Source organism: Panthera pardus, unplaced genomic scaffold, assembly GCF_024362965.1.
Source record: "Panthera pardus isolate Hobbes unplaced genomic scaffold, ASM2436296v1 HiC_scaffold_1, whole genome shotgun sequence".
Classification (NCBI taxonomy): Eukaryota; Metazoa; Chordata; class Mammalia; order Carnivora; family Felidae; genus Panthera; species Panthera pardus.
Genome location: NW_026526654.1, coordinates 21,457,421 through 21,601,599, shown reverse-complemented (window position 1 = coordinate 21,601,599; position 144,179 = coordinate 21,457,421). Strand labels below are relative to the sequence as shown.

The 144,179-nt window shown below is 44.3% G+C and overlaps 1 protein-coding gene across 1 annotated transcript; it reads right to left on the bottom strand.

The window, feature by feature from the left end:
• Nucleotides 1–36,456: 36,456 nt before the first annotated feature.
• On the bottom strand, nucleotides 36,457–92,883 carry SLC15A1 (solute carrier family 15 member 1). The gene is made up of 23 exons (XM_019444037.2): nucleotides 92,690–92,883; nucleotides 75,941–75,957; nucleotides 75,247–75,328; nucleotides 75,004–75,145; nucleotides 73,491–73,610; nucleotides 66,499–66,598; nucleotides 66,232–66,322; nucleotides 63,445–63,528; nucleotides 60,881–60,963; nucleotides 57,783–57,869; nucleotides 56,889–56,978; nucleotides 54,736–54,780; nucleotides 54,544–54,576; nucleotides 54,371–54,459; nucleotides 53,788–53,869; nucleotides 51,847–51,966; nucleotides 50,369–50,515; nucleotides 49,464–49,513; nucleotides 40,295–40,402; nucleotides 40,067–40,178; nucleotides 39,380–39,523; nucleotides 38,302–38,409; nucleotides 36,457–37,382 (listed from the first exon to the last, which is right to left on the bottom strand). The coding sequence occupies exons 1-23, from the start codon at nucleotides 92,691–92,693 to the stop codon at nucleotides 37,197–37,199; spliced, it is 2,124 nt and encodes a 707-aa protein (XP_019299582.1). The 5' UTR covers nucleotides 92,694–92,883; the 3' UTR covers nucleotides 36,457–37,196.
• Nucleotides 92,884–144,179: the final 51,296 nt, after the last annotated feature.

Genomic DNA, 144,179 nt, shown 5'->3' with positions numbered 1-144,179 from the left:
ATATCCCATAAATGTGTCAAGGATTTGAAGCTGGATCTACTCAACTTTCCACTCCATTTAAGAAAAACGTATTTGTGTAAGGATTAGAAGAAAATGAAAATAAGAAAGCCATGGAATTTGGGGGATGGCATAAGGTTAGAATTTTCTTTTCTTTTTTTAAAGTTTATTTATTTAGAGAGAATGTGCGCATGCACACCCATGGGCAGGGGAAGCGCAGAGAGAGAGAGGGAGAGAATCCTAAGCAGGCTCCCTGCTGCCAGTGCAGAGCCGGACTTGGGGCTCATTCTCAGGACCGTGAGATCATGACCGGAGCTGAAACCAAGAGTTGAACACTTAACCAACAGCCACCCAGCCGCCCCTCTTTTCTTTCAATTACCCTCAGTGTTGTTTATGCAATGCCAACAACAATAATAATAAAACTTCCTAAGATGCTGGTGGCAAATTCTGGCTTTGAGAACTTTGCCTTGGGGACTTTAAAACAGTAAAGTCTTATTCTTTTTTTTTTTTTTTTTTTAATATTTTTGAAATTCTGATTAGTTTGAGTCTGGGTGGGTAAACATAATAGATGTGCGTAGCTTTCTCTGAAACTGCCAGCCTGTAAGATGGGAAGATTTCTGCATAGGGCACATTTAAAAAATTTGCTGCATCAACAGGTTTTGGGGATGGAGCAGCAGGGAGGCACCTAAGCCCTCTGAGGAGACGCCCACTTCTTCCAACACCGCCCTCACTCCCGTCTCATTCTCTCTCTGCACCCACCTGAAATCAGAGGCAATTCATGTCAGCGGCTCACCCCGCCCCACCTCTGCGCTGTGATTCTGAAAACACCCGTGGTTCTCATTCAGGGGTGGTTGATACCTCCACCTCCCAACCCAAGGGGTATTTATCAATGTCTGGAGACATTTTGGGGTGTCATAAACAATGCATGGGACAGGCCCCACAGCAGAGAATGATCCAGCCCAAAATGTCAGTGCTGAGGTTGAGGAACTGTGATTTCGGGCTAAGAGAAGTGAAGATAGGGTGTGGGCTCTGGCCTCGTCCCCTGTGGCTGGCTGTCATTTGCCCAGGGCACAGGAAGTAAGCAAAGGGTCACAGGCCAGTCCTTTAGTTCCACCCCAGTGACATCAGCTCCTAGAAATCTAGTGTCGGAGGCTTTGTCTGGATGAAGACTGATCTCGCTGGAATCTGCCCACCTGTGGACACAGGGAGTTGGACCTTGCCCCGAAAAAGTGCCTGTGACATACATTCCTGCTTCTTCCTGCCATTCGCCCTTTCTGTGACACCTGTTTCTTGACACAGTAAGCTTCCTGCAAAACCAGTTTCCCAAGCTGGGCGGCTGAGCCCCAACCGCTTCAAAATCTCTCTTCCTTGATTATGTGGCACAAGAGGGCGTGTGGGCAGGCCCCAGTACCAGGTGAGGGGAAACTGGCTAAGAGGAGAAGCTATCAGAAATGCTCATAAAACAATCAAGCCATAATGAGGAAGTGCAACTAACCCCAGCACCAACTCCCCCCAAAGGATGGCGATAACATAACAGCTCTGGGGATTTAGAGGTGGCTCGTCGCACCGAGAAGAGAAAGACAGAGGAAGCAGTTGGGCAGAGACCGTGGGATCAAAGAAGAAAAGGGCCCACCAACAGGATAAAATAATGGCCCTGTCTGGAGAGCCAAGAAAGGGAACTGACTACCTGACCATACACAGCTTGGTGAAAATACTTCTTACACCATCTGGCTCCCTTTATTTTATTTTTTCTGTAAACTCTGTACCCAACGTGGGGCTCAAACTCACAGCCCGAGATCAAGGGTCACATGCTCTTCTCACTGAGCCAGCCAGGTGCCTCGCCATCTGGCTCCTTTTACTTTAATTCTGTATTTACAGTACAACTCTGACCTCAATGTGTGTGTGTGTGCTTGAGGTCATGCTTCTCTGTCGACCAGGTAAAATGAAGACTTGGCTGCTTTTATTGCCGGTTAATAAATGAGTATTTTGGTTTTGTTGGGTCCCACCCATTTACCCTTCGGGGGGAGTCCGAATCACAGGACCTGTGTGGCCGAGTCTCCTGGAAACAGAGCCAGAGGCCTTTGGCAACCCCCGTGGTGACAAGATGAGGGGCCATCTTGCTTCCGGTTGAGGGACGGGGGAGTCCTTCATTCTCAAGGCATTAAAAATGGTTTTCAGCATGAGTGGCTCTCTGTGCACACATAGGCCCTTGTTAATCCCTTGTGGTTGATGACATCGTGGAGGAAAGATAGAGAATAAGGCCTCTGTACCACCAGGTCATGTGGCTCTTCCTCTTCCGTGGAAGAGATTTGGCATTCCCATGAGTCCAGCCAAATCTTATTCATTAATCAAGACAGTTAGGGGTAAGGAAAAGGGAGAGGCTTTTAAATACAGAGGAAAGGGACAGATGGATGAACCTGAGCAGGTCAGTAGGCACGAAAGGTTTTCCTAGTGTTAGAACTCGGCAAAATCTCGTGGGCGGTTGGCAAAGCCAAAGTGGTTAACCGAGCAGGGACCAGCTGAGGCATCCTTTCTCAGGCTTGTGCAGGGAAAGGCCCCCTGACATTCTGAGCCCTGTGCACATGCCTCCCCCACTGGTTTAGGCCTTCTTCTAGCTGCCCTGACCACCAGCTTCTGGATTTCTGCACTTTCGGAGCTTCTGCTCAGGACTTTGACTTCACCCAGTGGATTGGGCCTTTTCAGATTCCGGGGATGCTTCTCCAGTCTGGATCCCCCAACTGGCTTTATCCCATTCAGACCTGCCTGGAAAGCTTAGACGGATTCAATGCCCAGGCCTCACCAGAGGTAAATGACTGAATGTTTTGTTCCTTCCATCAGATCCCACATGCTTAATCTGAGATCAGTGCAACGGAGAGAAGGAGTCTGAGCTGGGTCGGTAGGAAAATACCACCTGTACGGTGACAGGCTAATCTTAAGGCCCCAGAGAGCCCGTGAAAGGCATGCATTGTGGTACGAAGCCTGCACAGCAACCGGGAAGGGGTACGTGTAGCCAAGTGTCTCCATGAAATAGCACAGGAATGTGCACGACGCCACAGACACATGTCTCAGAGCCTGCACTGTACTGGAGTCTCCAGTCCTAGTTCTGCTGACATTGGAGGCGAGAGTCCGGCAGCCTGAACTTGAACCAAGGTTTCCTAATGGTTCTCAGTGACCCTAAAGAACGAGAGCCACAGGGGAAAGCACCGTACGCTTGGGACATAACCCTGCACCAAAGAGTTGTATCAGGTTTGCGGGATTAATGATGGGTTTTTCTTACCGCACACTTTTTTGCTACTGCTATTTTACCTTTCCAGTGAAAATTATTTTACTTTTACAATGAAAAATAAAATAAGTGAAAACAAAAATAAATAAGTAAAGAGTTAAGATATGTAAACAAAAAGGAGGAAATGAGGAATTGGATGCAGAAGGACCTAGAGGGGCACCTGGGTGGCTCAGTCGGTCGAGGGTTGGAGCTCAGCTCAGGTCATGATCTCACGGTTCCTGAGTTCAAGCCCCGTGTTGGACTCACTTCTGTCAGAGCAGAGCCCACTTAGGGTCCTCTGTCCCCCACTCTCTCTGCACCTTCTCCTTTCTCTGTCTCTCTCTCAAAAATAAATAAAAACACTTAAAAGAAAATAAAGACCTAGAGAAAGGGGCATAGGTAGGCAGCCTGATGAAGACAGGAACTGCCAGGGGCAGCCAGAGAAGGGGAGGAACTTTAGATCCAGACTTACGACACCTGGGTTGGATGCCAGCTCTGTGCTACCAGCTATTATCTTGAGGTGAGACGCTGAGCCTCAGGTTTTTGTGAAATCCAAATTTAATACCTGCTGGCATCATGCCAGCCCCTGTCCTCAGTGCTTTACCCACATCCTCTCATCCGAGCATCGCAGAAACATGTTGCGATCGATGCAATTACCATCCAGTTTTCCAGATAAGGAAGCGAGAGACAGAGAGTAACTTGCCCAGAGACCCTAGGAAGTGGCAGTGCCGGGAAATAAGTAGGAATGTGCTTCGGGAAGCTCACAGGGCTGCATGTCAGGAGGCAGCCAGTGTTTTCCTAGTGGCCGAGTAATTCCCTTGATCCTTTTGGCCCCTTCTCTGCACTATCATCCGCTCTCTTCCCAAAGGGCTGCTTTCTCTGAGATCGACACCGCCTGAGACAGACTCCGAACTGGCTCCGCTGGGAAAATGCCATCCCTCCGGTGACAGGAAAGTATGGTCACAGGGAAGCCCCGTAGAAGCCAGCATCCTCACGCCACATCTGCCCTGTGACTCTGAGGTATTACCTGCTCTTCAGCCAGAGCTCGGGTTACAGTGTCGGCACAGCTGGGCTCCAGTCCCAGCCCAGCCACCTGCCGGCCGTGCGGCATCTCGTTCAACCCACGAGTTGAACCCACTTGTTCAATCCATCTGCCTGCCATGCTTGCTGTTCTTGGGGATGCCTGGGTCTTTCAAAAGCCCTGCAGGGGATTCTAATGTCCAGCTAGCATTGAAACTCGCTCCCAACTTTTCGTTCCTTACGTGTAAAATGAGAGGAACCACTAATAATCCAAACTTATTTCATGAGTACCTGTTAGGCATTATCTCACATATCTCCCAGGAAAAGCCCAGGAATCCAGCCCCACATATCCCCTATTTCACGCCGAGTCTCTGCTTAGTGGCAGAACCGAGCCCCAAACCCAACTGTTCAGCCACTAACACAATTCTTTCCACGCCTGACATCTATCAACATGTATTTCTCGCACACAGTTGTTCTGAGTATTAGCCAAGAAACTCCCAGCACAATGCGTGACACATAAGCCAACAAATGTAAAATACTTAATTAGTAACTTGAGATGGGAATTTATTTTAACCTACATCTTCCCAGATCTCTTGGAGTGCTCTATTTTTTTTTTTTTTTTTTTTTTTTTTTTAAGGCAAGGCGATGCGTTCCTCTTCAGTGATCACTAGCTGTGTAAAATTCAAAATCAGGGAACTTACCTCCAAACCAGGATTTCCCAGGCCAACTTTGCTCAGCCACAGTCTGACTTGGGTGGTCCTTTGGAGCCACTACAACATGGTCTGTTTCCTGGAGTAGAACACATTGGCCTTCCAGAAGGGTGGGGGTGCTTGGAAGTGGTGGTGACCCCACGCAGCCTGTGCCGTACCCCCTTCGTCTTCATGTGGCTCTTGTTTCAGGAAATGTTGGCCTCTTGTCTTTGGTGATCCGAGTATCTGCAATGACTTCCTGATGCAGGACAGAAATCCAAGGCTATGGTCATGGCCTGTGAGCCCAGTGGGCCAGCTGAGGGCTGTGAACCCTCCCGGTGACCATCTGGATCATAAGCAGGCATGTAAAGGGCACAATGTGTCAATAAACCTTCTTTGAAACATCACCCCCTTCTCCCCAGCACACATCACCTGCGTGCCTCAGAATCACCTGCAGAGCTTGTTAAAGCACCCATTTCTGGCCCCATGCCGAGAGTTTCTTTCTTCTCCTTCTTCTTTTTTTTTTTTAGTGTTTATTTATTTTGAGTGAGAAGCGGGGGTGGGGGTGGGGGACACAGAGAAAGAGGGAGAGAAAGAATCCCAAGCAGGCTTCCCACTGTCAGCGCAGAGCCCTACCTGGGGCTTGATCCCACAAACTGTGAGATCATAACCTGAGCAGAAATCAAGAGTTGGACATTCCACTGACTGAGCCACCCAGGCGGCCCCAGAGTTTGATTGAGTACAGCTGTGCATTTTGAACCTGTTCTCAGATGCTGCTGATCCAAGGACCACACTTTGTGACCCACTGAACTAGAGAGACAGCCGTCATGATTGCCTGGCTTTGTGAGGCTGCCTCTTGCAGATGCCAACAATGGCTCTGAGGCAACCTCATGGCTGGCCTGGCCCAGGGGCTCCTCCTCCCCTGGTCATACTGAGGCCAGAAGCCACTAGGGAGGCACAGGAGGCAGTGATGTTGTGCAGACCAGGACCAGGAGGCTAGGAACTCGAGTGCACTGCGTCGGGTGACACCCAAGGCTGGACAGGGATGGTCTGCAGCTAAGGAAGTCTTACGTGCTGGTAGTGATAGTGATATCAAAGTCCAGGGAGAAGTGCAGGGCTCAAACATCGAGAACGTCTTACAAATAATGGCAGACTGGGATTGCGACGCTGAGGAATGGGGAGGCCACCCCCAAAACTGATCCTTGAGCAGAAGGACTCGATATTCTGCATGCTTTACACTCTGGGTGTGAAGGCAGCAGAAAGGTGGGCATTGTCCTGTGCTCGCAGGGGAACATGTCATACTGAAGGGAGACGCATGAGACCATGGTGCTCTGCTCCTGACTAGGGCTGAGACAGAGGGGCTCGGAGTCCCAGGAAGCAACTCTGGCAGAGACATGTGAAAAACCCCATGTGATGGACACATGCCTGTTGCCATGGGAACCCTAAAAAGAATTCCTTGGAGGTTGCAAGACATTGATCTTGAGAAACCGTTTTGGTAGCAGAGTCTGACGTGGATGGCTTTTGCACAGTATAGACGATTAACACTAAGGTCTCTTTCGGGTCGATCTAGAACTGGCCACTGCTTTGTATCTGCTGGTCCTGTCCCAACCCCAGACGTCACCTTCATTCACTTGGAAATTGCACTGTGTTCTTTTACAGAATGATTAAGAGCAAGCGAGGTGGCAAAGCTGAGGTCAGGAATGGTTAACGGTTTCCCTGTGGTCCACGGCGAAGCGCCCGCAGAGCCTGAGTCTCTCCCAGGCTCTTCCATTAATCATTCAGGCTCCCTTTGACATTTCCAGACCAAATGAGGACACGCTGCCTTAAATGAAGAACGAATATGACCTAGCCTAGGAGTAATCATTTTTTTTTTTTCTTAACAGAAAGCTACACTGCCTCATTACAATAAAAAAGCCATTTTCCACTAACCGCCCATTAGTTGGTAACTCGTTTCTATCAGAGCATCTTAATATCATTAGACTGGCAGGTGCTCCAAAGGTGCAGGTATCCAGGTCAGAGGAGGCTCCTCCTTTGGAGCGAGAGAATCCCAGTATCCAAATGCTTACCATTCTCCAGGGGTCACACGTATTCTTTTGGTCTCTCCCCTCTGTCTTCTTCCTGATGGAGTTTCAATTCCATCGCAAACTGTATTGGTGAAAATAAGGTTCGGTGATAGATAGGAAGCATTAGGATGCATAAGCACAAGGATGGAACAGGAAGTGAAAGAATCCCAGTGTGGAGACTGACAGTTACAAATGAGCAAGACTGAGAAACTCTCCCAGGGCGGATAATAGTTCCAACATTGTGCTTGTACTAAGTGGGGCTTGGCACAGAATGAGAGAGATGGGGAGTTTGATAATAATGCTCAACACGTCTCCTAGGAGGGATTTTTGAAAGCATTTCTCTCCTAACTCACAAAAGGTCTGCACAGTGGATTTCAGTGCATTTGCCGGGCTGAGGATTCACACGGGTGTCATTTTGAGAACGTTACGTTCTCAGACCAAGCAGATGTTACTGCTGTCACCGGTCAACTGGGACAGCCCTCAATCCATTTTTTGGCTGCATTTTGAAGACAAGATGAAATCTGAACATGACCATTTTATGCAGTGGTGTCAGCCACATAGATGCTTGCTGGTGTTGCTTTGTCCTCGTCTTTGTTTTCACCCGGTGCCTCAATTCTGGAAGGCCTACGGGATTTTTGAGGACAGTAACAAAAACACACAAAAGATGAACAATACTGGAGTTAGCAAGGACGTCTGGCCCAATCCAATCTCTGATAGGTTCAGACGTTTGGGGGCCTGGTCTCATATGTTTATAATCCCCGTAGTATCCCACACGGCTGAGTTAACACTCTCTCAGAAGGTGGGAGAATCACTTTTAGTGAAACAGGAGTCTTTCCCTGAAGGCTTTAGCATAAAGGATGAAGGCAAGGGACATCTCCTCTGGATATTTTCATGGAAAGTTATTCCATTTCATGAAGGAAGAGCTGGAGAAAGTACACGAAACTCTATCCCTTGGGGTCTGAGTCACTGTTTTCTGTTGGGAAGCTGACTCAGTCTTTGTCTGAGGCGGAGGTTGGGGTGGGAGAAAAGAGGCTGCCTGAGTTTTGTATCTGATCACCCCTATCAGCTGTCATCACATAACCCCAAGGGGTTGCCACGCAGAGTCGTGCTGATTCCATCGGGGTCTTCCAGAATGGTTTCCTGTTTCCAGCCCATGCTGTCTCTTGCCACACTGCCCACGTCTCTGCCCGCATGACCTCCTGCTTGCCTCCCAAAGGAGACAGGCCAGAGGGTCACTTCCCATGAAGCTCCACAACAATACCCCCAGGTCTGATGCCTGGGTAACTGGAGTGTCTGTGTGGGGGAGGCGCTTCCAGAACACGTGGTAACCACCTCAGACTCCTGTCTGATCCTCTCCCCCTCGGGGAGGGCAGGCTGGGATGAGGCGGCAGGCCTGTCAGGTAAGGCAATGTAAGGATTCTGGAAGGACGACGGCTTTCCTACTTCATGCTGGCACAAGGCATGACATCTTTCACAAGCCTCTGCCTATCCTAAAAAGCATCTCTGGCCTCCTGGACATGTCACACAGACTCACCTTGGCAAGAGGGGAGGACATTGCCCTGTCACTCTCCCACCCATCCCCCAGCCTGGACAGCACCTTCTTTCTTCCAAGACAAAAGAAGGTGGTCTTACCTCCGGGGAGATCAATGAAGACCAACCAAATGCGACAAGCAGAGGCTGCTTATTCAGAGCTTGCTGGAGCAAGGGAACTGGACACCACCACTGGGGTTTGGCAGAGACTCAGAAGCAGGCAGAGCATGGGAGAGCTTCACAGAGTTCAAAGGGAAGTCTCTAGGCGTGCCCTGATTGGAGGCTGCTGGCCTTGGGAAGCTGCAGGCAGGCTAACTAGAACTGGGGTGTCCTATGTGACGGATTGAGGCGCACATTTGGTTTTCCCTGATCGGCGCTAATTTGGAAGTGGGTCCAAAACTAGGAGGGGTGGGCGCCTGGGTGGCTCAGTCGGTTAAGCGTCCAACTTCGGCTCAGGACATGATCTCACGGTTCATGAGTTCGAGCCCCGCATTGTGCTCTGCGCTAACGGTGTGGAGTCTCTTGGGATTCTCGCTCTCTCCCTCTCTCTGCCCCTCCCCTGCTTGTGCTCTCTTAAAAATAAATAAACTTCAAAAAAAAAAAAATTAGGGAAGCTGCCAGTTATTTATCAAGTCCTGGCCATGTTTGCCCAACTGCTGGTGTGGTTATGTAGGTCGCGGGACTGATGGGTAGAGATACCGGTCTGACCGCCTACAGGACTAACTTGTACGGCAGGCTGGCTTCTGGGCTGTATGTAAATCTCCTGAGATGCTTCTCCCTGCTGGTATGCTCTGCTTACGTGCCCAGTTCTAAAATAGCTTCTTCTTCCTTAATCAGTCTTTCTTCAGGCCTCATCTTCTCTTTCTAAAACTCCGTCTCAGGGTGCCTGGGTGGCTTAGTCGTTAACTATCTGACTTCCGCTCAGGTCATCACCTCACAGTGAGTTCAAGTCCCACATTGGGTGAGCTCGAGCCCTGCTTCCTCTCTCTCACTTGTGACCCCTTTCTCTCTCTCTCTCTCTCTCAAAAAAATAACAAAATAAATGGTGTATATTACTAAAAAAAAATAAAAAATGAAACCCCATCTCAAAGTGTGAGGTCTTGGTGGACGTTTGCAAAAAGGGGACTGATTACGGTGCGAATATGCCTGCAGCGCCTTCCCCGATGCCTCTGTATCTCTATAGAAGATGCTGGTTAAAGCTAAAGCAGCTCCAATTCGTGCAAGTTCTGGGGTGTGACTCAGGGAAAGGATCCCTGGCAATAAGGGAGGGGAGTATCCTGAAGCGGGTAATTATGTCCTGTGCAGTGGGAGGGCCTCTTTTAATTGCCCAGGGCGAGGGTGAGAGAACAGCCACACCCCCGGGCAAGCCACAAAACAAGGAATGAACAAGGGATGTGATGCCATCCTGGGGTGACGCAATTCAGAGGCCTATCACCACACTGGAATGTTCCCTGGCCTCTCAGGTTGGAGGCGGAATCGGTGAGTGTGGACCATCACCGGCCCTCTCAGGTCACTTATGACATTCTGTCCCCATAGCTTCGGGCTCAATATTCTGCTGTTCATGGAGTGTGTTCCGCCTGCAGTTCAAAGCCCGCAAGGGGAAAATCAGTGGCTAGGAATCTGGCAGAGAAACTGCAGAGGGCTGGGCCTGGGCCACCTTTGTTGGGTCAATAGACAGGATTCCATGTCTCCCTACTTGTTCTTGTTGTGAAAACCATGTCCCTGGTGCTGGACAAAGTGCGGGGAATATAATTAGAAACGAAATCCACTCCTAACCCCCCAAATCCCCTCCACAAAGGTAGAAGAGAAAGAAAACAGGTTTATTACTGAACAGCGTTAAACCAGAATGTGTGAGCATCACAGGCAACCAGCTGGAGGGGCTGCAAAGACAGAAAGCATCTCTCTTGGGCACCTAAGTGGATAACTCATTTATGTCAGGCGGGTTCCACGATGTGGAGTCAGGTGAAGTTAGGCGCATCTCCCCCAAAAGGGAAACTGGAAGCTGGGGCGTCACCTTCCTAGATGATCACACACAAAGAGATGCCCCCCAGGTCTTTGAGTTGTAAGACTGGCAAATGGCTTCTGTGGCCATTAAAAAGATTCCTGTGCATTTGGAAAGGATGGAGAAAGGAATTCTGAAAGAAAAGTGAGGCAGGGGAGTGTTTTCCCCCACTTCCTTTCAACTGGGAGAATTAAGCCTTTAATTTTTAATTTATATTTGCCCTTACAAAAGTTACCCCTGTGTCAGGAGTCAGGAGTCAGGGTCTAGAGGGACTGGGCTGGAGCCCTGCAGCCAGCGAGCCTGGGGATGGCACCAGGCTCTGGGAGCAGCTCTCATTTCAGGTGAGTTTCTGTCTTCCCTGTGCTGTCTGCGGCCACAGTGAGGGAACCGGGCTCTCCTTTGATGGCTAGAGACACCCTCCCTGGCGAAGGGGGCATTTATAAGGGCTTCTGTCCCCCCTTCCTTCTCCCCCATACAGCCCAACCCCCTCCCCGCCCCCACCCTGTTAGATTCTCACATCTTTATCTCTGATCTTGACGCACAAGATAAGGTTTCTATAATGGAAAAAAAGAGCAAGAACAGTCAGGTGGTGAGTCAGAGCCAATTCAGCCAGCAATTTAAGAAGCCTGCTCTAAAGGCTGACGCTGGGGCTGCAGCTTGCGAAGCAGAGCACAGCGACCCGCCAGAACATCACAATCCTTGCGCGCACATTCCTTCCCCCTCCTTCCAAGGAGTGATCCTCGAACCTGGCCCTCTCTGGAAACGCTGCCCATCCTGCTATTGCTTCCAGGGCTCTGGAGGAGTGGACATCCTGTGGTGTCTGAAACATTCCCTCGGAGGCCCAAGCACCTATGGTGGGTTTCTAGCAAAGCCATCCGAGGTTGAAAAAGATCTCCAGGGACACCTGGGTGGTCAGTGAGTTAAGCATCCGACTCCATTTTGGCTCAGGTCATGATCTCAAGGTCGTGAGATGAGATCCACCATGAGATGAGCGCAGAGCCTGCTTAAGATTCTCCCCAGGGCACTTGGGTGGCTCACTTAATTAAGATCTGACTCTGAGCCCTTGGTTCAGGTCATGATCTCACTGTTCGTGGGTTCGAGCCCCATGTTGGGCTCTGCACTGTGCTTGGGATTCTCTCCCTTTCTCTCTGCTCTTCCCCCACCTCTCTCAAAATAAATAAATAAACTTAAAAAAAAAAGTAAAACCCAATTAAAAAAAAAATCTCCCCTCTCTCTGTTCCTCCCCTCCCGAACTGGTGCGCACACTCTCTCAAAAAAAAAAAAAAGAAAGAAAAAGTAAAAGAAAAAGATCTTAATTATATCATAAGGTCAAACCGTCTGCCTCCAGAAAGGTCATGACCTGATGTCCTCGGGGCAAATAACTGCTGGTCTTACCTTGAATTAAATGCTGATGTTGCTACAGGTTCCTGCTCATTTGCTTGTTCACCTCATTCGCCTCTTCAACGAAAAAGGATTGATGGCGAGCTTTGTGTTGGGCATTGCTCCGACGGTGTGTGGACAAAGAACAGATTCTGCCTCTGCACGTCCCTACAGAGAGGACAAATGCATCAAGATGTGGGGTCTGAGCCATCCATCCCCCCCGAGAGAAGTGAGCTCTGGCAGTGTCACCTGACATGCGGTCTGAATCCTGTTGTACCTCACCTTGCCACCAAAAACCCAAGTTCGGCTGCCCATCCCTCGAAAGGCCAGTACTCAAGGGGCGCCCAGGTGGTTCAGTGAGTTAAGCATCTGCTTTTGATTTCAGCTCAGGTCATGATCTTATGGTTCCTGAAAGAGAGCCTCTCCATGCTGGGTGTAGAGCCTGCTTAAGATTCTCTCTCTCCCTCTGCCCTTCTCCTGTTTGTGATCATACTCTCTAGAAAGAAAAAAGAAAAGAAAAGAAGAGAAGAGAAGAGAAGAGAAGAGAAGAGAAGAGGAAAGAAAAGAAAAGAAAAGAAAAGAAAAGAAAAGAAAAGAAAAGAAAAAAGAAAAGGAGAGAGGGAGAGGGAGAGAGAGAGGGAGAGGGAGGGAGGGAGGGAGAAAAGCCAATACTCAAGAGATGAGTTTTGATTGGAAAGGAATAGGAGCTTTATTTAGGAGGCCGACTACCTGGGGAAGGCCAGCTCTTGTCCAAAAACCAACTCCTAGGTTTCTGTCTGGCCCAATAATTTTGTAAAGGAATTTTAGGGCAGTTAATCAGTAAAAGGGGAGCACAGTGGTCTGTCACACTTGATTGCCTGCAGACTCAATGGTGCCAGCTACAGACATTATCGTGGTGCTCTGAGGTTGTGTCCTGGTGCCCTGGGGGGGGGGAGTTGGGTAAGACGGCTGGGTTCTGAGTCTTTCTAGGAAACAATTCATGATCTATACAAAGAAAGGTTTAGTTAAGCAATCACGTGGGCTACAGGTGCTTGCTAAAACTTAAAGACTACTGAGTTGGCAGAGGGCCAAGGCGGTGGCTTCAGCTTTCTGGAAAAATGTTCGGCAGGAAGACCAGGAAACCTTTCTTGAAAAATACCTGGTAGCTGATAAGGCTGCAAAGACGCTTAACTGTGGTCTCGGCTTTTGGCTAAAATCTGTGATTCAGCTGTGCAGTCAGGTGTGCCCGTGGAAGGTCAAGAAGCCAACTCCTTTGTCTTTTCGGGAACCCACACCTCGAGCACCTAGGTTGCCATGAACTCTGACCAGCATAGTGATGCCAGTAATATAAACCATGCCATTCACCTTTATCGTTATACCTGAATACTTACTTTCAACATGAGTAAACATCGATGTGTAATAAAAACTCTCAGAAACTGTGTTTTAAAGCATGGCACAAGTCTTAGTTTGCAGGATTACTTCGATGAACTTGCATTGCTACCACTGATCAATCTTTATTAAGTTTAGGAGTTAAAGAATAGATAAAGCTTAACCTTTGTCACTTGCCACTGGAGGGGATGGGAAGCTTCATAACCCAGTGACTGTAGAGGACAGTTTTAGGCAACCAACCTGAACAATGGAAGCCTGAGTAAGGCAGAAGGGCCCACAGTGACCCTTACCCCCTGGCTAAATACAAACAGGTCCATTAGGCAACCCACCTCAAAATATCCATACGCCCTAGCTGACCAATGTGCTACTTACACCTAGACACAGGTACCAAAAAAGGAAAATTCTATACATTCCCATACCTGCTCACCTTCCCCCTTAACTATAGCCCCCGACCACTGCCTCTTGGCATAGTCTCTCCCTTGCTACCATGCCCAACGCTCCCTTGCCGTGTATTCAACTTCTATCTCCTTTGTTCTGCCTTGGGTGAATTCTTTCACCGCCGGCACCACCGGCCTCCACCTGATCAGGTCACACCACAGAGCCTGATGTGGAGCTCAAATTCACAAACCCTGAGATCATGACCTGAGCCGAAGTCAGACGCTTGACCAACTGAGCCACCCAGGTGCCCCTGGATATCGATTTTAACAGTTGGTCATTTCCATTCACCCAAAAGAAACATTCAGTGCATCTGTAGTCACAGGGGACACCCTTCAGCTGAATCTACATGGATCTAAATGAGTGATTTATAGGGAAGTCAGAGTGGGGGTGGGTGATGAGTGAAGGCCAATGAAGGCAGAGATGAAAGGTAACCAAAAAGCTGAAGAAGTTGTGAGCTCAAGAGCTTGTGTGGGAGGAGTCTTGCAGGAGGGGGTCATTGACGCCCACTTCCTTCTCAAGGAAGGAACATCTGCATTTCTTTTTTGAGGCCAATACCCCGTTTGGTACAAGCATTTTAGCACCTAGACCCCCATCTTGTCCCCACCCTTTGTCCAGAGGCCTTGGTTTCTCCAAAGCCCGCTCTTGAAAACCGGGGCTTGTAGCTCTGCCCCTGCTGACCATCACCAGATTCCATCTCTCAGAGCCTAACCTGTGAGCCCACTGCCTGTCCCATCCGGCACTGACCGCTAACTGTCCAGCACAGGCTGCTTCTGCTCCTGACCTGGCATGAGCTGAAGCCCCATAACAGTGGCACAGCTGCCATATTATTAAGTATAGAAATGTGCTTGATCAGAGCTTTAAGACATAATACACCAGAATTTAAGAAATCTTTAGAATAAACAGGTAAAGGAAGAAAAACATACCATAGGTACCAGCATTTTAAAAAATAGGTCCTGTACCAAGCCACATAATAGGTGGCCTTGAAATAATACTGATTATACAATAGGGAGTGAGGACCCCAGGAGGACTCACACCAGGAAAATTGGGGGGGGGGGTGCAAATGGACCGCTTACTGCTACAATATCTTAGTTCATCATGATTATATGCGTGGGGAGTAGAGGTAAAAAAAAATGTACCATATAATTAAATGAATTGGAAACTCTTCCATGTCTGTCTTTCTAAAGCATGCTTAATATTTGATTTAAATATTTCTCTTTTTTTTAAGTTTAATTTATTTATTTTGAGAGAAAGAGATCATGAGCAGGGGAGGGGCAGAGAGAGGGAGAGAGAGAGTCCCAAGCAGGCTCTCAGCCCAGATCCTGACATGGAGATCAAACTCACGAACCGTGAGATCATGACCTGAGCCAAAATCAAGAGTTGGTTACTTAACCGACTGTGCCACCCAGATGCCTCTGATTTAAACATTTCTAATGCTTATATTTTCCTTTTTTAATTTAAACTTTTTATTCTGAAGAAAAAAAAGCCCTTGGATGTCAGAAAAGTTATAAGATTACAATAGAATATGATAAACTCCATATAACCTTCACCTGAGTTCACGGATCTTAGCCATTTTTACGCACTGCTTTCTTGCTCTCATTCTCTGTTCTCCCCAGCCCCTCCTTCTCTCTCACTCACAGTATCTCATAAGAGCAAAGACATTCTCTTACCTAATTATAGTACAATTAGTCCAAGTCAGGGGATACCATAATAATGCTATTCTATTAGCTAACCACTTGTCCAGTAATGTATTTTATAGGCAATTTTTTTCTAAGCCTCTACTCCAGGATTGTACTTTGTACTTTGTATTTAGTTCTCTTGTCCTTCTTTCCTTTAATCAAGACCAGTTCCTCAGGCTTCTTCTTCCTCTTCTTCTTCTTCTTTTTTTCCCTCTTCAATGACATTGACATTTTGTATTAAAGAGTAGAGGCCATTTGCTTTGTACTATGTTCCAGGGAACAATCAAATCAAGCTTTCCTCTTGATTAGAATCAGTTGGTTCATTTTTGGAAGGGCTCCTACATCAGTGATATTGGATCTTTCTCAGTGCATTGCATTAGGGGGCACATGATGATGTTTGTTCGTCCCGTTACTGGGATCACTCAGTTAAGGTAATCCCCTTCAGATGTCTCCACAGCAAAGTTCCCTTTTTTCCCTTTGCAATTAATAAGTTAACTGCAGGATATACTTTGAGATATGTGAATAGCCTGTAATCCATTGTATTTGTCAGGGTTTTCTGGGGAAATAAAACCAATGATGTGCATGTATATGTATGGAGAGAGAAAGAGGGAGGAAAGATTGATTTTAAGAAGTTGGCTCACACAGTCATGGTAGTTGTTGAGTCCAAAATCTGCAGGATAGGCTGGCAGGCTGGAGACAGAATTCCCACTTCTTTGGGAGACTTCAGTCTTTTTCTTTTACAGCCTTCAAAGGGTTGGATGAGGCCCACCCATATCATGGAGGACAATCTGCTTTACTCAGTCTAGTGATTTCAATGTCAATCTCATCTAAAAAATACCTTTACAGTGACATTCAGACTGGCCTAGCCAAGTTGACATACAATTAACTATCACACTCCTCAAACTTCTATCCAATGGTTTGACCATACATTGATTATTTTAGCTTTAATTGATCATGACCATGATGATTCAAAATGGCAGTGTTCTAACTCTATCATTCCTTCTACATTTGTCAGCCGTTAAAAAAAAAAAACCAGGGGGGCGCCTGGGTGGCGCAGTCGGTTAAGCGTCCAACTTCAGCCAGGTCACGATCTCGCGGTCCGTGAGTTCGAGCCCCGCGTCAGGCTCTGGGCTGATGGCTCAGAGCCTGGAACCTGTTTCCGATTCTGTGTCTCCCTCTCTCTCTGCCCCTCCCCGGTTCATGCTCTGTCTCTCTCTGTCCCAAAAATAAATAAAAAACGTTGAAAAAAAAATTAAAAAAAAAAAACAGGAAAATGCAGATAAAGCTAAATTCTTCCACTGTTTCCCAGAAGTATGATATATAATTATTATTTTGGTGTAATATCTCATCAATTCCACATAATTTCATTTTGTAAGTAAGTCTTTGCTTCATTTGGAACTTATACCAAGTACATTGTGACATATGGAGCCAACCTGATTTTTTCCCAGATGACTTTATTTTCTTATCACCATTTGTCAAAAGTCCATGTTTTCTCCCAATGATTTGATATGATACCTTTATCAAATTCTAAATTCCCATATAATCTGGCTCCACTTTGATTTTTGTATTCTATTCCGTTTATTTGTCTTTTCATGGCCCATAGTCCCTGTTTAATTATAGGGCTTCCATAATATCTTGTGCTATCTCCTGGAGACAATTGTCTGTGTGTTTCTTGCATTTTTGCACATTTTTTGAGGGGTGCCTGGGAGGCTCAGTTGGTTGAGCATCTGACTTTGGCTCAGGTCATGATCTCATAGCTCATGGGTTCAAGCCCCACATCGGGCTCTGTGCTGGCAGCTCAGAGCCTGGAGCCTGGTTTGGATTCTGTATCCCTCCCTTTCTCTCTGCCCCTTCCCAGCTTGTGCTCTCTCCCTGAAAAATAAAGAAACTTGGGGGGGGGGGGCCTGGGCGGCTCAGTCAGTTGGGCGTCTGATTTCTACTCAAGTCACGATCTCACAGCTCATGAGTTTGAGCCCTATGTCTGGCTCTGTGCTGACAGCTCAGAGCCGGGAGCCTGCTTTGGATTCTGTGTCTCCCTCTCCCTCTGCCCCTCCCTCACTTGTGGTCTGTCTGTCTCTCTCTCAAGAATAAACAAACATTAAAAAAATTTAAAAAAAAAACCTTAAAAAAATTTGTACATCCTTTGAGCTGATGATGCCTTTGTTCTGGGCTTCCTTTAAAGGATATGTGTATAACTAACAGTGTTGGAAGACAGAGATCATGTCTCCCGGAAGCAAAGGACAGGCATGCTCCCGCCTGTTATAAAAGATTTGGGCTCCCTAAGTTCAGAGTTTCTCCCCTGTCAGGCAACCTACATGGCTGTATTCATGTCACCTGTGGAAACTAGGGTTTAGGGAACACATCCAGGAAAATGTTGATAATGCTGACACTTTGCTTTAGCCAGGAATCTTGTATCTTCTATCATATCATGAACCTGTAGGGGGCTAACTTGTTAGCTTGCAGGAAGGTTAAAATCTCTGACCCTCCCTGGTTGTTGACATCACTTCATAGGGGAGTCCTTCCTCAATGCCCCTCTTGATTAGACTTTTCCTGGTGTTCTTACATGCTTATTTGTCCATGTAACCTTTAGAATTAATCTAGTTCTCAAAGTCAATCAATCAGACAAAACCTTGTATGTTATATGGAACATGCTAATTTCACAAATCAATTTCAAGAGAATCTATAACTTCATTGGTGAATGTTCCCTTTTTCTAGGTTCTCATGGCCAAACTTGTAATCCAGGTCTTTAGTAATTTACAGCCGAACTACATGTCTTCTTAAAACCAAATTTTGGATTTTGTTTAAATAAATGAAAAGAAAACCCTATTAAACCTTGGGATGAAAAGCATAGTGGCCAAAACATGGCCTGTCATTAAAATAGAACACACCCCAGGGCTCCTGGGTGGCTCAGTTGGTTGAGTGGCTGACTTTGACTCAGGTCATGATCTCAAGGTTCGTGGTTTCAGCCCCGCATCGGGCTCTGTGCTGACAGCTCGAAGCCCGGACCCTGCTTTATATTCTGTGTCTTCCTCTCTCTCTGCCCCTCCCCCACTCCCGCTTGCTCTCTCTCTCTCAAAAATAAACATTAAAAAAAAAAAAGAACACACCCCAGGGCTGCCCTGAAGATTAAATGAAGTCATGCACGTGGGTCAAGAACGATAAGAAGTCATTAAATGTTAGTGATTGTTATAATTATTTCTTTTGGTAGCAGTGATCTTTCATCTCACATGAACAAAAAAAATCCCAGTTCTGACCATTTTCATATGTGTGAATCTCTGTGGTGAGGAAGCTCAAGATCATTTATTTTTTAAGATTTTTATTTTATGTATTCTTTTTTGAGAGAGAGCGAGCATGCACACAAGCGGGGAAGAAGGGCAGGGGGAGAGAGAGAGAACCTGAAGCAGGCTCCGCATTCAGAGTGGATTCTGACTTGGGGCTCGATCCCATGACCCTGGGATCATGACCTGAGCCCAAATCAAGAGTCAGACGCTCAACCAATAGGTCCACCCAGGTGTCCTGAAAGAATTCTTATAATATAGAATTATGATTTATTGGGTGCCAGACATGGATACATGAATTTGACTAACACGGTAATGATCATCTATAAATAAAATCCTCTCCCTCAAGTGTATCTTTTAATTGAAAACATTTTACATTTCTCATGGAGGCCACTACTTCATCATTTTTACAATTTAATGAGGATGAAAGCCCAGCTTATGCAGGAAGAGATAGTAATGGATGGTTTTGTTCTGTATCAGAGCCATTATGATAATTCTGAGTCCTCTGTCCTTGGAAATGTTGGGTTCATAAATTTAAACTGATAGAAGGCACAGCAATCCAGTTTTTACTGGAATTTGGTTATTTGCTTTATTCTAATGTATATTTTTTCAGTTCTCATTATTTCACTTAGATATTAAAAGTCCTGCCTTCTATGCTATAATAAAGTACCTGAATGATTTCCATGATAACATGCTAGCCTAAGTCTGAGATGTGAATGAGTCCTGAGTTGTCAAGAATAAGCTACTGGCTGGCGGCTGTAGTGACCATTTCCAGGGGCAGGACCAAAACCCAGGCAAAGCCAAGTGGGTCGCTTGGAGCAGCCAGCTGGGGTCTGAAGGAAGCACTGGCTCCCAGCTCCTAAACCACCCCCACCCCATTCTTATGGCTGCTTAAGGCCCATTCCAGCTGGGGAAACCAAGAAGCTAATTACCATCAGCTGGTTGGCAGGGATGAGAAAACCTGATGAACACATTTCTCCAGAAGACACATGGCTTATGAGGAGTTATGGAGACAAACAGAAGAAAGGCGCTAACATCAAAGCCAGCCCTGATGAAAGCTCTGGTTTGAATCCTGTCTATCCCCTCAGTATCCCTCCCCCCCACCTTTTGATAGTTTAGAGAACCAGAAACTGTGGTAATCTGAAGTCTGCATAGACACATGGAAATGTGGCTAACATCCCTTATTGTCATATTCATTGGCTCTCTTTCTTGGACACCTTACTTTTGGGAACAGCTTCAAATGTATGGACTGGTTCTCTAAGAACATTCTAGCTGAAACCACATTTCTTGTTATTTCTTCTTTTTTCCCCAGGGGTATTTTCCACAGGTCCTTCTGGGTCCAGTCCCCACCCCTCTCCATTCTGTTCTCTGACTCAGGAAGCTGGTCTATTGGAACAGCATCAGTGTCTTCCTTGCTCTGGCTTCTGGTGGATTCAGCCAAGGACAGAGAGGTGGCAAAGGAAGTCCAGAAGTCCCCTTTCCAGACTGCCTTGATTGGCTGCATCTCCTACAGCTGAGTGCTCCTTCTGGCTGTCAGTGACAGCTCCCACCTTGCCCCTGAATTCCGGCACTGGTGAGGTCTTTCCTAGGTCCAGTGCTTAATCGTGTCATGTTGGTCCCACCAACTTTACCCACACTGTAGAGACGCTTCTCATTTCCTGTTTGAGCGTGCCATCTGTTTTCTGCTGGGGGCCTGTGCTCATTTCCTAGGACTGCTGTGACAAATATCCACGGCAGAGTGACTTTACACAGCAGAGATTTGTTCCCTTACAATCTGGAGTCTTGGACTCTAAAATCGAGGTGTCGGCTGCCAACAGGGCTGTGCTCTCTTGTGCTCTCTTGGGAGGCCCTAGGGGAGACTCCTCTGGGCACTTCTCTCAGCTTCTGGTGCGGCCAGAAGCCCTTGGCCTGCAGCTGTGTGACTCCAATCTCTGCTCCCTCTTCACAGGGCAGGCTCCTCTCTGTGGGGGAGGGGCAGAGCGAGAGGGAGAGAGAATCCCAAGCAGGCTCCGTGCCATCAGCATGGAGCACAACTCGGGGCTTGAACTCACAAATTGTAGATCACGACCTGAGCCAAAATCAAGAGTCAGACGCTTCACTGACTGAGCCACTCAGGTTCCCCAGTGTGACTTCATCTTAATTTGAGGATATCTGCAAAGACCCTATTTCCAAATAAGGTCACATTCATAGGCACAAGGGGTTAGGATGTCAATATATCTTTTTGGAGGGTACAGCTCAACCCACAACAGGGCCCAATGGATATGGTGTCCCAAGTGGGCTCTTCTCTCCCTCCAGGTTCTCAGGCCCCCCTGGTCTCCTCCATTAGTCCTCCTGCTTGCTTCACTTTCTTCACGTTGTTCTCCTACTTGATTTCCCAATGACCTCAAACACTATCCCCCAGAAACTCTTCTTTCTGTCTTGGTAACATTGCCACCACTACAGTTCTGTGTTGTTGTTTTCTTTTTCAAGATTTTATATATATTTGTAAGTAATCTCAATACCCAATGTGGGACTCAAACCCACGGTTCTGAGATCAGCCTACTAACTGAGCCAGCCAGGCGCCCCAGTCACCACTCCAGTTTTAAGGTATTCATTTCCTTTGCCCTATTCTGCTCTGGTCTCCTGGTAGACTCTCCCCACCTCCTAGAACAGAGCCAACTATGCATGGCATTCCCTGTTAACACAGATGGCATGTGACATATGTCCACCCAACCATGAAGGGGTGGAATCTGGGGAAAAGTCTCCTCCTTTGTGCCCCTCTCCCTCTCCCTCCGTTCCTTTCCTTCTCCCCTCACTCCACCCCCATGCATGCACGCTCACATTGACCATGACAAAGGAAGGTCTACTACTGGCATAGCCTTCCTATAACCATGACAGGAGCTGGTTTCCAAATGAGACAAGAATAATGTGGATAGGGGCGCCTGGGTGACTCAGTAGGTTGAGTGTCTGACTCTTGATTTCTGTTCAGGTCCTGATCCCAGGGTCATGGAATCGAGCCCCACATTGGGCTCTGTGCTGAGCATGGAGACTGCTTAAGATTCTCTGACTGTCTGTCTCCCTCTCAAAAAGAGAAAGAGAGAAAGAGAGAGAGAGAGAATAATGTGGACAGGAAACTGAAATAAAATGAAAAGACTTGGCCACTGATGACATCATAGAACAACTGGGTCAATGAGCCCTGAAGGCTGGCTCACCTCAGACTTTGAATCATGTAAGCCTAACCATGCTTATGTGACCTAAGTTGGTTTGGGTTTGGGTTTCTGTTACTTGCAGCTGGGTTGTTTGTTTTTTTTTTTTCCTTTCTCTTGTTTCTAAATGACTAAGAAGATAGAACAAAAAAAAAAACAAACCCAAAACAAAATCAGAAAGCAGTTTTCTTGGATACAAGATGGCCAGGTGAGAATTGGAGGCCGTCTGGTTCTCAGTGTCAGGATGTCGATGGGGAATACTTCCTCTCTTCCTAGATCCCTGGGTTTTCAGCCCCATCAGGTCTGTCCCAAGTAGATGCCACAAGCTGGCGTGCCTAGAAGTCCCATGGAAGGAGAGTGTGTGGCAAGCTAAACTGTGAGGGTCTGGAAGATGGCTTTGGGGAAAACAGGTCAGGGAACCACACCGGGGGGACAAGGCAGCTTTTCCAAGCATTGTGAACAGACTGTTGGAAAGAGTAGAGACAGAAAGCATATTCAATAAAAAGAAGGCTGCAATTAGGACTTCTGGATAGAGACAGGGACTGAATACAAATATTTATATCTACTCCCTCCTTAAACTCACTAAATGACAGTAAAGATGGTAAAATATATATTTTTAAATGTATAAACTCACAAGAATTGGAGAGAAGACAATATTGACAATTTTGGAAGCCGAACAGCAGATAGATGAATGGTAACTTAGCCGACTTCAGAAAGCAAGATCCAAAGCCAGTAGTAGGGAAGCTACAGAACAACTCAAATTGCATGCGTACACACACACACACGTTTACACATGCACACACACGCACATGCATCTGAGGAATCAGCAGCACCAGCACCTTAGGAAGTTGAGGTGACGATAGGGCAACAGGTAGGAATTTGATCCTTAAGTCCTCCTCCCGCTACACAGCTGGATGCTTCTGTGTGGTGGCGTAGTCTCTGGAGGGGGTAAAACCAAGGGTCACAGGCTCAGGGGACACACGGACCATTGGGTAGAGTACTGGATAACAAACAATGGGGCGGCGTAAATGAAGGTTTCCATACTGAATGTAGGCACGTCCTCCTCCTCCCTCCTTCCTGTCATGCTTCCACCCTCTGGTTTGGATCAGCTGAAGGGAAAAAAAAATCTAAAAATGCCACCTTCTGGGTTTCTGCAATAAAATGGCTCATCCAGATTTCCCTATGTGGAGATCACAGTCACGTGCATGGAGCTTCCAATCAGCGCTTTAGGGCTCTTCTTAAATCCGAGCAGACAGCCAAGAATCAGAAGGTATTTGAGGAAATGTGCCATTTGAGAAACAGGCTAAGAAACAAGCAACTCAGAAAAAACCAACTTGGAGGGAAGGAAGAGACACAATACAGGGGAAGAAGACTTCAAGATACCCAGAGTGGTAGTCTAGAAGTTGGGAGAAGAGCGGCCATCGTGAAATAGAAGCTGGATCTGATCGTGATAAGTCCACTCATTGGAAAGACTCTGGGTTAAAGACATGATGGCAGAAATTGAGGAAAAAATGCATGAGAGAGTTTGGAACATAAACTGAGGATTTCTCAAAAGTAAAACAAAACAAAAAAGTAGGAGAGAAAGGATAAAAAAAAAAAACCCTAGAGTCTGGTCAAAGAGGAGGAAAATCTAAATAACAGGAGTTCTAGAGAGAGCAGAGGAAATGGAGAGAAGAGGATTTTAAACAATTTATGAAAATGACCCAGAATCAAAGGACAGGAGTTTCCAGATCAAAAGGGCCCACAGAGCATCCAGCACAACAGATAAAAATAGACCCACACCTGGGAGGGATGGGTTAATTAGGTGATGGGGATTTAGGGGTGCACCTGTCGTGCTGAATCACTATATTGTACACCTGAAAGTAATATAACACTGTGTTAACTGGAATTAAAATTTAGAAGATGGACTCGCAATCCCTATCAACATAACACCAGTGTTCTCCACAGAGCTAGAACAAACAATCCTAAAATTTGTATGGAACCAGAAAAGATCCTGAATAGCCAAAGCAAACCTGAAAAAGAAAACCAAAGCTGGATGCATCGCAATCCCAGACTTCAAGATGTATTACAAAGCTGTAATCATCAAGACAGTATGGTACTGGCACAAAAACAGACACTCAGATCAATGGAACAGAACAGAGAACCCAGAAATGGACCCACAAACGTATGGTCAACTAATCTTTGACAAAGCAGGAAAGAATATCCAATGGAATAAAGACAGTTTCTTCAGCAAGTGGTGCTGGGAAAACTGGACAGCGACTTTCAGAAGAATGAGCCTGGACCACTTTCTTACACCATACACAAAAATAAACTCAAAATGGATGAAAGACCTAAACGTAAGACAGGAAGCCATCAAAAGCCTAGAGGAGAAAGCAGGCAAAAACCTCTTTGACCTTGGCCGCAGCAACTTCCTACTCAACATATCTCTGGAGGCCAAGGAAACCACAGCAAAAATGAACTATTGGGACCTCATCAAAATAAAAAGCTTCTCACAGCAAAGGAAACAATCAGCAAAACTAAAAGGCAATTGACGGAATGGGAGAAGATATTTGCAAACGACATATCAGATAAAGGATTCGTATTCAAAATCTATAAAGAATTTATCAAACTCAACACCCAAAAAACAAATAATCCAGCGAAGAAATGGGAAAAAAGACAACAATAGACACTTCTCCAAAGATGACATCCAGATGGCTAATAGACACGTGAAAAAATGCTCAACACACTCATTATCAGGGAAATACAAATCAGAACCACAATGAGATACCACCTCACACCTGTCAGAATGACTAACATTAACAACTCAGGTAACAACAGATGTTGGTGAGGATGTGGAGGAAAGAGGATCTCTTTTGCACTACTGGTGGGAAGGCAAACTGGTGCAGCCACTCTGGAAAACAGTATGGAGTTTCCTCAAAAAATCAAAAATAGAACTACCCTACGACCCAGCAATTGCTCTACTAGGTATTTATCTAAGGGATACAAGTGTGCTGTTTCGAAGGGACACATGCACCCCTATGTTTATAGCAGCACTATCGACAATAGCCAAAGTATGGAAAGAGCCCAAATGTCCATCGATGGATGAATGGATAAAGAAGAGGTGGTATATATACATACAATGGAGTTTTACTCAGCAATCAAAGAGAATGAAATCTTGCCATTTGCAACTATGTGGATGGAACTAGAGGGTATTATGCTAAGCGAAATTAGTCAGAGAAAAATAAATATCATATGACTTCACTCGTACGAGGAATTTAAAATACAAAACAGGTGAATATAAGGGAAGGGAAGCAAAAATAATATAAAAACAGGGAGGGGGACAAAACATAAGAGACTTTTAAATATAGAGAACAGAGGGTTGCTGGTGGGGTTGTGGAAAGGGGGATGGGCTACATGGGTAAGGGGCATTAAGGAATCTACTCCTGAAATCATTGTTGCACTATATGCTAACTAACTTGGATGTAAATAAATAAATACCTAAATAGACTCATACAGCACCATGAAATTTCAAATTCCTAGAAGCCAAGAAACAATCCTACAAGCTTCTAGAGAAAATAGTTTTCATAGGAAAGGTCAATAATCAGAATAGCTTGAGCTTTTCTTTTTTTTTATTTTTGAGACAGGGAGAGACAGAGCATGAACGGGGGAGGGTCAGGGAGAGGGAGACACAGAATCTGAAACAGGCTCCAGGCTCTGAGCTGTCAGCACAGAACCCGACGCGGGGCTTGAACTCATGGACTGCGAGATCATGACCTGAGCCGAAGTCGGACGCTTAACTGACTGAGGCACCCAGGCGCCCCTAGCTTGAGCTTTTCAATAGTGACACTGAAAAGCTCAGAGACATGGAGATGGTCCCAGAATTCTCATTACCAGGGAAAATGGCTCCCAATTGGAACTCCACACCCAGCCAAATGTGAAGCAAACAGCAGAGTAGAATAAAAAGCTTTCAGACATGTGGGGTGCCCCTGAGTGGCTCAGTTGGTTAAGCATCCAGGTTTTGGTTTCAGCTCAGGTCATAATCTCATGGACATGAAATTGAGCCCCTCATCAGGCTCCGTTCTGACAGTGGGGAGCCTGCTTGGGATTCTCCCTCTCTCTCTCTCTCTCTGCCCCTCCCTGATGCACACGCACACACACACACATACACACACACCCTCTTTCTCTCTCTCTCAAAATAAATAACTTAAAAAAGGCTTTCAGACAGACATGCAAAACCCTAGAAAAAATTTACCTCACATGGCCACTTCTTAGGAATCAACCATAGAAAAGTGCCCAACCAAAAAAACAGGAATAAGAGAAAAGAGGCTATGAAATACACGACATGGGAGGTAACAAAGAGGTGACGGCAATTTTAAGACCCTCTAACAAGGATCTTTTTGGCCTACAGATTGGCATCTGTTAAAAAACAAAATTCAACCAAGTGAATTTGCAAATCTAATTGGCTTTATTAAGAGATTCAGAATCAGGCAGCATCCATCCAGCAAGGAGGGGAGGGGCTCCCCAAGGCGGTGTACAAAATGGAAGCAAAGGCAGGCAAAAAGTTATTAGCTCAAGAAATGAAAGAACTGTTTCTGGCAAAGTCAACTTCCTTCAGGGGGTCTTATCGTGCAGATGACCTCATCTTCCTTCAGGGGATGGAGAGGGCCCAGGCACAGATTACCTCACAGGTGCTGACCAGAAAATTCCAGATTAATTGGCTTAAAATTCCACTGCAGAGGTTGAAATTGCAATTAAGTCTTGGTTTGCTGTCCTGAGCGCAAGTGGCTCCATCTTGGGCCTGTGTTTCTCTGGTAACAAATCCTTCAGGAGGTTGCAGAAAAAACCTTTTTAATGTTTATTTATTTATTTTTGAGAGAGAGAGAGAGAGAGAGAGAGAGAGAGCGAGAGCACAAGTGAGAGTGCACGTAGGCGCTCAAGAGCACAGGGCTCCATCCCATGGACCATGAGATCATGACCTAAGCTGAAATCAAGAGTCAGACGCTCAACCAACTGAGCCACCCAGGTGTCCCTAGAAGAAACCTCTTTAAGATGATGAAATTGATAGAACATTTAGTGTATTTGGTGATATTGCGAAGAGATTTACTAAACTGAGGGAGTTTTGGAGGCTGAATTTGTATTTTTCTTTCAGTTTTTATTTTTGAGAGAGCACATGCGGGCACACGCGCACACACGTGCCGGAGTGGAGAGGGGGGCGCTGAGAGAGAAGAGAGGAGATCTGCACTGCCCGTGCAGAGCCCCACGTGGGGCTTGAACTCACGGACCTGAGGTCATGACCTGAGCCAAAATCAAGAGTCAGTCAGCTGCTGAACAGCCTCAGCCACCCAGGGGGCCCCTGGAGGTTTAATTTGTAAAAATATGTGGAAAAATAAACAAATTTGAGAAGGAATGATTAACACCAGCGCAAACAAACTGCGATATCATGCCTGGAAGGGACAACGAATCACGGCGTACCGTGTGGCTTCTGCGGAATCACACTGACATGAGCGCAGTAATAGAACAGCGCCTATTAGTCTAACTGAAATCACCACACGGCTCACGCAGCGTGCGTTTGTAGCTGCCACGAACGGCAGGGTGTTCGTAAGGAAGAGCTAAATTCTCACTCTCTGCTGTAGGAAGTGAACGCAGCTTAAAACCCAGAAACCCACCAGGAGCTGGCGAAGCCTGCCATTTGGAGGTAAGCAGCGAGGCGGAAGGGTTCAAGGCGGTTGCTCCTGGGGAGCGTGAAGCGGACCGGGCAGGAAAACCAGAGGACTACGATTTTTCCAAACGAATCTTTGCCTTTTTAGACTTTGCAGGTACTGGCTTGATAAAAGGTAAAAACTTACTTTTAAAAATACACTGTACGCGTACAGAGTATTCAGGATGGCGGAGCGGGTTTGGACATTTTCGTCGAGGTGGGTGTAGATGAATTTCACGCACGCAGTCCTCTAGAAGCCGACTGGGGACCCCGGGGGCATTCATCTGTCTCGTAAAAGTTATCTGTCTCGTTATGAGGTAGGAGGAGCCCCGCCCTTCTGCATCCAGTCTTGCCAGACTAGCGATCAAGGGGAACAGTGATGTGAGAGCCGGACTCTGCTTCTCCCACCTCCCTAGGTGCGGTTTTCTATTTCTGCTGCCCAAACCCCCTTGCTTTAGGGCCCACCATTCTTTGGGGTTTGTTTTTTAAGTTTTTGTCATTGCAAGGAGACAGAAATTTCAGAGACCAGTCAGAAGGCTGTACTTTAGTCTCTAATAAATGCCACACCCAACGGATATTTGCTTTTTATCCACATGGATTTCAACCTTCAGCCTGCGGGTGGGCCACGTCGATGCCATCTACACCTCAGGCTTTGTGGGCCTGGGCCGCTGTTGCCGGCGCAGTGACAGTTGACGGTCGGGAAGGAGGATGGCCAAGAAAACAGAGTTCCAGCAAATGGAGGGAATATTCTAACCTGTTGGTAATCTCTCCAGGGCAAAGATGGGGAGCCCAACTCAGGCCATGAGGGAATCACATCACACTTTATTTTATAACAAAATGAGGTCCAAGCAGGACATTTGTATAGATTATTCGTAGTTGCTCTGGGCAGATGTGGTGGTACATCGAAGAAAATGCACAGTGACCTAGGCTGGCATCCCTTGCTTGCGAAAATGATCTAAAAATATACATGTCTGTGCCAGAGGTTCTAAGCACCACTGAGAATGTTCTTTAGGAGACCCCCTGACGCATTTTCCACCACCCAGAGGAAGTTAACACGTGTTTGCTCAAATAAACTAGTCTTCTCTTTTCCGGGGATTCCTTCGGCAGGTCACATGCTAACGTGAACAGAACCAGAGAGCAAAGGGCCAAGAGGAAGGGCAAAGGATGTGAGAGGTGTTTTGTGGTTCACAGACGTGTGACCACCGCATCTCATTACACCTGTTACAACAATAGCATGGAGGGACTCCAAACCTTGGCTTGCAGATATTTCTATCCACACACACCTGCAAAGTGTACAGGAAGAGAAACACGCCCGTGTGTTAGCTCTGTCGCCATGCTGATATTATTATGCCAGCCATCACAGCTTTGAGTGACTCACGATGCTTTCGAAATTGCATTTTCCCCAGGAAAGATTCATTCCTGCTGATGGGAGGCGGGAGTTCCAACGGAAAGTTCATAGTTTTAAATAGTTGTCTTTAATGAACCACAGTACATTTCCGTGCACTTGCTAGATCTAAAAGTTGTTGTTCCAGAAAGGCACATATTATCATTAATCATAGTGTTTGCATGGTTTTACAGTCTCTATTATGTTTTCACACGGTACCAAATGCTGTGGTTTTCAACCTTGGTTCTTTATTAGAATCCCCGGGGGCATTCAGAAAAAAAAACAAAACAAAACAGATGCCCAGGCTGCAACCCCACAGTTTTTTGTTTTTTTGTTTTTAATGTTTATTTATTTTTGAAAGAGCACAAGTGGAGGAGGGGCAGGGGGAGAGAGGGGACAGAGGATCTGAAGCAGGCTCCACGCTGACAGCAGCAAGCCTGATGTGGGGCTCGAACCCATGAACCATGAGACGATGAGCTGAGCTGAAGTTGGACGCTCAACCAACTGAACCACCCAGGTGCCCCTGCAACCCCAGAGTTCTGATTTCAGTGGTCTAGAGTGAGACCCGTGCGTGATATTAAAGAATGGTTTAATCCTAAGGTGATTCTAAAAAGCAGCCAGTGTTGAGAAACCACTGTACTGACAGCTTCCTAACATGCAGAGGTCCCTGTTGTGGCCCACAAGGCCCTGCATGATCAATCCGGGTCACCCTTCCCTCATTCCTTGCTTACCACACTCTGTTCTCAAACACACCCACCGTATTCCCATCTCAGGACATATGCCCCTTGTTAGGGCCCCTTCTGGAATGTTCTTCCCCTAGACATTTGACTGTGTTGCTTCCTTACTCCATTCACATCTCTGCTCAAATGTCGCCTCCTCAGAGATACCCTCCTTGACCACTCCATTTAAGATACCAGCCATGGGGCGCCTGGGTGGCTCAGTCGGTTGAGCCTCCTACTTCGGCTCAGGTCATGATCTTGCAGTTCGTGAGTTCGAGCCCTGTGTCGGGCTCTGTGCTGACAGCTCAGAGCCTGGAGCCTGCTTCAGATTCTGTGTCTCCCTCTCTCTCTGACCCTCCCCTGTTCATCTGTTCATGCTCTGTCTCTGTCTCGAAAATAAATAAACATTAAAAAAAAAATAAGATACCAGCCTTCACCAGGCTCTGTCTCCTTACTCTGCTTATTTTTGCTTCATAGCACTTATCATCATCTGCCATTATGTTATATATTAATCTGGCTTACATCAGTGCCTGGAAAACAGTAGAAGCTTAATAAATATTTGTTGAATGAATCAATGAATGGATGAGGATATATGTAAAATAATGCAAACTCCGGCAGGTAGGAAGTGCTTGATGACTAGGTTTCTTTGCCAACTCACAAAAAGCCAGCTGCTTCCTCCGACTGCCTAGTGCCATCCTGAGGAACAGCGACCCCTGCTGGAATTTGTACCTGAGTCCCAGACAGGATGGAAGTCCACTAATGCCAGTCCCAAGAAAGAAGCTTCTAGAAATAGATATTCATTGGGGTACTTGGGTGACTCAGCTGATTAAGTGTCTGACTTCGGCTCAGGTCGTGATCTCACATTTTATGAGTTCGAGCCCCGCCTGGAGCCTGCTTCAGATTCTGTGTCTCCCTCTCTCTCTGCCCCTCCACTGCTCACGCTTTCTCTCTCTCTCTCTCTCTCTCTCAAAAATAAACATTTAAAAAAACTAAAAAAGAGAGAAATAGATATTCATTATCTGATGAGGCTTTCGTTGTGTATGCATGAAAGATTCATAATAAATATTTCTGACATTCACAAAAAAAGCCTTTTGTTGGCACCACATATTCGCGAGCATGTTCTCTTCCGCCATCTTGTGGCCAACCTGGGGAACTTCCAGACAAACAGTGTGTCATAACCTCACTTAGTCAAAGGAAATTTCCCGCAGCTGGGCTTGGCTAGAGCCATTTGGCAAAACACCTGTGGACATTTGATCAGGCCCCGGTGCTACCAATCTTCTTAGGCTCCCAATGTTTAGAAACAGAAAGCAATGGAGGTGACTGCTTGTTTGGGTAGCTTTTGCTGGGGGACAGCTGAGAGGAATGCCTAAGGGTCACCTCCCCCAGAGCCGAACCTTGCCTGGCCTTTGTCCTCCTATTCTGACACTGCCTCTACCGTGACCCTGGTCACACCCAGACCCCCATGATTTTGTCTGGCTACTCACTAAAGGCTTGTAAACTTCACAAGTTTATTTATCTATTTTGTACCCCCGGTATATTAAACCATATTTAGCACAGAACAGGTGCTCACTAAACAGTTGTTACAGGCATAAAATAAAAATTGCTAGAGCACTTTATAGAGCACTTACTACATGCCATGCACTATATGAAGCCCAAGCACTTTCCAGGCACAGTCTTATAAATCATGTGTCAATATTCCTAGGAGTGGCCCTGGAACTTGCTTAGTCCCTGACAGACAAGGACAGTCAGTGCCCGAATTAGTCGGCTTGGGCAGCCAGAACAAATGCCACAGACCCGGGGCTTAGATGACAGAAATTAATTTGCTCACAGTTCTGGAGGTTGGAAGTCCAAAATCAAGATGCCATGAGGGCTGGCTTCTGGTGAGACCACGCTTCCTAGCTTGCAGACAGCGCTTTCTTGCTGTGTCCACAGAGTGAGAGAGAAATCTCTCGCTGCCTCTTCTTAGGAGGGCACAAATTCCATGAGGGCTCCCTCACTTGCTCCTGGGATGCCCGCTTGAGGTCCTTAATGCTTATTGGATACACATGGGCGTGACTTTTGGGAGTTGAGTGGGCCATAATAAGGATTCCTTTCAGGTTTGTAAACCAATCCAAGGACCCAAGTAATTTTAATGACTTACTGAAGGTTATTCTTACTAAAGTTCAGTCTTCCCCATGGCTAAAATCCTGGCTGAACGGCAGGGGGCAGCTGTGAATACTATCTCTGCCCAAAAGTACACTTTAGGGAAGGGCTCTTGGCATCCTTTGCCCGTGACCACAAGGCTGGGGAAACCTGTCAAACTGAGTTCCTTAAGGGAGAGGGGGGGTGCCTGAAACTCCCTTCTCTCTCTTTCCTGTGCTGAGGGGGGCAGAGAATGGGTTGAGAGCCACCTTTGAAATGGAAACTGTTAAGGGAAACACGTTCTTGGCTCAACACTGAGGACAGGACAGTCCCCAGGCCCACAGGCTTGCTGCCCGGGACCAATCCCCTGACTCCCAACACTCACTGAAAGCTCTTAGGCCTCCACACTGGCCTCCAGGACAGTCAGCTCTAAGAAATGCATGAATCTTTGTTGCAGGGGTTCCAGACCAGCAGCCCGACAGATCTAGCCCCTGTTCCTTTGGAGCTTTTCAACACATATAGGAGCCTACAAGTCTCGTTAGAACAAGCCAGATGTTACATCCAATAAAAACTCCAGTGGCTCTGAATTGTCAGAGGTTAGCGGGGTGAGAGAAAGCAAGCAAGATCGGAAGCCATTCTGGTCACACTGCAGTGGATGGGGGTGGGCGTGGGAGGGGCTGCGTCCTAGCTGACACACCTCAGAGCCCAGAGGCCCACACTCTGTCTCCACTGTTTACTGACTTTGATCAGGTTGGAGTCAGAGGCCCCAGACACACGGGGCTTTCTTTAGAAAGCCTGCAGTCCCTCTGACATCACGGCCTGGAGCCAAGTGGAAGGACTTTTTATTTATTTATTTGTTTTCTGGAGGCCTCTGAGAGGTTTAGGGAATGGGGAGTTACTGTTTCGTGAGTATGAAGATCCAGTTCTGCAAGGTGGGAAAAGTCCTGGGGACGGAGGGTAGTGACGCTTGCACAGCAGTTCGAGTGCCCTTCATGCCACCTCAAGAGGGTTACGTGGCAAGTTTTGTCACGTACATTTTACCACAGTTAAAAAAAACCCGAACAGCTTGCACATTCTCTGCTGTCCTCAGCCTGCTGTCACTTCTGGTCTCCTTTTCTCTCCAGCACTGTCACGGCTACCACTCCTTCTGCGGCTCACGCCTCTCCCCTCGCCCCAAGCCGCTGCTCCTCAGGGTGAGATGCTGGCCCCTGCAGGTCCTCAGAGCTAAGCACACGGACCGACCGACCGGAGGAGCCACTGCTGGGACCCCCACTGGCAATGGGACGCAGAACTCGGATCCAAGGGAGGGGCTTCTGGTGTTTTCAGAGCACCACAAGGTCCTTAGAGGAGGTCCTGGCTCCCTCTGAGATGGTAAATGTGTTTAATCTTTTCTGTTTCATACTTTGAGAACAGGGCTTACCAGTCTCTCCTCCCTTCATATCTCCCTCCTGTCCATCTAGCCCAGCCCTGGGTTGTCCATCCTGGGTTTCAAGGGAACTGCTGCCTCTCTGAAGCTCTCTGGTGCCCCCTTTACAATGCCCTCACCAGCATGTGTTTAAAGGAGACAGAATAGCCAGGTGGTTAAGAGGCAGGTCTTTCTCTCTGCTCAGACTTGCTTGGGTTCAAATCCTGGCTCAGCCCTCTGCTAGGTATATGGCCTGGAGCAAGTAACTTAAGCCAGTTACTCCTCAGTTTTCTTATCTCTGAAATGGGGGCAAGAAGACTTTCTTTAGTATTGTTAGAGTTAATCCCACACCGCCCATTAAACATTGGCTGCAAGAGGCAGGTTGGTACAGTGGCTGGAAGCCTGGGCCCTGGAGCCAGACTGTGGATACGACCTTGGGCAGATTACTTGGTTTCTCTGTGGCTGTTTCCCCCTCTTTGGAACGGGAATAATAATAGTAATCTACATTATAGGGCAGTAGTAAGGATTGATGCTTGTAAACTTCATGCAATAACGTGCCTACAGTGTCCAATAAATGTTGTCTACTGTTTACCATTTAAAACAATGATGCTGCAAAAAAATGCCATAATGCGTGATGAAATGCATGCAAAGTGGTCAACAAAAATCAAACTTGAACATACATTTAATGAAGTAATTTTATAGGGGCGCCTGGGTGCCTCAGTCGATTAAGTGTGCTATTCTTGGTTTTGGCTCAAGGTCATGGTCTCACTATTCATGAGATTGAGCCCTGAGTTGGGCTCTGTGCTGACAGCGCGGAGCCTGCTTGGGATTGTCTCTCTCCCCTCTCTCTCTGCCCCTCCCCAGCTCAGATGCTCTCTCTCTCTCAAAATAAATAAACTTAAAAAGGAAAATAAAGTAATTCTATAAAGTCTAAAATAGACTGTAAGCTACATATTTAGTACCCCCAAGAAAAAGAACATCCACAAAAGTAAAAACAATAGCAAGAGAAATATGGAAACAAAACAAGAATAGGCTATTATGAAAAAGATTCACGTGTATATTATAAACACTTCTCAAAATAGTTTGGCTTTTAGGGGCAGGTGTTCCCCACTTTCTGAAAATTTGCATTATGCCACTTGACTTTTACGGAAACCTACATTAGTGCCTGTTGTTGCTAGTAGAAAGAAATCCAACGAGCATTTTTACTTTTACAAAAAAAGAGGGGGTGGAAACCAAAATAGCATTTAGTGCTGGTTTTGAGGCCAGTGTCGTAGAGGCTGCACATGTCCCAAGCAGCGAGAGCCGTGCAGCCAAGCTCCTTCCCCGAGAACCACACTCAGCCTCTCGGCATCAAGCCGGAAGAGCTTTGAACTGTGTCTTTGAGTATCTAGGCTTTACCTCCATTTCCTTTATGCATCTATTAGCAAGATGTGTTGTAAGGTATCAGAAGAGCCTGAGAGAGGTAATTTTGGGGGTCTGGGGGCATAATGGTAATGGCTTCTTTGCTTTCCGCCATTTGAGCTCACAGAAGGCTTCACGGGAACACCCCACTTTCAGAGAGCGGGCAAAACCTGTGTAAGTGATGAAGTCCTACTATTTTCAACAAAAGCACTTCCAGTGCGGGTGCTCTCCCCAATCCATGCTGAAGCGTATTTAGCAGTCAGCCAACAACCGAGTCAGTGTACCATTTGGTTTCACACTGATCAGCCCGGAACTTAAGAGAAAGGCATAAAGCAAGAAAACATGAGGACCAAAAGACACTGCGTTATTGACTTAGCCGGATGTGTCCCCTCCGCTGTCCCCGTGCCATGATGTTTGCTATCGTCCAATACCTTGCATCTACAACACCCATGCTGTCACCTGTCAGTCTTGATGATGTTTGGAGAAGTGGCTAATAATAGCTACAGGGAGGATGACTCTGGAAACTCAGCCCTGAGCAGCACAGTGGCCTACTTCCATCTGTGCTCTCCTCATACCATTTAAAGGTCAATAGAGACCACGTAGGCATCATCTCCATTCATATGCAAAGCATACTCCAGTGTTCATATCAGAGTAAAGGGGGTTTCATTCAAACATTGGGGAGTCTATTGTGGGCCAGATACCTTCAAACCAAGGATTTTTAAAGCTTCAGATTGTATGGTATTCTTTGCCTTGTAGGAGAAATGAAATCTAAAAGGTCCACTAAAAATCTGAAAGGACACTTAGGACTAGAATATCTTTCTTTGGAGGATTTAGAATTAGTTCTCTTTCAATGATTGGCCAGAGCAGGTAATGACAACTGAGCCCTCATCACTGTAGCTACTGGTCTGCTCTATCAAAGGCACCACATGTGAGTCAAAGGGCAGAATGATCAGGGAGGCAAAATTAGTAGTTCCTCATAGCTACTCTTTCATGCCAGACTTTGTTCATTAGGCTCATTCCCCTCACTGTTGAACATTCAGTTCCCCGCCTCTACCAGCATACCCCTCCCAGCCTGAGGGGAGCACGTTGAGGCCCACTATGTTGCAGAGAATGAATGGAGAATGAGACACACACAAGAGCTTTCAGCCTAGGCAGAGTTGGACAGGGCGAACGGTGTGAGTGCAGTGGGTGGATGGCCGGGCTGGGGATGGGAAAACTCCTGGGGGAAGTGGCCTGAATCCTGAAAATCAAGAGGATTCAGCCGGGGGTGGGGAAAGGGTGGTTAGAGAATATGTGTCTCAGGACCCGAGTTTTCTTCTGACCTGGAAATGAGAACTTGACGCTTTCCAGAAGAGGGTCATTGTTGGTTGGATTGGAGTGATCAGAGAGAAAGGAGATGTGTCATGAGAAGAAAAAGCCTCGTGGGCCTCAATTAAAGAATGAGGACTTGATCCTAAGGGTCTTCAGCAAGGTTTGAGAGTCACATTATTTCTCACTCTGGGTTTTTGAGCCTCCCCTTCCTTCAGTGTCCATCGTGCAATGATGAGCTTGTGCACCAAGCATCTTGGAAGCCTGGCCCAGGCCCTTCCTCCTGATCGATTACAGGGGCAAGTTCCAACATTCAGAGCTGTACACAAGTTTGTTTTTGTAGGGGTGACAAAGCAGAATTTTATGGGTCTGATAACCTGAGATAAATACTTACAGGATGAATCAAGCACGAAGTCTTTATAACGCTCTACAAGAATTTTTGTTCCAGCAGAAAAATGCTTATGAGTATCAAGAAAAACAAGATGGTGCATAAATATGCACGTAGAAACCTCTATATCCCTGGGGAAAATAGGACTGGGAAGAAATAAACCTCATATTTCATGTTCCTGGAATTTATTGTACGTGGGCATTGCTTTTGTTCATACTTTTATCAACCTCTGATGACACTTTATTGAGTGTACATGACTTTTAGAATCAGGACCCATGTTAAGGATTTCTTATCCTACCCCCAGAACACACAGACACTTACTCTTAAGAACAGGAAGGTATTTCATACATTCCTGAAACTCCAAAAGTCATTACTGGCCTTTACCTGAGTGGTCTTTTGAGTCACACAAAATTTAAAGAGGTAGGGAATGGAAAAAACAAAACAAAAAACAAAAGGTAAAGTTATCAGTTAATACTAGCCGGTGCTTATTATATACCATTCTAAAGCCTGTAAATTCACTTTTTCACATTGGTTCCTGCCGCATCGAACAGTGTTTTCAAAGAGTGCTGGAATGCAAACAATATGGAACTTTGCCACCCTTTCAAAAAGTTTAGTCCAAAATAACTTCATTCATGTGGTAGAAAAGGAGTTAAAGGCAGGATATAGACTCATGGTTGTAGAAGTGTATGTATGTGTGTATGTGTGCATGCTTTAAATATGACTTTTCTTTAAAAAAAAAAAAAAAGACTTCTTCCAGACTTTTAGGTTCACCGCTGGCAGCTTTTAGAAAAGAGCTTTCTTGGTTCGCAATTCTGAAGTCTTCCCCATCAGAGTGTCCTGCCACCAGGGGACAGAAGCCAGGGCATGTTCCGGACCCAGTCCATCCTCCACTTGCTTCCTGACATTTACATCTGCGTCTGTGAGACGGGAGTCACCGTGGAATAGATATTTTCCAGACTCTTTTTCTTGTCATCATCATCAAACTGAGCCTCGATCTCCGCTGGATTGATGTAAGTATAGAAACGGGCCATGATGGCAAATATCACGCAGACAACCAGAAGCAAGGCCGCAAACAGAATGTACTCAGCCCACTTTAAAGGAATTGGAGTTGGAGCAAGAAAAAAAAACAACAGAAACGATACAGGTTATGGTAAGGTACGCATCGGGAGCACATTTTCTTGCTATGTCTAGGTAAGAGGTGCTTTGTGATTAAATCGTTATGGACAATTGGCAGCTATTACCATAGATACAGAATGGCCCTCTTTGCTTGAGTGCCCAGGTATAAAGATAACATTTTTTTAGCAGCAGCTGGAGTGCAAAAATCAAGAGTTTGGGGAGATGAGAGAAAATTTCTGAAAAACCCGCGTTAAGGGACATAGCTGGCCCCTAGAAGGATGGGGGCCCAGAGAACACCACACAGTACCCTTGAGGGAAAAATAATGTGCTGAATTGTTCTAAGACCCCCACGTTATCTTTCGGCAGGATCTTGAGGTTATGAGCACACAGCATTAGCGTATGCTCCGATGGGACCAGAGAGAGAAGTAAAGAAACAGACAGGGTAAGGGACGACCCCTTTATGAGGTACACATGCTGAAGTGTGGAAGGGAACGGTTTCAGTATCAGAAAAGCCCTCGTTTTATGTTAGCTGGAAAAATTACAATCGCCTTTAGAATGGCTCCACCTTTAGATATTATGAAGCTTTCTGGAAAATATGTGTGGCTTGGGGCCATTAAGCTGCATTCACAGAAGCTAGGAAAGATCTTTCCTTTGGCAGTAAATCACACTAGGATGTAGGTATGTTAACCCAACCTAGTTATTTTGGTTGTCACTTTCCAACTGTGCAACACCAAGGGTAAATATGGAGAATCAGCACACGCTTGGCCCAAAGACTGTTTGTTCATCACCCTCTCTGGCTGGTTTTATCCAATCATTACCCAATCATTAGAGTCATCATGATGACCAGTGACACATAAGACAGAGGCTCGTACGATCTCTTTGTTCACTCTGTACCTGTTCGCTGAACTGGCCTGCTCCTGCTACAATAAGCACAATGATGTTGCCGACAGCCACTGTCAACAGCCATCCCGCCTGAAGCACCGACTTCATGTTGGAGGGGGCCTGAGGAAACAAAACAAAGTGAATCCCGATCTAAGCTGCAATCACAGAGCTGGAGAACACAACTTACTGATTCTTTAATTAGGCAGTTCACCCTAAAAATGCACACTGAGGGGGCGCCTGGGTGGCTCAGTCAGTTGAGCGTCCAGCTCTTGGTTTCAGCTCAGGTCATGATCCCACGGTTCGTGGGATCGAGCCCCATGTGGGGCCCTGCGTGGACAGCACAGAGCCTACTTGGGATTCCGTTTCCCTCTCCCTTTGCCCCTTCCCCCTCTAAAAAGTAAATAAATATTTTTAAAAATGCACATTGGGGTGCCTGGGGAGCTCACTCGGTCAGGCATCCAACTTTGGCTCAGGTCATGATCTTGTAGTCCTGTGAATTTGGGCCCTGTGTCGGGCTCTGTACTGACAGCTCAGAGCCGGGAGCCTGCTTCAGATTCTGTATCTCCCTCTCTCTCTCTGCCCCTCCCCTGCTCACACTCTGTCTCTCTCTGTCTCATAAATAAATAAACATTAAAAAAATAAATAAATAAAAGCTAGGCCTTAATCAGTGTGTTTACTGGTAGTTATGAAGAGATCTCAACTGAGCCTTAATGATCTCAAAGACACGGACCTGGAAGTGAACGCCAGTAGGAACAGCTGACATCTTAGTTGCTTCAGAGTATAGAATTCGCTGCCTATCATGACCCTGGTCACGGTCATTAATACAGTTCTTCCCACGTAGGACTCTAAATCTCTAGTATATGATATGGGAATTCAGCATCATATGATATATACCCCCAAGAAGCTAAACAGAGTCATAATATTATTCGACGACTTGGTCATCTCAAAAGCCTTGTTTGGTGGAATTTACCATGATGCTTTCTCGCATTTTCTGAACTATGAACGGAGAGCTTATTTAAATTAAGTCCCAGCAGCATTTTTTGAAGGCAGGAGCCTGGGGGAGGGGTGGTAGAAACAGTGACCAAGAGACCTGAGAATATGAGAACTCCAATCCCGTGACAGAGAAAACCACTTCACCGCAGGTGATCAGGAAATACTGTGGGATCTGTAGAGCCATGTTAACTGTGTTGGGTGCAATATCTTCAAACATGTGCAATTCAGCACAGCCGTCACTCTAAACCAGTAAGGCAAAAAGTGAGAAGAAATTAAAATGGAGATTGCTTCTAAAATAAAAATTGTTCAAACAGGCAAATGGAGTCTGGACTTCTAGGATCACGTCATATGATTTGTCAAGGAAGTACACATTTTAAACGTAAATATGCAACAGTGCATTTTATGCTCGTGATGAAACGGACTTGGTGAGATTTGAAAATCTGTTCACTGGTGTTTTTCTCTTAAATCAGAGAGCACATTGGAAGTCGGGTTTGTTTAAAATGTTGCCATCTCTTTGGACTAAAAGTTCGTAAGTCCATGTAAATAGATTATGAAGCAGCAGCAAATACTAGCCAGCATGAACTTTTAGAGTTAATTGGTCTGTTTATTTTTATTCTAAAAAGGACAGTGAACTTAAGTCAATGCTAAGTTAAAGGATCAGTGGAGAACTGAATGAATTCTAAGCCCATTTAAAATACAGACACTAATATTACCCCAGTTAAATCATTAGCATGACCTAAGTGTTTGTGTAGAAGTTCTGATAACAACAGAATGAGTTACTGACCTTCCTTCTGATTACATAGGTATAGGCACTACCGAATTCCAGGTTGGATGATTGGAAATCATTCTTACACTGTGGTGGAGTCTGTTGTGTTGGGCTTAGCGTAAAGCTTTTTCTGCAAAGAGAAAGAGTAACATAGGTAAACATTCCTGGTTTTAACAGCTTCGATGTATTGTTTAAAGAAGAAGACTCGAAACCCTTGAACTTTAGAGCACAGTGACCGGTACTTACACGCCCAAAGGAAAAAACTGATATTCGCTGGCATTGTGACTGGTGACGTTCACATACACTTTTCCATCCATTGTGATGTTGAAGCTGTCATCGAAACTATTTATAAATCTGAAACAGAAAACCATCTGTCTTGTGACTGGACTATGGGATACTTGGCTTTAGGTCATAGTTTGTGCACCTGAACTTGGGCTATGCTCTCTTTTGGAAGGAGTTTAAGATGTTTACAGATTTCTAGACTACAAAGGCAGAAAGAAGCGACCCTAGGTTGGTCCTTGTTCACCTGCTCATGAAAACACACCCCAAAGAATTTACCACAGTTCTCTCCCCACAGCAGTTCTAAGTACTTTGTAACTAGGTACCATTTCTTTTCTTAAGTTTATTTGTTTATTTTGGGGAGGGGGAATGACATGACCGGGGGAGGGGCAGAGAGAGAGGGAGAGAGAGCATCCCAAGCAGCCCCAACTTGGGGCTTGATGTTACAACTGTGAGATCATGACCTGAGCTGAAATCAAGAGTCGGACGCTTAATGGACTGAGTCCCCCGGGTGCCCCACTAGGAACTATTTTAATGGTATGTTAGGATATTAGTATGGATTGAAATAGGTGCCGAGCACCCCCTTCAAGAAGGCAGCGTATCTTTGTGTTCCTTGCTCAGAAGCTTTAGAGCTAAAGCAGTGAAGCCCATGTAAATAGTCCATGAAGAAGCATCAAATACCGGTCAGCGTGAAAAACAGAAGTTGCCTGGTACCCTAACAGACAGTCTCCATCGGGGGCTTCTTTTTTGGGGGGTGGGGATGGAAGGCCATTTCCTGTCCTTTACCTCTTAGAGCCTGAGCAGGGACAGGCTCCAAGGAGTGGAGAGGAAGAAGTGGGCCAGTTCAGCAACCAGAGACAGTTTTGGGGGAGCTCCCTTCAGGTCTGCAGGTCCTCGAGTGATGGTGACTGGCACCCCACTAGAAAACAGATAGGAGGACAACACCCACAGGACTTGCTGCTAGGTTCCAAGGCTTCCGGGTTCTGCAAAGTCCCCTATGCCTAAGCTACACATGGACCCAGTTGAGTTGTTTGCCTTCAAAGGACCATATAGATGGTGACAGTGTAGACAGATGATTAGATCCCATCCTTAAATGTTCCGGGCTGCAGAAAGACACTGATGCTCTTGTCCTACACAGGAGAGGAGGGTGCTGCCCCAAATAAGACCAGCTGATTTTTCCTACCAGATAGGTGAGTGAAAGCTTTCAGCAGGTTATCCAATTTAAAGAATGGGAAGTAATGAGATTGTATACCTAAGTACTGTAGAGAACAATTTAACCTGTACATTCCTAAAACATATGGCCGAGTTTCATCAGCTTTGTGGCAACAAGTAATGTCGATCAAATTCTAGGTACTTGGAGAACATTTCTCTGAATTAAGCTCAGGTGCTGAAGTCCCTGGGCATTGGATTTGATGTAGTTTGACAGGTGCTTAACATAGAACACAGAATGTGACACCAGTCAGCAGGACCCTAGGTCCTAGGTAGACACCTAGGAGTGAAATGGCTGGGTCATATGGTCACTCTCTGTTTAACATTTTGAGGAACAGTTTTTCAAAGTGTCTGCATCATGTTGTCATTTTACATTTCCACCAGCACTGCTGAAGGATTCCGACTTGTCCACATCCTCACCAACACTTGTGATTGCCTTTTTCGTTGCTTTTGTTTTTGTTTTTGGCTAGAGCCTAGTGAGTGTGAAATGGTATCTCTGTGGTTTTGGTTTGCATTGCCCTCATAATTAATGATGCTGAGCATCTCCTCCTCTGTTTTTAGGCTGTTTGTATATTTTCTTTGGAGAAACATCTCTCTAAAAATGTCCCATTTAGGGCAGGGGAGAGGGGAAATGGGTAATGGGCATTGAGGAGGGCGCTTGTTGGGATGAGCACTGGGTGTTCTATGTAAGTGACGAATCACCGGGATCTATGCCCCCAAACAAGAGCACACTGTATACATTGTGTGTTAGCTAACTTGACAATAAATTATATATTTAAAAAAAGAGTCCCATTTAAAAATTGGGTTTTTTGTGTTTTTACTCTTGACCTGTAAGAATTCTTTATACATTCAGAATCTCTCACCAAATATATGAATTGCAAATATTTTCTCTCATTCTATGGGTGTTTTACTTTCTTGATGATTTCGTTGGTAGTAAAAAAGCTTTCCATATGATGAAGCCCAAGTTACTATTTTTTTCTTTTGTTGCTTGTCCTTCTGACTTCATATCCAGGAAACCACTGTCTAACCCAAGGTCACAAAGATTTACTTCCAATTTTTGTACCACCAGTAAATAAAAATACTTGTAAAATATTGGGTTTTTTACTTTGCTCATTCTTTTAATATATTTTAAAATTATTTATTAATTTGGTATAATAATTTATGTATATACTTAATAACAGATACCATATTCATACATTTTGGGTATATGTTCAAAATATTTTTATTGGATGTGATAAAAGTTTTGAAGCCTACCTCCCTAGGGAAACTTTGCACATGTGGACAAAAATACATGTATGAATGTGAATTATGGCTGTTTGGAAAAATGGCAGTAACCTAAATTTCCTTGAAGAAGAGAATGGGCAAATAAATTACGCGGTGGAATTTTATATAGTGGTTTAAGTGAGTGGAGATAAGGGATACATATAGCCATATGGTTAAATATTAAAATACTATTTTATAATATTATAGAACATAAGCAGGAAAATAACATATTAAGTTTAAAAAGGCTCAAAAACATTACTTGTAAATATGTACATATATAGCAATATGTAATGCTAAAAAATTCATGAGAAAGATCCATATCAAATTCTCAACCAACTTTTGAACAAAGCATCATTACTTCATGTAAAGGACTCTTTGAAGGTAGTCCAGGTATGTATTGCAACTAACTTACCGATACCACATAATTAAAAGGATTCCATTTTAATTATGTATTCTTTCGGTGTATTCTTTCTTTAATTCATGCATTACTCAGAAATCTGACCTCCCGAAATTCTTGGAGTTGTCCTATTTATCAGTTTCTGACATTAGTTTTTCAGAACTTCCCTTTTTAATGGGTTGTCTCCTAGACAATGCTGAAATAGCAAATCCTTTGATCCACTAAGGATTTAATGTTGCCAGTGAAAAGAAAACAAGTTCCTGGCTTCTCTTTTTACCACCCTGGGTGGGTTGGTGGGGTAAAATGTTGCTGGTTTTATGTATCTCCATAAAGACAATTTAAAGAAAGAGAAAAAGAATGAAGCTTTAGCATAGCACCAGAATGAGAAAGGACACCACGATTTAAACTGTTCAAAGTTTCCAAAGTTAGGAGACATTTTTGAAGAAATGAAAATGATGATTCTGAGGCACAAAGGAAATACCAGAGGCACTTCCAGCTCAGACGAAATATGAAGATCAGGAAAGGGCCAAGTGACCATCATCAGAAGATTTCCTTCCGGGTCTGCTAGGACAGTTGTGTGTATGTGCAAGCGTGAGGGATGGAGGAACGATCTAGAAGACACAAAAGAAGATGTCATGGACTTAACTATGTCTCCCGGCCCCCTCTCTCCAATTCACATGTTGAGGTCCTAACCCTCAGTACCTCAGAATGTGATCGTATTTGGAGACTGGGTCTTTCAAGAGGTAAAATGAGGTCATTAGGGTGGGCCTTAATCCAAGATCACTGGTGTCCTTATAAGAAGAGGCGATTAGGATACAGACCCACAGAAGAAAGACCATATGAAAACACAGAGAGAAGATGGCCATCTCTAAGCCAAGGGGAGAGGCCTCAGAGAAAACCAGCCCTGCCAATGCTTTGATATTGGACTTCCAGCCTCCAGAACTATGAGGAAATAATTTTCTGTTGTTTAAGCCTTCCAGCCTGTGGTACTTTGTTATGGCAGCCTTAGCAAACTCATACAGAAGAGAACAAAGAAAGAGAGAAGAGCCAAAGATCGAAAGGGCCTAGGGCTGGCTACTACCCACATGCAGTTACACTGCAGAGAAACCTGAGCACACCAAGGAGAAAGAAGATACGGCTTGGTGAAACGAAATTAAATCAACTACAGAGAGTGGCAGACGCTGTCTGTCTGTCTGTCTGTCTATCTATCGTGAGTACAATTAAGTGCTAGATGCCAACAGAGATAAGATTCTAGAGTTCTGGGAAGACAATGGCGGCTAACCTGTGACCAAGTGTGAGAACAGAAAAGCACTCCCAGGCAAGCAGGGACTCGCAATTTACCTCACAGCTTTTCTTGGTCAGATATTTGAGCACGGTCTTAGCAAAACAAGAAAGGTGTCCAAGAAAGATGATATGGAGTTCAAGAAAGAAAGGCGCTAACCTGGGCAAACAGACAATTCTAGGAGGACAGCGGCATCTCAGGACTACAGAGCAAATGCCCCAGTTAGATTAAAGAGCGTGCTCGAGAGTTGGTTCTCAAAGAGGAAAGTGACTTCCCTTGATCCAATCCCTGGAGATAAAGGTTTATCCTTTTGTCAACAAGAGGCCAAGTGAGTTACAGGAAAAAACAAAGGTTGTGCAAGAAAACCTTAGTTTAAAATTAAAGCAGTCAGGGGCACCTGGGTGTCTCAGTCAGTTGAGTGTCTGACTTCAGCTCCGGTCACGATCTCACAGTTTGTGAGTTCGAGCCCCACATCAGGCTCTCTGCTGTCAGCACAGAGCCTGCTTCGGATCCTCTGTCCCCCTCCCTCTCTGCCCCTTCCCTGCTGGCACGCTCTCTCTCTCTCTCTCTCTCTCTCAAAAATAAACATTAAAAAAAAGAATTAAAATTAAAACAATCAAGATGTAGTACCACCGAACAATTCAAGGTATATAACAGAATATTCCAATTAATCTTGACATTCAGAACGTTTCCATTTGAGATATATTTTCTTTTTTTTTTTTTTTTTTAACGTTTATTCATTTTAGAGACAGAGAGAGACAGAGCATGAATGCGGGAAGGTCAGAGAGAGAGGAAGACACAGAGTCTGAAACAGGCTTTAGGCTCTGAGCTGTCAGCACAGAGCCCGATGCGGGGCTTAAACTCACGGACCTCGAGATCATGACCTGAGCCAAAGTCGGTCGCCCAACCGACTGAGCCACCCAGGCGCCCTGAGGATATATTTTCAAGGATATAAAGTTGTGTTTCCTTCTCTTTCAGACTTCTATTACATTGTGGCTAATATTTATATAGTCAACCTGGAAACCCTGTATATTAATCTATTTTTAGAATTGACCTAGCACATGGAATACACGCAATGATAAATATTATAAATACTAACGATGTGAAATAAACCAGAGGTAAGGAGACATGAAAAGTTAATTCCATTTCTTTACCATTTCTATTAGATAATTAATAGTCATCATCCTAATCATATTACCTTTCCCCTCCATTAGTTCATGTTTTAGTGGTAACTGGTAAAAACAAAAATCCAAAATTGTTAATGTGTGGCCACAAGGAAACAGGGATTGGTGGTAGGAGTTCAGCCAAATAGGAGACCTACTCTCATTTCTCCCCCAACTTATTCTTATTTTTCCATCTTACTTAAAAAGCGTATTTACAGAAAGTTGGCTTTTTGGTGTACAGTTCTATGAATTTTTTTTTAATGTTTATTTATTTTTGAGACAGAGACAGAGCATGAACAGGGGAGGGGCAGAGAGAGAGGGAGACACAGAATCTGAAACGGGGTCCAGGCTCTGAGCTGTCAGCACAGAGCCCGACGCAGGGCTTGAACTCATGGACCATGAGATCATGACCTAAGCCGAAGTCGGACGCTTAACCGACTGAGCCACCCAGGCGCCCCCAGTTCTATGAATTTTAACACATGTCTAGATTCATATAAATACCACTACAACCAGAATACAGACCAGTTCCCCAAATCTCCCTCGCGCTGCCCATAGCCAAACCTCTCCTCCACTCCCAACCACTGATCTGTTCCCACATCCTTATAATTGTTTTGACCATTGCCAGAATGCCATGTGAATGGAATTATATGGTACGCATCTAACTTTTTTGAGATCGGCTTCTTTCATGGCATGATGCATTTGACATTCATTTATATTATTGTATATGTCAATAGTTTGTTCCTTTTTTGAGTAATATTCTTTTATGTGGATGTACTATAGTCTATTGTCTGTTTATCCATTACCCACTGAAGGTCATTTGGGTGACTTCCAGTCTTTGGTGATTATGATTAGAGGCTCTATGAACATTTGTGTATAAGTTTTTATGTGAACATAAGTTTGCATATATTTTTAATTAAAATATTTTTTAAATTTAAATTATTTTTAATTTGAGAGAGAGAAAGAGCACAAGAGCACAAGCAGAAGAGGGGCAGAGGGAGGGGGAGAGAGAGAGAAAGAGAAAAAGAGAGAGAGAGAGAGAGAGAGAGAGAGAATCTTAAGCAGGCACCATGCTCAGCTCAGAGCCTGATGGAGGGCTCAATCCCATGAACCTGGGATCATGACCTGAACCAAAATCAAGAGTCAGATGCTCAACTGACTGAGCCACCCTCATGCCCCAAGTTTGCATTTCTTTAGGATAAATATCTGAGAATGGATGGCTGGGTTGTATGGTAAGTATACATTTGACTTTATAAGAAACTCCCTCACTGTTTTTCAAAAAAGCATGGTTACTCTGTCTCCTCACCAGCATTTGGTATTATCAGTTAAAAAAAAAATTATTAGAGCCATCTAATAGGTATGTCATGCAACTCACTGTGGTTTTAATTTTAATTTTTTTAATGGCCAATGATGTTGAACATCTTTTCACATGTTTATTTGCAATGGATATATCTTCTCTGTTGTAATGTCAAAATCTTTTGCTGTTTTTTAACTGGGTTATTTTCTTATTATTGAGTTTAGAGAGTACTTTATATATTCTGGATACAAATACTTAGATATATGATTTGTAAATATTTTACACCAGAATGTAGCTTACCTTTTCATTCTCTTCACAGTGAGATTTACAGAACAAAGGGTTTTAGTTTGGATGAACTCTAATTTACCTATGTCTATATATCTATATGTATATATTAAAATGAAATATTATTCAGCCATTAAAAAGAAGGCACTCCTGCCATTGTGACAACATGGATGAACCTAGAAACATCATGCCAAGTGAAACAAGCCAGACAGAAAAAGACAAATACTGCATTGCATCACATATATATGGAATCTAAAAAAAAAAAAAAAAAAAGTTGAACTCATAGAAGCAGAGAGTAGAATGAATGGTGGTCGCCAGGGACTGGGGGTGGGAAACAGGGACACGTTGGGTTAAAGAGCACAAACTTAGTTCCAAGAGGAATAAGTTTCGAGGTTCTAATGTACAAATGGGGACTATAATTTGTAACACCATATTGTATACTTCAAGTGCACTGATTAGATCTTAAGCATTCTTACCACACACACAAAAGGTAACTAAGGTGATTGTGTTAATTTGATTGTAGTAAATACTTCACAATGTATACATATATTGAATCATCATGTTGAATACTTTAAATATATACGATTTTATTTGTCATTTTATACCTCAATAAAAGTGGAAAAAGTCATAGAAAAATACTGCTATGATTTTGATAGGAATTGCACTAAACCGAGGGGCCAGTTTGGGGAGAATTGACATTGTCACTATATTAAGTCTTCTTTTCTTTTAACTTTTATTTCTTAAATTTATTTTTATTATTTTATTTTTTTAAAAGCCTTTTAAAGTTTACTTATTTTTGTGAGACTGCGAGCGGGGGAGGGACAGAGAGAGAGGGAGACACAGAATCCAAAGCAGGCTCCATCCAGGCTCTAAGCTGTCAGCACAGAGCCCAACACAGGGCTCAAACTAACCAACTGAACTGCAAAGATCATGATCTGAGCTGAAGTTGGACACTCAATCAACTGAGTCAACCAGGCCCCCCTTTTTTCTAACTTAAAAAAATTATTTTATTCATTCATTCATTCATTCATTCATTCATTTATATTTTAGAGAGAGGGCTTGTGTGCACACGTGCACAAGCAGGGAGGGGCAGAGGGAAAGGGAAAGAGAATCTCAAGCAGGCTCCATCCTCAGCACAACGCCCAATGCGGGGCTCAGTACCACAACCCTGAGATCATGACCTGAACCAAAATCAAGAATTGGTCACTCAATCGACAGAGCCACCTTGGTACCCCTATATTAAGTCTTCTAATCCATGAATCCAGCATATCTCTCCATTTATTTCACTCACTCTTAGTTTCTTTCATAAGCCTTTTGTAGTTTTTGTTCTCAAATCTTGTATATGGCAATAGTCAAAAAAATGATAAAGATGTGGGAACAGATCAGTGGTTGCCTTGGGCGAGGAGTGGAGGAGAGGTTTGGCTATCGGCAGCACGAGGGAGATTTGGGGAACTGGTCTGTATTCTGGTTGTAATGGTGTTTATATGAATCTAGACCTGTGTTAAAATTCATAGAACTGTACAGCATGTTTTATTAGATTTGCAACTAGTATTTTATCTTTTTTTGGAGCTATTGCATAGTTTTAGAGTTTCAGTTTCCAATCATTCATTACTGGCATATAGAAATGTGATGCTTTGTTGTGTTGCCCTTGTATTTTGTGCCATTTCTACACTTGTTCCTAAACTCACTTACTGATTCTATGAGCTTTTTTGGTAGTCTTTGGGACATTCTGTGCAGATACTTATGTCATCTGTGAGTAGGAATAGTTTATTTCTTCCTTTCCAGTCAAGATGCTTCTTTTTCTAGTCTCATTGCACTGGTGTCTAGAAGGATACTGAACAGGAGTGGAGAGCGCGGATGATCTTACGGGAAGAGCATTCAGACTTTCACCGTTAAGTGTAACGATAGCTTCGGTTTTTTAGATGTCCTTTTTCAGAGTAAGGAAGTTCTCTTCAACTACTAGTTTGTTGAAGTTTTTTTTTTTTTTTTTTTTTAAATCATGAATGGACACTGAAGTTTATTAAATGCTTTTTCTGCATCCATTGATATGATGATATGGATTTTTTTCTTTATTCAGATGACAGTTTATCTTGATTGATTTTTTTTTTTTTTTGAATATTGAACCAGCCTTACATTCTTTGGATAAATTCCCATACTCTCCTTGTTACAGCTGGATTTTATTATGGGAATCATCACTTCCATAAGAAGCTGATAAAACTTAAGTTTTAAAGAAATATACATACCTGATGCCATTTTCTCCTTTTTCTGGCTTCTGGTTAAGGCCATCCTTTACCTGAGAAAGAAAGCATTTTCAAATCTTATCCACTTGAATAAGTTCAGATTACCATTTCAGCCTTTGAGAAGGAGAATGACGTTGACATATATCCTAGGAGCCACGGGCATAATGATTATATGTGCAGGGCTCCAACCTTTGGCCTTGGTTTTCTTTAAGGTTAACATGAGCCTCCACAATTTTTGATGCTTGCTTTCTGGAGGTTCCACAGAACCCTACTGTCCAAGAATTTGGAATGAGTCACTCAAGAACTCCCTAATAAAACACATGACCAAGAAGTCTTAATTCCATATTGCAGTTTTATAGAAGGTCACCTAAATTTACCTTATAGAATACCCACAACTCCTTCACTTGGTTCAACTATACCTTCATAGTTTCTTTATATGTGGATTGGCTTATAAGCACTTGTGTTTTGTCATGAAATATTTTGTGTATATTTTTATTGCTTTTACCTGATATATTTACTACATTTTTAAGGGACTGCTTTAATTTTCGAATTGCTCAGTGTGAATTTTATAACCAATACAATTAAAGATATATTTAAAATTTTATCTCAAAAAGTTGCTAAGAATGCATATATGTATTCTGTGTGACTTGTATGCACTCGCCCCCCCCCCCACTATATCATGCCCCAAAGTTCTTTTTAAACATTTTAATTAATATTAATCCTTCCCATCTATCACTCAAACTTTTATTGGAAGTCAAATGACTTGTACCCTTGAAGAAGGAAGACTTGAAGATGATCTTATATAATTATAATTATACTACATGGGGTAAAAGAAAGTCACACCATTCACAGGCTGTTTCCAATATCACAAATAGTAAAGAATCAGCTATAGGTGTCTAACTACTTACCACGCGGTAGTTATTGGGGGCCCACACTAGCAGGGTATGGCGATGGCCCTGCTCAAACTTATGAGTTACTGGAGTGATGGGTAATCCAGTAGAAGAGATGTTTATACTTGTCAGTTTGTCTACATCAAACGTCATAAATTCATTTGTCTATAACAGGAGAAAAGGAGTCAAAGTTAATACCATAGCATCTTATTCTGTACTGTCACGCAGAATAACCGCACACTGCCATGGCATATCATTTGACATCCCCAGTTGACGTTCATACACATCAAAAAAATGCCTTGAGGGGCGGGGCGGGGGGTGCTTGGCTGGTTCTGTCAGTAGAGCATGTGACTCTTAATCTCAGGGTGGTGAGTTCAAGCTCCACATTGGGCACAGAAGCTACTTGGAAAGAAAAGGAAAGAAAAGAAAAGAAAAAAGAAAAGAAAAGAAAAGAAAAGAAAAGAAAAGAAAAGAAAAGAAAAGAAAAGAAAAGAAAAAAGAAAGGAAGGAAGGAAGGAAGGGAGAGAGAGAGGGAGGGAGGGAGGGAGGGAGGGAGGAAGGAAGAAAGAAAAGCCTTGCAGAAGCTGGCATTGGTTTGTCTCAGCCTCCCACCCACTCTTTTGGACTCTGTCATGAACTTCTTTAGTGTTACACAAGAATTATACTTTTTGTACAGCATTTTACTATTATTTCATTTTATGAAAATAAATGTTCTGGAAATCATTTCTACCATTGGTCAAAGAGTAGTTTTAGAGGAAAAGCCATAACCCTGGTGACAATCAGTACTGGGCTGCTCTGAGCACTCAGAAGTCAAATTTTCTTTTTTCTTCGAGATTGTCAGTTTCATAAGCTATAAGGGAGCGGTTCTCAACCGTGGCTGAACAGGAGTGAGACCAGTTAAATCAAAATCTATGAGGTATCAGAATTTTCAAAGCTCTCTAGGCGATTCCAGTATGGACCCAAGGATGAGAACCTCTAATTGAGACCAGCGACCATCCAGATTAGGGTTTTCCAACCTTGGCACTATTGACATTTGAGGCCAGATAATTCTTTGTTGTGGGACTGTGTGTCAGCATCTCTGGCTTCTTACATATGAAATGCCAAGAGCACACTCTCAGTTGTGCCAATGAAAAATGTTTCCAGAAATTACCAAATGTCCCCTTTGGGGGCAAAATAGCCCCTAGTAGAGAACCACTGCCAGATCCTTGCTGTTTAAAATGTGGATCCATGCACGAGAGAGCATGTTAAAAATGCAGCATTTCAGACCTACTAATTAAGACTCTGCATTTCATAAGCTCCCCAGGTGATTCACATGTACATTAAAGTTTGAGGCACACTGGTCTGGAGTGAGGCCAAAATGAGACCGAGATAACAAGACATTTCACTTCTGGACTTGTTGTAGGAATTACATAAGGGTCAAGAAGATCAGTTTCTTCAAATCCTATTATAATTCAGGTCAGAAGATAAAAAAGGAAGTTGAATTCCCTTCTACTTACCTGGGACATTTGGTCAAGTGTCACCGTGCTTCCAGGAAAATATACAGTCATGTTATCATTTCCTATATTCAGTACTTTAATCTGGACTTCGTTTTGTTTGGGGAAGACTGGAAGAGTTTTCTGAGCAAAATAAAAGAAGATTAGCAGCGATGTCTCCATGCATATTGAAGATAAGCTTGCCCTAGCACAACAGTCACCATCCCCCCACCCCCACCCCTGCTACAGCACAGAAAGCCGCACCGGCTGAGATACCAAACTCCCCTGTGAAGTCTTCAGTTGTTCACCTCATGGCACCCACAGAAAATGATGCTTGTACAAAACATGGAAGAAATCACAAAGAGGCTGCTCTGGGTCTTACCTAGCCACCTCCAAGTCAAAGGATACCAGGTTATGAAGCCTGCTATCTGAGGAGGTCAGAGTAACCACAGCCCAAGTGAATGTTTATCTTGTTGTGACACGTGAGATCTACTCTCCTGGAGGCCACGATCATCCCCTCTAACTTTGGGAGCCTGGACCACAGCCCTGACAGTGCTCTCGACATCCTTCCGTAGGTATCCTATGCCCTCCTGCCTCCACACGTTCCTTCAGGGCTTCTGCCTTTTCCCTGTAGTGCTCTCTCTCAAATCCTGGCGTCCCTGGAGCAATCCTTTCTATTCTAGTCTAGAAGCCTACACTAGTCCCACAGTTCATTTTGCACAAAGCTAGCTATGTTCCAGAGCAAGTGAGTACATGCACGTTCACAGGAACACGACGCACGGTAGCCAAAACATGAAAGCAGTGCAAATGTCCACTGACGGACGAATGGATAAACAAAACGTGGTTCATCCAACAGTGGACTATGATTCCACTTTACCAAAGAAGGAGATTCTGACACCTGCTACCGCATGGAAGAAGCTTGGGGACATTATGCTTGGTGAAACAAGCCACCCAGCAAAGAACACTTGGTGTATGAATCCACTTAGATGAGGTACCAAGAGTGCACGAACTCATAGAGACAGTAAGTGGGATGGTGGTTGCCAGGGGCTGGGGGAGGGGAGATGGGGAGCTGTTTTTAATGGGCACAGAGCTTTAGTGTTGCAAGATGAAAAGCATTCTGGAGATTGATTGCACGATGCTGTGAATGTATTTAACAGGACTGGACTGTATACTTAGAAATGGTTAAGATGGTGAATTTTTTAATGTATGTTTTATCACAATTCCAAATTTTAAAAAAATTTAAAAAGAGAGAATGAGGGAGGGAGGGAGAGATAAAGACAGAAACAGAGAGAGACAGACAGAAAGAGACACACACACAGAGACAGAGGGGAGGAGACAGACCGAGACAGAGAAAGGAGGAGGGGAGAGAGGTGGGAGGGGAGTGTTTACCTCCTGTTTTACACACTACGTAACGCCCGTTTCCGGGGCCTGGTCTCAAACTAACAGCACTAGAAACCTGGTTTAGTGCCCCTGTGGGTCCAACAGACTGAGTGTGGACTGGAGTGGGGACTTACATCACTAGAAACTTGAGATTACAGAGGCGTCTTCCCAAAGACAATTTACATATTTTCAAAGTGCTTCTTGTTTGTTGAGTGATGAACTTCTAACCAGACTTCCTAGGAGTTCAGATTGCGAAAAACAAGTTCCATGAACTCCCGCTCCCCTTACATAAACCGTGTCAGTGGAAACCCCCCATGTCACCGCCATGCATACTTCTCAAGCGAAGCACACCCATCTGACTCTACTGCAGGCTGCCCCCTTCACAGTGACGAGAACCTGTAGTGCGCACTGCCTGAAAAGGACCATTTTGCCCCTGCAACACATCCACATTGTCTCTGGCTCCAGGACAGTCTGTCGGCAGAGACCCTGGCCTCCCCTGATCCCCACAGCCCCGGAGAAAGAAGCCTTCCGAACGTTCCACCTGACCCGCAGGAAAAGCCACTGGGGGACCAGAGGGCAACTCACATCAATTTCCACTTGCACAATTGCCGCCACCACGAAAGCCATGGAAGCCAGGAACATTCCAACTGTCATCTTCTTCAAAGAGCTGAGACGTAAGTAAGAGTGACTCTCAACCAGCCTCATACACAAGCGAGCTAATGATAACATTCTTTTCCCGCCATCCACCCAAACAAAACTAACTTCCCTGTGAAATACTGTTCGAAAGTATCTCTTCCTCTCTTATTTCTGATTGAGATGAGGAAGGATATATATAACGCAGCTTATTTGCATTTTCACATTTAATTTCTAGAAACTGTGGCTTAGGCGATACGTTGGATGACAGTTAACATTTCTATCATCTACATACATGAAAGCTTTAACTAGAAGCTTTTCAGGCTGCCTTTTACAGCACTTTTATGTTAAGGGCAAATTTCCAGAAACATCAGCACAGAGACCTCTCATTCAAATATAACTCTTTAAAAACCCCATCATATAGGTGGTGTGCTGGGAGGGGAGACATTCTTTCCAGCTGATGGAGTGCGGTCTATTTGCAAAGCCCTGGGACTGACAGGGCCTCACCCCCACCCCCAACCTGCCGAGAACCTACGTGAAATTGAAGCCACATTTTGCAATCAGAGGATATATCACGGCATCCACTATGGGGACCATGATGACGATCAAGATGGCGTTCACGGTCTGTGGGTGGAGTGGAGAGGAACCGTTAGCTGTTGTCTCAAAGGTACTTTGATCTCAGAAAGCAACTTAAACATCTTCTCCTACCTGCATCTGGTCCGGCTGAATTTCAAGAAGTCCCTGAAAAGAGCGGGGGGAGATTCTCACTGATCAGTTCCCAGAGGTGATCAGTTGGGGAGGATGAAGAATGTCGTGACAGGGAAGGGAAAGAGGGTGAAGGGACTAAAACAGAGGAGCGGTGACCAGGGGAGGGAGAATAGCTGGACGTCCCGAACTTACAATTTTCCCACTCATAGCTGTGGCTTGCAGCGTCCACCTGGAGCCCTAAAAATGAATACGTTCACTGCATCATTTGGGAACATGAGTTTTAAATGTTTTACGAGTCAATGTTGCATCTCTTCCAGAGCAGGAAGGAGGTCTGAAATGTTATGGGATTTAAATGTTATGGGATTTAAACCTCAAGTTTATCTTCCAGCTCCATTGTCACGCTGGGTAAAACCAAACAACTTGCATTTCTGCTGCACAGGTTAACACAACATATAGTTCTCAACCCCAGGGAAGAATCTAGAAAGCGCTCTTCTGAGAGACAGCCATCCTTAGGAAATATAAAGACACAGGCTGGGGCCTGTTGGAAAGCATGGCATCACCTTATAAGGTGGAGGCAGCTACGTACACGTAAGATATTCTACATTCACTGGCATCACAGTTTCAAGAACATCTTTTTTTTTTTTTTTAAGTTTATTTATTTATTTTGGGAGATAGAGGGAAAGCGAGCATGAGTGGGTGAGGGGGAGAGAGAGAGAGAGAACCCCAAGCGAGCTCTGCATTGTCAGTGCAGAGCCCAATGTGGGGCTCAATTCCACGAACCACAATATCATGACCTGAGCAGAAACCAAGAGTGGGACACTTAACTGACTGAGCCACCAGGCGCTCCAAGAACATCATTATTGTTAAGAGCTGTGTTTGACAGTCTAGGCTGTCCTGAAGTAGAAATCCATCAACAGAGTGATGGTTCAGGGGCGCCTGGGTGGCTCAGTTGGTTAGGGATCCAACTCTTGATTTTGGCTCAGGTCATGATCTCATGGTTTGTGTTATCGAGCCCCACACTGGGCTCCATGCTGATGGCGCAGAGCCTGCTTGGGATTCTCTCTCTCCCCCTCTCTCTCTCTGCCCCTTCCCCTTGCCCCCCCGCCCATCAAAATAAATAAATAAACATTTTTAAAAAGAGTGATGGATTTAACCCTGCAGCCTAGTTACATTCAACTTATTTTATATAAAGAGCATTCAGGACTGTATACAGGTACATGTGATTATTTCCATGGAGGACTGAACACATAAAGTTTTCAATCTGTCAACTCCATTTAGAAGGCATTATGGAAAGTCAAGAAGTACACCACTGCTTGAGCTCTTAAGAGATGTCAGGCATGGATCACTTTATGCACGGTCTCTAATTTGATCCGCACAGCCTTGCCATGGGCGATTACCCTTCCAGGAGCATTACAGAATCCGCCCCCCCCGCCCCAGTCATACAGCTAGAAGGTGATGAGTGTACTTCTAGAGCAAATCTGATTCCTATTCAGCTGGTTCCTATTCAACATGCAAAACTGCTTCCCTGTGCTTAAGATGCTGGTCTAAATCCCATATTTACAACTTAGGAGTTGTAAATCTCCTTACAATAAAGGAGATTAATGTGTTCACTCAAATTTTTTCCAAGAGTTGTTCTGTCCTTCTAATAACCCTTCCTGTACAATAAAAGGACATGCGTTTATAATTTTTTTTAAAGCTGCAGTTTCTAGAAGAAACATTATCTCATTACTCTGGCAACCGAGTATTCACACATTGAGTTGTTTAACCCAAATCTGAAAACTTCCTAGGCACATGTCTTCCGGTTGCGGGAGCAAGAGGAGGGTGACAAGGCACTGATCTGGGTTTGAGTTCCTTGCTCTGGTCGGAATGACTTAGGTAGTCATTTCACATCCTTGGATGGTACTTCTAGCTCAAGCATTCCATTTTAGAGCAGAAGGTATCAAGGCCTTTTTCAGCTTAAATGTTCTGTGGATCCCATAAAAGGCAATACTGTACATCCTCTGAGCACACTGTATCAGCAGAAAAGCTCTTTATTCTTGGTTTAACTGGTAAGAGTCCTAGATACTTTGATCAAGTCTTTCCCAAGGCTCTGTAAGCTGACCACACCTGATTTTCTTCATTGTTTTGCAACAGAAATGTGGATAGAACCATCTCGAGTTGTGTTGTTGTTTTTTTTTTAAAGAAACTCAGTGTGATCTAACACTTAGTAAATAAACGAAGTATAAAAAAGAAACTGGAAGAAAACGTTTTTAGAAGCTAAATACTAAGTACTGCCCCGTCCGTGGTAGTGCCCAAGGAATTTTGCTAAATAAAGATGTAAAGAAACACACACAGCTTTACATTACCTGCTGGTCAAACAAGGCCCAGAACATTGGGAGCGGGATATACAGGAACATCACCCTCGTAACCATCTTAATTTGAGAGATGAGCCTCTCCTGTGGATGAAATGGGGAAGGATGAATCAGTGTCATTCACAGCTGTCAGCAGTGTTGTTTCAGTATAGACACGTGCAACCAGAGACAAGCGGGGAGGTGACTAATTGTTCCAAAGAATCCTCCCTCAAATTTTTTTAGAAAACCCAGAATTCCTCAGCTATTTAAAATGAGTGCGAATGTCAGTTTAAAAGGCATCTTACTAGGGGCACCTGGGTGGCTCAGTCGGATAAGCGTCCAACTAAACTTCAGCTCAGGTCATGATCTCACAGTTTGTGAGTTCGAGCCCCGCATCCATGCGCTGACAGCATGGAGCCTGCTTGGGATTCTGTCTTCCTCTCTCTGTGCCCCTCCCCCGCTTGCTCTCTCTCTCTCTCTCTCTCTCTCTCTCTCTCAAAATAAATAAAAATAAACTATAAAATAAATAAATAAATAAATAAATAAATAAAAGGCATAGTACTAGAATTTAAATGTAATTCCAATAAATGTAATCCCACCACCACTGTTCACTGATTCTTCTGTTTTCACACTGGTTACGTGACCACAATCACGCATAATTAATAACCGATTCTACCAAATGAAAACCTATGAAAAGATAATGTTGTTTCCAGCTATACCCACCGTTTATCAAGTTCTTCTCAACATTAACACACATTCTTGCATAGTCTTGTTCAAAACACTAGTCAGGTTTACAAGGATACAACTGATAATTTTGTCCACGTGGCCTTAATCATACGAACCGCCACTGTGGCTGTCCCCGTGCTGGAGGAAGACCCCAAGAAAACTGCAGCGATAACGGTCACTCACATCATATTTCTCTTTAGCCCAGTCCAGCCAGTGTTCCCTCTTGGGAAACTCCTTACTCCGATGCTTAAACCTATTTTTGAGGGCAAACTGAAGGAAGGAAGAAAAATCACATTTCAAAACAGAACCGATTACTTTATGAGGGAAACACATTTCAATACAACTGCCTTTAATGGAAAGCTGTGTTTGTGAGAGAAGCAACGTATATATCGTATAAACTTGTGTAATGATGATGCTAAAAGAACCTGCATTTATTCCTAATCTCTTTCTAACTATGAGCCTTTGAGTGGGGTAAACAAAGTCATATTCTTACTACTTTACTCTCTGGGCCCTCTAGAGAGGAGCATTCAAGAGAAATATAATGTATGCCATTTGTGATTTCGGTTTTCGGCTGGCCATAGTACAAAGTAACAGGGATCTAAGTCAATCAGAGAAAGACAAACACCATATGATTTCGCTCATCTGTGGAATTTAAGAACAAAACAGATGAACATATGGGGGGAGGGAGAGGGAAACAAACCAGGAGAGACTCTTTATTTTTAATTTTCTTTTTAATGTTTATTTATTTTTGAGACAGAGAGAGACAGAGCATGAGTAGGGGAGGGGCAGAGACAGAGGGAGACACAGAATCCGAGGCAAGCTCCAGGTTCTGAGCTGTCATCACAGAGCCTGATGCGGGGCTCGAACTTACAAACCCTGAGATCATGACCTGAGCTGAAGTCACACACTTAACCGACTGAGCCACCCAGGCGCCCCTGGAGAGACTCCTAAAGATAGAGAACAAACTGAGGGTTGTTGGAGGGGAGGTGGGCAGGGGGATGGGCTAAATGGTAATGGGTAGTAAGGGTATTGTGATGAGCACTGGGTGTTGTATGTAAGTTACGAGTCACCAAATCCTATTGTGGAAACCCAAATTGCACTATATGTTAACTAACTAGAATTTAAATAAAAATTTGAAAAAAAGTAACAGGGATACACCTGAAACTAATATAACACTATGTTAACTGTACTAGAATTAAAATAAAAAAGATATATATAAATGTAAAAAAAAAAAGTAACAGGGAAACAGATAAAATTCATTTTAAATATGTTATATATTATTTAATCCAATAAATCCAAATGATCTTACATATGATCTTAATATGTAATAAGAATAACATTAATATTAAATCAATAATTATTTAAACAATTATTAATAATAAATCAATAATATTAAATATTACAATCGATGAGAATTTCTATATTTCTTTTTTCATACCAAGTCTTCAAAACCCGGGGCATATTTTATACTTACAGAACATGATCAATTTTTATCAGAACTATTTGATTTGTATTTACTTTTCATAAATTTATGTTTGAAAAACTAAATTTATATACCTAAGTTGTTCCAAATATACTTAAAAGTTTTCCACTCACTGAACTGAGTATCAGTTTTAAAGTGTAAGAGTGAAAGTAATAATAATAAAATAAATTAAAAAAAAATTTTTTTTTAAGTAATACACCCAACATGGGGCTCAAACTTACAACCCTGAGTCCAAGAGTCGCATGCTGCACAGACTGAGCCAGCCAGGTGTCCCATTAAAATTTAAGAGTGAAGGAGCACCTGGGTGGCTCAGTCGGTTAAGCGTCCAACTTCGGCTCAGGTCATGATCTCACGGTCCGTGGGTTCGAGCCCCGCGTCAGGCTCTGTGCTGACAGCTCAGAGCCTGGAGTCTGCTTCGGATTCTGTGTCTCCCTCTCTCTCTGCCCCTACCCCACTTGCACTCTTCAAAAATAAACATTAAAAAAAAAGTGAGAACTCACAATATAATATAGCAATATATAGGAAATTGTGTAATTTAAATTAATTTGAATGAAATCTAATTTAAAATTCTGTTCCCAGTTGCACACGACACATTTCAAATGTTTGAGAGCCACATGAGGCTAGTGGCTATCATGCTGGACGGCATAGATCGACAATAACATTTATTTCCTGCCTTTATTTTTTTTAAATTAATTTATTATTATTAAAAAATTTTTAATGTTTATTTTTGAGAGAGAGACAGAATGCTAGTGGGGAAGGGGCAGAAAGAGAAGGAGACACAGAATCTGAAGCAGGCTCTAGGCTCTGAGCTGTCAGCATGGAGCCTGATGTGGGGCTCAAACTCATGAGCCTTGAGATTATGACCTGATCTGAATTCAGATGCTTAGCCGACTGAGACACCCAGGCACCCCTTTCCTACCTTTAAATGTGCCTGTATGCATTACATCACGTTGATGCACATGGAAGAAACCATATTCTGCATGTTCCTGTCACCGAATTGTCTTTGGAAACAAGACTTCCGATGGCTGCATAGCATGGCTACATCTACTAGAAGTTAAGCACTGTTCTCCTGCAATTTTGTGTTATAAAATTTTGCTGTTATAAATATTACATTGATAATCTTCTACTTGAATCTGTGTTCATTTTGTGTGTTCATTTTAAAAAATGATTTTCTTAGTCTTAATTCTGAAAGTAGCATTACTGACACTCCAGACCCTTGAGATGCAGCATCAAACCTCGCCTCTCCACTTCCGTTTCACTCTTCCCGACCCGCATCAGCCATGGTTAGCCAGCGTGATAGCTGAACAGTCACTCTGCTTTGCCTTTCTTTGACTACCGATCTAATTCGAAAGTTCAAGAGCCATTTCTATCTCTCCCTTTTTGAGTTCAGTTTGTGTCCTTTTCCATTTGGTCAGTTTTATAAGAAACTTTAATTACCAAAATAGTTAAGAACATTAAGAAAATGTTTAAAGAGAAGTCAATGTTGGGGTACCTGGGTGGCTCAGTCAGCTAAGTGTCTGACTCTTGGTATTGGCTCAGGTCATGACCTCACAGTTCGTGAGTTTGAGCCCCGCGTCAGGGTCTGTACTGACAGTGAGGAGCCTGCTTGGGAAGCTCACTTGCCCTCTCTCTGCCCCTCCCCACTCATGCTCTCTCTCTCTCTCTCTCTCTCTCTCAAAATAAATAAACTTAAAAAAATAAAGAAAAGTCAATGCTTCATTGCATTTTAATTTGAAGGAGGTAGAAGGTTCTGGGGTGACTATATATCACTGACAGAGAAAGCTACTGAAATACTTACACCAATGCACTTGACAACTTTAGCCATGACATTACCCTGGGGCTGAAACTTCTTGTACATTCCACTGCCAATGACGAACACAACTGGGAAGGCAAAAGAAGACGTTAACAAGGCGTTTGACAGAACTACCTGTGACCTAGAAGATGTGCTTTTATTTGAGTTACAACCTTGTTTTGGAAATACTGGGATTACTCACAGAATGGGCTTGCCTTCCCATGTCCCAGTTTGGAAAGTGCTTTTGATCCTAACAATCACAGAAGCTTTGAGCGGTGGTATATTTGTGCTGTCATATACCAACATTAGAGCCTATTACTGTCCACTTCCCACATTTTGGGGTGGCTCACAGATGCTCCATACGGCTATTTAAGTGCAAGGTTTATTCTTAAGCATAGGGAGACAAAGGAATAAGTGCTTTCACGTAACAGATCAGCACATAATTCTATAAAGACAAAAAACAGCCTTAATTTTCTGATTGCAATGGCAGAAGAGTTTCTTCTTTTTTAATAAATCTTCAGAAAAAGGAAGAAACTAATTTGTTAAAACCTTACTTAATCATGTGTGGCAGAGTTCATTCCGTGGTCACGGTACAGAAAAACAGTGGTGAATTTTTGCATCTGCGGCTACAGTTTTACAAGGTTAAAGCACTTTTACAATAAGGCAATTCTTCCATGGATCTTCCTAGAAAAGGCATATTGTAAAAATAGAAAAAGCATTCCTTCAGGAGACTCTGGAAACCCAGTACTGTATGAGGATTTCTGATTGTCCAATACCACAGTTTAATCATTTAAAAGCACCGATTGGTTGATGGAATGCCACTTAATTTCCTCAATTTAAGAGGGCCTGAGATTTTGAGAAGTGCTACCTCTCAAAGCATATGTCCAAGTATGTGCCTGTGTTATAGGTGTTCTTTATGGTTGAATAAAGAGAAATATACTTGAATCCTCACCCGATGCCAATCTTCCTTAATCCAGACAGAGATGGCAGAGATACTCATAGATGGAGTCTACTCTGTTTTGCCAACAAATATTTTAATCTTTAAGCTTCTGATTACTTAAGCCTAATTCAAGCACAAGATTGCTGCTGAAAGAAACTTCAAGAGACAGCATTGATGCATAGAATTTGGCCTATTCTCAATTCTTCCATTTGAGAAACATTGTATGATGTAAGAATGACCCATGCAAACTAAATGACAATTTACCTAATGCCAACTGACTACAGCATCTGGCCTCAAACAACAGCTTTTGAGATCCTTTTTTTATCTCCTTACGCAGAATCAGAGAGGAGTAGGTATATATGGGCTTTTTAGGGGAGTGTGGCAGTATTTAAACAATTATGGAAGGAAATGGACACAGAAAAAAAGGGAAAATGCTGAATTCTGGCTTGGATGTAAGGGTGAAGCTAATTTGCTACAAGCTGAACAAACAGGGTTAAGAGGGGGCATAACTGACACTATGAAGAACTGAAAAAAAGTCAGAGAAAGTGATAGTGCCAGCACTTTCTCATTTGAGTGGGAAGCTGCAAAGGCCTGAGATGCGTATTGGGCTCTGTTTCCTGCTTGTACTACCGTTACAGGTTGAATCGTGTCCCCGACCCCCACCACCCCCCGCCCCCAGAAGATGCTGAAGTCCTTACCCCCAGGACCTCAGAATGTGACCTCATTTGGAAATACAGCCTTTGCAGAAGATCGAGTTAAGATGAGGTCATTCAGGGGGCTCCTACTCCAATATGGCTGGTGGCCTTACAAAAAAGCGCAAATTTGGACACAGATGTGCACACAGGGGAAGGCCACAGGCACATTGGCATTGTGCTGCATCAGGCCAGGGAACTACCAGAGGCAGAAGAGAGGCCTGGAAGAGATCCCTCTCAGTAACTTCAGAGGGAGCAGGGCCCTCTCACCATGTTGATTTTGGATTCCCCACCTCCAGAGCTGTGAGATGATAAATAAATTTCTAATGAAGCCACCCAGTCTGTAGTGTTTTGTCACGGTAGTCCCAGGAAACGAAGACACCTGCCATCTTTCAATGTAGACTATCCTAGGGCGAAAACTGTCCACACTTCCTAAAAAGCCAGTGCCAAGAACTAATGTGTGAATGAATGTATCTAATAGACACATATATTCCTCCCAATGGGAAGATACTCTGGTAGAACCATTTCGAGATGATGTATTATGGAAATCTGGATGTTCACTGGAAGTATTTAAACGCTAACTGGACCAGGCTGCCGGGCCTTGAGGCAAGCTGGAGACGAGCACACGCTGATAAGAGCAAAAGCGTTCGGTCATGGGGTCATCTAGTCTAAAAGATTCTGTCACTTTTCTCCTTAAATCTGCCTAAATAGTGTCAAACTTTTCAGAGCCCAACTCAGTTGATCCCATTTCCTGTAAACTCTTTTTTGATCTTATTTCCTCTGAAGTAATATGCCAACTCTACTTTGTTTGAATGTTCAGAGCATGGGAATTATCATTACAATTTATTCCATGAAGTTTTAAAAAATTGGTCACAATAATTAATGTGAGGGTCTGACCTGATTATAGGATTGTACTAATTCAACTGATTTCTACTTACTCAGAGCTACAGCCATGAGAGCAGCAGGGACCCCAAATGCCAGTGGGTAGCAAGCTTGTTTACTGTGAATTCCACATTGTTGAACTGGGGAGAAATTATAAGATTAAAATTCATTATATCATTTTTTTATAATCTTATTTTTTAATGTTTATTTATTTTTGAGACAGAGAGAAAGAGCATGATCAGGGGAGGGGCAGAGAGAGAAGGAGACACAGAATCTGAAGCAGGCTCCGGGCTCTGAGCTGTCAGTACAGAGCCTGACGTAGGACTCGAACTCACAAACTGTGAGATCATGACCTGAGCAGAACTTGGATGCTTAACCAACTGAACTACCCAGGTGCCCCTCATTATGGCATTTTTAATGCTCATATATGGTTATCGTTTTTTTAAAAATCCCTAACTGGTTATTACATATTGTTTTTACTTGATGTTCTAGACTTATCCATTTGCTTTATCAATTTCATTGTCTGCTGAGCCCAGCAGCTTTGTAGTAGAAAGAGCAAGAGATGAACATAGGTTCTAATCTTAGCCCCTAAATAGATGTCTGACACTGGCCAAGCCAAAATCAGTGGGAATCCTTATATGGATTTTCTTGGTGGGAGAGTTAAAAGTGACCTGGATACAATAACTTGAAGATAGGGGACCCAGTAAATAAAATCAAAAGTACCCTGGAAAATCAAGATTGTGTGTTCCTGAATTCATGCTATTTAAAAAACAATTAGATGGCCCAGGGCAGGGGTCAACAAAGTTTTCTGTGAAGAGCTGGAAGTAAATATTCTAGGCTTTGTGGACCATTCAGTCTCTGTCCCAGCTACTCAACCTTGACTTTGTAAGGTGAAAGCAGTCATGGACAATAGACAAATCGATGGTCTTGTCCAGATTTCTGGATTTGGCCCATCAGCCATAGTTTTCTAACCTCTGACTGCACATCCATTCTAGCTCTGAAATCCTAGGATTGGTGAGGAAAAAAAATTAAGACTCTGGAAGGAGAAGTAGAGATTATTGGACATTCCTTCTTTTTCTTTTTTAAAAAAAATGTTTATTTATTTATTTTGAGAGAGAGCATGAGCATGAGTGGGGGAGGAGCAGAGAGAGAGGGAGGGAGAAAATCCCAAGCAGGCTTCGTGCTCAGCCTGACATGGGACTCGATCTCATGACCATGAGATCACCACCTGAGCTAATATCAAGAGTTGGACATTTAACCGACTGAGCCACCCAGGGTCTCCTAGAAATTCTTTCAATGAAATGGAGCCTCCAGGAATAATCTGACCGAAAGGGGTTTGACTTTGTCTTTGACTGACTAACCACTTCACAATTCGGTAGAGAAAGAAGTTAACTCGTAGAAAATTGACAGTCACGCAAATGTTTCCTGTTCATAGCTGTCCAAATGATTCTGTTCGTGGCAATGCAAACTCACTCTTCCCTCTGGGAAGAGCGTACATCTCTGTTATTCAAATCCTTATTGGAGCTGATTGTAGCAGTGTTCCTCCAGTTTCTTCACTAATTAATCAGTCATATAAAATCTCAGCACATGCTCATTTTATATTTGTGTGAGAGCCAGGATTTTACCTTTAAAATTATCCTTTAACACATTCTGTAATTCAAACATGCATAAGTACATATTCTACTAGAAGCTGGAAGTGGGGGAGGTGAGGGAACATAATGAAAGAATAAAGTATCTTTATTATTATTTTTTTAAGTAGGCTCCATGCCCAATGTGGGGCTTGAACTCACAACCCTGAGGTCAAAAGTCGGATGTTCTATGGACTGAGCCAGCCAGGTGCCCCAAAGCTATTAAATGTTTATACAAAACAAGTTGGAATGGGATTTAAGGGTCATCTTCAAACTACTACTCCAGGCAGAAATACATAAATCCCCACAAAATATTTTCTTTCATCATTGAATCTGATTCTCAGTGTGGACACCACAGGGTTGTTTTGGTCTAATCTGTCCCCGGATAGTCCCTTCAGGTGGGAAATTCACAGACTCTCAGTGGAGTGTCAGCAAACACAAATATCTGAGCGCTCTTGACAGCTGCTGTCTCCTTCTCCTTCCCGGGCAGTTCTTTTAGAAATAGCTAAGGGGTGCCTGGGTGGCTCAGTCGATTAAACATCCAACTTCCGCTCAGGTCATGATCTCACGGTTTGTGGGTTTGAGCCCCGCGTCGGGTCCTGTGCTGACAGCTCAGAGCCTGGAGCCTGCTTCAGATTCTGTGCCTCCCTCTCTCTCTGTCCCGCCCCTGCTTACGCTCTCGCTCTCTCTCTCTCTCAAAACTAAATAAACATTTAAAAAATTAAAAAAAAAAACCCAACAAGAAATAGTTGAGATGAGAGGAAGGCAAAGAATAAAATGTTGCCACTAAATTCTTCCTAACTCACTGCATATCGCTGGGGAGCACAAATTTGTGCCCAAAGGCACAAATGCCAAGTACGATCCATCCAGGTCTGGTTGCCAAACAGCACCTCTTTCTTGCCTTCTCTCTTACTGTGAGTAAAGACTTTGCATTAATAAAAACTTAGAAAAAATGATTGCCATGCTAGGGGTGTTTTAGATTCTTCAGTGGTCTTTGGGATAAGGGAGTCAAATAGGATTAGAGACGACACAAAGCTCATTTTCTGGATTTCGAAGTATCCGACACAAAGCTCATTTTCTGGATTTCGAAGTATCCGACAGCAGTATCCGTAATGGGAGAAAAGAGGGACAAAACGAACAAACAAAACAAGGACTTAAACTTGCCACCTGACTTTCTCCCCATAATTCAAAAAAAGAAAACCGGATATGTCTTACCTCTGAGCATGGGAGTGATGATAGTAGAAAGCAAGCTTCCAGCATTAATGGCCAAATAAAAGATGGAAAAGAATCGGTTTCTTTGTTTTTCCTGTAATTAAAAGGATAAGGTTACAATATGACTTTGGTTATATATCAACTGATCAAATGTGGCTGATGATCGGTCCTTGAAAAGAATCAAATGGAGAACAAACTTGGTGTCCGTGCAATAATTCCTGGATGTTTATATTTGTTTTATGTAGTTTCTGTGAAGGCATGTGATCTCACCTGGCCCTCTTCGAACTGGTCTCCACCAAATGCAGACACACAGGGCTTTATTCCTCCGGTTCCCAGAGCTATCAGGGCCAGGCCAATCATGGACAGTGCCCTAGGGAAAGGAGAGGGGATATTGCAGAAATGTGAGATTCTTCAAAGCAGGAGTCTCTCTGTCCTCTAATTTCCCTCAGAGGACCAGGGACAGTGGTTCTCTTTGGGTTCCTGGGCCCAATTTCCAGTGTAGGGAGGGGAATCCCCATACTAACAATAAACAATTCATGGCCACCGGCTGGGTGTCCTACAATTCAAAGCAATTCTGACACTCTCTACCCAGAGACAGTATCAGATTCCACAGCTCATACGACCCAGCAACAGCACTGCTGGGAATTTATCCAAGGGATACAGGAGTCCTGATGCATAGGGACACATGTACCCCAATGTTTATAGCAGCGCTTTCAACAACAGCCAAATCGTGGAAAGAGCCCAAATGTCCATCAAATGATGACTGGATAAAGATGTGGTACATATATACAATGGAGTACTACTGAGCAATGAAAAAGAATGAAGTCTTGCCATCTGCAACTACATGGATGGAACTGGAGGGTATCATGCTGAGTGAAATAAGTCAGTCAGAGAAAAACAGATATCATGTTTTCACTCATATGTGGAAGTTGAGAAACTTCACGGAAGACCATGGGGGAAGGGAAAGAAAAAAACCATATGGTTACGGAGAGGGAGGAAACCCATAAGAGACTTTTAAAAACAGAGAACAAACTGAGGGTGAAAGAGAGTGAAATGGGTGATGGGCATCGAAGGTGGCACTTGTTGGGATAAGCACTGGGTGTTTTATGTAAGTGATGTATCATGGGAATCTACTCCTGAGGCCAACAGCACACTGTACACACTGTATGTTAGCTAACTTGACAAAAAATAATACTAAAAAAAATAATTTAAAAAAAATTCCACAGGTTAAGGGCTCAGTCCTATAAGACTGCCTTCCCCCCGACTTCAGGCACCACAGGCAAGCCTAGGCTGTCACCTGTGCTTCTGACTGATGAGCTACAAACTGGAAGTTCCAAAGACCATCTCCTTGAACTTCAGATACCAGTCACAATCCCAGGTTGTTGCCTGTACTTCTGACCTACTGGCTATAAATCAGTATAAACGACCTCCTTGTAGGGTTCAATTAACTTGCTGGAGCTGCTCACAGAACTCAGGAAACACTTTACTTACTAGATCACCAATTTATCATAAAAGGATATAACTTGGGAGCACTCAGGTAGAAGAAATGCACAGGACAAAATAGGTGGGAAGGGGCACAGAGCTCCCACGGCCTCTCCAGGGTGCCTCTGTCCCCGTACCTCCCTGTGCCTACCAACCTGGAAGCTCTTCCAACCCTGTCCTTTTGGGTTTTTATGGAGGCTTCCTTACATAGGCATGGTTGATTAAACCATTGGCTGCTGGATATTAACTCAATCTGCAGGCCCTCTCCCCCTCCCTGGAGGTCAGGGGGTGGGAATGAAAGTTCCAACTCTCTAGTCACATAATTGGTTCTTTTGGCAACCAGGCTCCATCCTTAGCCAGGTCCCCAAAGTCACCTCATCAACATAACAAGAGACAGTTCACCACTCTCATCACTTAGGGAATTCCAAGGGTTTTAGGAGCTCTGTTCCCAAAACAGGGAAGATTGAACACATATTTCTTATTATAAATTACAATCTCACAGTAGTTAAACACAGAGAAGGGACTCAACCTGTTTGAGAAGATAATTCACAGGAATACAGTCTTGATAGCAGAATGAAATTTGAATTCATGGGCCTTAACATTACTATCATAATCTACTATCTTTTGATCCTCTCAAGAGATGCAGAGAAAGCATTTGACAAAATACAGCATCCTTTCTTGATAAAAACCCAAGATCATAAAAGCTATTCACAAAAGATCCACCGCTAATATCATCCTCAACAGGGAAAAACTGAGAGCTTTCCCCCTAAGGTCAGGAACATGACAAGGATGTCCACTCTCACCACTGTTATTCAACATAGTGTTGGAAATCCTAGCCTCAGCATTCAGACAACACAAAGAAATAAAAGGCATCCAAATTCGCAAGGAGGAAGTCAAACTCTCACTCTTTGCAGATGACATGATACTCTATGTGGAAAACCCAAAAGACTCCACAAACTGCTAGAACTGATCCATGAACTCAGCAAAGTCACAGGATATAAGATCAATGCACAGAAATTGGTTGCATTTCTATACACCAATAATGAAGCAGCAGAAGGAAAAATTAAGGAATCTATTCTATTTACAACTGCACCAAAAACCATAAAATACCTAGGAATAGAGTTAACCACAGAGGTGAAAAATCTATACACTGAAAATTATAGAAAGCTTGTGAAATAAACTGAAGAAGACACAAAAAAATGGAAAAACATTCCATGCTCATGGACTGGAAGAACAAATATTGTTAAAATGTTGATTCTGCCCAAAGCAATCTACATATTCAATGCAATCCCTATCAAAATAACACCAGCATTCTTCACAGAGCTAGAACAAACAATCCTAAATTTGTATGGAACGAGAATAAACCCTGAATAGCCAAAGCTATCCTGAAAAAGAAAACCAAAGCTGGAGGTATCACAATTCTGGATTTCAAGCTATATTACAAAGCTGTAATCATCAAGACCGTATGGTACTGGCACAAAAAAGACACACAGATCAATGGAACAGAATACAGAACCCATAATACACCCACAAACGTTTGGCCAACTAATCTTTGACAAAGAGGAAAGAATATCCAATGGAAAAAAGATGGGCTCTTCAGCAAATGGTATTGGGAAAACTGGACGGTGACATGCAGAAGAATGAACCTGAACCACTTTCTTATACCAGACACAAAAATAAAGTCAAAATGCATGAAAGACCTAAACATAAGTCTTGAAGCCATCAAAATCCTAGAGGAGAAAACAGGCAACAACCTCTTTGATCTTGGTCGCAGCAACTTCTTACTTGACATGTCTCCAGAGGCAAGGGAAACAAAAGCAAAAATGAACTATTGGGACCTCATCAAGATAAAAAGTTTCTGCACGGTGAAAGAAACAATCAGCAAACCTAAAAGGCAACCAAGGGAATGGGAGAAGATATTTACAAATGACACATCAGATAAAGGGTTAGTATCCAAAATCTATAAAGAACTTATCAAACTCAATCCAAACACCAAATAATCCAGTGAAGAAATGGGCAAAAGACATGAATAGACATTTTTCTAAAGAAGACATCCAGATGGCCAACTGACACATGAAAAAATGTTCAACAAACTCATTAGCAGGGAGATACAAATCAAATCCACAATGAGATACCAGCTCACACCTGTCAGAATGGCTAAAATTAACAACTCAGGAAATGACAGATGTTGGTGAGAATGAAGAGAAAGAGAACACTTTTGCACTGCTGGGGGGGAATGCAAACTGGTGCAGCCACTCTGGAAAACAGCATGGAGGTTCCTCAAAAAGTTGAAAATAGAACTACCTTGCAACCCAGCAATTACACTACTAAGTATTTATCCAAAGGACATAGGTGTGCTGTTTTGAAGGGGCTCATGCACCCCAATGTTCATAGCAGCACTATCGACAATAGCCAAAGTATAGAAAGAGCCCAAATGTCCATCGACGGATGACTGGATAAAGAAGTGATGGAGTACTCGATCCAAAAGAATGAAATCTTGCCATTTGCAACAATGTGGATGGAGCTAGAGGGTATTATGCTACGTGACATTAGTCAGAGAAAGACAAGTATCATATGACTTCACTCATATGTGGAATTTAAGATACAAAACAGATGAACGTAAGGGAAGAGAAGCAAAAAATAATACGAAAACAGAGAGGGAGACAAACCATAAGAGACTCTTAAATACAGAGAACAAACTGGGGGTTGCTGGAGGGGTTGTGGGGGGGATGGGCTAAATGGGTGAGGGGCATTAAGAAGGGCACTTGTTGGGATGAGCACTGGGTGTTACATGTAAGTGATGAATCACTGCATTCTATTCCTGAAATCATTATTACTCTCTCTGTTAACAAACTTGTATGTATATTTAAAAAACTTAAAGCAACCGCTTGAATACTGGACAAGGATTTATGTATGGAATTCTTTTGTACCTCTTACCGTTTTCAGTAAAAGAATGGGTAGGTAAAATGTGTCTGTGTGCACTGTGTCTAGTACAATCATAATAGAATCATAATAGTCATGAAAAGCCACGGAAAAAGACAATTTAAATGCAAAGCAGAGTATCAGGGTATGTGGTATGATCTTAACTTGTTTACAAAGTACAGAAGACTGGAAAGAAGCAGAACGAAAGATTTACTACTATAATCTTTTACAATGATAGAAGAGATTATTTGTAATAATGGAGGGAATTAAGGCTTACTTTTACTTCCCTTGTATTTTCCAAGTCTATGTATTTTACCTCCTGAATTGAAAAAAAAATCACTCATGGAACTTACCAACTCCCATTTTGTAGTTTTGTTAGATTTATAGTAGGTACTACAAATTTCAGGTTTTTAAAAAAAATATTTTTAAGTTTATTTATTTATTTTGAGAGAGAGAGAGAGCATGAGCACATGCACAAGCTGGGGAGGGGCAGAGAGAGAGAGAGACAGAGAGAGAGAGAATCCCAAGCAGGCTCCACGTTGTCAGCACAGAGCCCAGTGGGGGGTTTGAACTCACAAACCATGAGATATGACCTGAGCTGAAATCAAGAGTTGGACACTGAACTGACTGAGCTACCCAAGCACCCCAAATTTCAAGTTTTATAAGGGTTTACTCCAAATCTTCTTGTTTGCAAATATTACTTTAAAATGCTAACAAATATTTTAGGAAACTATAGATAAAGTCAAGGAAGATACTGCACATTGAAAAATTCCTTTAAAAAATCTGCTCAGGGGCGCCTGGGTGGCTTAGAGGGTTAAGCGCCCGACTTCGGCTCAGGTCATGATCTCACACTCCGTGAGTTCGAGCCCCGCATCGGGCTCTGTGCTGACAGCTCAGAGCCTGGAGCCCATTTCAGATTCTGTGTCTCCCTCTCTCTCTGCCCCTCCCCTGTTCATGCTCTGTCTCTCTCTGTCTCAAAAATAAATAAACGTTAAAAAAAATTTTTAAAAATCTGCTCATCTTAGGGCTCCTGGCTGGCTCAGTCAGAAGAGTGTGTGACTCTTGATCTCGGGGTTGTGAGTTCAAGCCCCATGTTGGGTGTAGAGTTTAGTTAAATAAATAAAACTTAAAAAAAAATCATGCTCCTCTTCTTGAATTAACTAGCTGAAGCACTTTTTTTGTTTGCCTGTTAATAAACTTGTGCTTAGTGCTATCACTCTTTTATTTTTATTTATTTATTTAAAAAATTTTTTTATGTTTAGAGGCACCTGGGGGGCTCAATCGGTTGTCTAACTTAGGCTCAGGTCATGATCTAGTGGTTCATGGGTTCGAGCTCCATGTTGGGCTCTGTGCTGACAGCTCAGAGCCTGGAGCCTGCTTCAGATTCTGTGTCTCCCTCTCTGCCCCTTCCCCACTCGTGCTCTGTCTCTCTCCGTCTCAAAAATAAACAAATATTCAAAAAAATTTTTAATTTTTTTAATGTTTATTATTTTTGAGAGAGAGAGAGAGAGAGAGACAGAGCGTGAGCAGGGGAGGGGCAGAGAGAGAGGGAGACACAGAATCTGAAGCAGGCTCCAGGCTCTGAGCTGTCGGCACAGAGCCTGACGCGGGACTCGAACTCACCAGCAGTGAGATCATGACCCGAGCTGAAGTTGGAAGCTTAACCAACTGAGCCACTCAGGCACCCCCAAACATTTGAAATGACAACAAAACATGGCCGGTTGGATATGATGTACCGGGCCCTCTAGTGAGAGCTGTAGGTATGCTTGAATATGAACTCCATGAAATACCCTAAGAGACTAAGCTTTCTTGAATACTTACCACTTGCCAGGCCATGCTGTGGGTCCCTTACCCAGATTAAGGCACAAAACTGCCACACAAGGTAGGCACTAGTTAAAGTGAGGAAACCTAGGCACAGAGGTTAAGGAATGTGCTCAAGATCCCACAACTAGTAAAGGGCATAGCCAGCATTTGAACCAGTTGGCCTGGCTCCAAAGTCCATGTTCTTAATTGATACCATAGAAGAGAAAACTGAGGCCTGGGGAAGGTGAGCTGCCCAGGTCTTACAGCTCCTTTGTGAGTAGCTGGGACTCAGACATTGGAAGTGTGAGCTCCTGACCCAGTCATACAACCACTCCCTTCCACCAGCGCAGTTCTCTGTGGGCACCGAGGGTGTTGCAGCAAGGGACCGGGTCTAAACAGCAATCCGATTGGCTAGCAAACCAGAAACGCCGGAACTGCAGATACCAATTTGAGTTTCCATGATATTTCCCCAACCCATACGACATGTTACTCATAGATCAAGGAAAGGAAGCACAAGAACCGGGAACAAAATACATTTTTATAAGGCCAGACTGTAGTGATGGGAAATTAGTCTCACAGAGGAGCGTTTGTCAACGGCACTTTCCATCAAGAACTCAGAACACAGGGCTGCAATAAATATTTCTGAAACTGAATTACTGAAAAATAAGCGGAAGTATGGTACGAGGAGACACCCAAAGGCACAGAGTCTTGAGGAAACCTGGCACGATTAGGGATCAAGGTCTGCGGGAGTTCTGTCCCTGTGAGGAAGATCAAGATTAACACAAGTATTCCGGGCGCTGACCGTGTGTCATGCGACATGTACCCGAGACAGCCAGGCGTCGAGTGAGCAGTGGCTCCAGACAGCTGCTAGGATGGTGACATACATAGACCCAACTCTTAGTCAACTAAAAAGCTTCCTCTAGGCTGATGAGGGAGGAAAGACCTCCTTGCACTTACGGTGAAGTTCAAGGAAAAAAGATGAAAAATTAGAGCGCGGAGTAAGCCACCAGTGGCGGGGGGGTGGGGGTGGGGGAGGGCAGCAGGTGTCAACTCACACATGTGTGGGGAGGTTGTCAGGGATTCCGTCATGGTCGAAGTCTGTGAGGTCATTAATGGAACTGACTGAAATCACCGCCTGTCCGATTGTGTATACGATGGACAGCGACACGATCGTCCTGTGTTGAGAGGGGTTAAGAGAACCTAAGTTAACTGCACGGTAGGAGCCCACTTCCTTCCCTCCCACAGAAAGGCCTCCTGCTTCAAAAGGCAAGACGCCAGCCATTGTGTACTTGTTTTTCAAACTTGAGTACCACTGGGAACTCTTCAAACAACAGAACAAAAAACAAAAACAAGAACTGCTAACTCCTAGAAAGGCAGCCTGCTGGAGAATTTGTTGCCCAGCCTGCACGTGTAAGTCACATCGGCTGGAGCCAGGGGAAGGGGCGGAAGATCGGTTTCATCTCCGAATTACTTGAAAAACTCAGTGTTTCCTTTTACCTAACTGCTGAGTCCGTCTATCTTCAAAAGGAAGAGATACTTATCTTGTGCCTGGTAACAATATTTGGCCAGGAGTGGGCCATTAATTATTTACCAAAAAAATTTTTAATGTTTAATTTTAAGAGAGACAGAGACAGAGTGTGAGTGGGTTGGGGCAGAGACAGAGGGAGACACAGAATCTGAAGCAGGCTCCAGGCTCTGAGCTGTCGACACACAGCCCGACGCAGGGCTCGAACTCACAAGCTGCGAGATCATGACCTGAGCCGAAGTCGGATGCTTAACCGACTGAGCCACCCAGGCGCCCCAGTCATTTTTATATTGTATTGAATGTACAGTGAGTTCATTTGTGTTTTCCAAGTTATCTAAGTATTTTACCTCCTGAATTGAAAAAAAGAAAATCACTCCTAGGATTTACCAACTCTCATTTTATGGTTTTGTTAGATTTATAGCAGGTACTACAAATTTCAAGTTAAAAACAATTTTTTTAAGTTTATTTATTTTGAGAGAAAGGGAGAGAGAGTGTGCGAGCTGGGGGGGGGGGGGGGTGCAGAGACAGAGAGAGAGAATCAGTGAATTTGGCCCAGAAGAACCTCCACTTCCTTGCTCATTAAGTTCTGGGGACTTCTCAGTAACCCTCTATTGGGGGCACTCGTGGAGCTGATCCTGTAGAATTGGATGAATGCCCCACATCCTCCCCGCCCAGAGAGCAGTGTGAGCCTTTAGGCAGCCGGCACATACATTAGGGAGCTTCTTTGTTCTCTAGACCTTAACTCTGCGACTCACACGTGATTAATGATAGACAGTATCCCTGCTACTATTTCAACAGGAGACAGAGATGTCACCACTGTTTGGAGGAAGGAAAGAACCTACCAGTGCTACCTGCATTCACACTGCCAAACGCCAGGCACGGTGCTAGACCCGGGATACGATCTGAGCAGAAACAGCGCCTGACACGCTCTCCTAAGAGTTTTATGGGCCTTGATTCCTTGATCCCACCGTCCGTCATCCCAAACCACAAAGCTGCAATTACTTCTTGGCTTGTTTCTTAACAAGGAAGCTGCAAATACTCACTTGAACTTTCCCAGCCAGGAGTCCGCGATCAGCGCGCCAAGGATGGGCGTCAGGTAGCACAGAGCCACAAACGTGTGGTAGATGGCCGTGGACAGATTATCGTCCCATCCGATGAACCGTCTGAAGTACAGAATCAGGAGCGCTTTTTGCAGAGGGCAGGGGACGGGGCGAGAGGGGAGACAAAGTCAGGAGCTGTGGTAAGTCAGGCTCTTCACTCCGGGGAGGGAGGGTGAGGATGGTTACCTCTCATTCCATAGTAGGAAAATCTTTCACAGAACTCATTGACCACGATGAAGAAGATGCTCAGGGGGTAACCGAAGCAGCCCTGATGAAAACAAACGGTGTGGGATTGAAACACGCCCCCCACTGGCCCGTGTTCACGAGTGAGCGCTAACAGCATGGAAAGTAGCTGATGCACATTTAGCAACTTGTCAGTGACTGTCCAGAGGTGGAATCAAGAATTTAAAAAAATGTTTCACCCCTTGCACTCCACACAGAGACAACAGTGAAATAAAGCATCTGGTTTTATTGTTATTTTGAGAAAAACGAGACACACCATGTCCTAAAGAAAAAACTCAGGGATTGTCCCCGCACCAATGACACAAGTATGTAATAGGAATTAAAAAAAATTTTTTTAAATGTTTATTCATTTTTGAGAGACAGAGAGAGACACAGCATGAGCAGGAGAGGGGCAGAGAGAGAGACACACAGAATCCAAAGCAGGCTCCAGGCTCTGAGCTCTCAGCACAGAGCTCGACGCAGGGCTTGAACCCACGAACCGTGGGATCACGACCTGAGCCGAAGTCAGGCGCTTAGCCGACTGAGCCAACCAGGTGCCCCTGTGACGGGCATTTTTAAGCGAAGGAAGGACAGCTGTGAACATTTAGGAGCATATCAGACAAAACAAAGCTCTGTAGAGAAGGAAAAAAGCACTCACCTGTGATCTGGACATTCCTGAAAGAAAAACAAAATGCCACTATTAAAGTCAAGTAATGAAAACACTTCCTGCAGAGTCTCAACTCAGACCCTCTGACTTTTCGGGGAGGTCAGATGTGCTGTCCAGACAGCTCCAGCCTTCTCTGGGAGCGGGACCTGGCATCAGATTTTCTTTTAATTAGCTCCTCAGGGAGTTTCATTGTGGTCAGAATTGAGAGTCAGAGGCTTCGAGAATAGCGCCAAGACCATTTCCTCCTGAAAACACTTCAAAGGCTGCCCATCGCCCACAGGGTGAAGACCAAACATTTCCGCTTGTCCTTTACTATCTCACGAGGTCAGTGGGGTTGGGTGAGGATTAAATAGTGGGAATGTGAAATGCTTCAGGGTGTCTAACACAGTGAGGACTCAGCCACCATTCCCATTACCTGTTCCCGCCTCTCTTCCAGCCCCTTCCGCATGCACGGGGCGGGGCTCGCATGACACCCAGCTACCCGTTTGCTGAGCACGTTGGGCGCCCACTCAAAGACGGTAACGCACGAGACAGTGACTCCAGGAACGGCCCCTGCCCCTTCCTACACCTGTTGTAACTCTTGCCACGACACGACCCGCACTAGCCCCCTCTGCCTCCCGATTCTCCCAGAGTGCAATACCAGTTTGTATTTCTGCCTCTCCTCCAGGGGTGTCCACCTCCCCATCCCCAGCATCTTTCCCAGGACCTACCACATTGCGGGGCCTTATTGTCAGAAGAAGGAATTAGAAGAGCAGGAAGAAAAAAAGGTGAGAATCCAAGTAAGCCAGTGCAAACCAAGGGCCGTTGACTCGACTTTCTAGATCTTAGGCGAACCCTTCATGCCCTGCCCTGGCCTCCCCTGAATTTTGAGGAGAGCTGACCCATACCCGGGTTCGAGTCTTCAGGCCATGTGGCACCGCTCCCTGCACCTACGCATGGCCCGTTCTTATCTGTGTCTGTCACATGCGGGGCCTCTCTCCATGGGGAATCATCCCTCCCCCTCCCTGGCTTCCACTGACCACATCTTAGAGTCCTTTGTTTTCAGGGGCCCGCGAGCACCCCCCCCCACACCTCTATTCTGAATCTGTGACCCCACAAATGGTCTTCAAACTTCAGTGTGCCTCAGAATCGACCTCCTCGGGAGAACAGGTCGCGGAGCCCCATGCCCACAGCTGCTGACTCTGGGGCGGCCCCCTGAGCCTGCATTTCTCACAAGTCCCAAGCTGATGTCCCCGCCGGTTCAGGGACATCCCCGTGAGAACCACTCGCAGGCTGTGATGTCCAGTTGCCGGACTGATCTGCATGAGTAGTTCTGATCACCTCGCTGGCCCCGAGCTCCGCAGAGACACTCCGTGCCTGCTGTCCCATCACAGACGCTGGCCCTGCCGCCTCGGATTTTCATTCTGTGCAAGCCCCGAGCCCCAGCCCACAATAAACAAAACCGCAGCCCTGCCTGAGGAACTCCGCTCTTGGCCCAGACCCATGCGGTGGTCGAGACCCCCCTCCTTCATGGGCGGGGGCCTCGCTTCCTGATTCTGGTCACGCTGTGCCGTGGGTGTTGGCACTTCCCCAACCACGCGCCAGACGGTCTCACTGTCGCCCACTTAGGATCAGGGGTGCTATTTCAATCCTTGTCCTAATGCGGGAAATGACCTGTGCTGGCCTCACAGGGGTCCGGTCCCAACTCCTGCCATCTGTAAAGTTCTGGAAGGACATTGTTCCACAAATAGCCTGATTTTCTCCCCAGTTAGACTTGCTGGTGGGAAGGGGCTGCTTTGAGGGGCAGAACGTGGGCATGGGGGGGGGGGCAGACGTGTGATTGAACCTTGCACCTGTTGCTTTCCAGCTGTGACCGAGGGTGAGCCAGCCTCCCTCCGACAGCCCACCTGTCGGGGCCCCCACCCAGGTCTGATGCATCATTCAGGGAAGATGCTGCTGCCTCCCACAGGGTGGGAATAAATGTTTGTTGATCGAACAAGTGCTCCCAAGCCGCGGTCATAGCCATCACCAAGTCCAGTGTTTGGATCCCAGCCCTGCCCCTCATTAGTTCCACCTGCCCGTCCAGGTTCTAACCTCCTTCTGCCAGAGACGCTGCCCTGCGCGCGCTTCATCAGTCTCTCCCGGGTTCCCGACCCCCCACGTGGCTTGGCCAATGGGAAGCCTGGGCAGGAGACCAGAGGGTCAGGGTGTTCCTCTCCCTGCCTCCTTCCCCATATGTCACCTCAGACTGCTCCATCCTCAGGGGACAGTGGAGACTCCTCCGAAGGAGGCCCTCCCCACACAACTCTCCTCCCAGGTTCTGGTCAGTTTTATACCACTTCCCATGGGGGAGACAACTGAAGTCATTACTCCGGGTACCTGCACTGTCATTTATGCCTCCCTGCCTCCCCCCGCTTTTTTTTTTTAATTTAAAAAATAAGTTTATTTAGGGGCGCCTGGGTGGCTCAGTTAGTTAAATGTCCGACTTCGGCTTAAGTCATGATCTCACGGTTTGTGGGTTCGAGCCCCGTGTCGGGCTCTGTGCTGACAGCTCAGAGCCTGGAGCCTGCTTCTGATTCTGTGTCTCCCTCTCTCTCTGCGCCTCTCTTACTCACACTCTCTCTCTGTCTCTGAAAAATGAATAAACCTTAAAAATTTTTTTAAATAAGTTTATTTATTTATTTTCAGGGAGAGAAAGAGGGAGGGTGGGGAAGGGGCAGAGGGGAGAGAGAATCCCAAGCTAGCTCCACACTGTCAGTGCAGAGCCTGATGCAGGGCTCAAACTCATGAACCAGAGATCATGACCTAAGCCAAAATCAAGAGTCCGAGGCTCAACCAACTGAGCCACCCAGGCGCCCTGACCCACCTTTTCTTTTTTTTTTTTTTAATGTTTATTTATTTTTGAGAGAGAGAGAGAGCATGTGTGGGGTAGAGGCAGACAGAGAGGGAGACACAGAATCCAAAGCAGACTTCAGGCTCTGAGCTGTCAGCACAGAGCCCGACTCGGGGCTTGAACTCACAGACCGTGAGATCATGACCTGAGCCGAGGTCGGACACTTAACCAACTGAGCCACCCAGGCGCCCCTGGCTCTGTCCTGTTCTAAACGGTGTGTTGTGTTTGAATAATCGCTTCTATTCCAAGTATGCCTTCTGTGTCCAGATGGGACCCTGCCTGATGTAGCCCACACACCAGCTTTCATCACCAGACTGGGGACAGCCACTCTCCAGTGAAATACAAAACCCACTCAGGAACACATGCTTTTGGAGAACACACAAGCAGGCCTGTTTGCAGTATTCGAAGCCCTGTTTCACTGCAGTGGTGCCCTGCCTTCTAGAAGAAACAGCAGGACCAAACGATGCTCTGCCTACTTATCCTTCAGATAAAGTGCTCTTACTACTGTCTCCCAAAGACCCAGCAAAGCGAGCTGAGTGCCAGCTGCACAGGGCTCAGGCTGGTCCTTGCACCAGGCCTTTACTGAAAAGCAGGAGGGAGGTATGAAAACCCAGACCCAATGGGATGGCCTGGAGCTTCACTGCAGTAGTTCCTGCCGCATGTTTCTCAGGACTTGGGTTTGCAAGGAAAGATTTCATCTGGCTGAGGTAGCACCTATAATTTCTGTTGCAAAATACTGTTTAGTGCTTATTGTATACCAGCTAACAATGGTAAAGATTTTGTTTACTTGGAACATAGACAGGGTTCCAGAAACGAGAGCTTAGATCTTGTTCTAACAACCATCACACTCAGAACTACATTGTGGAAAATGAAATTCCTAAGCTCACTCAGGTAAAAATCTGAGATTTAGTACCCAGTCATCACCCAGGAAGTTTGTTATTTTCCGAAAAGTGTGCATTCCAAAAAGCCACTTCTATTACTGAGGGGCAGAGGTTGCTAACCTCCTCTGTTACTGAATTCAGAGCTATTTGCTGGTTGTGTACGGCAGTTAGCATTTCTTTTTTTTTTTTTTTTTAACTAAGTTTATTCATTTTTGAGAGAGACAGAGAGAGAGTGCAAGCAGGGGAGGGGCAGAGAGAGAGAGGGAGACACAGAATCTGAAGCAGGCTGCAGGCTCTGAGCTGTCAGCACAGAGCCCAACGTGGGGCTCGAACTCACAAATCGTGAGATCATGACCTGAGCTGAGATCAAGAGTCAGATGCTTAACCGACTGAGCCACCCAGGCGCCCCAAAGTGTTCTTTTTTAAATATTTTTTTCCCCTAAGCTACATTTTCTACTTGGGGCTTAGGAGTCCTATTCCATGCCTTTTAAATGGGATCTGGCAGGATCTGCCTGGCTCTGGTGCCTTCTGCGGGTTACTCTCCGTTAGCCGTCTGTAAAGTGAGGATGCTGCCTTCCAGAGCTGCTACAAGGAATCAGGTGGTCTGAAAATGGTTTCATAAACCAGGAGGAAGACGAGTTAAGTTGAACATTGGGTTCTTTTAGGTGGAAAGGCAGGCCTTGGGGGCAGGAGATTAAGCCTCTGCTTGGGGACATCCTTCCTGATCATGTGGCTTTAAAGATTCAAAGCACTTAACCTTTGGACCTCCATTCCTTCACCTAAAGATGCTAACACCTCTTTGCAAGTTGGTTGATAAGATCAGATCTACAGGAATTGCTACAGAACTTGCTACTCACTGCAGCCCATGATGACAGCTGAGTAGTGCAGATAAATGTTTGGAACGGAATGACTTAAGATTGAAATACGGGCAAGAATTTGCGATGGGGGCCCCTGGCAGGGCTGAGAGGGGCCCTCAAAGGAAGAGGCGGTTCCATCCAGGGTTGCTCACGCTGACCAAAAGAAGAGGGTCCCTATGACATCGGCCTGGGAAATTAGGCCATAGGAATGAAAAAGTTGTGGACAGGCGGAAGTCAGTCTTCTTAGACACAGCCACAGCGGCAAGCACTGATTTTCAATTAAGCTGCTTTTCAAACGGGCAGCACTATAGTGTCCTGCATGCATGTGGCTGCAGAGCTTTAAGGATCGTGTTTCATTCTCTATTGCAGTGGTTCTCAATGTGTGGTCTCTGTCCCAGAAGCAGCGGCACCTGGGAACTCATCAAAGGGGCTCCTGGGTGGCTCAAGTCGGTTAAGCGTCCGACTTCAGCTCAGGTCATGATCTCGCTGTCCGTGAGTTTGAGCCCCACGTCAGGCTCTGTGCTGACAGCTCAGAGCTGTCTGTCTCTCGAAAATGAATAAATGTGTAAAAACATGTTTTTAAAAATGCACACTCTCAGGTCCATCCCAGACCTACCTAATCGGCAGCTCCCAGGGTAAGGCCCAGCTGTCTTCAGGCTCTCGAGCCCTCCTGGGAGCCCCTGGCCACTGCAGTGGTGCTGAGGAGCAGGCAAGAAAGGGGTCTGGCGAGAGGGTGTGCATCCCACGTGGCGGCTCCGGGCCAGGTGATCAGCTCCTCTGATGCGATTCTGGCTGCGCTCATTGTTCACCGGGATGACGGTGACAAGCGGATGCCCTGTCTCACCTTCCCCGTCTCCCATCCACCCAACCGGACCTGAGCTTCCCCACATGGAGCAAATCAGGACGGCTCCCCAACCTGGCTGGCTCCCGGCTCCCTGCTCCCTGCAAGGTCAGACCCGCTGCTCAGCACAGCGTTCCAAGATCCCCCCAGGATCTGACTTTCCCCCCTCCCCCCCACCGTCAGGCCACGACTTCTGATTCCTACACCAGGCTCCTTCAGAGCTCCCCGAGCCAGTAGGGCACTTAGCGTCTCATCTCTCCCCTTGGCCTCCAAGGTATTCTCTGCCCCTAGTACATTTCTTTAGTCTTTTTATGACTGTGCTCACAGAGCGAGTTGTTCTGACTTCCGAAAATGTTACAGAGCCTCACATGTCATATGATCCCCCTTCCCCCATTTTTGGTGAGGAAATAAAGGGTATGCCACTTCAAAAAGAGCCACACAGAATACACACCCAGCAAAACAGGGGTTGGCCTGAGGCGAGGGGGCAGGGGACATGGGAGGAGGGGAAGGGGCCTGAGCACCTTGGGGCACAATTGGTTTTTTTTTTTTCTCTTCAAAAACTGATCAACTTAAGAAGTGAGAAGCACCTCTTGTTTTCTTTTCTTAAGTTTATTTATTTTGAGAGAGAGAGAGAGAGAGAGAGAAGAGAGCAGGGAAGGGGCAGAGAGAGAGAATCCCAAGCAGGCTCTGTGCTGCCAGCACGGAGCCCAATGCAGGGCCAGAACTCATGCACCGGGGGATCTTGACCTGAGCTGAAATCAGCACCTGGTTTTCTTAAGTGGGCTACTCCACTTTCTTAAGTGGGACTGTCGATGTTAGGTGAGCTGTAGAACAAGTTTTGCACCTGTAATCCAGGCCCCAGTTTCTGGAGTGGCTCTTCTGGAGCTGTCTCTTGCCCAACTTGATGACTATTTTTCTTACTTGGGGGTTTCGCCACATTTTCCACCCTCGGGGCCCCTGCTGGTGCCTAAGGCACATCTGTGCGCATCAGAGAATTGTGATCATTCAGGCCGGATGCTGCCCGGGGAGGCACGGCTCGACGAGCGGACAGCGGCTTGGTCCCTGGGCGCATGTACAGCTTGGCCACGGAGCCTGGCTGCATTCCAGCCCCCGGGGGCTCCCTTGCTGGGGCCTTCATGCAGCGGGCAGCTTGCACATCTCCAGCCAGTGCCCTGCCCATCCTTCCACTGCTCTTAAAGAAATAGCCCCTTTCCACAAATACTTTCTTCCCCACTGGGAGGGAATCTGTTTTGCCTTTGACATGTCAGCAAATAGCTACCTAAACAGAATACAGTGGTGTGACTGGCTTTCAAAATGCCAGTTTGATCAAGTTACCCCTGCTCAAAGCAAATGAGTTATCAGTCCTTTGAGGTCCCAGAACACCAATCAGCCTAAGCACGTAAAGCTACTTTAGAAATACAGGGAAACCAGGGCTAATGGGACAGTATAGGTTTTATTAAGTGGCTCTGGCATGGGGCAGGGACCGGCTCGGTCTGGGAGCACTGGGAACACAGCCACAGGGGCCGAAGGCGTGCGCTCAGCTGGTGAGAAGACAGACACAGAGCATAAAATCTCTTAGCTGCAGTGTAGCTCCTTAGCAACGGGGTACCTCACAACCACGTCACCCCTTTGTGTGGGGCAGGGACCATGGGAATGGCACCTGTGGCTGGTCTGCCTTCGCCAAGTGAGTAACACACAGCCTCGTATCTTTAACCGTCCGGCAGCCAGGCCTTGCCCTCACCTTGTACTGTGTGTCTGACACATGGCTTCGCCACCTTCTCCCTCAGCCTGGGGATCCCCTGGTCAGGAGTGAGGGAGGCAGCTCGCGGTCTGCGCATTAGTTTGGGGCAGTTGCCATAACAACATCCTACAAACTGATCCTTAAAACAAGAGAAATTTATCATCTCTGAGTTGGGAGCTGGGAGGCTGAGATCAGGGTGTTGACCTCGGTGGCTCCTTTTTTGTTTTTTAATTTTTATAATGTTTCTTTATTTTTGAGATCAGAGCATGAGCAGGGAAGGGGCAGAGAGAAAGGGAGCCCGACGCGGGGCTCAAACTCATGGACCGTGAGATCACGACCTGAGCCGAAGTGGGACGCTCAACTGACTAAGCCACCCAGGCGCCCCCTGGTTGGCTCCTTTTGAGACTATAAGAGGGAATCTGTTCTGGCCTCTCCCCAGCTTCTGGGGGTCACTGGCCATCGTAGACGTTCTTCGGCTCATGATAGCATTACCTAGATCCTTGCTGCCATCTTCACACGGTCTTCTCTCTGTGGTGGCCGTGTCCAGACGTCCCGTTCATACAAGGTCACCGGTCGTACTGGATTGCGGGCTCCCTTACTCCAAAATGACCTCAATGGAACTAATTACATCTGTGAAGGCCCTATCTCCAAACAAGGTCACATTCTGAGGTACCTGGGGTCAGGACTACAGCATATATATGAATTTGAGTTGGGGGGCAGGGAGTGGGACACAATTCAACCCGTAACAGTCAGAGAGCATTTGTGGTGTACAACCTATTGCTGTAGGCTACAGATATCCTATCTTTTACGAAGATTTCTACACACGATTGTCTAAAATCACGTGCATTCAGGGACACCTGGGTGGCTCAGTAGGCTGAGCGTCTGGGTCTTGACTTCAGCTCAGGTCATGAGCTGAGGGTTTGTAAGTTCAAGCACCACGTCAGGCTCTCCGCTGTCAGCACAGAGCCTGCTTCAGATCCTCTGTCTCCCTCTCTCTCTCTGCCCGCCTCCCATTTGCACTCTCTTTCTCTCAAATAAACAAACATTAAAAATATAAAATCATGGCATTAAGAGGCCCACTGTGGCCACCTCTGATGGTTTTATAAATAACCTGTGACTTTTAGCATCTCATGTCTGTAACCATAGACGTGAATCACTGACTGCCATTCCTATTTTCCTTCAGAGAGAAATGATCTCTACAGGCCCAGGATCCGCCCGCCTTTGGACATGCCAGAGACTATTTACTTCTCAATTGCATGGGAAGTGCAGGCAGGCCAGAGGGTGCCACAGAGTTAATATGTAGTAAGCTATTATGCAAAACAGAAAGGGCCAGGGCTAGGCCTAAGTTCTGCCTCTGGCGGCATAGACAGGATCAGTCATCTCAGGTGAGAGAATTTCCTGGGTGTCAGGAAGGTGGCCCTTGCTCTCCTAGGTATTTCCTTCATCTACACCTGGATGTTCTATTATTCTGGAAGAACAGCCTTCATTCTGAACTTAGAGTGAGGCTTGCTTTACATGCTCTACTGCTGGGGCGCCTGGGTGGCTCAGTTGGTTGAGCGTCCGACTTCGGTTCAGGTCATGATCTCACAGTTCTTGGGTTCAAGCCCCGCGTGGGGCTCCATGTTGACAGTGTGAAGCCTGCATGAGATTCTCTTTCTGTGTCCCTCCCCTGCTCTCCTGCATGAGATCCCTCTCTCTCTCTCTCTCTCTCTCAAAAATAAACATTTAAAAAAGTTAAATGCTCTCCTGCTGAGAGTCCGTAAACGCATCTGTTCATAGGCTAGGGCTAAGACAGACCTACCCCCGGAGCAGGCTCTACGAGGAGACAAGAAGGGAGAGAGCACGGGGTCCAAGGGCAAACTGCACATGCAGAACAGGCGACAGAAACGAGTCCATAGCACCCTCTCTGAAATACTGTTATCATGTCATAGGCAAAAACAACGCCAAAGGCAGACGAGTGTCACCAAATCAAAAGGAACTAATCCCCTGGTCTGTTGAGGGTTTCTTTTGGAGCCAATTGAGTTAGAGATGTGAAATGTTATTTATCTTTAATTTTTTTTGGAAATCTTAAATTTTAGACACAAAGATCTTTTGCTCTTAGATGGTAAATCGTGACTAGAAAAAATGCTTATGATCATGGTAAGTGTGAAGTTAGGCTGTGAAACAGTCTACAGAAAGCACAATTCCCCCCGATTGATATTTAGACGGTAGGAGTCTCCATGGGAGTGTTAGGAGACAAGGGCGCCTGGGTGGCTCAGCCAGTTAAGTGTCAGAATCTTGGTTTCAGCTCAGGTCATGAGCTCATGGTTTCATGGATTCATGCCGGGCGTGGGGCTCTGCACAGGCAGTGTGGAGCCTGCTTGGGATTCTCTCTCTCTCTCCTTCTCTCTCTCTGGCCCTCCCCCACGTGCACTGTTTCTGTCTCTCTCAAAAATAAATAAGTAAATACATACATACATACATACATACATACATAAAAACATATATACATAAAAAGGAAGTGTTAGGTGACTTTTTTCCAGTCTTATAATTTTAGGGTGAACATGCATAGGAACAGCTATCGCAGAAGGAAAGTGAATCACGGTTCAGAGGTCCAACAACAGCGCTTGAAAACTTTACCCACAGATCCGTAGTACAGCACCTAGGTACAGTATCAATGGAGTATGAGCATAATTTTTAGAATTACTTTAAGATAAATGTCTATGACATCACTGTGAGCATTTCTGATTCACCTAATATTCTACATGGGAAGTGTTTTCTACATACCAATTCTGTTATCACGTAGATCGCTGTTTGGAACTGACTAGAGGTATACCCAGAAAATCCATCCATCTTGCTGGGGAAAGATACTAGGCATCACGTGTGGTACCTAAGCTGAGGATTCTGGCCGCAGTGGAGTCATCTTTACACATCAAGGAGTTTTCCTACCTAACGTCACGTATAAGTGATATACATCTTTCAGAGAGAACATTTTCTACTACCATGTGCACTGGGTTGAATAGTACCCCCCAAAACTTGTGTCCTTCCTAGAATCGCAGAATGTGACCTTATCTGCACATGGGGTCTTGGGACACCTGGGTGGCTCAGGTGGTTAAGCCCCCGCCTCTTGATTTTGGCTCACGGTTCACGGGTTCAAGCCCCGTGTCGGGCTCTGCGCTGAGTGGGGAGCCTGCTTGGGATTCTCTGTCTCCCTCTCTCTCTGTCCCTCCCCTGCCCACACACACCCTCTCTCTCTCTCTCAAAATAAATAAACTTAAAAAAATAAAACACGAAAAGAAAATGGGGTCTTTGCAGATATAATGAGTTAGGATGAGGTCATGTTGGAGAAGGGGGGGTCCTTAACCCCACAGGACTGGTGTTCTTCTAAGAAGACAGCTCTGTGCAGACAGACAGATACGCGCAGACAGGAGGTGATGTGAAGGCACAAAGAAGGAAATGACCATGTGATGCTGGGAATGGATTGGAGTGATGCATCTATAAAGCCAAGGAATGCTAATAATCGCCAGCAGCATCAAAAGCTAAGAGAAAGGTATCGGACAGATTCTCTTCTAGAAACTTCAGGGGGAGCATGGCCCTGCAGACACCTTGAGTTTGGACTTAAGAGCCTCCAGAACTGTGAGAGAACACATTTCTGCTGTTTTAAGCGACCCAGTTTGTGATACTTTTGTTACAGCCACAGGAAACTAATACACCGTGTGAGGGGATATGTTTTGATCCACTGGGAAAAAGGTCTGTTTCTCCAAGAACATCTCAACTGTACCTTCTGATACGTCCCGATGGAGCTTACAATAAAATTCTTGCCTCTTGAAGCAGATCGTACGATTTGCAAATGCTTAGTCTGTGAGCTTTTAACGGGTCTTCTTATGTGAGTACATTCTGTGAATTTTCCGGCCTCTAGTCTGATTCTTGAACCAAATTTGCCTTTGGGTGTGTGCTCAGTTTCACACATCCCCACACCACAGCTGGCTGGCTCCAAACCCTCTCTCTGACGACAGGCTCCTTTCAGAAGCCCAGTGGGGAAGCCCTGGCTGATGTCGAGTCTCAGAGGAACCAGGCCTTCCTCCTTCTGCGGAAAGTCTGTGGAAGACGCTATCCCTTCCCTTTGGCTGTACAACCTTCCGGCTGCCGAGACCGCCCCGTAACTCTGCACCGCCAGCAGATGCTAACAGCACCCGCGCTGATGCCCGGCGGCGAGCAGAGGCACAGCCTGGCCAGCTGACACGGCCCTGTTCCCATCATCCCCATGAGATGACCCCGCCGTCCTGCTTCCTCAGTGATGCATTCCCGGCCTCTGAAACCGAGAGACCAAGTTACAAAACAGAGGTTCCTGGGTTCTGTATGTTGCAACCCCAGGATTATGAGTCAGTGGTTCTCATTCATCTCCTGATAATACTACTTCTGTTCTTTCACTATCATCATGCAGGAATGTGGAATGTTCTTCAGAGTCCACCCTTGTTTTTATTTCCTTATCGTAGCTCACCTGAGACACCTACCCACTTTCTCTCCTGCCAGGGACAGGGTCAAGATGCCTTTGTGTCCGGGGCAGCTGTGCCCAGGGAGGTGGGAGCACGGTCGGCTGGGTGGTCCGTCCCTGCGGTCCCATCATGGCTTCTGTCGTGAGCAGCTCGACCCTGGAGAATGGACAGCTGTCCCTCTCACTGGTGAGCTAGCCAACTAGTGGGCCCTCCATGTGCTCCCTGTTCTTTAGTAATGCAAAGAGCAGCAGGACAGTTATTAATTTAAAAAATCCAAATAAATCAAACCTGGAATAATTCCACTCAGGACATTTTGTAGAGGCATGAAGGACGAGGCAAAAATTTAGTATTAAGATGGCAAATCCTCCAACTTTGACAAGACACCGTTAGCTATGGCTTTGTCTCTTGATACTTTATTTTCCTCAGGTATCCCTTGGTGTGGAAAAATGTTGTTTATAAGCCAATGTTCCTGGCCTCTGAGGATATGGGTTTCTTCATGACGGGTGGTAAATAAATACCTGCATAAATAAGTGATTTAGGCCCACCCCCCACGAGCCATAGCTGGACCATATGGATTCTTCACTCCTGCTTGTTTCTACCCTGTTCTTAACCTGTGCAAGCGAATTTTCAAATTCTAGCTACTAATTTACTGCAAAATGGATCATCACGGGCAAGCCAGGGACCAGATTACACTAGATCCTGCTGCCACGATCTCATCTGGGGGGCACAGTAGCAATATTTGGATGTGGGTGAGGGTCATGGAACCAAGCCTGTCATTTAGAGTCATTTAGAGCAGTGGTTTTCTAATCAGGGTCTTGGGACCAGCAGCAGCAGCACCTGGGAATTTGGTAACTGCTAATCCTTGAGCGCTGCCCCAGACCCACTAAAGCAGAGAGACTAGAGGGGTGGGGCCCAGCAACCTGTTGGGATAAGCCCTCACTCGGATGATCCTAATGTACACTACAGACTAATACCACTGCCCTACAGCAATGTCAGCCTGAAAGAATCCAGTGCCAAAATCTCTGGGGTGCCTGGGTAGCTCAGTTGGTTGAGCGTCTGACTTCGGCTCAGGTCACGACCTCACTGTTGGTAAGTTCACAGTTCGGGAGTTCGAGTCCTGCATCGGGCTTGCTGCTGTGAGTGCAGAGCCTGCTTTGGATCCTCTGTTCCTGTCTCTCTCTGCCCCTTCTCCATTCATGCTCTCTCTCTCTCTCTCTCTCTCTCTCAAAAATAAATAAATGTTAAAAAAAAAAAGTTCTCTCTTCCTGCTGTCTGAGGGGAAGACAATTCTCCCAAGAGTAAGATGCCCAAGGCCCCCTTTGGTAGCAACTCTAGCTGGACACTTCCAGCCTAGAAAAGGGTTTCCAGCTTCCCTGGGACTTCAGCGCTGTTCTTTGGTTTACCCAAGAACTTCTAGAAAGAAACAAGAATGTGTAAGAACTTTTAAGTGGCCGGGTTTGTGGCACCTTCAAAACCAGTCCGTCATTTTATGCTCAGGCAGGAAGCTGACTAGAAAAACTCATCAGAATCCCACAAGGCCAGCAGGAGACCGAGTAGGGGATTCAGGAATATAATCAACTATCCTTCATTAAGTGAGCGAATTCCTCAAAACAGTCTGGAGGTCCTGGCGGAGGGAGGCGGGAGCTTGCTTCATAGAACCTGGAGCCTCTCCATGCTTCATTTCCAAAGTCAGATACATGGCAAATGACAGCAGGACCTATGGTTCTCCAGGACCAAAGTACGGGAAGTAATTTGTAAGAGCAGCAACTTTAGCGCAGACCTGCTCAGCTCTGGGTAAGAATGGGAATGGGGTGAGGGGGGAAGGAGGGAATATTTGAAATCTTCAGCAAAACCATCCCTAGCCGCACGAAAGCCTCAGCTGAGAGGTTCCCTGCCATTTGGAACCTAACTCCACAAGACAGCTCTTGAGAGGGGGGCTTCCTCTCCACCCCTAACTCTGACAAGCACACCCAGACTTTAAAGCAAGGGTAGGTGAGGGGCGCCTGGGTGGCTCAGCTGGTTAAGTGTCCGACTTCAGCTCAGGTCATGATCTCGCGGTGAGTTCAAGCCCCGCACTGGGCTCTGTTCTGATAGCTCAGAGCCTGGACCCTGCTTCGGATTCTGTGTCTGCCTCTCTCTCTGCCCCTCCCCCACTCATGCTCTATCTCTCAAAGATAAACAAACATTTAAAAAATTACTTAAAAAAATGTTTTTAAAAAGGCAAGGGTAGGAGAACAATGGCTCATGGGCCAAATCTGGCCCCACCACCTGCTTTTCTGTAGCTTGCAAGTTAAGAATGCTTTCTATGTTTAAATGATGGAAAAACAATGTTTAAAAACTATTTTGTGGGGCGCCTGGGTGGCTCAGTCAGTTGAGTGTCTGACTCTTGATTTCTGCTCAGGTCATGATCCCAGGGTTGTGGGATTGAGCCCTGTGTCAGTCTTCTGCTTGTTATTCTGCAGTGGAGTCTGCTTGAGATTCTCTCTCTCTCTCTCTCTCTCTCCCCTGCTCACCTCCTTAAAAACACACACACACACAAACCCCACTATTTTGTGACACATGAGGATTACATAAAATTCAAATTTCTGTGCCCGTAAAGTTTTATTGGAACACAGCTCTGTGCATTTGTTTACGTATTTTGGATTACAAGGGCGGAGTTGAGTGTTGCCACAGAGACAGTGCTACTTCCCAAAGCCGAAAATATTTATTATCTGGCCCTTTACAGGAAAAGCCCTCTTTAGAGCAAAGGGTTTGCAGCTCATGATTCTAACTGGATACCACAGCCAGGTTTAGCTATGCACTGTCACGCCCAAAGCAACTTTTTATCCAGTTTATCCTTGTGGATTCCCCCTTGCTGTGTTACTGAGTCTAGTAATTGGTACATTTGATGCCGATCACAACCCTTGCTTTCCTACTCCACCCCAACATTTACTCCCATTCCACGGGCCAGTAGAAGCTGGTGTGAACATTAGTTCCAGTCACACACGGGACAGAATCAGCTCGAAGCAAACGTGTCTCGAAGACCCTCTGTCTTGCTTCCTTACCCCCCTGCTGCATTCACCAAGCATCCCACGTAGTGCCCATTCAGTCATGTGGGGCTCTAAAGCAACTTTGGCACCATCTGAGGCCAAAGATCTGTTCTCAAGAGAAGTTACTGCTCCCCTTGGTTAAAAAACCCTTCAGGGGCACCTGGGTGGCTCAGTCAGTTAAGCGTCCGACTCTTGATTCAAGCTCAGGTCATGATCTCACGGTTTGCAAGAAACCCTGTTCAGTTCTGCGCTGACGGTGCAGAGCCTGCTTGGGATTCTCGGTCTCCCTCTCTCTCTGCTCCTCCCCTGCTCGTGTTCTCCCTCTCTGTCTCAAAAATAAATACATAAACATTAAAAAAAAAAACTTCAAAAATCGTTTGTTCTACTCACTAACTAAACTCAGATATTGCAACTTTAGGGCTTGGATAAACACAAAACTGGTGTCTGGATATAATGCTACTCATGTGCTATGCTGACCTTAGCCGCAAAACAAAACAAAACCAAAACAAAAAGCAAAACGCAAAAAACAACCAAAAACCAAAACCACCACTCAAGGACCAATTTGCAAACTGGAAGGAATCAGTTCATTCGGGACTACACTTCAGAAGCGACCTGTGTTTGCTCACCAACGATCAGGCTGCTGGCAGCTAGCGGGATTGGAACTATTCCAGGAAAGTCCTCACAACACAGATGCTACCGAGGTATTTGGTATCTGAAAACCGAATCAATCCACCCTCAGAGCACCTCCCAGAGAAGTCACGCAGAGTGATAGGCGAATGATGTGTGAGGAGGGGTCCAGAACAGCAGCCCAGGAGTTTGTCTGCCTGTGAGGCATGCACTGTGGACGGCCCCCACCTGGGAGGGAGGCTGTAGCATCTTTCTGGAAAAGGCACAGGTGTTTACAGCTAGAAGCCCCAAGAATGAACCACTCAGTGCTGCTTCAGGCCCACCCCACGGTGCGGTGCAGCGAGGTAATTCGAGCCGATGAGGGCTGCACACCGGGCATGTGCTCGAACCCCCCCCCCCCCACACACACACACAACCACTGAGGGCAGTCCCAGGACTCCTAAGGGCAGAGGACGCTGAAGCCCAAAGAGTTTAATTTACTGATGCAAAATCATCCAGGCAGGAAGCGGTCAACAGGAATAGGACGGCAGGCGAGCCAAAGCCAGACCTGGTTCTCTTAACCATGTGGTCGGCTTGTGCCCTCACGGCTGGTCCATGGCACGACTTTGGGGGAGTCACTTGACTTGGTTCCCCTTCTTTCAGGGAGGAGAGGGCTGGGATGACCTCTGGTCTCTTTCAGCTCTGCTCTCTGCTTCTGCATTCATTCCAGAGTGGTCTATCGGGAAGCAGGCAGGATCGAGTTGTTCCCGAGATGCTCTGCCTACACTCCATGCCTGTGGAGGACCAGCTGTTTTCCCTGAGTGCCTTCTCCTGAAGCTTGAGGGCAGCGGCAGGACGATAAGGGCCACAAAGGGCCGTCTCCAGCCCCCACTGGAGCTCCGGGGTCACCTGGCCGGCCAGCGGCAAGGGACATGCCAAGGCGGCCACTAAGCGCCCACTGGAGAGACGGAGCTTTGGGGCCCCGCCGACACCGGCACGCCCCAGTCGTTTCAGCCCACCGGCTGGGAACACGAGCCGGCCCACAGGTGGGCAGGGCGAGCTCACTTTATTCATTCTCGCAGCCTCTGAGCCTGGGCGCCTCGGGGCTCTCCGTCCTCGCGCGGAGACCCAGATCTGGCTTCGGCCACTTCCCCGGAGCCCGCGGGACCCGCTTCCACCGACCCCGCAGCCGCTTCCCGCCCGTCCGCGGCGCCAGCCCTCTCGGCCCCGCGCGCAGGTCCGCCGGCGACAGCGGGGCCCGGCCCCGCCGCGCAGCCCCCCAGCGCCCCGGGCTCCCCTCTGCGTCCCGACGACCCCGGCCGGGAGGCGCCCCGGGCTCGCCTCTGCGCCCCGACGACCCTGGCCCGCCCCCCGCCCCCCACAGCGCCCCGGGCTCCCCTCTGCGCCCCGACGACGCCGGCCCGGCCCCGGGACCTACCCATGGTGGCGGCTCCGAGGGCTCCCTGCGACTAGCGAGCGGGGAGTCCAGGAGAGAGGACTTTTTTTTTCAAGGTGCTGCTCTTATGACTTTGTTTCCAGGCCCTGCCCAGCCACCTGTGCCGCTGGAGGTGTGCAGGCGGGGCGGCCGGGCTCCACCCTCGGAGGCGGTGGAACCGCAGGGAGCAGAGGGTAGCGCCCCTTGAGCCCCCGCGGGAGGCTACCTGTCCGGGCCGCGCCCGGGCTCCGCTGTCCCGCCCCGGGCCCTCGGCAGGACAGGAGCAGGCGGGAGACCTGGGCCAGACCTGGGCCCCAACGTGAGCTGCCACCTGAGCTCCTGGGCGGCCTCGTTAAAATGCAGGCTCCCTGGCCTCACCCCGGATTGGCTGGCTCAGTAGGTCTGGGTGGGGCCCGTGAATGTGCATTTCCAGCAACTTCTGAGGTGATGCTCCGAGGCCCCCGCTTTGGAGACCACTGAGCTGGGAGAACGCCACCTGTGTGCGGGGAAGCAAAGCCGGATGCAGCGTTGGTCAGTTGTACGTGTGCGCGTGCCTGCGTGCGTGCGTGGCTCTGCCTGCAAGGTGAACCGGCCAAAGCAGTTCTGGAAGGCCCCACGTTATTCTTCTTTACTCACAAGAGCACAAGTGATACAGCCATTATCTCCAGGTCCTTTTTCGGTTTCGCTGTCTGACTTGAGGGGGAGCGGGGTTGTGCTTTGCCAGTACTGAGAACATGAAGGTGGCAAATGAAGGGAGTTTCTACTTTTTTAAAATTATGGTGAAACACACATAACATAAAAACGTACACGTTACCTGGGAAGTGTGCGCTGACTGGCACGCTCACACCTTCACGCATCCGTCACCACCCCCCGTTTCCAGGACTCTGTCCCCGTGCCAGCCTGAAACTCTGTGCCCACTGTGCACTTCCTCTCTGTTCTCCCTCCCCGGCGGCCACCATTCTACTTTCGGACTTGTGGAATTTTTGGGCTCTAAGTACCGCATGTAGGTGGAATCATACACTGTTTGTCCTCTGTGTCTGGCTTCTTTCACTTGTTAAAAATGTCTTCAAGATCCTTCCACGTCGGCTCCTATGTCAGAATTTCCTTCCCTGTTAAGGCTGAATGATACTCTGCTGCGCGTTTGCACCCCATTTCCTTCATCCATTCATCGGTCTCTATTGTCTTTTGAGTCTCAGCAATGCCCCTCCCCCCACCCACTGGCTGGAAGACCGTGGTGTAGAGGGAGAAAACCCCCCACCCTGGGGCAGCTCTTCCCCAGAGGCAGCTGGACCCGCCCTTCTCGGGCTTTCTTCCCCAAGGCTCCAGAAGGAGAAACCTCCCCAGGTGGTGGCTCAGTTGAGACTCATGGGGCAGCAGCTGATGTTAACTGGAAGCCCCGGGCTGCAGGTAGAGGGACAGCATCAAGTGGGGAAATGCAGCAGGGACTGAGGGACAGAACTCGGGATCTGCAGGAGCATGTTCATAGCTGTGATCCTGCCATCAGATAAGCCCCGGGTGGAAAGTTGAAGATTGCGATCGATCGTGTATTTGGACCAGAGTTTTCTCTGCGGGGTGGTATTTCCCTTGAGCTCCCGAAGCTTGGAATCCTGAGCCACCGGAAAGCCACTCTTTCAGCAGGCTGGTGGTTCTCAAAGTGGGGTCCCCAGACCAGCAGCGTCAGCAGCACTTGTGACAAATGCGAATTCTCTGGCCCCATCCCAGACCTACGGAATCAGGAACCCTGTGGGTGGGGTGCGGCTGACTTCTTAGTAGTTGTGAGGCAAATGCGTTTTCTACCACTCCTTCATTCAGCCGTTGTTTATTTATCACCTCTAAGCACAAACTAAGTAGCCACAGGCACCTGCAACAGCCCTGCGCACACAGTGTGAGTTCTTTATCTTAGCCTGGCGCAAAGAGGCAAGGTATGAGATGGAGAAGCATGAATGAAGGACAAAAAACTAAGGGGTACAAGAGATGAGCTCTACTAGTCCTGAGACGGATCAGCAAATCCCTAGGATCTGCTCAAATTTCTGAGATAGAGGTGGAGGCCAGGCGTTTCTCACCTGAGACTCCTTGGCATTTGTGTATTTAAGGGAATAATAGCCCTGGGAGCTTCCCTCACTTCCTCTCTGTCTCAGGGGACAGTAACACTGCACCAGCCCCTCTGTAACTCTCCCTTCCTCTCAGCCCCCCGTGTGCCGGTTTTCCGAGGCTGCCATAACACATGACCACACAGCTGATAAATAACAGATGTGTCCTCTCACAGTTCTGGAGGCGGGAGTCAAAAATCAAGGTGTTGACAGTGCACTCCCTGGGGAGACTCTCGGGGGAGGACCCTTCCTTGCCTCTCCCAGCTTCCAGGGGCTCCAGGTGTTCCTTGGCTTATGGAGGCATCGCTCCAGTCTCTGCCAGTGGCTTTACATGGCCTGCTCCCTGTGTCTTCTCTCCTTCTCTTTTCTTATTAGGACACTTGTCACTGGATTCAGGGCCCACCCTAAAGCAAGATGATCTCAAGATTCTTTATTCCATTTGCAAAACTCTTTTTTTTCCAAATAGGGCCACAATAATAGGTTTCCAAGAAAGGAGGCACCATTGAACCCATGATAACTCCTCAAAGGGCGCCAAGTCTAGATGTTGAGTGTGTAGAATTGGCAAACTGGTCCTTGAGAAACAGAACCATGGCTTGGCCTCGGGGGACTGGCCTTATGAAAACTTCTGGGAGAAGTGGATGTTAGTGGTAACAATGAGATCAGCACAAAATGGCGGCAGGGGGAGTCATCCAGACTTAGATTCTTTCTTATTTTCTACTCATCAAAGCCCTTAAACTGCACAAAGTTTTGTAGTACTCTATTCTAGTAAAAACACTGCCTTGAAAAGGCAGCTTGTGAACTTTATGGAGGAACAGTGTCGTTTTCTCCAGCTCTGTCCCTCAGATTGCTTGGCCATAAAGACCTTTTAATTTCATCTCAGAGGAAAATTGAGTAGTTTTCCTGTAAAGCACCTAGAACCAAGGTGGAGATACTCATGGGTAAGGGGAAGACTTTAGGAATAAACAACAAAAGTGGGTCCCATGCCATCTCTCTGAGAAGAGAGATTCTGAGAAATGGCAAGGGACGGGGGAAGGAGGAATTTGAAATATAAAGATCTACAAAAGGCCATTTGTTTGACAGGTGCCTGGAAAAGAGAACCAGCAACTGGTTCAAATGCATTCAGAGATGCTTGTCTGGAGTCCCCAGCCCACGCCATTTCTGCTGGACAGGAGTGTGGTACACCTGGCTCTGAGCACTGTTGTGCTGTGACGCACCTGTTGGGCAGTGTGGGGAATATGTACAAATATAAGAAAATGATTTCCTCGGGGCACCTGGGGGGCTCAGCCGGTTAAGTGTCTGACTTCGGCTCAGGTCATGATCGCACGGTTTGCGGGTTTGAGCCCTGCATCAGGCTCTGTGCTGACAGTTCAGAGTCTGGAGCCTGTTTCAGATTCTGTGTCTCCCTCTCTCTCTGCCTCCCCCCCCCCACCCCCCACTTGACTCTGTCTCTCTCTCTCTCTTTCTCAAAGAAAATAAACATTAAAAAAAACTAAAAAAAAAAAAAAAGGTGATTTCCTCTTATTTAAAATGTCTCTCTTTAGAACTTTCCAAAACAGCTTTAGCTGTTCGTATTTATATCTGGTCAAATTCTTGCTAAAAGCAAGGGAATGACGGACTCACCATTCAGGGTGTGGGTGCCTGAGCTGTGAGGGCATAGCCTGGAGAGTGGGCGGAGAACAACATGGTAAACACAAGCTTTCAACAACATCCCAGTGCGGAGGTGGGAGGTGGACTCGTGTTGTTCATTGCGCTAATTAGAAAGGCCTAGACAACAACATAGAATGTTCTGTGAGCATCTTCTGTGGGTCAGGGAGCGGTACACTCCCATGGTTTCAAGGGCCTCACAGCTGATTCAAGAGAGTTGCTGGTTCAATGGCATCACCTGCGTGACCTTGAGCACGTTGCCTTCTCTTGCTGGGTTTTATTTTCCTCTCAGAAAGAGAGATCTCTCCTCTAAAACTAGGTTTATTTCCTCACAAAGGTTCTTCCACAGTAGAGGCTGATTGTGGCGTTAGGGTTATTGTGGGGAAGAGAGATTACTGTCACTGTTTGAAGGTAATTATTTATGATCTAAAATCATCACAAATGCTGACTTCTTTTCGTCCGTGTCTCCCGCCATAAGCACGGTGTCTGGTGCTTAGTAAATGCTCAACAGACATTTGCTGTGTGACTGACAGACTCATTTTTACAATGATGTGGATCAATCTCTTACCACACTAAAAACTATATATATTTTTAAAATGTGTGTATATATGTATATGTATATAATACATATTATATATATGTAATATAATATTTTATACACACACACACACATATATATATATGTATATATATGATTATAGATGTATTCTCTGGAGTGCTGGGGTGGCTCAGTCCATTAAGTGTCTGACTCTTGATTTCAGCTCAGATCATGATCTCACAGTTCGTGAGTTTGAGCCCCACATCGGGCTCTGCACTGACAGTGTGGAGCCTGCTTGGGATTCTCTCTCTCCCCTTCTCTCTTTCCCTCCCCTGCTCGTGCTCTCTCTCTTTCTCAAAATAAATAAATCAACTTAAAAAAAAAAGATGTATTCTCTAAATAAGAATTTTTCATTTTAATAAAAACCTTACAAGATGATCTTCAGCAACAGCTATAACACGAGCAGGTCCATGGTATTTGCAGGTAAGGGTGGAGGTGGTCCCAGGCCCCTGGGTTAGATGCTACCTGGATTGATGGGATTCTCTAGAATCTTGGGGTACTGTGAGAGCAGAAGGCAGGAGTGAGGACCCAGCATCTCTGAGTTGACTGAGTTCTAATGGGAATTAACATAGTTTGTGAATTCCTCAACAGGATGCATAGATTGTAGCCTCTGTGGTCATGTTATTATTTTTTTTTCTTTGTAATAGTTTTATTGAGATAGAGTTCACATACCATACAATCCACATAGTTAAAGTGTGTAACACAATAGTTTCTAGTATATTCACAAAGTTGGGCAGCCATCACCACAATAAATTTTAGAACATTTTCATCATCCTTGAAAAGAAACGCTGTACCCCATTCACAGTCACCCTCCTACCCCCGTCCTAGGTCATCACTACTCTGCTTTCTGTTTCTATGGACCTGCCTACTTTGCACAGTACATATAGAAGTGGAATCATACCAGCTGTGGTCCTCTGTGCCTGGCTTCTGCCATGCGACATAATGTCCTCAAGATTCATCCATGTTGTAGCACGTGCTAAAGGTATTCCATGGTATGGGTAAGCCACATTCTGTTTACCCACTCATCACTTGGTGGACATTGGGGTTCTTTCCATATTTTTGTAATTATGAGTTTTTTGCTGTGATGAAAATTAGCACACGAGATTTTGTGTGGATGTATATTCTCATTTGTTTTCTTGCACACACCTCAGAGTGGAATTGCTGGTCATATGGTAACTCTATATTCAATCATTTAAGGAATAAGCATACTGTTTTCCAAAATAGCTGCACCCTTTCACAACCCCTCCCCCCCCCAGTGCATTAGGGTTCAAATTTCCTGACGTCCTCACCAACCCTTGTTATTATCTTTTTGATTATAGCCATCCTAGTGGGTGTGAAATGATATTATTTATTTTTAATATTTTTAAACATCTTTACATATGCTTTCATATATTTACATAAAATTTTAAACATACTTAATATGCTTTAATGTTAATGAAAGCATTTGAAAGATTTCTTCAACCTGTTTTCTTTTCTTTTTTTTTTTTTAATGTTTATTTATTTTTGAGACAGAGACAGAGCATGAACGGGGGAGGGTCAGAGAGAGAGGGAGACACAGAATTCGAAGCAGGCTCCAGGCTCTGAGCTGCCAGCACAGAGCCCGATGCGGGGCTTGAACCCACGGATCATGACCTGAGCTGAAGTCGGACGCTTAACCGACAGAGCCACCCAGGCGCCCTCAACCTAGTTTCTTTAGAGCAAAGCAGGTACCTCTATTTCCCCAAACTGTATTGCAAGTGTGGACATCTGTATTGGCAGTTACTGGGTTATATCCTTACCTGAGGTGGGGTGGGGTAGCTATGGAACATGAGGATGATGGGAGACAGTGGCCATGGGGTGGAGAAAGAAGCGTCCAGATTTACACGTGATGAAGGATAAAGAATGAACAGATCATTATACTTTGAACAAAAGGTGTATTTTAGGATAATCTAGGAAATGTTGATTCTCTAGGAACAGCCTGCTCTTTTGATTTTCCTCCCACAAGTGCCTCCTGTTCCTTAGCTGTTGAGGTCTTCATATTCTCTCTCTCCAACAAAATCTACTCTCAGGAAGGAGCGCGATAACTGACTCACACAATGAAATAAATGCCTGATAAGCTTAAAGTGTTACTTTTTCTTGGAATATCTGCATTTTAACAGAATTGGGGGTGGGGGAAGCCACCTATTTAAACAAAACAAAGGAAACTCTAGTTGTGAAATTGAGAGAAGGGAAGAAGCTTTTAGAAGCAAGAGTTCCTTCCCAGCACGTAGGAGATTCAACCACGCCAGCCACCTCCTATATGCAAGACTGGCTTGTCCCACAACACTGGGTGGAGTGGCCAAGGTGTGGTCTGAGTCCTGGTTTCTCGTTGGCTTCCTCTTTCATCCTTACTACAAGCCTGGTTTACTAGGTGCTGACTGGAAAGTTATAGGAAATCGGATCACGGGCAAAGCCCGGGAAGACGAGGGTATTTAACCCAGAACTGGAGCTCTCAGGTTGCCCAGCAAAGAGAGAAAGTGGGGGGACTTACCTAGGGGTGCTGAACAGCCTTATCTGTCGTGACCCAAGGGGCACACAACTGTCTTCCTTCAAATTAAGAAACACATCACTTTTTGGCAGGGGGGGGGGGGGGGAATAAAGGCCGTCAAATGATTCTTTATCTCCATATGTTGCGAGACCAAATGACATAATTAAATAACACATTTGTTGTTCTCAAATAAAGTTTATCTTCCTTAGACACCTAGAAGGGAACTAAAAAGCATTCCATGTGCCCAGTTATAGATGCTGGAGGCTTATCATTATCTGGGATGTCACTACTTCCGAAAGTGTTCAAACAATTTATTCTGGAAACATTTCTTCCAATTATTATTATAAAATCCCGGGGACATATCAAAATAAAAAAGGAAGCAGAGATCCTTTTGCTTCCCCATGTGCTCTTTTCACTATTAAAAAAAATAAACTCATGAGTAGTTGCTTTCAGAAATTCTCCCAAAGTTAATTGAATATCTCATGCATTATTGGTTTACGTGCCAACAACATTATGACTTATTTATCATCTGATATCCGAAATACGGACACAAATGCCCCAATTATTTACTTCAGGTTTAATTACACAAACCAAGAATTTATCAAACTGCATTACTATGCATTTAAAATAATATGTAAGTGGTGAAATCTGGGAATTCATTGTGAGTAAATACATACTTTTGACATGTGATTCACTCATATATAATTATTCAATTTTCTTTTCTAGAATTAATAAAGACATATCATCTCTCCAAATGCCATGGATGGCACAGATTTTAAAAATGCAAGTATTTCTAGAACACATCACTTAATTTATCTTTCCCATTTTATATCACTCAAATCTGTATTACTGGCAAAAAAAAAAAAGAGGAGGAATCATTTTTTCGAGGTGGTGTATTGGTTTCTTATTGCTGCTGTAACAAATTACCACAGACTCACAAATGTATTACAGTTCTAGAGGTCAGAAGTCCAACAGGGGTTGTTTGGGGCTAAAGTCCAGGTGCTGGCAGGGCTGAGTTCCTTCTGAAGGCTCTAGACTAGAATCTACTTCCTTGCCTTTCCCAGCTCCCAGAAGCTGCCTGCTTTCTGTGTTGTGTGGCCCTTCCTCCATCATCAAAGCCAGCAGCACGGGGCATCTTCAACTCTTTCTCGCTCTCCTTGACCTCTGCTTCTCTCGTCACTTGTCCTTCTCTGACTCTGACCCTCCTGCCTTCCTCTTATAAAGACCCTTATGATTCCACTAGTCCAACCTGGATAATTCAGAATCATCTTCCCATCTCAAACTCCTCAACATAATCACATCTGCAAAGTCCTTTCTGCCATTCAAGGTAGCATATTCACTCAGATTTGGGGGATTTGGACGTGGGCATGAAGGACATGGGCAGGCTGGAGTACTGGGTTTTACCATGGTGACTGACAAGCTCAGATTATTTCTTAATATTAGCTGAAGGGGTAACACATTTAACTGAATCCTGCTAGCATGAACTAATGTTTCTTTAGAAGGAATCAGTATGGCAAACAAGATAAAGAAGCATGTTTGGGTTGCATCAAGTCCACCCCTCAAATTCATAATTAATGCATGGAGCAAACAAAAAGGCAATAAATATGTAAAAAATCCCAAGCATTGACTGTCCAATGTATTTAAAAGTCCTAAATGTATATAAACCTTCAAATGTGGAGGACCAATGCACTTCATTAGCCTTCCTCGTGTGGTTAGAAAGAGGACGAAATCTCACCAGGAAAGAAGTAAGAGGGAACCTGGAGACTATTTCAATATTATGGTATGGATATTTATAAATTAGACCTTTTGTTATTTACAGTCACTACCTAGGCACCCAACAAAGCATCTGGGAATGGTAAGAAATTGATAGCCAATAGGGATGAGCAACCAAAGGATATTGCATCTAGCCTCCAAGTGTCTCCCCATGATATTTATTACCAAGGGAAAAATAGTAACTTCATGAGAAACCCAACAGATACCACCTTGGTCAAGAGATCAAGGTCAACATCACCAAGAATAAGACACACCAACATCACGTACCCCTGATACGATGTACTGAGAAGGGCACAAAACATCACTTCTGTAGATTTCTTTTCCAAAATATATGACTTTATCACCAGAAAACATCAGACAGACCCAAACTGAGCAAAATGCTACACGATAACTGAATTGAATCCTTCAAAAATGTAAAGATCATGAAAAACAAGGAAGACGGGGGAACCATCACAGATTGGAAGAGATTGACAACATATGACAACTAAATGCAATGTGGGGTCCTGGAAAAGAAAAAAAAAGGGGTTAGTGGGAAAAATCAGTGAAAATAAAATAAGGTTTAAAAAAAGGTCTGTAAAAAATGATCTCCTATAGAAGGAATAATTTTATATTGGATATAAAATTATACAAATTTATATGGAATACTTTTTTGTACCATCAACATCAGCATTTGTAAATGATTTCCATAAGTAAAACATGTATCCAAATGTTTCATCTGTGTGACTGAAATTTATATTACAAATGTACATAAAATTTATTAGCAAATAATTGGTGAGGCTATGATCTCAATGCTCGCTTTGTCATGTAGGAGAGATTACCCCCCCATGTGTGAACTTGGAAACAGTGTACGTCAAGGTATGAAACCCGTTTTTATAATAGCTAAGGACTCAAGTACAATAAGAAAAATACTGCTGGGATGCCTGGGTGACTCAGTTGGTTGAGCGTCTGATTTCCCTTCAGGTTGTGATCTTGTGGTCCTGTTCGTGAGTTCCGGCCCTAGATCAGGCTCGCTGCTGTCAGTGTAGGGCCTACTTCGGATCCTCTGACCCCCTCTCTCTGCCCCTCCCCTGCTTGCGCGTGCGTGCTCTCTCTCTCAAAAATAAATAAAAACATCAACAAAAAAGAAATAAAAAAAGCAAAACCCACCAAACAGTACAGAACAGCTTACAAAGAAAAGACAAAGTCTGCTGTTCCTACCTTTGGTCCAGTCCCCAGACTTTGTGTGTGTGTGAGTGTGTGTGTGAGTGTGTGTGTGTGTGTGTGTGTGTGTGTGTGTGTGTTAAAAAACATATAACACAAAACTTACCATCTTAATCATTTTTAAGTGTACAGTCCAGTAGTGTTAACTATGTACACCCTGTTGTGTAACAGATCTTTAGAACTTTTTCATCTTGTGAAACCGAAACCCAACACTCATTGAACGAGTCTCCTTTTCCCCCTCTCCAGCTCCTGGTAACGACCATTCTATTCTGCTTCCTGTTTCTATGGGTCTGATTAGGCAAAGTTCTTCAAATAAGGGGATTCATACCTTATTCGTCTTTTTATGACTTGCTTATTTCGCTCAGCATTATATCCTCAAGTTTCATCCATGTCTTAGCCTATGATGGGACTTCATTCTTTTCAAGAATATTCTGTTACGCGGATGTACCACATTTCTTTCTCCATTCATCTGTCCGTGGGCATTTAGGTTGCTTCCACCTCTTAGCTATCGTGAATGATACTGTAATGAACAGAGGTATGCAAATATATCTTTGAGATCGTTTTTCAATTCTTCGGAACTATACCCAGAAGTGGGGATTGCTGGATCAGACGGGAATTCTATTTTTAACTTTTTTTAAAGTTTATTTTTATGTATTTTAAGGCAGAGAGAGAGAGCAAGTGGGGGAGGAGAGAGGGAGAGACAGAATCCCAACGCAGGGCTCGAACTCACAAACCTCAAGATCATGACCTGAGCCGAAGTCAAGAGTCGGATGCTTAACCTAATAAGCCACCCAGGTGCCCCTATTTTTAACTTTTTGAAGACCCTTCATACTGTTTTCCCTAGCATCCCAGACCTTTTTTAAAGTAAGTTTTACTGAGATGTAATTTACAGACCATACAATTCTAAAGGGTGCACTTCATTGGTTTTTAGCATATTCACAGAGGTTTGCAACTATTACCACAATCAGAACATTTTCATCAGCCCCAAAAGAAACCCTGTACATATTCTCTGTTATTCTCCAATTCTCCTGTCTTCCCCCCAGCCCTGGGCAACCACCAGTCCACTCTCTGTCTCTATGAATTTGCTTATTCTGGGCATTCCATCGAAACAGAGTCATACAAGGTGGGGTCCTTTGTAACTGGTTTCTTTCACAGTAGTTTTAGTCATTTGTGTTTTAGTTCTTTTGGAAATTAATCTCCATAATTCTAAATAATATAATTACATGTCTACAACATGACGAATTAACTCTAAATTATATTTATAGACTCCCCAGCGTGAAAAATGAGAATGTAGCTCACTTATAACACCGCTCTTATCATACCTCCCTCCTCCTCTTCTCAATTTCAGATAACTTTAAAAACCTTTTAGTTGGTTGATTGGTTACCCCAATAACTTTACATAATGTCTGTAATTATTTATTTGTCTTAGATAGCATTTATTTCCCAAGGTAGGATATTAGGCCTTTGTGCTCCTTTTTAAACAAACAAACAAACCTGATCTCTCCTCTTACATCACCCAAGATCTGACTGCTATAATTTTACCGTTGTGTACTCCAGCCTGATAACATATACATTCTGTTCTGGAATAGTCTTCTGAGAATGGCCTATAGGTTGATTATATAAATCAAAATCCAATAAAAAGCACTATCCTATTAGAATCATAGATGTTCACTGCAGAGACAAGTAATAGAATCTGATTACATTTTCTTGGTGGGTTTTCTGATTACATTCACTCAGTGTTAACATTCCTGTGCCATGGCAAGCAGGAATGTCGGTGTCAAATGGATTTCTTTTCTAATGCTCCACCAATGATTCCATTTGAGGAACACTTAGTTTGCTTTACATAACTGCTGTATTGCTTTTTTAAAAAAATAATTGCATTTATTTTTTTCCGACAGAATATACACCTTTACATTCTGAAATTATCCAACCCTTCAATAATGTTATCCATTACATGGAATACACTTTCTTCTAGAAGAGTCATTCTTACATCCTGTTCCCATTAGGATTGATTGCCCCATGGGCCTGGGGTACAACCATTATCTTGGGACTTCCTTTTAGTGCTCCCCCAGCTAGGACTTCCACTACTGGACCCCAGGACAGACTGACTTCTTCCCTCCTTAATTCTCTCCCTTCCTTCTCTCTTTCCCTTGGAGCACATCATCAGAAAGAGTGCTTGGCAAACAAATTTTCTGTGTGCCTGAAAATACCTTTATTTTGTTCTTATATCTGAATAAATTTCTCCGTTGGAATTAAATTGCTCTCAGAATTATGAAAATATTGTCTCTTGTGTTTTAGCATCAGTGTTGCTGGTGAGTTTGTTCTTTCATTGTAGTTTTTTTTTTCAGTTTTTTTTTTTACTTTGCTCATGAGAATGTGTAAAGTTTCGGGTCTTTTATCTTTCATTTTCTTTTGTTTTTATTTGAGAGAGAGAGAGAGAGAGAGCGCCAGTTGGGGAGAGGGGCAGAGAGAGAGAGAGAGAGAGAGAGAGAGAGAGAGAGAGAGAAATCTTAAGCAGGCTCCATGATCAGTGTGGAGCCCAGTGTGGGGCTTGATCCCACGACCCTGGGATCATGACCTGAGCTGAAATCAACAGTCAGCCGCTCAACCGACTGAGCCACCCAGGCACCCCATCTTTCATTTTCTTGACTATTTTTAATTTGGAGACATCTTGAGCTCTGAGAAACTGTCTTCTATTATGCCTTACATTATTTTCTTTCCTCCATTTGTTTGGTTCTCCTTTTCTCAAAAACCGTTAGTCAGATGTTGGCCTCCTGATCCTATCTTTTCTTTCACATTTTCTGAGTCTTCGTATAAAGGGAGATTTATTTTTCATCCTTTGAATTTTTATTTAGCAAAAAATAGTTTTTAATCTCTAAGAGCTCTTTCTTGATTTATTTAAAGATGGAAAATCTTCTTGAATCTCCTGGAGGATATGAATTGGAATTTCAAAATAGAATCCCCTTCCCATCCCTAAATCATTTCAGCTCCCTATCGAGGTCCCATTTGCTCATCCAGGGCCTTCTCTTTTTAGTTGTCGGATTCCTTCTAGATGCGGAGAACCTTCTTTATTTGCTCCTTTAAAGAACGAAGGAATACGTGAAGTTTTCTAGGCAGCTGGCAAGGGTTTCCCCAGCAGTTGGGCGGGTAAGTCAAGGTCCTCAGTGGGCCTTTCCTCTGAATGTAGAGGCTGGTGGTAGCAATTCTGGCGTGTGAGCACAGAGCAGTGGTGCACCGGGATGGAGGCTCACCCTGACTCACGAGAGTCAAGTGTGCACATCTCTTCCCATCCCCCACCTTCACACTTCAGGTGGGTGGCCTGATATCAGCCAGCGTGGGAGTCCTGATGCCAAGGAAATTGGCCAACGCTACTCATCAGGGCTGTTTTTCCTCCACAGAGAGCCCATTGTTAAATATTTGCCAACACATCACTGGTCAGGAAGGTTGATAGATAGGTTTCACTTTAGGAGTGTGTGGGTGGTGGGTTAATCAGCATTTTCCCAATGACCAATAGTATTGAACACTTTTCCATGTACCTGATAGCTATTTGTATATCTTCTTTGGGGAAATGTCTCTTAAAAGTTTTTTTTTAAATGTTTATTTTTGAGAGAGAGAGAGAGAGAGAGAGAGAGAGACTGAGCATGAGTGGGGGAGGGGCAGAGAGAGAAGGGGGCAGAATCCGAAGCAGGCTCCAGGCTCTGAACTGTCAGCACAGAGTCCAATGTGGGGCTTGAACTCATGAACGTCGAGATCATGACCTGAGCCGAAGTCAAACACTTAACTGACTGAGCCACCCAAGCACCCCAAAAGAAATGTCTCTTTAAACCTTCTGCCCATTTTTAAATTTGGGTGTTGGTCTTGTTATTGAGTTGTAAGGATTCTTTATATATTCTGAATACAAGTCCTTTTTTAAAAATATGATTTGCAAATATTTCTCCCCAGTATGCTGCTTATCTTTTAATTCTCTTTTGATAGGCAAAAGTTTTCAATTTTGTTAAAATTAATATCAATTTTTAATGGATCATGCTTTTGTTGTCATAGTTATTTATAGCTATTCTTCCCCCCCCAAGTTTTTATTTAAATTCTAGTTAGTTAATATTAATGGGTTTTCTTATCCTTTTCCAAGATCACAAAAATTTGGCATTACAGGGGCGCCTGGGTGGCTCAGTCAGTTAAGCGAATGACTCTTGATTTCAGCTCAGGTCATGATCCCACCATTTGTGAGATTGAGCCCTGCATCAGGCTCTGCACTGACCCACTTGGGATTCTCTCTCTCTGTCTCTGCCCCTCCCCTGCTTGCATGCACGCCCTCTGTCTTCTCAAAATAAATAAATAAACTTAAAAAACAAAGAAAAAAATTGCTATTACATGTTCTAAAAGGTTTCTATAATTCTTACATTTAGACGCATGATCCATATTTTAATCTCAGTGTATGGTATGAGGTAAAGGTCAAAGTTTATTTTTTGCATATGGATATCCAATTGCCCCATCACCAAATGTTGAAAAGATTATTCTCTCCCCCAGTAAACTGCCTTGGAATCTTTGTCAGAAAGCAATTGCTCATAAGTATGAGGCATCATTTCTGGACTTTCTCTTCTGTCTCATTGATCTATATTTCTATTCTTAATGCTAATGCCACACTCTCTTGATTACTGTAGCTTTATGGTAATCTTGAAATCTGGTAGTGCAAATGCTCCAACTTTGTTCTTCATTTCTAAGATGATTTTGGCTATCCCAGGCTTTCTGTATTTACAGATAAATTTTAGGGTCAGCTAAAACAGAGAGAGGAGAGGGGTGGGGAAGGGAACTAACTGGTAAGCATATCATTGTAAATACCAATAACATAATTTTTACATGTCAGATCATCTTAAAACCAAACGTTTTTCTGTTTCCTTTTCTGTTTTCTGTTTCAAATGATATAAAGTTGATTATTCACATTAAATTCTACAACTGGTTTCTGGTCCAAGATGGCAACTTAGGGAGACCCTGGCCTCACCTCCTCCACTGACAGACCAAATCTACATCTATTTATAGAGCAATTCTTCCCAAAGAAGAACTGAGGGCTGACATATTGAATTCTAACAAAAACCTACTATACTCAGTATTGTCCTCTGATATCTGCTCAGACTATATTGTGTAAATTTCTTTCTTAAAAAAGGAAAACACAGGGTGAATGGTATGAACCTAACAAGCCTGCAAAGCACTCACAATTGCCAGATGAATCAGCTTCCCCAAGGCACAAATCTTTGTACCAAGCAGGGAGAAAACTGCACACTCAGAAGGAAGCAAGTGTAGCAGAAGTAAGGTTGTAAATGAGTAATGTGATAGGAAGCGCTATTTTGTTACAAGGTTCATGATACATATTTCCTCCTAATGATTATCTAAGCCCCACAATCACAAAATTATATATAAAACATGTTTGTGAAAATGTCTTCTCTCTAAAAACTATGTCTTTCCAAAAGACCAATGCACTTTAGTGAACGATTTGAAGCTTTTCTTTGTGATGACAAGCTATCAAGAATAGCTTAATATGACCACGTGAGACTGTGTTTTGATTCTCACGTTCCACTACACGTGGCCCATGGACTTTGTGGACAGGAGGGGAGGAGACAAGACCATTGTTAGCTGGGGTGTTCAGTCTCCTCCAGGCCTTTAAATAATTTAACTCTTCATATGTGAGAAACTGCTGTTAAAGTCTTAATTTTCTACCTTTAAGAGCAAGGTTTTGTTTTCTTTGTTTTGAAGAAGTGGGCTAATGAATGATCACAAACTTGGTGACTCAAAACAACAGAGATTTAATCTCTGACACATCTGGAGACCGGAAGTCCAAAATCAAAGTGTCAGTGGATCCCCACTCCTGCAGGCTTGCAGGGAGGACCCTCCCTTCTCTCTTCCAGCTCTGGTGGCTGCCAGTGTTCCTTGGCTTGTGAGCACTGCACCCCAATCTGTGCCTCTGTCTTCACAATCTTCTCACAGTCTCTTCTCTGACTCTTTTTCTGTAGGTCCTCAAATTTCTTCTGCCTCACTTTTATGAGGATATGTGTGATTGCATTGTGGGCTTACCCTGGCAAACCAAGTCCGTTGTAACTCAATCACATCTGCCAAGATCTTGTTTCCATATAACTAACATTCATAATCTCCAGGGATTGGGACCTATTTTGGGGGAAGCCATTACTCTCCCTACCTCATCTACATATCTACTCTTTTTTTTTTTTTTACGGTTGCTGGTCAGCCTCTGAATCCCCCACTTCCTTTGGGCAAGGTCATTGGTAGAACATGCAGCAACTGAGACATCACCTCAGTGACACGTGACAGGGGTTGCCACATGTGGCATGACGGATATGGTCTCAGGCTCAGTCAGTGGCAAGGAAAAGTCATTCTAGGTGCCATACTGTGTGACTGTGGAATTGGGCTGAATTGATGAAGACTGGGACCCGCTATTCTCTGAAGCTGGAGATGCCACTGACATTTCCAGAGTGCAAAATATTTACAGGGTAAATGTATTGGACAGTTGTTCCTCAAAAAATGTATTTGCACATTTGTGCCCGTGTGTATGTGTGTGCATTCCACACTCAGGCCGACCACAGAATTTGCAGGGCCTGGTACAAAATGAAAACACAGTGCCCCCTGTTCAAAAGGCAGGACGCAAGTGCTATGGAAGGTACTGAAACATATAGCCTTTTCCTTCCTCCATGGTGTCTGTCTTGACTCGTCATACTGTTTATTTGCTACGTAATGTGATTTGAAGGAAAGAAATTTAATTATTAGCAAGAATTTTATTGTTCCTCTTTATATATGTGATGTCAGCAAATGTCAGTGCATCTAACTCATATGCTGAATCATCAAAAACTACATCATTTGCATTTCATAGCTCATAAACATGTATCTATTTTGTTCTCACCAGAACAGTGGCAACACTGCATGAAACCAACTCAACTGTTTTTATTTCACGTCTTGACACCCATGTTCTACCAACACTGATGTGGAAGGAGGCCTGAAATGATGAGGAATTGTAGGTAGCCCTTTCTTTCTTTTCCCCTCTGTATGGTCATCTTTTTTTTTTGAATGTTTTTATTTATTTTTGGGAGAGACAGGATGAGTGGGGGAAGGGGCGGGGGGGGGGGACAGAGAAGGACAGACGATCCAAAGTAGGCTCTGTGCTGACAGCGGTGAGCACAATGTGGGGCTCGAACTCACGAACCATGGGATCGTGACCTGAGCCGAAGTGGGACACTCAACCGACTGAGCCACCCAGGTGCCCCTGTCATCATCTTCAATAGAAGTCACTGGCTAACACAGGGAATTAACACATGTCTAAGAAAGGATACGATAGGGTTCCTTGGTTGTGTTTCTTAGAACACCATTGCCTTCGTTCTGCACTGGAAGCACCTTCTCCTTGGAGACGGAAGTGTGGCCTCCTGGGGCTGTCACACCCCTGCTTCCTCAGTCATGGACGTCCCCCATTACCTTGTGCTCACTGTGGGTCTCACTGGACTCCCACACATCCCGGGTCTGCCAGAATCCTGTGCTCTTGGGGCATCGTGAACATTCTATGCCAACTGGCAGCAAGGAAAGGCGGCAGACGAGGCACACGAGTGCATCTCCACCTGCTCACGCATGTGCTCCAGCGCTCCATCAGACGTCACTTAGGAAACGCAAATGCAAAGATAAAATTATTAAGCATTTCAAGATGGTGACAGCAGAGCATTAAACGAAGTACGGGGCCGTTCTGAGCTCAAGGCCCCGGGTGACTGCGCAGGTCGTATGCCCGTAAAGCCAGCTCTGGTTTTATTTGCTTTCACAAAGTATTAAACAATGTTTAAGGGCTGATGGTTCAGTTTAAGTACTTTTATACCCACCCCCAGCCCCAAACTTACTAACATCACTGTAGGTAACACACTGGACGTCCCTCAAGCTCTGGAGTCAGACACACCTGACTTGGCATCTCAGGTTTGTTGCTTATTGTGTGTGTAAGCGGGCAGCCACAAGGGATCAAATGCAGATAATGACATTGAAATCATGGCCGTGCTGTAGGGATTAAAGGCATAACACTTAAAATGCCTAGTCCTAAGAGTCCCACAGAACAAGGAAGCGTTCAAAAACGGGAGCAGTTTTTATCATAAAGGGGGAGAATGACTTGGGTAAGCATCATGGCCTGCTCGTCCAGGACGAGTGACCCGCAAACCCAGGCCTGATTCCAGTTTCATCAAGCAACAGCTGTGTGAACTTGGTTAAGTCGCTTCACTCTTCAGGTGTGAGTCCCTTACCTGAAAGACTGTGACACGACCTAGCTCATCAAGTCATAGCGAAGTTTAACTGAGATGTTATATATGGAAGTGCTCCGTAAAATGTCATCAAATGTTAGTCACTACTTGGCAGACTGACCCATTTGTCAAGTTACAGTGGGTGCGGATCATGAGAGAAGCTTTACTGACTCTCCACAACCTTGCCCTCTTTCCCTGAGACCTACCAGTTGTGTCCTTTCTAGCTTCTCAAGTCTCAAAATGTTACATTCTGGTCCATCCCTTTTCTCTCATATTTGTTTTAGCCTCGATTTTATTTTTACATATATTCAGTGCCCACCATATACGCTTTTGCCATAATGTCCCAGTGACCTTTTGGTGAATAGATGTCATTCACTGATAATTCCTGAAGGGTTCATGGGAACAATGTTCCCCCAAAATATTCTTCTAGCAAGATGAATTGTGTCACTTCAGTGGGGACGATATAAAGCCATAAAGCATACTTTCCCTTCAAGAGTTTTTGACTAGAAGAAAAATAGCTTCCATTAACTCAGTGTGTTACTGATCTCTGAAAACAAGATCTTCTGGAACAGACATTAGAGTGTTTTATTACTTTGGGGGTTCTACTCTCTGAATCTTCTACGCTTAAGCAACAAGATCAACACAGTGGACCAGAAACTCAAAGGATACGTTTTACTCTTGATTTTATTGAGCTGATAAGTCCAGAGAAAAAAGCTGTTCTCTGCACGGAAGTTTTCTTATCTGTAAAACAGACCAAATAATGCTCATTTCTCATCGTCTGGGAGACTGTGTCCTAAGGTCCTAGTGTGTTACTGTCAGTGAGATCGGAGTGGGTCTGCGCAGATTAGATATGCATGAACTCTCCCTTCCCTAGTCTATTTACTGAGGTGTGTTTGCTCTCCACAGTAAGTACACTGGGAGATTCTCTTTTTAATCACATCAGCTATTTCTCTAAACCTGGTAACCGAGAAGACCTAACATCTTTCCTGAAGGTAAGAAACTCACTCCCACATTATCAGCAAAATCAAGTGGACAATTTTTGTTTTTCAGATGAATGCAAAAGTAATACGTTTTCACTACAGTTTTTCTTTTTGAAAATTCTGACAAGTATATAGGAAAAAAATCTAGAGATAGCTAGTGTTCATATTTTATTGCATTTCTTTGCAGACTTTTTCTTTACACATAAATAAGCTTACCAACACTACATGTTTTATAACTCATATGTGTTTTATAATCTATTTTCACTCAACCTTATGAAATTTTTCCTTGTCACAACGTTGTCTTAAAATGATTTTTTAGGGGTGCCTGGGTGGCTCAGTCAGTTAAGTGTCCAACCTTGGCTCAGGTCATGATCTTGCGGTTCGTGAGTTTGAGCCCCACATCGGGCTCTGTGCCGACAGCTCAGAGCTGGGAGCCTGCTTCTGATTCTGTGTGTGTGTTTCTCTCTCTGCCCCTCCCCTGCTCACACTCTGTTTCTCTCTCTCTCTCAGAAATAATATAAACATTAAAAAAATGCTTTTTAATGTCTGCAAGTACTTCATTGTAAATAGGTACCATAATTAACTTATTCTCTTGAGCGGGTAGGGGCTTTAGGTTGGTTTCTTGTTTGGGGCTATTTTATTTACTTAAAAAAATTTTTTTTAACATTTATTTATTTTTGAGATACAGAGAGAGGCAGAGCATGAGCAGGGGAGGGGGAGAGAGAGAGGGAGATACAGGATCTGAAGCAGGCTCCAGGCTCTGAGCTGTAGGTTAGCACAGAGTCCGACGTGGGGCTCAAACCCATGAACTGCGAGACCAGGACCTGAGCTGATGTTGGATGCTCAACTGACTGAGCCACCCAGGCTCCCCTTGTTTGGGGATATTTTAATAACATGGTAATAAGCACTCTAGTACAGGAATATTTGTGTGTCTCTCCAATGACTTCTCCAGTATAAGTTCCTAGAACTTGGAATTTCTTGGCAAAGGGAAGGAAAGCAATTTTAGGCCCTCTGTACACATTGCCAAGTTGCCTTCCGGAAACACTCTTGTCTCCCCAGCAGTGGGTGAAAGTAATGAGCCAAATGTATTGAATATGAAAAAAACAATCTTATAAACATCAGAAGAATATTCCATGTCAATACTATTTTAGAGGATCCGTTTCCAAGATTGCTATCGGCACCTGCTGACAAGAACGGCCCAGGCAGCATTTTATAGGTCATGGGCCACTGGTCCACCACGTGCAAGTACACATCCACTCGCCTGAGGAAACTTCTTCTGTGGCTGGGGCCGGGGGGGGGGGGGGGTGGGCTGCTGCCATCCGCCTGCTTTCTTTCTTATCCCCATCCCATCCTCTGACATCTGAGCTTGCACCCATCTGCCACCCTCCACTTGCCCTGAAGGTGCAGGTCTCACAGTATTTTATAACGATTTGTGCAACACACACAGCCACGTCTACATGTGTCCTCAGATCCGGGTCTCAGGCTGGTAATCTCAGGGCAGTTGGTAAAGTAGTCATTGGTTATTGTTTGCTGTAACAACATGTGAGTCAGAATGAGGAAGGGAGTCCTGGATGGGAGGACTTCAGGAGGAATCCATGTGTGCTCTTCAGTCTCGGGAGCATGTTTTTAAATAAGAGAAGGGCAGACGGACCACACATGGGGCTGAAGGGGAGCATGTAAGCAAGGTATCTCTAAACCTCAGTTTTTTCCATCTATACACAGAGAAAATTATCTTTCTGGGTTATTGTAAAGAGGAGAGGTAGTCTATGTTCAGTGTGTGGAATAAAACAAGGGCTATATAGCTACCCCTCTCTCTTTCTATCTGTATCTAGAACTCTATCGGCAGAAGCTTCAGATGTACAGCTTTATAACTCGACATCTGCACGCACTACAAAGCGATTGCCACCACAAATCTAGTTACCATCCGTAACCTTATAGTTGACCCCCCTCATTCATTTTGCCCATTCCTCAACCCTCTTCCCCTATGGTAACCACTAATTTGTTTTCTGTATCTATGAGTTTGTTTTGTTTTATTTTGTTTTTTCGTTTGTTTGTTTGTTTTTAAGATTCCACATATGAATGAGATCGTAAGATACTTGTCTTTCTCTGTCCGACATGTTGCGCTTAGCATAATACCCTCAAGGTCAACCCATGTTATCACAAATGGTCAAGATTTCATTGTTTTTTATCATTGTATATATACCACCTCTTCTTTATTTGTTCATCTATCAATGGACACTTAGGTTGTTTTCATATCTTGGCTATTGTAAATAATGCTGCAGTGAACAAGAGGGTGCACACATCTTTTGGAATGTATTTTCATTTTCTTTGGGTAAATACCCAGAAGTGGAATAGCTGGGCCATATGGTAGTTCTATTCTTCATTTTTTTGAGGAATTTCCATAATGTTCTCCATGGTGGGTACACCAACTTACATTCCCACCAGTAGTGGATGAGGGTTTCCATTTGTCCACATCCACTGTGTTACTGATCTCTGAAAACAAGGTTTTCTGGAACAAACGTTAGAGTATTCTATTACTTTGGGGATTCTACTCTTTGAATATCATACACACAAGCAACAAGGCCAATAACAATACTTGTTATTTCTTGTCTTTTTGATAATAGCCAATCTGACAGGTGTGAGATGATATCTCATTATGGTTTTGATATGCATTTTTCTAATAATTAGTGATGCCAGCCTTTTCATGTGCCTATTAGCCAGTATAAATCTTCTTTGGAGTATAGCTACTGTTTGTTTGTATGTATGTATGTATGTATGTATGTATGTATGTATTTATTTATTTATTTATTAAAGTTTTCATTTTATCACCCAGTGCTTAGCATAAGGTGCCCTCCTTAATCCCTATCACCTATTTTACCCATCCCCCCACCCATATCCTCTCTGGTAACCATCAGTTTGTTCTCTAGAGTTAAGAGTCTGTTTCTTGGTTTGTCTCTCTCTTTCTCTTTTCTTGCTTTGTTTCTTAAATTCCAAATCATATGGTATTTGTCTTTCTCTGACTGACTTATTTCACTTAGCATTTCACCCTCTAGGTTCATCTACATCATTGCAAATGGCAAGGTTTCACTCTTTTTTAAATAAGGTTTTAAAAAAATTTTAATGTTTGGGGCGCCTGGGTGGCTCGGTTGGTTAAGCGTCCGACTTCGGCTCAGGTCATGATCTCATGGTTAGTGAGTTTGAGCCCCGCGTCGGGCTCTGTGCTGACCGCTCAGAGCCTGGACCCTGCTTTGGATTCTGTGTCTCCCTCTCTCTCTGCCCCTCCCCTGTTCATGCTCTGTCTCTCTCTGTCTCAAAAATAAATAAATGTTAAAAAAAATTTTAATGTTTAATTTTACTTATTTTTGAGAGTGAGAGAGACAGTGCAAGCAGGGAGGGGCAGAGAGAGACACACACAGAATCCAAAGAAGGCTCCAGGCTCTGAGCTGGCAGCACAGAGCCCAACATGGGGCTCGAACCCATGAATCATGGGATCATGACCTGAGCCAAAGTCAGATGTTTAACTGACTGAGCCACCCAGGTGCCCCAAGATTTCACTCTTTTTGATGGCTGAGTGATATTCCATTTTATATATACACACCACATCTTCTCTATTCATGCATCAGTCAGTGGACACTTGGGCTCTTTCCATAATTTGGCTTAATAGATAATGGCTTTATAAATACTGGGGTGCATGTATTCCTTTGAATCAGTGTTTTTGTATTCTTTGGGCAAATACCTAGTAGTGTGATTGCTGGATGATGAGGCAGTCTATTTTTAACTTTCTGAGGAACCTCCATACCGTTTTCCAGAGTGGCTGCTCCAGTTTGCATTCCCTCCAACAGTGCAAGAGGGTCCTGTTTCTCCATATCCTTGCCAACACCTGTTATTTCTTGTGTTTTAGCTATTATGACAGGTGTGAGGTGGTATCTCATTATAGCTTTCTTTGACTTACATTTCCCTGATGATAAGTAATGATGGGCATCTATTCATGTGTCTGTTGGCCATCTGTATGTCTTTTTGGAGAAATGTCTATTCATGTCTTCTGTCCATTTTTTAAATTGGATTATTTGGGTTTTTTTGGTTGTTGAGCTGTATAAGTTCTTTATATATTTGGGATACTAACCCTCTATTGGATATGTCATTTGCAAATATTGGTAGGTTGCCTTTTAGTTTTGTTGATTGCTTCCTTTGCTATGCAGAAGCTTTTTATTTTGATGTAGTCCCAATAGTTTAGTTTTGCTTTTGTTTCCCTTGCCTCAGGACACATGTCTGGGAGAAAGTTACTACAACTAATGACAAAGAACTTGGTGCTTGTGTTCTCTTCTATGATTTTTATGGTTTTATGTCTCACATTTAAGTCTTTAGTCCATTTTGAGTTTATTTTTGTGTATGGTGCAAGAAAGTGGTCCAGTTTCATTCTTTTGCACGTGGCTGTCCAGTTCCCAACACCACTTGTTGAAGAGACTGTCTTTTTCCCATTGGATAGTCTTTCCTGCTTTGTCAAAGGTTAATTGACCATATAATTGTGGGTTTTTTCTGGATTTTCTATCCTGTTCTATTTATTGATCTCTGTGTCTATTTTTGTGCCAGTACCATACTGCTTTGATTACTACAGCTTTGTAATATAACTAGAAGTCCATATTGCTTTGATGCCTCCATTTTTGCTTTTCTTTAAGATTTCTTTGGCTATTCAGAGTCTTTTGTGGTTCCATACACATTTACGATTGTTCTAGTTCTGTAAAAAATGCTGTTGGTATTTTGATAGGAATTACATTAAATGTGTAGGTTGCTTTGGGTAGTATGGACATTTTAACAATATTTGCTCTTCCAATCCATGAGCATGGAATATCTTTCCTTTGTGTATTTTCAATTTCTTTCATCAGTGTTTTACAGTTTTTTTAATTTTAATTTTTTTAGTGTTTATTCATTTTTGAGAAAGAGACACAGAGTATTAGTGGGGGAAAGGTAGAGAAGGATGGAGACAGAATCTGAAGCAGGTTCCAGGCTCTGAGCAGTCAGCACAGAGACTGATGCAGGGACTCGAACTCACGAGCCATGACAGCATCACCTGAGCTTAAGTTGGACACTATACTGACTGAACCACCCAAGCGCTCCTGTGTTTTACAGTTTTCATACAGCGTTTTGGTCAGGTTTATTCCTCAGTATCTTTTTATTTTTGGTGTAATTGTAAATGGGATTTTTTTCTTTCCTTGTTTTTAAAGTTTATTTATTTATTTTGAGAAGACAGAGACAGCACAAGTGAGGGAGGGGCAGAAAGAGAGGGAGAGAGAGAATTCCAAACAGGCTCTGTGCTGTCAGTGCAGAGGCCTATGTGGGGTCTGAGCTCATAAAACTGTGAGATCATGACCTGAGCCAAAACCAAGTTGGATGCTTAACCAACTGAGCCACCCAGGTGCCCCAAATGGGATTATTTTTTTAAATTTCTCTTCCTGCTGTTTCATTGGTGGTGTGTAGAAATGCAACAGATTTCTCTATATGAATTTTGTATCCTGCGACATTACTGAATTCACTAATCAGTTCTAGGAGCTTTCTGGTGGAATCTTTCAGGCTTTCTATATCTAGTATCATATTGTCTGCAAATAGTGAGTTTTACTTCTTCTTTACTGATTTGGATACCTTTTATTACTTTTTGTTGTCTGATTGCCATGGCTAGGACTTCTGGTGCTATGTTGAATGAAAGTGGTGAGAGTGGACATCTATATTTTGTTTCTGACCTTAGGGGAAGGGCTCTCAGTTTTCATTCATTGAGGATGATGTTAGCTGTGGGTGTTTCATACACAGCCTTTATTATGTTGAGGTGTGTTCCCTCTAAACCTACTTCATTGAGGGTTTTGATCATGAATGGATGTTGTTCTTTGTGTCAAATGCTCTTTCTGCATCTATTGAAATATCATATGATTTTTTTTAATCCTCTTATTGTTGTGATGTGTGACATTGATTGGTTTGCAAATATTGAACCACCTTTACATCCCAGGAATAAATCCCACTTGATCATGGTGAATGATTTGTTTAAATGTATTGTTGGATTCAGTTTGCATTTGTTGAGGGCTTTTGCATCTATCTTCATGAGAGATATTGGCCTGTAGTTCTCTTTTTTTGTGGTGTCTTTTTTTTTTAAGTTTATTTATTTATTTTGAGAGAGACAGAGCACATGAGTGGGAAAGGAACAGAAAGAGAGAGAGAATCCCAAGCAGGCCTTGTGCCATCAGCACGGAGCCTGATGCGGGACTCAAACTCAGGAACCTGTGAGATCATGACCTAAGCCAAAATCAAGAGCCAGATGCTCAACCGACTGAGCCACCCAGGTACCCCGTTTTGTAGTGTCTTTATCTGGTTTTAGTATCAGGATGATACTGGCCTCATAGAATGAATTTGCAAGTTTTCCTTCCTTTTCTAATTTTTGGAAAAGTCTGAGAAGAATAGGTATTAATTCCTCTTTAAATGATTGGTAGAATTCATCTGTAAAGCCATCTGTTCCTGGACTTTCATTTGCTGGAAGTTTTTTTTGTGTGTTTTTTTTAAATTACTGATTCAATTTCTTTGCTGGAAATCAGTCTGTTTAAATTTTCTTTTTATTCCTGCTTCAGTTTTGGTAGGTTATATGTTTCTAAGAATTTATCCATTTCTTCTAAGTTGCCCCATTTGTTGGCATATAGTTTTTTCCTAATATTCTCTTATAATTGTTTGTATTACTGTGGTGTTTGTAGTTATTTCTCCTCTGTCACTTGTGATTTTATTTTTTAGGGTCCTTTCTCTTTTTTTCCTGATAAGTCTGGGTAGGGGTTTATCAATTTGATTTTTTTTTGCAAAGTACCAGCTGCTGGTTTCATGGATCTGTTCTGTTTTTAGTTTCTATATCATGTATTTTTGCTCTAATATTATTCTCTTTCTTCTGTTGGTTTTAGGTTTTGTTTGTTGTTATTTTTTTTTAGCTCCTTTAGGTAGAAGGAGATTTTTTTTTCTTCTTGAAGTATACCTCTATTCCTATAAACTTCCCTCTCAGAACTGCTTTTGCTGTGTCCCAAAGGTTTTGAACCATTGTGTTTTCATTGTCATCTGTTTCCAAGTATTTTTAACTTTTCCTTTGACTTCCTCATTGACATATTCCTTGTTTAGGAGCATGTTATTTAACTTCCCCATATTTGTGGTCTTCCCAGATTTTTTCTTGAGGTTGACTTCTAGTTTCATAGTGTTATGGTCAAAAAACATGCATGGTATGACTTCAATATTTTTTAATTTGTTGAGACTTGTGTTGTGGCCTATATGTGCTCTATGCTGGAGAATGTTCCTTAAGCACTTGAAAAGAATGTGTTTTCTGATGTTTTATGTAGTGTCCTGAATATATCTGTTAAATACATCTGGTTCAGTGTGTCATTTAAAACCACTGTTTCCTTGTTATTTAGATGATCTGTCCATTAATGTAAGTGGGGTATTAAAGTCCCCTACTATCATTATGTTAATATCAATTAGTTGCTTTATGTCTGTTATTAACTGGTTTATGTATTTGGGTGCTTCCATATTGGGTGCATAAATATTTATAATTGTTATATCTTTTTGTTGGATTGCCCTCCTTATTATTATATAATGTCTTTCTTTTTCTCTTGTTACAGACTTTATTTTAAAGTTGATTTTGTCTGATATAAATACTGCTATTCTGGGTTTCTTTTGACATCCATTTGCATCATAGCTATTTCTCCATCCCCTCATTTTCAATCTGCAGGTGTCTTTAGGTCTGAAATGAGTCTCTTGTAGGTAGCATATACATGGGTCTTGGTTTTTGTATCCATTATGTCACTCTAGAGTTTTTGATTGGAGCATTTAGTCTATTTACATTTAAAGTAATTATTGATAGGTATGTATTTATTGTCATTTTATTATTTGTTTTGTGGTTGGTTTTGGAGATTTTTCTCTGATCCTTTCTTGTCTTTCTTTCATGGTTTACTGGTTTTCTTTAGTGGTATATTTGGATTTTTCTCTCTTTATTCTTTGCATATTTATTAGTGGGTTTTGATATATGGTTACCGTTAGGTTTATATATAACCTCTCCTGCATATAACAATCTATATTAAGTTGATGGTCTTTTAAGTTTGAATCTATTCTTTAAAGATTTTTATTTTTTTTATTTTTTTACATTGATTTATTTTTGAGAAACAGAGTGAGACAAAGCGTGAGCAGGGGAGGGGCAGAGAGAGAAGGAGACACAGAATCTGAAGCAGGCTCCAGGCTCTGAGCAAGCGGTTAGCACAGAGCCTGATGCGGGGCTTGAACCCACAAACTGTAAGGTCATGACCTAAGCCGAAGTCGGACGCTCAACCGACTGAGCCACCCAGGCGCCCCTGAATCTATTCTTTATTCCTGTCTTCCCCATGTTTTAGGTAAATGTTGTCATATTTTACATTCTTTTATCGTGAGTTCTTTGACTTATTTTTTACAGAAATATTCATTTTTATTGCTTTTGTGTTTCCTACCTTTATACTGTCACTTTTGGTCTCTCCTTTACATTCAAAGTGTTGCTTTTAATATTTCTCACAGGGCTGGTTTAGTGGTCATGAACTCTTCAGGTTTTGTTTTCTGAGCAACTCCTTCTCTCTCTTTCTATAATTAATGATAGCCTTGCTGGAAAGAGTGTGCTTGGCTGCAGATTTTTGCCATTCAGCACTTTGAATATATCATGCCACTCCCTTCTGGACTGGAAAGTTTTGCTGAAAAATCCCCTGCTACCCCTATGGGTTTTCCCTTATATGTTACTGTCTTCTTTCATCTTGCTGCTTTTAATATCTTTTCCTTATCACTATATTTTGCCAATTTAATCACAATATATCTTGGTGTGGATCTGCTTTTGTCATTTTGTTGGGGGCTCTCTGTGTCTCCTGGATTGGATATCTGTTTCCTTTTCCAGATTCAGGAAGTTTTCAGTTATTATTTATTTAAATAATAACTGTGATTCCTACAATATGAGTGTTATTACATTTGATGGAGTCACTGAGTTCCCTAAGTCTATTCTCACTTTGCATAATTCTTTTCTCCTCCCTATTTGTTCAGCTTGATTACTTGATTACTCTGTCTTCTAGGTCATTAATTTATTCCTCTGCTTCTTCCAGTCTGCTGTTCTTTCCCTGTGTCAAGTGTGTTTCTCATTTAGTTTATTGAGCCCTTTAGCTCTGCTCTGTTATTCCTTACCTCTGTGTTAATGGTCTTACTCACGTCTTCAACTCTTTTTTTTTTTTCTTTAAGTCCGGTTAGTATCCTTATGATCATTGCTTTAAATTCTCTATCAGGCATATTAATTACATCTGTTTCACTTAGATCTCTGGCCATGACCTTGTCTTGTTCTTTCATTTGGGACAAATTCTTCTGTTTTCTCATTTTGTCTAAGTCTCTGTGTCTGTTTCCCTCTGTTAGGAAAGTCGGTTATATCTCCTGTTCTTGAGGGTAATGGCTTTATGAAAAAGAGGCCCTGTAGTGCCCTACAGTGTAGCCTCCCCTGTTCCCCAGGGCCTGGTGCTTCCAGGAGTGTCTCCAATGTGTTCTGTGTGTGCTCTACTGGTGTGTCCCAGCTGCTTTATCCTTCAGGTCAGTTGTCTGTAGAGGTACTCTTTGCCTGCTGTGGGCAGTGTTTGGTCCCTGGTCTGAATGTGGCATGTTTTAACTAGGTGTGCCCTGGTCTGCTTGTGAAATGAAACCTGTCACTGCCACCACCAGAACCAAGGCCTCCCAAAACTCCCAGGTTAGGAGACACAGTCAGGGGTTTGGGTTGGTCTTCTGGGGGAGGAGGCCCACTATACTGGGATTGAAGCAAGTGTGACTGGGAAGGGCGGTTCTTCTGGAGTGTGGTGGGTGAGGCTTGGTGTAAGCAAGTTAGGTAGTGAATGTTGGTGTTCCACTGGTTCCCACGGGTGACTCTGTGTTTATACTGAGGGGTGGAGGAGGGAAATGGCACTGGCCAGTTCCTTTGTTCCTGGAGGGGTCTCTCCATGAATGCTGCTTCTCACAACACATTCCAGGATGAGAAACTAGCTTCCCCACTATGTGCCCTAGGCATTCATCATATCACTGTTTCCATGCTGTATGTGTGTGGGCTGTTTGCCCTGCATTTTCTCCAAGAACAGCCTCAGTGCCTCTGAGCTCTCCCAGAGCCAAGCACACTGACCTTTAAAACTCCAGGTTTAAGCCTTACTGGTTGCAAGAACTCATGAAATTCAGGCCCTCTCACTTTCCAAGCCAATTGCTATGGGGATTCCTCTTCCCAGTGTTGACTCCCCTGTGTGTTAATCTGTCTCTCACCCTTCTCTGTGACCACAGCTCCCTCCCTATGGCAGTGACCATGATACTTTTCTCTCCCAAGCTGTGTTTCCACACTTCCTATCTTCTTTGATGTGGCCTCTTCTCTACCTTTAGTTGTGGAGTTTGTTCTGCCGGTCTTCAGATAGATTTCTGGGGTATTTAGGATGATATGATAGGTATCTTGTTGTGTTCGTGGGATAAGGTGAGCCTAGGGTCCTCCTATTCCACTGTTATCTTCTCCTCCTTGACTATTGCTAGTATTTTTAATCATTATTATTAGTCAAGTGACTCTGGGATGTCCAGAAATGCAAGTGTAGAATCTAAATTGAGTTCACACCAGCTCTCAGAGGAACTGAACATCTGCCTGTCCTTTTGCCAACTGCATTTCGTCAAACCTAAGATGCCAACTATTGCAGGAGACTGCATGGATCACTGAGGAAGAAATACACTACAGTTAAACCAGGACCCAGGCTTTCTTATCATTGGATGTATGAGTCATCCTGATTTTAGAGATGTTTAAATGGCAAAATGTGTGTCTTAAAATCAGTGAGAGCTGGTTCACTGTGTTTTACTAGATAATCTTTGTGATGTTTGGACTCTGAGGCAGGGAGCTGGGGAAAAAGATGGGCATAGGCAGGTGAGAAGACTCTGAGCATAAAGCCAGGACAAGAGGATGGGAGCAGGAAGGACTGGGTGGTTTTTAATATTTCACACATGCATGAATGTGCCTGAGCTGCAAGCTATGTTTCCCAATGATGAGAAGGCTGGGTGCTCACAGATGGGGCGTAAGAGGCTGTCAGAACATTTTGTCTTAAACTTTCTGACTTTTAAACTGTCCTAGAGTGTCTCTAACTTTTGAAATGCATTTTACCACTTTTTGGGGGAGACTTCAGGGAATACAGATTTTACACTCCAGTGCATAAAAAAATACCCTGAGGATTAGTTCTTTTGTTCAGAAATATTTACTGAACATCCATTATGTGAGTCACCTTGAAAACAAGAGGCCCTTCCTCTCATAGAATTTACAGTCACACAAGAATGACAAGTTTTGCACATTAATGAGGGACTTTTTGTGTTCAAAGAGGCACATGAAGAAGAGAAAGCTGCGTATGACACCACTTAGCACATGGGATCTTAAGCGTGTGGGCCCTAGAAACAATTTCCATCACTTACCAGCTTTGGGATCTTGGACACCCAGCTTTGTGGGGGCTCTGTGTCTCAGTTTTCTCATCTATAAAATGAGGCTTCAGATAAACTTACGTCATTTACAAAATAAAAAATTAAATAAAAAATTAACTTATGTCTTAAAATTACGGTGAGGACTCAATGAGTTAGTAAATGATTGCAGGTTATGCATACTTACTAAACGTTCATTATTATAAGTTAGAAGGCATTATCCAAAATTTCTTTTTAAATATTAAAATTCAAAAGGGTATAAGAGAGTGTATATTCTTCCTCCCATTCCTATTCCTCAGCTACCCACTTCTTCTCCCAACAGCCAAACTGTCTTCCAGAGGTAATTTAAGTACATATACGTAAATGATAGCACATATTATACAAGTGGGAGCATACTTTACACATCATTCTGGACCTTGGTTTTTTAAACTTAAAAATTTATCTCAGATAGATTTTTTTCCAAGTCATTATCTTTCCAAATCAGTACACATAGAAGTTTCTTCTTTTTTTTTTTTTTTTTTGGTGGTATTGAATTTTTTCTGTTTCATGGATGTATCATAAATTACCTTACAAACTCCTTTAAAAGATCATTAATTCATTCCTCTGCAACCAGTACTCTTTAAAAGGGTACCTTTTAGAAAATAATAAAACACTTTATTTCAAGCTGGGAGAATTTTTATTGTCTTATACTCTTAAATTTTAATATTCAAAAAAGAAATTGTGGTTACCTTAACTATGTGGCAATAAATTAAAAATATATATGAAATGGCCAATTCCAGAAAAATAGAAATGACATATGGATCTCAGGATAAAAACTAGAACTCAGAGTTGCTACAAAATATTATTTAAAATGTCCAATTTTCAATAAAAAAATATGGAGCAGGCAAAGAAACAGGGAAGTATGACCTCATATTCCAGAGAACACAGTCAATAGAAATTAACTCTGAATGGGTTCAAATACTGGATTTTGTAGAAAAATACTTTGCAGCTACTATAATTGTGTCCAAAAAATTAAAGGAAACCATGTGTAGAGAACTGAAGGAAAATATGTGGCTGGTGACTTAACAAATAAGAAACATAAAGACAAAGAAATTGAAACTATAAAAAAGAACCAAATGGAAATCCTATAGATGAAAAGAACAATAACCAAAATGAAAAAGTCACTAAATGGGCTCAACAATAGATTTTAGATAGCTAGATCTAGCAAAACAATTCTTAAAAAAATGAAGGCATTAAAAAAAAGTCCCCAGTTAAACAAAGACTGAAATAATTTGCTGCTAAGAGACCTGCCTTACAAGAAATACTGAAGGAAGTCCTTCCGGCTGAAAGGAAGTGACTCCAGATGGTAATTCAAAAGGATGAAAAGTACTGGGAATGGTCCATTTATGGGTAAATACAGAAGACTGTATGAGTAGATTTCTTTAATTTTCTGCTCTAATCTCTTTAAGAAAACATAAAATTATATAAATCAATAAGTTGTATTGTTTGGTTTGTAACATTTATAGATATAATATAAAGATAATAATATAGTGTCAGTATGTTTTTGCAATAGAAATTGCAAAAAGGAGGGAAAGAAATGAAACTACATTTGAACAAAGTTGCTATATTTTACTGGTATTAAGTCAGTATTCACCGACAGCAGATTTTGCTTACTGTAATTCCTAGAGCGACTTCTTAGAAAAAAACTTAAAAAAAAAAAAATATATATATATGTAAAAATAAATTAAAAAAATCTTAAACTACATAGTTATGAAATCAACAGAGGAATTAAATAATATGCTAAAACATTGTTTAACACAAAAGAAAGCAATAAAAGATGGAAAGAGGGACAAAAAAGAACATGAGACATATAGAAAACAAATAGTAAAATAGCAGATGGAAATCCAGCCACATTAATAACCATATTAATGGGAATTGACTAATTAGGCCAGAGATTATCAAGTTGAATTAAAAAAAAACCAAGATCCTGCTGTCTGTTGTTTAGAAGAGTCACATTTTATATTAAAATCACAAATAGGTTCAAAGGAAAAGAATGAAAAAAATATATGCTTTGGAAAATGAGAAATAAAAACATAAGAAAGCTGGAATGGCTATATAAAAATCTGACAAAATAAATCAAATATTAGCAGAGACAAAAAGGGGCATTTCATTATGATAAAAGGATCACTATAATAGGAACATATAATAATTGTAAATGTATACACATTTAATCACAGTTCTAAAATGTATGAAGGAAAAACTAATCAAATTGAATAAAATAGACAATTGAACAAGTATTGTTCAAAACTTCAATATCTTATTCTCAATTGTTTGTAGAAGAAAGTAAAGACATAGAAGATTGGAACAAAACTTCAACCAACTGGACCTAACTAATACCTAAGTAACAGTCCACCTACCAAAAGCAGAATAGTCACAGCACATGGAAACACAATGTACTAAAATTTATGGGATGTGGCTAAAGCATTTCTTGGAGGAAAATGTATAGCTGTAATTTCCATATTTAAAAAGTGGAAATATCTCAAATCAATAACTTAAACTTCTACCTTTAGAAACCAGAAATAGAAGAGCAAACTGAATCCAGAGCAAGGAGAAGGAAGAAATTTATAAAGGCTAGAGCGGGGCGAAAAATGAAATAGAGAATAGAAAAACAATAGAGATAATCAATGAAACCAAAAGTTGGTTCCTTGAAAAGAGCAACAAAATGGACAGATCTTTAGCTGATTGAGGGAGAGAAGGGGAGAATGAGAAAGAACGATTCAAAGTACTAACATCAAGAATAAACGAGGGAGAGCACCATTACTGACCTTGCAAAAATTAATAGAATTACAAGGAGGTCATATGAGCAGTTATATGCCAACTATTTGATAATCAATAATCTAAATGAAAAGGACAAATTCCTAGAAAGACACAAACTACTGAAACTGATTCAAGAAAAAAATAGTAAGTCTGAATAGACCTATAACAAATAAAGAGATTGAACTAGTCAACAAAACTTCCCCCAGAGGAAAGCCTAGGCCCAGAGGACCTCGTGGATGAATTTTACCAAACATTTAAAGAAGAATAAATACCAAACCTTTACAGACGCTTGGAAAAAACAGAAGAGGAGGAACCAGTTCCCAACTCATTCTGTGAGGCTAGCATTTCCTGAACACCAAAGCTGGACAGACGTCGCAGGAAAAGGCCAATATCCCCTATGAAAATAGAAGCAGTTTCTCTACAAAATACTACTAAACTGAATCTAGCCACATATGAAAAAGATTCTACATCATGACTAAGTGTGATTTATCTCAAGCATGGAAGATTTAACATACCAAGAATCCACGTATCACCCCATATTCATAGACTAAAGGACAAAACCACATTAACATTTCAGTAGACACAGAAAAAGCATTCAACGAAATCCAACACGTTCTCATGCTAAAAGTAGGAAACAAACTAGGGACAGAAGGGAACTTTTTCAACTTGATAAAGGCCATTTCCCCCCTACGATCAGAAATAATACAGGGATGTCTGCTCTTGCCACTTCTATTCAACATTGTATCCAGCAATTCCACTACTAGATGCATCACAAGAGAACTGAAAACACAAAAACTTGTACACGAATAGTTGTAATAACCAAAAAGTGAAACACCTCCAAGGTCCGTCATCTGATAAATGGATAAACAAAATGTGGTCTATCCATACACTGGCATGTTACTCAGCCGCAAAAAGGAATGAAGTACTGATCCGTGCTGCCCCATGGGCGAGCCCTTGAAAGCTCTTATGCCAAGAGATAGAAAGTAGCTGAACAGCTGTCAGGAGCAGGGGAATGGCGTGGGGAGTTACTGTTAACGGGTTCAGGGTTTCTTCTTGGAGTCACAGAAACGTTCTGCAATTATGTAGGGGTGATATGGCACAATGAAGATACTAAAACCCATGAATTTTGTACTTTAGAGGGTGATTTATATCTTAATTTAAAAAATTTGTGAGCAAACAAAACTTTACTGGGGCTTCTAATCAGATCATAAGCATACAGCTTGAGAGGTTTTTCACCCACATGGCCATATTCAGATAAGCGCCATCCACATAAAATATAGAACATTCCCAGAAGCATTCCAGAAGCATCCCTTGTGCCCCGTCCCAGTCACTACTCCTCCCAGAGCAAACACTCTTCTGACTGCCAACCCTGAAGTGACTTTTGAACTTCAGATACATGGACTCCTAAGGTTCACATTCTCTGTGTCTGGCTTCTTTCTTCCAACATTATGCTCATGAGATTCACACACACAGTTGTGCACCTGTAACATGTCCATTTCTCTTTGAGGGACAGTATTCCAGTGTGTCAATACTCAAGAGTTTATTTGTTCCTTCTACTAATGATGGACATTTCCGGTGGCGTCTAGCTTTTGGCTATTAGTGTTGTGAACATTTTTCTATGTCTTTTGCTCTCAATAAAACATATTTCTTGAATGTGGAAGAGACTATCTAAGAATGCTGCAGAATGCTGGGTCTTGAGGTATGGGTGCGATCCATTTGAGTTTATGCCAAATGGTTTTTCTAAGTGTTTGAACCAACTTATACTCCAGACAGCACAGTATGAGAGTTCCAGGTTTTTATATAAAGGCAAAAATATTAAAAATATGTGGTCACCAGCATGTCGGGAAAGGCAGGGCTTCCGCCCATATATTTTATGTGAATGAGCCTACAGCACCACTGACACTATTTTTCCTTGTCGTCTCTCAGGCTGCCCTACGAGGACAAAAAGATCCCAATTCCTTGTCAGTATCCCCCATTACCGAGCCTCTTTCTTAGCTGCCTTCACTGGAGAGAATCCCCTGTGCTGCACTGAGTGAGGGAACGCTTTCAGGAAAGGCAGGGGAGCGGACAAACTGGTCCTACCTGAGAAGGACTTGGAGGTAGCCTCACACTGCGTCCAGCTGTCCTTTGCTAATGTCTGTCTGGGCGGAGCCACTGGCCACTCTGTGGCCCATCCTCGTGGTGGGGGGAGCTGGGTAGTGTCAATGCTTCAACAAAAAGAAGCCCTCCTTGGACTTCTTAGCATCTTCCGTTCATATACCTCATCTATTTATCGGCGTATCCAGTGACCTGTCCTCATTCCGAAACAAGTGTAGAAGACAGAAGTCAGCACGAAGGGAAAATACACCTAGGGAAACAATGAACCTTGTGAGAAAAAAAAAAAAAAAACGGTGCTGGACGTGTGGCCACAGCTGCAGCTGTCAGCTTCCTGGAGGGTGAAGAAAGGAGAGAGGCAAGATCAAAAGCATTCACGTTGTTTCTAAGACTTTTAAAAAGAGCAAAACCAAAAACCACAAGTAAAAGCAAACTGACCGGCCAGGTTCGGTTCAGCTTTTTCCGATGGGGAGACAGAGGACCCGCAGCCGGGTGGAGCCCCTGCAGCGACAGTGGCCATCAGTGCAAGGTGCCTTCAGCAGCAGCCCCCAGGAAGAAGCAGCGTAGCCCCAGTTAGATTTCTGAGGGACAACGGAGAGAACAGAAAGGTCACTTCTTCTCTTGGGCTCAAAGATGACATCTGCCTGGAGGTGCCAGGCAGGAAAGGAGGGCATCATCTCTGGGGGAAATAGAGATGAACACAGGGCGTCACCCGCCAGTGCCGTGTTGGCCACACCTGCCTCGTCCAGTCTCTGCAGTAGATCCTTTCGTGGTGAAGACAGACTTCCAGGTTCTTCTCTGGATACAAAAATTTCTCGTGTTATCTGTGTCTTCGGGTAGAATTTGCCTCGTGCCCTTCTTCTCCCTGGGTCCAGGTAATTGCAAAGTGTTTATGGGGCTCCTGTCTTGGTTTCAGCACACGTGAGGAACAGTGAGCGACCCAGGAGGGGTCTGGTGGCGAACTATAATCAGGAGCGTGGCAAAGCTGAGCAGCCCAGAGGATGGTGATCCGGTCCTGAGTGCCCCGGGAAAGCCACCTGACCTGAATTCCCACTTGTGTCATGCCTCTGCCCTGTTCTCTGGCCTATCAGATGGAGACCAGGATAGAAAATGTCACACCCCAAACGGGCACGAATAAAGGTAGATCCGTACGTAGAGAAACAACATTTAGCAATGTGCACTGGTCTAAACAGTCTTTGAAAATTCTTAGGGAGAAAATACGTCTTTCTAACGTCTCTGTGCATGGCCGTCATTTCAAGGGAACCGTGGGTCAGGTGCTGTGGCAGGTGGTTTCAAAGACACCCCCATACAAGCTCCTGTGGGGTCGGTAGCAGCCTGCACCTCCATCCCACAGGTATGCACACGGAGGATGTCAACTGGGAGCACAGCCAGCTGAGACTCCTCAGAAGAGGGCAGCGTCCTCCCCTGCTCCTCCTTTCTGGAGGCAAAATTTACACACGATGTGATGAAATATGATCACACACGATATGATAAATTTTGGGAAATTCTGGCCTAGGCGTCCAGAATAACCAAGCCAGAGAAACATGTATTGCGTGAACATCTATTTTATTTTATTTTATTTTATTTTTTATTTTACTTTTTCTTGAAGTAAAATTATCTCTATTTGCAGATGGCATGATATTATAAATAGGAAACCCTGAAGATCCCACCAAAAATCTATTTTAGACATTCCTTAGCAGAGAGGATTTTAATAGTTACATCTTGAATAAATAGCTGATTTGGGGAGTTGAAGGACTCTTTAAATGAAATGCTTGAAGCATGAAGTTTTCTTGAAGTGCTCTTACTTAAGACAGTTGAACTAGAATCTTCTTGCTTTTAGGACAGACTCACCTGGTCCGGGGACCCAGTGAGTACTTTGCAATTGGTAGCCTCCATTTTGCTGACCTTTGAGCCTTCTGTCCTGATACTTACAGATTTGTTCCTGTAAGCATTTTGGTGGCTCAGTTCAAGACCTTCTAATATTTGAGCAACATACGAATGGAAAATTTAGGCTTCAGGTTTCAGTTTCTTTTTGTAAGATTTTATGTTTAAGTAATTTCTACACCCAATGTGGAGCTGGAACCCACAACCCCGAGATCAAGAGTGACGTGTTCCATTGACTGAGCCAGCCAGATGCCCCTAGATTTCAATTTCAAGCACAAAGCAGGGCTATTTCTCACTTGATAGTGAGTTTACAAGGTGAGTGATCTCTAGAAACCTAAAGGGCACACGGAGGGATCACTCAGTCTGAAAATAACAAACACTCTAGAAAAGAAAGTGTTTTACTTTTTGAATGACCACAGTGTTTTTTTGGCTATTTATTATAACTAAGCCATTCCGTAAAACCTCAGGAAATAGGATTTAAAAAAACCTTTTAAAAATATTTATTTTATTTTAATAATAAATAAAATAAATCTTATTTGTTAGCACAGAGCCTGATGTGGGGCTCGAACCCATGAACTGTGAGATCATGACCTGAGCTGAACTCTGATGCTTCACTGACTGAGCCACCCAGGCACCCCAGGAAAGATAATTTAAATGCCATGATGGATCCAGCTTCTCGAAGGCCTCGCCTCTGCTCGGCTACTCAAATTATTTTTCAGACCTCAGAGCTGGTCATGTCTCTGTCTTCTGTACCCACCACCTTAACAGAACCTTCTGGGACTTCTCAATGGCTACAGGATAAATTCCAAACTCTAATGTGGCACATAAGATCCTTCACTCTCCAATGCCAACTTTGTGTCCAGGACCAGTTCTTATCACCTCAGACTCCATGTGAGAAGTTCCCCAAACACAACCATGTTTTCTAGATCCTTGTAGAAAACTCCCTGTAGCACCAGTCCCTCTAGGCTGAAATATCCTCCCCTGCTTTGAAACGTCTGTCTTTGTTAAGCTGGCCTAACTGTCCCTGGTGCTGTGTACATTGTCCTGGATCAGACACTGATAACATGGTGTTGTCCCGAGGGGGTCCCCAAAACACAGCACAGGGTATGGCACAAGGCGGGTGGCCAGCATGCGTTCATGCAATGAGTAAGAAGAATGGGCTGACTTCTCACGTAATCGTGTGGTCAGCTTGTGGCTGCACCAGGGTGGGTGGTCCAGTCTCACGACGACCAAGATTATGCGCCCCTCCTAGTTTCCTTGATTGCTTTGTGAGAGGGTGATAAGACAGAAGCAATGCCAGAATGGAATGGCTTGGCTTCGGGAGTGGATCCTCTGGCCTTGATCAGAGCATCATCCTCCCCCAAGTTACCCAAGACAGTGAAAACTTGTCCCGTTAGTTACCATGCATTAGCGCTAAGGTGTGTCCCCTAGCTGTCCTGGCCACTGTGTGCCACTCGAATAGAATGGACTAAAATGAGCTCCTATCCAAAGTGACAACCTCAGTGTCTCTGATGGCCTCTAGTCCTGCCAAAGTTTTTACTGGGCTACCAGTGAAAGGAGGGTACTGGAGCCGCTGGGAAGATGGACACTTAAGGGTGAGCTGTTCTTGGTAGTTGGAAGATTGAGTCTCGGCCATCAGGCTCAAGGGCCGGGTGCTGGGAGGCAGGTGGCCGCCATGTCTGGAGGTGCACTTGGTGACAGAGGTGTGCCCCTGGAATGGGGCAGCCCCGCAGGGACTGGGGCCGGGCTGTGTGCCGATGTCCCCGGCAGGCCTGCTTCTACCCAACTGCCCTTTCATATGCTGCCCTTGGCTTTTTGATGCACAAGGTCCACTGGAAGCTTGTGGCTGAGATGGTCATTCTTCAGGGACCCTAAGGAGAAGTTCGCGTCTTACCCTGGTTTCAGGACCACTTGGGTTTTTCTCCTGTAATTGTTTTACTTATCTATTGAAAGCTGAGTTTCTTTTCCACTGAAAAGCAAAGGTGCGTGCCTCCTGTGGGAGAGCGTCCGGGTCTTTGATTACATAGATTTTGTCTTGGCCCCTCTCTTGCCTCTGTTTACGTTCTACCCGTTTTTCTGCTTTCTACCTTATGATCTCCTGAAATTATTTACGGCACAATGTGAAATACAAAGAACTTGGCTAAACACATTGAAGACTTAATATGAATAAGAAAAGGCCTCTCTTTTTTTGCCTTATCTCTCCAGCCGCCCACGAGCTAGAGCTACCGTTGCCAGTTCTGGCTCGGGGAACATTGGCCCAGGGGACTTGGAGTTTGGTCCTGACTCTGCCAGCAAATCACTGTACCCTTTGAGCCTCCTTTTCCTGGTAGGTGGCTCACTGTGAAGTGATGCAGAAAAACAAGATAAGCAGAAAACACTTGGGTCAGTGCTTCATCAGCACGGTGGCGCCTAATCATGGCAATAGGTCTCTTGCTGCAGTGGTGTGCCCGGCCCCGGGGAATTCTGTTCACGCGTCCACCGAGAGGCCATCGAGAGCGGACAGACAGCTCGGGGGTCGGGTCCAAGTTGCTGCTGGTCTCCGGGCTCTTTGGCAGGTCACAGAGATTATCGTTCTGGAAGTGGTGTGGTGGTGTGGGTGCACAGGGGGAAGGGAAAGGCTTCAAGCTGATGACTTTCAAATAGAAGAACATTCTGGAGCAATTCTGAGGCCTGAGAGGGGGCGGATGGGAGCTGTCAGCCCTGCCTTCTCAGCGCTTCCCCTGCTGCCCTCTGAGAGATGGAGACGGCCTCCTTGAAAGCCGTGCTTCTGGGCTTCCTTCTCCCGGACCCCAGATTCTGTGTCCCGAATGCCTTGTGCAGGAGCTGGCCGGCCTGCCCTCTTCTTCCCTCTCTCCCTCGCTCTCCTCTTTCTCTCTTGGCTTCTCTCAATTCCATGAACCCAACACATGGAGAGTTTACTAGTAGCCAGGCACTGTGCTCAGCACTAAGAAAGACTGAGTCTGCTCTTGTGAGGCTTGATTTCCAAGAAGGTTGTTCGGATGTTCAGGAAATAACCGGGGCTGCAGTGGGTGGAGGGCTTCAGAGCTGCAGCCTCTGTAACTGAGCAGCAAGTGCTCTGATCGTGAGGCCTAAGGGGGCTTTAGAGGCACTGGGACACATCACTGCCAGGTTTGTGAAGTCTTCTTATCTCCAGTTAGAAATAAAAATGATTAGGCTAGATCATTTCTTGAAATCAGTGTCTCGAAGATATTACATGAGTTGGCTATTTTGAGACAGCTTCTGTTGAGTGCTACATTTGCGGGGAAATTTGACTTTTGCTATCAGGCCCCTCTGGATTTTGGGCTGGAGATCGGGAATCACTTAAAGAAGCGATCCCCAAACTGTAATGAATGATGAACCACCTGGGGTCTTGTTGGAATGCAGGTTCTGGGTCAGTAGGTCTGGGATGGGGGCCGAGACCCTCCAACAGGCTCCTCTACTCCAGGCTGTAACTGCCTCCTTCGTCACCAGCAAGGATTTAGATCAAGGCCTCTAACTATGGCACGACTGTTATTCTGGGCCAGGTAACGCTTGTTGTGGGACAGTCCCTTGCACCGCAGGCCCTTAGCAACACTCCTGGTCTTTACCCACTAGATCCCAGTAGCAATCAACCTCTTCCCCTACTTGTGACAATCAAAAAGGTATCTCCAAATATTGCCAAATGTTCTGAGGGGCAAAAATCATCCCGAGTTGAGAACTACTGGATTAGATGATTCTCAAAGGCTTGAGTCCAGGTTTCTTGGCTCAAAAACCCATATCAAAACCTCTCAGTCTGAAAACATGCATGCCACCAAGCCTGGGAAAGATTTGGCCCCAAAGCTGATCTCTAGATGCCCTTTTGAAGGTACAAAGTCATGGATCCACCTGTCTTCACAACAGCAGTGACTGCTCCCCCAAAAGGCTGAGTACAATGGCATTTGCACTCTGAAAGAGACCCTGGTGTGTGGCATGACTGCAGCGGGGGTGACAGGGAGGGGACGCCACACGGGGGCCCCACGACAGGAATGAGTGTGAGCCTACCCAGTGGGACAAGTGCTGTCCCCTCTGGCTCAGCAATGGAGCCTTCCCAGAGAGGCAAGGGTTTCAGATTCATCTAGATCAGCAGAATGTGTCCCTTTCTTTACAAGGGGACTTTGCTCCCCTTATCTGCAGGACCCAGGAGGGTAAGAGGGCTTTAAATGGAATTGGATGAGAAGCCAATGACTCAGCACCCACTGGGACAGAGGCAGAGGTCCAATGCTAACCTGAGAGAGAGGTGCTCCAGCCCCTGCCATGGATGAGGAGCTAGTGAGGTTGAAAGCCACAGAGAGAGCAAGCAAAGGCCACTGCACAACTGGATGCCCATGGATTTGAAAATGCATTAATAGCTTTAATGGCTCCGAAGGAAAAACAAGACAGAATTTAAGCAGTTGGATAAACTACTGTGCTTCACAAGTAACAGGGATGATGACTCTTGGGATAGAAAGTTACCTACACAACTACTATAGGGAAAGCTCCAGAAAGAGTGCTAAGTAGGAGAATCATGCCGCCATTATCTAAGGAAGTGGAGGAGGGGTGTGTGTGTGTGTGTGTGTGTGTGTGTGTGTGTGTGTGTGAGAGAGAGAGAGAGAGAGAGAGAGAGAGACAGACAGACAGACAGACAGACAGACTGAAAAAAAAAAACCCAAAGGATAATCCAAAACACTTAAAATTGATTTTCTTTAAGGAACAGGAGAGAATAGAAGGTCCAAGTGTAGAAGTTAAACTTCTTTAAATGTACCTTTTTTTCTTAGATGTTTGAACTTGGAACATTGGAAACTGACAAAATAAAAATACACGTTATTTTTTAGAATAATTTTAGGCTCACAACACAATTGAGTGGGAAGTACAGAGAGATTTCATGCAGCACGTCCTCCCCCCGATGGACATCCTGCACCAGGGTAAGACAATTGTCACACTCTGTGAACCAACACTGACATGTCGTTATCACCCAAAGTCCGGAGGTTACATTAGGGCTCTTGATGATGTATGTTCTGTGGGTTTTGACAAATTCATAATGGCGTGCATCCCCTGCTACAGTATTTTACAGAACAGTTTCACTGCCCTAAAAATCCTCTGTGCTCCACCTATTCAACCCCCCCCCCCCCCCCCACTTAGCCCCATGGCAACCAACTGATGTTTTTATTATCTGCATAGGTTTGCCTTTTCTAGAATGTCACTTAGTTGGAATGACACAGTAGGTTGACTTTTCAGGCTGGCTTCTTCACTTATCAGTATGCATTTGAGTTCATTCCATGTCTTTTTGTGCTATGTGAATGTTTTCCCAAGTCATAAACAAAATTAAATTTGAAAAGAACTATCTCTACAAATCAGAAACAAAGTGATACAGATACCTTGACTATCCCAAGTGACTTTAACGTACACTAATTTGACTGGATATCCCTAGTTGGATGAACCCTAAAGACAAAATAACTGCAAAAATCGTTTTTGTTTTTGTTTTAATTTTTAAATTTACATCCAAGTTAGTTAGCTTATAGTACAACAATGATTTCAGGAGTAGATTCCTTGATGCCCGTTACCCTTTTAGCCCATCCCCCTTCCCACAACCCCTCCAGCAACCCTCTATTTGTTCTCCATATTTAAGAGTCTTTTATGTTTTGTCTCCCTCCCTGTTTTTATATTATTTTTGCTTCCCTTCCCTTATGTTCATCTGTTTTATGTCTTAAAGTCCTCATATGAGTGAAGTCATATGATATTTGTTTTTCTCTGACTAATTTTGCTTAGCATAACACCCTCTAGTTCCATCCACATAGTTGCAAATGGCCAGATTTCATTCTTTTTGATTGCCGAGTAATACTCCACTGTGTGTGTGTGTGTGTGTGTGTGTGTGTGTGTGTGTGTGTACACCACATCTTCTTTATCCATTCATCCATTGATGGGCATTTGGGCTCTTTCCATACTTTGGCTATTGTCGATAGTGCTGCTATATACATGGGGGTGCATATGCCCCTTCGAAAAAGCACACCTGTATCCCTTGGATAAATACCTAGTAGTGCAATTGCTGGGTCGTAGGGTAGTTCTGTTTTTAATTTTTTGAGGAACCTCCATACTGTTTTCCAGAGTGGCTGCACCAGTTTGCATTCCCACCAGCAGTGCAAAAGAGATCCTCTTTCTCCACATCCTCGTAAACACCTGTTGTTGTCTATGTTGTTAATGTTAGTCATTCTGACAGGTGTGAGGTGTATCTCATTGTGGTTTTGATTTGTATTCCCCTGATGATGAGTGTGTTGAGCATTTTTTCATGTGTCAGTTGGCCATCTGGATGTCTTCTTTGGAGAAGTGTCTATTCATGTCTTTTGCCTATTTCTTCACTGGATTATATGTTTTTCGGGTGTTGAGTTTGAGAAGTTCTTTATAGATTTTGGATACTAACCCTTTATCTGATATGTCGTTTGCAAATATCTTCTCCCATTCTGTCAGTTGCCTTTTAGTTTTTCTGATTGTTTCCTTCACTGTGTAGAAACTTTTTATTTTGATGAGGTCCTAATAGTTGAGGTTTGCTTTTGTTTCTCTTGCCTCTGGAGATGTGTTGAGTAAGAAGTTGTTGTGGCTGAGGTCAAAGAGGTTTTTGCCTGCTTTCTCCTCTAGGATTTTGACATTTTCTTGTCTTACATTTAGGTCTTTCATGCATTTTGAGTTTATTTTTGTGTATGGTGTGAAAAAGTGGTCCAGGTTCATTCTTCTGCATGTCGCTGTCCAGTTTTCCCAGCACCACTTGCTGAAGAAACTGTCTTTATTCCATTGGATATTCTTTCCTGCTTTGTCAAAGATTAGTTGACCATATGTTTGTGGGTCCATTTCTGGGTTCTCTGTTCTGTTCCATTGATCTGAGTGTCTGTTTTTGTGCCAGTACCATACTGTCTTGATGATTACAGCTTTGTAATACAGCTTGAAGTCCAGGATTGTGATGCTTCTAGCTTTGGTTTTCTTTTTTAGGACTGCTTTGGCTATTCAGGGTCTTTTCTGGTTCCATACAAATTTTAGGATTGTTTCTTCGAGCTCTGTGAAGAATGCTGGTGTTATTTTGATAGGGATTGCAAAAGTGGTTTTAAATGTTTTTCAACACTTGGTATTATTCAGTTCTTTTTTTTTCTTTTTGAGATAATGTTGGTTTTACTATTCTGAGTTGTCAGATATGTAATGTGGAATAAAGCAAATAGGTAATTATATTCTAATTCTACCATTCTTTTTTTTTTTTTTTAAATAATCTCTACTCCCAATGCGGGGTTTAAACGCATGACCCTGAGATCAAGAGTCCCAAGCTCTACCAACTGAGCCAGCCAGGCACCCCTGATTCCACCATTCTTGATGTTCTGAAAACTAGGGCTGTTGATGTGGAAGAAAGGAAATAGAAAAATGGAAGACAGAGGGGGCCTGAGTGGCTCAGTCAGTTGGGTGTCCGACTCTTGATCCTGGCTCAGGTCGTGATCTCACAGTTCACGAGTTCAAGCCCACATCAGGTTCTCTGCTGTCAGCATGGAGCCAGCTTGGGCTCCTCTCCTCTCTTTCTCTCTCTCTCTCTCTCTCTCTCTCTCTCTCTCTCTCTCTTTCTCTCTCTCTCTCTCTGCCCCACCATCATCCCCCATAAATAACATTTAAAAAAATGAAATAAAATGGCTTCTTTTACTCCCTGCAATCAGTTCTCCACCCCTTGGTGCAGTTAGAATCATGTATGAAAAGGAAAATCACAGGTTAGCATAATTCTCACAAAGACTGGCTGATCAGATTTCTTGGTGTGGGATTCTTTTTAAATGTTTATTTATTTATTTTGAGAGAGAGAGAGAGTGGGGGAGGGTCAGAGAAAGGGAGAGAGAGAATCCCAAGCAGGCTCCACGCTCTCAGTGTAAAACCCGATGTGGGGCTCAAACACAAGAACTGTGAGATCATGATCTGAGCTGAGGTCCAGAGTTGGGTGCTCAACCGCCCACCAAAGCGCCCCTGGAGTGGTACTTTTAAATGATGTGTGTTAATCTGTATCCATTTGGAATTTCAACAGTGGACTGAGAAGGGGCAGACAGTGACGGATGGTAACAAGACTTACTGTGCTGATCATTTCACCATATACACAAATACGGAATCATTATATTGCACACCTGAAACAAATACAATGTTCTATGTCAATGATGAATCAATAATATAAAGAGAAGGGGCAAGAAAGTTCAGAATTGTGCTGTGGATTTTTTTTTTTTTTTAATGGAGTGGGGCGGTGATGAGAAGCCCTTTCTCAAAGCCCACTCTGCCTTCAGGTAAATTTCACTGAGAAGATTAGGAATATTGGACAAAGACAATTATAGTGGCTTGGAACTCAGTTTGCCACTAGACCGGGGTTGCTGGCAATCTGCAGCACAGAGTGGGACTTGGTCACGCCAGCTGTCCACGATGACACGTCCACGCCTCGGCCCCGTGGAGGCAGCTGCTGCCCAAGGCTCCGCAGGCGGGGGAGGCGAGACTGGCACCAGGAACGGGCTGCTCACTTTTCTTTTAAAGGAAACAAACTCCAAGTCCGGGAGGCGCTGACAAGCTGGTAAATCTAGAGGCTCCTACACAGTGTTTATCCAGTGCCAACATTTCTAAGGTAGAGGCAAGCAAAAATCTGTGGGTCAAGAAGTACTAGGAGAGTCAGAAAACATAAAGAAGATACTGCGATGAAATCCACAGAAATGTCGGTGGCGGTCATCTGGAAGGGATGGGACGGGGGGACCACGGATATTTTAATTCTCATTTATAGTTTTCAATATTTTATGCATTTCTACTAGGAGCAGGGATTGCTCTCATACTTAGAAAAAAGTATAGATGCTATTTTTATAAAGAGAGAAGGAGAGAAAAAAAAAGTTGATTGGATTTGCCTAGAACATGAGATTGTGATTGGGAAGAGGCTACAAGGGATAAGTGAATCTGTCCTAAACTCAACAAGTCTCAAAAGCCTAAAATGTCTAGAAATGCAAGGAATTCGAGTTTACAACCTGGATGCATTCTGTTCATGTTTGGAATCTGCACATTAAAATAAAACTATCATTTTAAATATGTATAATGTTTACTTTAAAAGAGTATAGTAAGGGAAACTGTAGTATCTTATACTTTACAGTTTTCTTTTTCCTATTTTTTTAATGTTTATTTACTTTTGAGATAGAGAGAGAGCACGTGAGTGGGGAAGGGGCAGAGGGAGAGGGAGACAGGATCTGAAGCAGGCTCCACGCTGTCCGCACAGAGCCCAATGCGGGGCTCAAACTCGAGAACCATGGGATCATGACCTGAGCTGAAGTCGGAGGCTTAACTGGCTGAGCCATCCAAGCACCCCTCTTTTTCCTATTTCTGAAAGTGTTCCACTTTTCCTCTTGGCTGCCAGGATGCCCAGAGCTAAATTTTGGGCTTAGTCCATATGGCACAGTATAATATACAGCCATTTCCTCCCTCCATTTCTCAACTTCAATTATATTATGCTTGCTTAGATATCCTATTTTATGTCTTTATAACAAGCCCACTACAGTTCTGGGGAGCAGGTGGGGGTATAATAGTAATGAATGGTCTTACTTGAGAGAAAACCTCTGTGATATCAAGAGGAATAGGAATTTTTCTCACAGATAACGAGGCTGATTTGCAGAGATAGTGATGTGATTCTGTGATTGATCCGCTTGAGCTAGAACCTAACTTTTCAGACTCCTCAGTCCTTCTTTCACTGCTAAGCTAAGTAGTGGGGCTTGAGGACGGCTCTTTGTGACCACGTCAGAGATGGTGACAGGAAAGGCATACTGCCTTCCATTCCTGGTTACCCCCTATCTAGAAGGGTGGAAAGTAGGTGACCCGGTGACATGCCCACATTGCTGTATGTCCACTCCTAGGAAGCATGTCGTTAAGAACCAGTCACACAAGACCGCCAAAGCCAATGGTGGCAATTAATATTTCCCAATCTTGCTTTCAGAGCAAAGGCTAGTTCCTCCAAAGGCGTGCTGCCCTCATTTCTGTCCTGGTTTGGTGACATTTTTGTTCAAACTGTTGTTTTACCGAGGGTCCTGAGTCTCTCTATGTGGCTGGGGAAGCCCCTGTTCTCTTCCCTCATTGCTGGGAATCTTGCTGGGTTAGTTTGCTCGGGCTTCTGTAACGAGGCACCATGGACTGGAGGCTTACACAACAAATTTATTTCCTCACAGTTCTGGAGGTGGGAAGCCAGAGATCAAGGTGTTGGCAAGGTTGGTTTCTTCTGAGGCCTCGCTCCTTGGCTTGCAGACAGCCGTCTTCTTCCTGTGTCTCGCACTGTCTTCCCTTTGTGCCTGTCTATGTCCTAAACTCTTCTTCTTCTCTTTTTTTAAATTAAAAACAATTTTTTAATTTTTATTTTACTTTTTTACATTTTTATTTTTTTTAATTTTTTTAAATTTTTTTAATTTATTTTTTTTAATTTTTTTTAACGTTTTATTTATTTTTGAGACAGAGACAGAGCATGAATGGGGGAGGGGCAGAGAGAGAGGGAGACACAGAATCGGAAGCAGGCTCCAGGCTCTGAGCCATCAGCCCAGAGCCCGACGCGGGGCTTGAACCCATGGGCCACGAGATCGTGACCTGAGCTGAAGTCGGATGCTTAACCGACTGAGCCACCCAGGCGCCCCACTTTTTTACATTTTTAATGTTTTATTTATTTTTAAGAGACAGAGAAACAGAGTACGAGCAGGGGAAGGGCAGAGAGAAAAGGAGACACAGAATTTGAAGCAGGCTCCAGGCTCTGAGTTGTCAGCACAGAGCCTGATGTGGGGCTTGAACTCGTGAACTGTGAGATCATGACCTGAGCCAAAGTTGGATGCTTAATGGACTGGGCCACCCAGACCCCAAAAAACAATTTTTTAAACGTTTATTTTTGAGAGAGAGAGAGAGAGAGAGAGAGAGAGAGAGAGAGCACAAGCAGGGGAAGGGCAGAGAGAGAGGGAGACACAGACTCCGAAGCGGGCTCCAGGCTCTGAGTTGTCAGCACAGAGCCTGATGTAGAGCTCGAACCCATGAACTGTGAGATCATGACCTGAGCCAAGGTCGGATGCTTAATGGAGTGAGCCACCCAGGCTCTCCCTAACCTCTTCTTATAAGGATGCCCATAACATTGGATTAGGGCCCACCCTGAAGGCCTTATTTTGATTTAATCACCTCTGTAAAGACCCCATCTCCAAATAAAGTCACATTCTAAAGTACTGGAGGTTAGGACTTCAACATATGAATTTGGGGAATGGGCACGATTTAGCTCACATGCTCACCCTCCACCTCCTGGTTTGGGTAATGGCTTTTGCAGAGGGTGGCCCTAGGCATCAGGCTGGCCAGGGAATGCCCACCCTTCTTGAACCAGTAGCTGACCATGCTCCCTGGTCAGACACATCTTGACTAGCATCCCAGCTCCACCACTTGCCATGTGACCTTTGGCAATTTCCTCCATTTCTCTGAGGATTGGTTTCATCAGATGAAACCACCTCCTTCTTTATAGCAAGATGCCGTGAAGATTAAGAATAACAAGGTCTGGAAAGTGTTGCCTCCTGGGAGGAGCTGGGTGAGAAGAGGCTATGGCTGACGACTGAGCAAATCGCCAGCTCACACAATGAGACACAAGGCCTGTTCTACCCCTGAGCTGATGGGTCAGTCACACCGAGAACAGAGTCTGACCATGACAGTCTCCGGGCCTCCTCCCTGAGAGATACATCCTCCTCCGCTGGGCATCTTTCAGAGCTCGGCTCAATGTCTTATGTCCAAAGAGAGAAAGTTCTTTCTCAACTTCTCTTGCACCTGGTGACTTCAACACCCTAATGGTGGGTTTAGGTCTTGGATGCTGCTGCTCCAAGTTTTAAAGTTTAACAATTAAGCCTCTTTTATGTTTTGTTCTTTTGTTTGTTTTGTGTTGTTTTTTGGTTTTTTGGCCATGGTTCCCTTTACAAATCGTAGGTGTGATGGATGATTTTATGTGTTAATTTGCCTGGGCCACGGGGTGCCCAAATATTTGGCTAAACATTATCCTGGGTGTGTCTATGAGGGCGCTTTTGAATAAGATTAACATTTAAATCAATAGACTCGGTTAAGCAGCTTGACCTCCCTAATGTGGGTGGGCCTCATCTAATCAGTTGAAGGCCTGAGTAGTACAAAAGGCTGACCCACCTCTGAATAAGAGAGAATTTTTCCTGCCTGACAGCCTTTTCAACTGGGACATCAACTTTTCCCTGATTTTGGACTCAAAATGAAACACTGGTTATTTCTGGATCTCAAGCCTACTGACATTTAGAGAAGAACTACACCATAAGCTCTCTAGGGTCTCTTGCTTGCCAACCCACCTTGCAGATCTTGGGACTTGCCAGCTTCCATAATTGTGTGAGCCAGCTCCTTAAAATAAATCTTTATGTATATATGTCTTTATACATCTATGTATATCTATATGTATGTATATCTTTATGTCTATGTATGTATAAACATATACATACGTACATCACACACGTACACCCTAGTGGCTCTGTTTCTAACTTCAATTCCCAGTGATTGCCATCAGCATACCTGTAGGTGCCACCACCCCATCCTAACCAGTGGGTCCACATTCCAGCAAATTCTAGTTGACACTGACTTCAAGGAACTACTGTAACCATTGTTCTTACTTCCTCCAAACAAGAGGAAGGTGTTTCTCCTTAGCCTTGATGGTCTGCCTCTAATACATACACATCACCTGCATCCGAGGCAGGGGTGGTGTGGCCTCACCCCTGACCTGATGGCTTTACCCCTGATGGTGCGGCTGAGCCCTTGCAGAGGGAGGCACAGAGGGTGAAAAATGAATTTGCTCCAGTCACATGCAGACAAGGAAGAGCAAGCTCCACACTTTGTTGCCCGTCGTGCTGCCCAACGTCTGTGCCGTATGACAAGCCCCAGGCCCTTGCTGGGCATCACACCCGCCTGTGGCAAGTTGCCTCATACGCCAAGAGCATGGGCTTGGTCTCCTGGGAGGGGCTCCCCCTCTTCGGTCACTGTGTGTCCTGCCCTACCACAGATGGCTGCCCAGTGGAGGGGGTAACCGCTGCACCTGTGCTCCCGGCTCACGTCTCTGCAACCCTGTCTGGGCCACTCCTCCACACGGAACAGAGAGACAGAAGGACAGAGGGCAGATCTCATGTGGTCTAAAGGGACAGTCGCCAGAGTGGGCTCTGTGGGACAGTGTCCTGGGAGTGCCTCAATCAGTTAATTTGGGGAAACACTCAGTAGAGACCTATCTTGGAAGCAAAAGTCTATTAAAAAAAAAAAGGCTCGGAGAAGTGCTGTAATAGGAATCTGCTTAACTTTTTAAAAAAAAAATTATTTATTTTTTATTTTAGAAGGAAAGCAAGAGAGTGGGGGGCGGGTAGGGGCAGAGAGAGCGAGAGCGAGAGAGAAGTTTAAATAGAATCCACCCACAGCATGGAACTTGACTGGAGGCTTGATCCCAAGACTCTGGGATCATGACCTGAAGTGAATTCAAGAGTCAGACGCTTAACCGACTGAGCTACCCAGCTGCCCCGAATCTGCTTATATTTTTAAAAGCGACATTTACCGAGGGCTTACCAAGAGCCAGTCAGTAATAAGTGCTTCACTCATGCAATCCTCAGGACCACTCAACATGTTGGGAACTATTACCAGCCCCATTTTACAGATGAGGAAAATGAGGCAAAGGAAAGTTTGCCCAAGGCCAAAGTGCTATTAAGTATGGACTGAATTAAGACACAACTCACCTCTGGTGGCTTCATTTCCTTGTCTTTTCCTATTTGCTCGAGTCCCCAAAACTACCATCAAGCTACACCAGGCTGTAAGTCCAAAGCAAATTGTAATTGGAACATTCGTCAGAAAACTTTGAAATTCCACCACCAGCCCAAGAAAGAGGCTATGTTTTAAAGGAGCAAAATAATGAGACTGCCCTTGACCTCACGTCGTTTGTTGGAGAGCAATTTGGTGATGCCGGCTGAATTTAAGATGCAAGTTCCCTTTTGACCCAGTGATTCCTTCCTAAGATTTTCAGAGACAGGGACACGTGCAAAAATGAAATCATGGAGATGTCTTCTCTCTCTAGAAACTGTGACACCTTTCCCTTTATCTCTCAGTACATGGCCCTGAGGAAACGGAAGCAGCCACAAAAGGGCACACACGCTCAGCTCACCTCCCCCCCC

What these genes read in the sequence shown, in the direction of transcription:
- SLC15A1 (XM_019444037.2), bottom strand. An exon ending in TTCAGCCGGACCAGATGCAG is followed by an intron (nt 54,460 to 54,543) that starts GTAGGAGAAGAT and finishes CTCCACCCACAG; the next exon opens with ACCGTGAACGCCATCTTGAT. An exon ending in CACTTGACCAAATGTCCCAG is followed by an intron (nt 50,516 to 51,846) that starts GTAAGTAGAAGG and finishes CTCCTGTTATAG; the next exon opens with ACAAATGAATTTATGACGTT.